The sequence below is a fragment of the Lynx rufus genome, unplaced genomic scaffold, assembly GCF_022079265.1.
Source record: "Lynx rufus isolate CCGP_SWC_20201006 ecotype Redwood Valley unplaced genomic scaffold, mLynRuf1.p SCAF_13, whole genome shotgun sequence".
NCBI lineage: Eukaryota > Metazoa > Chordata > Mammalia > Carnivora > Felidae > Lynx > Lynx rufus.
In genome coordinates this window covers 26,960,203-27,096,237 of record NW_025814827.1, presented here as the reverse complement: position 1 = coordinate 27,096,237, position 136,035 = coordinate 26,960,203, and the positions used below count along the sequence as shown (strand labels likewise).

Sequence of the window (136,035 nt, the reverse complement as noted above, 5' to 3'; positions counted from 1 at the left end):
CTTTGCTTAATTTAGGAGTCTAATTTTTCACATTTAGCATTCTAAAAATACATCCTGAGGAAAGGTCTCTACCCACCAAATGAATCTTAGAATTAAGGCAATTATGTGAATAATCCAGGCAGAAATCCCACTTTCGCCTCAATTATTCAAATAACTCAGATAATACAATGGGTTTTGCTTGAATTCCTTAGATAACTGTTTCATTTTTCAACTTTTACAAAGCCGGGGTCATCACCCAATAACAGATTTAATTTTAATTTTTATTTATTTATTTTTATTTTTTTTAACGTTTATTTTTGAGACAGAGAGAGACAGAGCATGGACGGGGTGGGGGTGGGGGGGGCAGAGAGAGAGGGAGACACAGAATCCGAAGCAGGCTCCAGGCTCTGAGCCATCAGCCCAGAGCCGACGCGGGGCTCGAACTCACGGACTGCGAGATCGTGACCTGAGTTGAAGTCGGACGCTTAACCGACTGAGCCACCCAGGCGCCCCTAATTTTAATTTTTATAAACAATATTTGGAGATTTTTTTCTTCGAAGACTAAAGACTCCTATAATTCCTAGACATTTACTTGTCTCAATTTTTATTCACTAATTTCTTAACTTAAATAACCCTGCCTTTTCCTCAATCTCACCCCAGTAACTCCATTAAAAGGTGGATCAGAAGAGCCAATCTAATGTCTCTACCCTGCTTCCCTTCCTATAGGCATAGTTGCTCCTCCTCTTAAATAACTCCATGAAATGGGCTTCCTTTGTCCAAAGAAATGGGTATTCTGTGGTAATATTTTTAATCATTTTAGACTTAGTCCTAATCTAAAGAGTGTTAATGAAAATGATTATTTTATAGCACATATTGTTTTTCATTTAAATAACTACCTTTTGTAGGACTGCTATTCTCAATTTTCAATTACAATGTTTGGAAGACAAAATAGATTTCTTAGAATGATGAAAAATAAAATTCAATCCACACACTGTCCTGCATATTTGAAGATAATCCTATAAATGAGATAATAACTAACACAATCCATATTCCTCTTCTTGTTTAATAATAGAATCTAAGGTGACTTTGAAGATTGCTGAAAGTTACTATTTCCTAGCCTCACTTGCAGCTCTGGCTGGCCAGGTGACTGTGTTCTGGCCTGTACAATATAAGCAGAAATGTGAGGACAAAATAGGAGTTTCCTTAGAAAGAACTAACTTAACTGGAAGAATGGCTCTTTTGTCCTCCCTTGCATTCTTCTTCTGCTGGCTTGAAATGAAGAAATGATGTCTGTAGCAACAGCAACCATGTTTGACCATGAAGTGACCTTGTGATTGGAAACTAAGTGCTGAGGATGGTGGAACAGAAAAATGGACTAATAGACTGATCAGCTCATTATTAGAAAGCCACAGTAACAACCCTCACATTATTACTGCAAGTTTCTTTCCAAAAGGAGGAAATAAATTTCTATCCTGATTAAATTGCTGCTAGTCAGTCTTTCTATTATATACAACTGATCATTATTTTTACTGAAATGACCGAGTTGCTTTAATAGTTTTTTCTATGCTATGGTAACACAACACTACTTTTAAAGTGTTTTTGGTTTTGTTTTTTGTTGTTGTTGTTGTTGTTGTTGTTGTTCTGAAAACATCATTTACATTGGCTTTTGTTTACTCCTTTGCCTAATGGTTTAGAACACTGCAAGTTTCCTCAATGATATTCATTCTCCCTTTTTGTTCCTTGCTGACAGAACCACAATGTTGTGTAACACGAGTAGCAGTGTGCCCAGCTAACATACTGGGAGCGGCCATAGGACACAGCTCTATCTAAGAAGTTGTAAAGAGAAATACACTAGGGATTCTAGAGTGTCTTCCTTTTTTTTTTATTTTTTAAAAAATATTTATTTTTGAGACAGAGACAGAGCGTGAACAGGGGAGGGGCAGAGAGAGAGGGAGACACAGCATATGAAACAGGTTCCAGGCTGTGAACTGACAGCACAGAGCCCAATGCAGGAATCGAACCCACAAACTGTGAGATCGTGACCTGAGCTGAAGTCGGACGCTTAACTGACTGAGCCACCTAGGCGTTCCTAGAGTGTCTTTCTTAATAAGTTCTTTGCCTTCTTTCTGTCCTGTGAAGCTAGAGGGTGGAGTATCCCTTTGGAAACCATGATGGAACAGGAATAAGGACAAAAGCCACAGCTAAGGATGTCAGATCAGAAAACTAGGAACTGAATCACAGATGACCTTACTGAGCCATTGTAAAACCCCCAGACTGCCTACACCTACATTTCTTATTTGGGGAGAAAAATAACTTCCTTTGACTTAGGTGATGCCATTGGATTTGTGTTACCCCAGTTTCATGACACCAAACAAAATCCACATATCCTACCCTTTGCAACCTTTTAAAACAAGGGACACACCATTCCTGATGGCTGCTTATTGAGTCTAGTTCATTGGAAGCAATGGTTTTTCAGTAGTGTACAAATGTGTTACATTTTTTCATAGTATATTGCAGAATGGTAGGCTGGAGTGACTTCACATCATGGTATTTCCCCTCGCAAACTGTTTAAACATGTTAAAAACATTAGCCAATATTCAGCCAAGCACTGTAGGTATTTCATGTAGGATTACATGCCCAAAGATTTAGAGCTTTACACAATAATTAGGGCTGGGGGAACAAAGGTCTAGGAGCTATTGCTAGGACTCAAAAAATCCTCCTAAATTTTACACCAGTGCCTCTCATTGGTAGAATTTGGTTAGAATACTGCTGGCAACAGATTCTGAGAAATATCACATACAGGAGGAATATAGAAGGGTGAGGATGGTGCTGAGTATCAACAGATAATATTTGGCACAATGTCTAAGCGTTTTGGCAAAAAGTAAACTTACTATATGCATTTGCCCATTTATCCATTCACTCATTGTATCTGTTACATTTAGGAATGTCTATATCTCTAAATAAGGTTAAATATGTAAAAATACTTACTTATATTGATGTTATCCTTTTGACTTCATCAACAAATCTCAGTTGTGAGTTCTTTGAGCTATCCTTCAGATTATTAAAGAAATTGCATGGTAATACAACTGTCAAGGTAAATGTTCTGACAGTGCCGAAGTCATTGAGGAAATATAGATTTATATAGGTGTTCATTTACCTCAACCTAGATTTCTACATCTAGACTCCTAATATTTCTGGAAACCTGTGTCAAAAATGCATTTGAAAAATCAAAAGCTGGGACCTTATTAGTCCCAGCTGTTTATTGGTTTAAGACTCATCTAAGAGCAGTAAAATAAGAACTAATATGTATGCAGAGGTTTTATGTAAAAGTTACTAAAGCGAATCAGTCCTCAAAATATCAGGTTTATATTTTTTCCTTGAAATCTTCCTACTTTCAAGTATTCTTTTATCCAAGAGTCACTAACTTCAATTTTACTGACTTTTAGGTAGTATTGAAATATAAAGCCCCTATGTGAACCTTTCTATCTTCTGTAGTTGCCTAAAGTGACTTTGTATCTTACCAAACACTCATTCAGTTTAGTTTTGCTTGGAATATGAGAAGTGTAAGTTTTATTTGGCTAGCTTAGTTTTAGAAATCTGATATCTAGTGTTCAAGTGTTACTTCTTCAACAATGCACACATTTTTGGCAGGGGGGTGGGAGGGAGAGGAACAAAACAACTCTTGTTCTACAAAATTATCCCCTGAAAATAACTGGTCACTTTAAAAAGTGAAAAGACAGGAGCGCCTGGGTGGCTCGTCGATTGAGCATCCGACTTTGGCTCAGGTCATGATCTCACAGTCTGTGGGGTTCTGTGCTGACAGCTCAGAGCCTGGAGCCTGCTTCCGATTCTGTGTCTCCCTCTCTCTCTGGCCCTCCCCTGCTCATGTTCTGTCTCTCTCTGTCGCAAAAATAAATAAAAACATTAAAAAAAATTTAAAAAAAAAGTGAAAAGACAGAGGCGCCTGGGTGACAGAGTCAGTCGGTTACGTTTCCAGCTTTGGCTCAGGTCATGATCTCACCGTTCATGAGTTTGGCCCCGCACCGGGCTCTGTGCTGACAGCTCAGAGCATGGAGCCTGCTTCAGATTCTGTGTCTGTCTCTCTCTCTGCCCCTACCCTGCTCGTGCTCTGTTTCTTTCTCTCAAAATAAATAAACATTAAAAAAAAAGTGAAAAGACAGACTGGGACAAAATCTATGCAAAACATATATCTTATAAAGGACATCTGTCCAAAATATACAAAAATCAATGATAAGAAAACAAACCACCCCATTAAAAAGTGAAAAAAGTTCTGAATAGACACCTCACCAAAGAAAATACAAAGATGGAAAATAAGCATAAGATGTTCAGTATCTTATGTCATTAGAGAATTCAAATTAAAACATTGAGATACCATGACATAGCTATTAAAATGGCTAAAATCCAAAACATTGACAAGTACCAAATGCTGATGAAGAACGTGAAGCAACAAGAACTCTCATTCACTGCCAGTGGGAATGCAACACGGTTTAGTCACTTTGAAGGACAGTAAGAAAGCTAAAAATCGTCTTATCATTCAACCCAACAATAGCACTCTTAGTTATTAACCAAAATAAGTTGAAAATTTATGTTCACACAAAAATCTGCACATGAACATTTATAGCATCTTTATTCATAGTTTCCAAAAGTTGAAAGAAACAAAGACGTTCTTCAATAAGTTAATGGCTAGGGGCACCTGGGTGGCTCAGTCAGTTAAGCATCTCAGGTCATGATCTCACTGTCCATGAGTTCCAGCCCCACGTTAGGCTCTGTGCTGACAACTCAGAGCCTGGAGGCTGCTTCAGATTCTGTGTCTCCCTCTCTCTGCCCCTCCCCCACTCACGCCCTGTCTCTTTCTCTCTCAAAAATAAGTTAACGTTAAAAGTTACTGGCTAAACTTCGGTCTATCCATGCAATGGAATGTTATTAAGCAATAAAAATAAATGAGCTATCAAGCTATGAAAAGTCATGGGGGAAGCTTAAATGCATATTGCTAAGTGCAAAAAGCTAGTCTGAAAAAGAAACGAGTGTATATGACTCCATACATACAATTCTGGAAAAGACAAAACTATAGAAACAGGAAAAGATCAATGGTTTCCAAGGGTTCATGATGCAGGTGGGTGGAAGGGGGGAAATATCTGGCACCAGATATTTAGAGAAGTAAAACTATTCTGTTACAATACTGTAATGATGGATACATGACAATAACCATTTGTCAAATCCCACAGAACTGAACAACACAGAGATGAACTCTAATGTAAATTATGAACTTTAGTTAATAATAATGTATCAAGAGGGTGAAGGGAAGATGGCGGCGTAGGAGGACGCTGGGCTCACCGCTCGTCCTGCTGATCACTTAGATTCCACCTACACCTGCCTAAATAACCCAGAAAACCGCCAGAGGATTAGCAGAACGGAGTCACCAGACCCAAGCGCAGACGAGAGGCCCACGGAAGAGGGTAGGAAGGGCGGCAAGGCGGTGCGCGCTCCACGGACTGGCGGGAGGGAGCCGGGGCGGAGGGGCGGCTCGCCAGCCAAGCAGAGCCCCCGAGTCCAGCTTGCAAAAGCGGAGGGGCCTGACGGACTGCGTTCCGACAGCAAGCGCGACTTAGCGTCTGGGAGGTCATAAGTTAACAGCTCTGCTCGGAAAGCGGGAAGGCTGGAGGACAAAGGGAGGGAGAGCTGCGGAGCCCCCGGACGACAGAGCTCAGTTTGGTGGGGAACAAAGGCGCTCGCCAGCGCCATCTCCCCCGCCCATCCCCCAGCCAAAATCCCAAAGGGAACCGGTTCCGGCCAGGGAAATTGCTCGCTCCGCGCAAACACCCAACTCTGCTTCTGCGGAGCCAAACCTCCGGCAGCAGATCTGACTCCCTCCGGCTGCCACAGGGCCCCTCCTGAAGTGGATCACCTAAGGAGAAGCGAGCTAAGCCTGCCCCCCCTGCCGCCGTGCACCTTGCCTACCCACCCCAGCAAATACGCCAGATCCCCAGCATCACAAGCCTGGCAGTGTGCAAGTAGCCCAGACGGGCCACGCCACCCCACAGTGAATCCCGCCCCTAGGAGAGGGGAAGAGAAGGCACACACCAGTCTGACTGTGGCCCCAGCGGTGGGCTGGGGGCAGACATCAGGACTGGCTGCGGCCCCGCCCACCAACTCCAGTTATACACCACAGCACAGGGGAAGTGCCCTGCAGGTCCTCACCACACCAGGGACTATCCAAAATGACCAAGCGGAAGAATTCCCCTCAGAAGAATCTCCAGGAAATAACAACAGCTAATGAGCTGATCAAAAAGGATTTAAATAATATAACAGAAAGTGAATTTAGAATAATAGTCATAAAATTAATCGCTGGGCTGGAAAACAGTATACAGGACAGCAGAGAATCTCTTGCTACAGAGATCAAGGGACTAAGGAACAGTCACGAGGAGCTGAAAAACGCTTTAAAGGAAATGCAAAACAAAATGGAAACCACCACGGCTCGGATGGAAGAGGCAGAGGAGAGAATAGGTGAACTAGAAGATAAAGTTATGGAAAAAGAGGAAGCTGAGAAAAAGAGAGATAAAAAAATCCAGGAGTATGAGGGGAAAATTAGAGAACTAAGTGATACACTAAAAAGAAATAATATACGCATAATTGGTATCCCAGAGGAGGAAGAGAGAGGGAAAGGTGCTGAAGGGGTACTTGAAGAAATAATAGCTGAGAACTTCCCTGAACTGGGGAAGGAAAAAGGCATTGAAATCCAAGAGGCACAGAGAACTCCCTTCAGACGTAACTTGAATCGATCTTCTGCACGAAATATATAGTGAAACTGGCAAAATACAAGGATAAAGAGAAAATTCTGAAAGCAGTAAGGGGTAAACGTGCCCTCACATATAAAGGGAGACCTATAACACTCGTGACTGATCTCTCTTTTGAAACTTGGCAGGCCAGAAAGACTTGGCATGAGATTTTCAGTATGCTAGACAGAAAAAATATGCAGCCGAGAATCCTTTATCCAGCAAGTCTGTCATTTAGAATAGAAGGAGAGATAAAGGTCTTCCCAAACAAACAAAAACTGAAGGAATTTGTCACCACTAAACCAGCCCTACAAGAGATCCTAAGGGGGACCCTGTGAGACAAAGTACCAGAGACATCACTACAAGCATAAAACATACAGACATCACAATGACTCTAAACCCGTACCTTTCTATAATAACACTGAATGTAAATGGATTAAATGCGCCAACCAAAAGACATAGGGTATCAGAATGGATAAAAAAACAAGACCCATCTATTTGCTGTCTACAAGAGACTCATTTTAGACCTGAGGACACCTTTAGATTCAGAGTGAGGGGATGGAGAACTATTTATCATGCTACTGGAAGCCAAAAGAAAGCTGGAGTAGCCATACTTATATCTGACAAACTAGACTTTAAATTAAAGGCTGTAACAAGAGATGAAGAACGGCATTATATAATAGTTACAGGGTCTATCCATCAGGAAGAGCTAACAATTATAAATGTCTATGCCCCGAATACCGGAGCCCCCAAGTATATAAAACAATTACTCATAAACAGAAGCAACCTTATTGATAAGAATGTGGTAATAGCAGGGGACTTTAACACCCCACTTACAGAAATGGATAGATCATCTAGACACACGGTCAATAAAGAAACAAGGGCCCTGAATGAGACATTGGATCAGATGGACTTGACAGATCTATTTAGAACTCTGCATCCCAAAGCAACAGAATATACTTTCTTCTCGACTGCACATGGAACATTCTCCAAGATAGATCATATACTGGGTCACAAAACAGCCCTTCATAAGTTTACAAGAATTGAAATTATACCATGCATACTTTCAGACCACAATGCTATGAAGCTTGAAATCAACCACAGGAAAAAGTCTGGAAAACCTCCAAAAGCATGGAGGTTAAAGAACACCCTACTAACAAATGAGTGGGTCAACCAGGCAATTAGAGAAGAAATCAAAAAATATATGGAAACAAACGAAAATGAAAATACAACAATCCAAACGCTTTGGGACGCAGCGAAGGCAGTCCTGAGAGGAAAATACATTGCAATCCAGGCCTATCTCAAGAAACAAGAAAAATCCCAAATACAAAATCTAACAGTACACCTAAAGGAAATAGAAGGAGAACAGCAAAGGCAGCCTAAACCCAGCAGAAGAAGAGAAATCATAAAGATCAGAGCAGAAATAAACAATATAGAATCTAAAAAAACTGTAGAGCAGATCAACGAAACCAAGACTTGGTTTTTTGAAAAAATAAACAAAATTGACAAACCGCTAGCCAGGCTTCTCAAAAAGAAAAGGGAGATAACCCAAATAGATAAAATCATGAATGAAAATGGAATTATTATACCCAATCCCTCAGAGATACAAACAATTATCAGGGAATACTATGAAAAATTATATGCCAACAAATTGGACAACCTGGAAGAAATGGACAAATTCCTGAACACCCACACTCTTCCAAAACTCAATCAGGAGGAAATAGAAAGCTTGAACAGACCCATAACCAGCGAAGAAATTGAATCGGTTATCAAAAATCTCCCAACAAATAAGAGTCCAGGACCAGATGGCTTCCCAGGGGAGTTCTACCAGACGTTTAAAGCAGAGATAATACCTATCCTTCTCAAGCTATTCCAAGAAATAGAAAGGGAAGGAAAACTTCCAGACTCATTCTATGAAGCCTGTATTACTTTGATTCCTAAACCAGACAGAGACCCAGTAAAAAAAGAGAACTACAGGCCAATATCCCTGATGAATATGGATGCAAAAATTCTCAATAAGATACTAGCAAATCGAATTCAACAGCATATAAAAAGAATTATTCACCATGATCAAGTGGGATTCATTCCTGGGATGCAGGGCTGGTTCAACATTCGCAAATCAATCAACGTGATACATTACATTAACAAAAAAAAAGAGAAGAACCATATGATCCTGTCAATCGATGCAGAAAAGGCCTTTGACAAAATCCAGCACCCTTTCTTAATAAAAACCCTTGAGAAAGTCGGGATAGAAGGAACATACTTAAAGATCATAAAAGCCATTTATGAAAAGCCCACAGCTAACATCATCCTCAACGGGGAAAAACTGAGAGCTTTTTCCCTGAGATCAGGAACACGACAGGGATGTCCACTCTCACCGCTGTTGTTTAACATAGTGCTGGAAGTTCTAGCATCAGCAATCAGACAACAAAAGGAAATCAAAGGCATCAAAATTGGCAAAGATGAAGTCAAGCTTTCGCTTATTGCAGATGACATGATATTATACATGGAAAATCCGATAGACTCCACCAAAAGTCTGCTAGAACTGATACATGAATTCAGCAAAGTTGCAGGATACAAAATCAATGTACAGAAATCAGTTGCATTCTTATACACTAACAACGAAGCAACAGAAAGACAAATAAAGAAACTGATCCCATTCACAATTGCACCAAGAAGCATAAAATACCTAGGAATAAATCTAACCAAAGATGTAAAGGATCTGTATGCTGAAAACTATAGAAAACTTATGAAGGTAATTGAAGAAGATTTAAAGAAATGGAAAGACATTCCCTGCTCATGGATTGGAAGAATAAATATTGTCAAAATGTCAATACTACCCAAAGCTATCTACACATTCAATGCAATCCCAATCAAAATTGCACCAGCATTCTTCTCGTAACTAGAACAAGCAATCCTAAAATTCATATGGAACCACAAAAGGCCCCGAATAGCCAAAGTAATTTTGAAGAAGAAGACCAAAGCAGGAGGCATCACAATCCCAGACTTCAGCCTCTACTACAAAGCTGTCATCATCAAGACAGCATGGTATTGGCACAAAAACAGACACACAGACCAATGGAATAGAATAGAAACCCCAGAACTAGACCCACAAACGTATGGCCAACTCATCTTTGACAAAGCAGGAAAGAACATCCAATGGAAAAAAGACAGCCTCTTTAACAAATGGTGCTGGGAGAACTGGACAGCAACATGCAGAAGGTTGAAACTAGACCACTTTCTCACACCATTTACAAAAATAAACTCAAAATGGATAAAGGACCTAAATGTGAGACAGGAAACCATCAAAACCTTAGAGGAGAAAGCAGGAAAAGACCTCTCTGACCTCAGCCGTAGCAATCTCTTACTCGACACATCCCCAAAGGCAAGGGAATTAAAAGCAAAAGTGAATTACTGGGACCTTATGAAGATAAAAAGCTTCTGCACAGCAAAGGAAACAACCAACAAAACTAAAAGGCAACCAACGGAATGGGAAAAGATATTTGCAAATGACATATCGGACAAAGGGCTAGTATCTAAAATCTATAAAGAGCTCACCAAACTCCACACCCAAAAAACAAATAACCCAGTGAAGAAATGGGCAGAAAACATGAATAGACACTTCTCTAAAGAAGACATCCAGATGGCCAACAGGCACATGAAAAGATGTTCAGCGTCGCTCCTTATCAGGGAAATACAAATCAAAACCACACTCAGGTATCACCTCACGCCAGTCAGAGTGGCCAAAATGAACAAATCAGGAGACTCTAGATGCTGGAGAGGATGTGGAGAAACGGGAACCCTCTTGCACTGTTGGTGGGAATGCAAATTGGTGCAGCCGCTCTGGAAAGCAGTGTGGAGGTTCCTCAGAAAATTAAAAATAGACCTACCCTATGACCCAGCAATAGCACTGCTAGGAATTTATCCAAGGGATACAGGAGTACTGATGCATAGGGGCACTTGTACCCCAATGTTCATAGCAGCCCTCTCAACAATAGCCAAATTATGGAAAGAGCCTAAATGTCCATCAACTGATGAATGGATAAAGAAATTGTGGTTTATATACACAATGGAATACTACGTGGCAATGAGAAAAAATGAAATATGGCCTTTTGTAGCAACGTGGATGGAACAGGAGAGTGTGATGCTAAGTGAAATAAGCCATACAGAGAAAGACAGATACCATATGGTTTCACTCTTATGTGGATCCTGAGAAACTTAACAGGAACCCATGGGGGAGGGGAAGGAAAAAAAAAAAAAAAAGAGGTTAGAGTGGGAGAGAGCCAAAGCATAAGAGACTGTTAAAAACTGAGAACAAACTGAGGGTTGATGGGGGGTGGGAGGGAGGGGAGGGTGGGTGATGGGTATTGAGGAGGGCACCTTTTGGGATGAGCACTGGTTGTTGTATGGAAACCAATTTGTCAATAAATTTCATATATATATAAAAAAATAAAAAAATAAAAAAAATAATAATGTATCAATATTGGTTCACCAATTATAACAAATGCACCACACTAATGCAATATGTTAATAATAGATAAACAGTGGGGCAAGGGGAAGGAGGTATATGGTATTTTTCTGGTCAGTTTTTCTGTAATCCTAAAACTGCTTTACAAAATAAATCCCGCTCAAAGAAAAAGATAACTGATAATATTCAGGAGAAAAAAAAAATCATTCAAGCCTGGGGGTGGAAAAATGGGAAACAGTGTAAAACCCATGCAACTTCACAACCAGAGCACCACAAAAACATTTACAAAACTAATGAAAACACTAGCACAGTTAAAAATACAAGTTAAAAATATACATTGTGTACAGGTTTACCTCAAGAAGCCAGAAAATTCTCAAATATACAACCTAACCTTACAATAAAGGAGTTAGAAAATAAACAGCAGGGAAAGCCTAAAGCCAGCAGAAGGGAAATAATAAAGATTAGAACAGAAATAAACAATATAGAAACAAAAAACAGTAGAACATACCAATGAAACTAAGAACTGGTTCTTTGAGAGAACTAATAAAAATGATAAACTGGGACACCTGATTGGCTCATTCAGTTAAGCATCCACTTCTGCTCAGGTCATGATCTCACAGTTCTTGGACTCAGGTCCTGCATCGGGCTCTGTGCTGACAGCTTAGAGCCTGGAGGCTGCTTCAGATCCTGTGTCTCGCTCTCTCTCTGCCCCTTCCCTACTCTGCTCTATCACTCTCCTCCTCTCTCTCTCTCTCAAAAATAAATAAACTTTAAAATAATAAAAAAAAATAAACATGATAACCCCCCAGCCAAACTTATTGAAAAGAAAAGAAAAGAGACCCAAATAAATAAAATCACAAATGAAAGAGGAGAAATCACAGCCAACGCTGCAGAAATACAAATAATTATAAGAGAATATTATGAAAAATTATTTGCCAGTAAACTGGGAAATCTGGAAGAAATTGACAAATTCCTACAAACATATAAATACATGCAAAATTGAAATAGGAGGAAATAGAAAATTTGAACAGGCCCATAACCAGCAAAAAAATTGAGTCAGTAAGCAAAAATTTCCCAACAAACAAAAGTCCAGGGCCAGATGGCTTCCCAGGGGAATTCTACCAGAAAATTAAAGAAGAGTTAATACCTATTCCTCTCAAACTGTTCCAAAACACAGAAATGGAAGGAAAACTTCCAACCTCCTTCAATGAGGCCAGCATAACCTTGGTTCCAAAATAAGAAAAAGACCTCACTAAAAAGGAGAATTACAGGTCAGTCTCCCTGGAGAACATGGATACAAAAATTCTCTACATGATACTAGCAAATTGAATCCAACAGCATATAAAAAGAATCATTCACCACAATCAAGTGGGATTTATTCCTGGGCTGCAGGGGTGGTTCAATATTTGAAAATCAATCAACATTAATTAATTAATTAATTAATTCATGACATTAATAAAGGAAAGGATAAGAGCCATATGATCCTCTCAGTAGTTGCAGAAAAAGTATTTGGCAAAATACAGCATCCATTCTTGATAAAAACCCTCAACCAAGTAGGGATAGATGGAACATACCTCGACATCCTAAAGTCCATATATGAAGACCCACAGCTAATATCATCCTCAATGGGGAAAAACTGAGACCTTTTCCTCTATAGCCAGGAACAAGACAGTGACGTCCACTCTTACCATTACTATTTAACACAGTACAGGAAGACTTAGCCTCAGCTATCAGACAACAAAAGAAATAAAAGGCATCCAAATTGGTAAGGAAGAAGTCAAACTTTCACCATTTGCAGATGACATGATACTCTATGTAGAAAGCTCAAAAGACTCCACCAAAACATTGCTACAACTAATCATGAATTTAGCAAAGAACTAATCATGAATTTAGCAAAGTCACAGGATATAAAGTCAAAGTACAGAAATCTGTTGCATTTCTATACACCAATAATGAAAGAAGCAGAAAAATAAATCAAGGAATCTATACCATTTACAGTTGCACCAAAAAAACATAAGATAACTGGGAATAAACCTAACCAAAGGGGTAAAATGTCTGCACTCTGAAAACATAGAACACTTACGAAAGAAGTTGAAGAGGACACAAAGAAATGGAAAAAAACATTCCATACTCATGGATTGGAAGAACAGACATTGTTAAAATGTCTATACTGACCCAAACAATCTACACATTCAATGCAATCCCTATCAAAAAACCACCAGCATTTTTCACAGAGCTACAACAAATAATCCTAAAATTTGTATGGCACCATAAAAGACCCCAAATAGCCAAAACAATTTTGAAAAAGAAAAGTTGAAGCCATCATGATTCCAGACTTCAAGCTATATTATAAAGCTGTAGTTATCAAGACAGTTTGGTACTGACACAAAAACAGACACATAAATCAATGGAACAAAATAGAAAGCCCAGAAATGGACCCACAACTATATGGTCAACTAATCTTCAGCAAAGCGGGAAAGAAAATCCAACAGAAAAAAGACAGTCTCTTCAACAAATGGTGTAGAAATATATAAGGCAAGTTGAATTATGAAAACAGGGACAAGTGCACAAAGACCAGGAAGAACTGTTAATATGCAATTTCAAGACAGAGCATGTGGCTAAATTGAGCCAAGAGGATGAAGAGGTGAATGGGCATGTGTTTAGGACTGCTTTCCTCCACAGTTTACTGCATTCAGCTGTTAGTGTGGACTTTGAGTTAAATTGCTTTCACTTGGTAGTCAAACCCAAATGTATCAAGGAAAACTGTGTATAAACTGATTGATTTCCATATTCTATTGACATACTTACTTGCCAATTATGTATTAATTGGTTCATATTAGAGAAATATAAAATGCAGCAAAATAAACTGCCTTTGATTCTTTGTTTCTTTAACCCAGTAAAATAACTTAAACCAATTAAATATATTATACCATAGTTATGGCTCCCATATTTGTGGAGATTGTGCCCAAGGTATCCTATCATACTCATTAGCTTCAAGAGTAAATATAGTAGAGGGCTTGAAGTACACTTTAAATGAAACAATTTAAGGCTTATGGGCTGTAAATTAAAGCCAATTAAATGAAACTTCATTTAAATAGATCACTCTGAACTGAAACATTTAGTGCATTTTTTCTTTGCAGAAAATTTTACCAGCAAAACATAACATCTCATTTTCAATGGTACTCATCAAACAGACCAACATCAGATCATTATCTACACTGAAGTGTCATCGTGCTCAATTCTCTCATGAGTCCACTCACTTTAGATAATTTCTTCACTGTTGACAAAAATCCCATAGTCATTTTCTAATCAAATCTAATCGTCCTATTACTTACTGTACTCTCTAATCCTATTTCAGCATATTCAGCATTGGTACTCTCCAGAGATCAGATGGTAAAATGACCTAGAGGAAGAACTCTAAGAAACTAGAAAACTAATAGAATGGTTAAAAAAAACACAGCACTTTAAGCCAGTCAATACCTAGTTGCAAAAGTTAGAACAAGACGATGAACCATTCATTTATAGCTGAAATTTTTAACTTGTCCTTTGGATTACATCAGGATTATAGAAATGGACTTCCAAGGGCCTGTGAATGCTCTGGGTTTTGAGCAGAATTATCTGCTTATATGTATTTTTAGGTAGAGGGCATATATTTCTTATTGTAATTTCAATCAATCTTAACCCTCTAAAAAAATTAAAACCACTCATACAGAACAAAAGCATAGGTAGCTAAAAATGACACTCAGGATAGTTAGGAATGAATTTCTTTTTAAAAACATTTTTAAGGTTTATTTATTTATTTTTGAGAGACAGAGTGCGAGTGGGGGAAGGGTAGAGAGAAAGGTAGACACAGAATCCGAAGCAGGCTCCAGGCTCTGAGCTGTCAGTACAGACCCCGATGCAGGGCTCAAACTCACAGAGTGCGAGATCATGACCTGAGCCAAAGTCAGAGGCTTAAACTACTGGGCCACCCAGGCACCCAAGTAGGAATGTATTTCTTAAAGATAAACAGATGACTTTTTGATAAAACAAATTATCTAATACCATCTTAAGTGAAATAGCATTTGGGTTAATATTTTAATGTCTATAACAAAAATAATTTGTATTTGTCTTTAATACATTTTTTAGAGTTCTGCATTTGAAAGTTGTAGTGTCGAATATTTGAGTAAATAGCAATATTTTGAATAAAAAGACCCAGCTACATTAAGACATTTTAGTTTAGAAAAAATAATCAAACCAGTCAGGTATGACATTGATTTCCATGAAAAGCTGAGGGTGACATGTTGGCCTAATAAGTTTGAGAGATGATCCCACCATAGATAATTTGAGAGCAAGAAGACAACTAGAGCCAGGGTAGCAAGAATTCACAGCAAGCAAAATTTCCTCTGAGAAGAATCCTGAGCTGGCTTGTTAAAGAAATTCTTGCTTTTACCTCCTTTGTGACACCCTCATTCAAAAGTATATTCATCAGAGTGGAGCTGTCATGTTCCTTAAATTTCTATAGTTACCATGTTTCTGAACAAGTTAGATAATCAACACTTCCACTCTCTGACATAAAAAAAAGTCCTAGTCATATAAAGGACACTATGTGCAATATAAAAGAAGAAACAGAGAAACAAAGTATTTTGAAATAAAGCTGATATGTAGTTCCATAAATTGAAAATTTCTTCTGCTAGCTTAACCTTTATTATTGAGTCATAATAAATTATATTCTATCTTCATAGCTAACTACATGATTGTTTTTTCTATAGTTTAGCATCTTATTAGAAACAAGTTTAGGAATGCCTGTGTGGCTCAGTTGGTTAGGTGTCTGACTTCGGCTCCAGTCATGACCTTATGGTTCGTGGGTTTAGGCCAAGCGTTGGGTTCTGTGCCTACAGCTCCGAGCCTGGAGCCTGCTTCAGATTCTGTGTCTCCCTCTCTCTCTCTGCCACTCCCCCACTCACACTCTGTCTCTCTCTCTCTCAAAAAAAGCATTAAAAAATTATTTTAAAAAACAACAAATTTAGGGGCGCCTGGGTGGCGCAGTCGGTTAAGTGTCCGACTTCAGCCAGGTCATGATCTCGCGGTCCGTGAGTTCGAGCCCCGCGTCAGGCTCTGGGCTGACAGCTCAGAGCCTGGAGCATGTTTCCCATTCTGTGTCTCCCTCTCTCTCTGCCCCTCCCCCGTTCATGCTCTGTCTCTCTCTGTCCCAAAAATAAATAAACGTTGAAAAAAAAAATTTTAAAAAACAACAAATTTATAGAATAGCCATATATACCCAAAAGGTAGTTAGCATTTTGAGCCAAAAAGTAGAAAAATAAAGGTATTTATTTGCTTATTTTTAATTTCTTTCTTTCATTTCTGATTTTGTGAGGACATTTATATGTGGACACACATTACAACAGGCAATTAAAAAAAAATAACATACCAATACCTGAGAAAACAAAATTGCAGTAGTCAAGGCAATAGAGAAAGAACACAAATATAAAAGCCTTAATATTTTACACAGGTACTAATTTTTAGTTGTTAATTTGACTTTGACATCCCTTGTAACTAAAAGAAAAGGCAAATGGAATCACTTACACGATGTACATTGTGTATAAGAGGAGAACATAACACTTACCTTGGGATGGTTTAAGTGAAGAGGAGAAGTATGAAAGTTCAAGTCATGAGATTGGCATTAATAGAAATGTTTTTAGGGAGAACTTATATATAGAATAGCAAGTGATATGTTGGGCAAGTCCAAGTCTTTATTAGCAACCCTATAGTACACTTAGAACAGGGCATATAAACTGAAGACTGTTTTATACAGAATATTTGCATATAAGCTGAAAATAATTTCAAAGCATAGTAAAGGCAATTCTGCTTGGGGGAGGTCTAAAAAATGCCACCCACATATTTATCTTTCTAATAATTTGGATTTCTCTGAAAATAAATCCTAGACTATCCAGAAGTATGGATTAACCATGTGCACATTAGAAAAGTATTCATGTGTTTCATATCTTTCAACAATTTTTTAAAATAAAAATTGAGCAGCAGGCCAATGCTGCAAGGACCTGAAATGCAGATGTTCTGGGTTTTATCCATTTTGCTATTCTTCATCACTTCTTTGGCAGTAGAGAATAAAATATATATCATTAATCTCTGTGCTTCTATAAAACTTGGTAGAACTTGCCATGTTGTCTTGCAATGTATCTCATCAAGGTCAGAGACCAAAGATCATCAGTCTTTGTATCCTAGCATCTAGCAAAGAAAGTGGAACATAATGGATTTTTAATTCATTATGCTTTCCTGAATGAGTCATTTGCAGAGTTTCCAGAACATCACCACCATTCATATAGCTTGAAAAAGATCAAGATCATGCGCTAACACATACCTAGAAACCTAATATATAGTAAAAACTTTGCTTTGGCGTCAATTCAAAAGCATTAACTAAAAGCACTGTATCAACTGATGTATAAATGGATTTTTTAAAAAACAAGAAAACCATCCAGAGGAATCTTCAAAATCTAAGTATACATGTGTCATGTCAGGGACACAACAGATCAGCATTTACTCAAATGATCAATGAAACAATGGCTCTATCCCACTTTTTAAACTGGGTAAGAATTAGATATGTAACATTCAGATTTGTAAAATCAGTATCATGAGCATAAAATCATGACAACAAATCCTTGGACTGAGGCCTATACATAAGCAGTAAAATCATATAATTTAGTTTCTTTCCATGAGCTTGGATTACAAAAAGAATGGGTGATTGCAGGTTATACTGTAAAAATATAGAGTGAAATAAACAGTGGTATGTGTCCGGACAATGCCAAATCAAGATCAAATGATTAAATTTATAAAGTTTGTTATAGTTGTTAATATTGTACAAACAAAATGGTTAGCCTCTGAACTTATGTGAATAGAATATTCTTACAGCAGTCTAGAAACATACATAGAACAATAGAAGGAAGAAAACGACCTCCTTTCCCATACTCTATGAGTGACTGCATTGCCATAATACAATCTTTCTAGAACCTTGCTACTTGAAGCGTGGTTCCTGAACTCGCAACCTCTGGCATTACCTGGGATCTTGTTAGAAATGCAGAATCTGAGACCCAAACTCACACTTGCTGAGTGAAAACCTGCATTTTAGCAAGATCCTGAGATGATTCATACTGATACTAAATTTCAAGAAGCACTGCTCTGGCATAGTACCAAAATAAGACGTGGACCTTAGCAAGTTTTTTAAAAAAGCCAGTTAAAACCTTGGTTAGGAACATGTTACTGGAATAACTTTTGCAGTCTATTGGTGGGCAGTTAGTTCACCTATATTATGGGGTGTTTAATGGTTTTAAATAAAAAAGAATAAAAATTTTTGAGTATAGTCTTATATGAACTACAAGTTATACATTGAGAATTTTTTATAAGACCATGAAATTTCCTGAATACATAAATATTCTGAATGACCATTACCTTGTCTTCACTTTATTATTGAATTCTAACACACCTTTACATGATGTGTTTTCAGCATTTTTCTACACAAACAGTGACCCAATTCTGCACCTACATTTTCCCCAATAGCTGACAATTTAATAATTTCTAAGGTCAATAATCAAGTTTTTAGAGAATCTACAGGCGTTTGTAACTTGAAGGTTCTGGATATAGTATCCAAACATGAATAGAATTGGAGCCTTATAACTGAGTAGGACAACACCCCTAAGTTAGGATGAGGGGAAAGGTTTTCTTGTTGTTGTTTTTCTTTTGTTTTTGTTTGGCTTTGCTTTCATTGAGGTTTAAGTTTAGATTCTATGTATTTAACACTTTAGAAAATGTGCCTTGCAACTACATTTGGGCTTTAATGGAGCATTCCTCTCTTGGTGTGTTCTATCTACTAGGTAGGTCTTACAACGCAATTTTTCAGCACTACGGACAGCGCCTAGACTCCTGCCTTAAAATGCGGGGGTGGGGCGGCGAGCTAGGTTGGGAGCTTGGGGAGAAGGATCCGGTTGGGTTTGCGTAGAAAAGAAAAGGTGAAGAGTAGGAGAAAACAACTCCAAATGACGCATGCAGTCCCCACTTAAACCAATACACTTTCATTCTCGTCTTTCTCTAATCGGATGAGAAGAAAGAAGAATTTAGCGTCTATTCCTTCACTGAGACTGCGGTCAACGAGCACAACAAAATGCCCGCGGTACAGATGCTGCTGCAGAAGAGAGGAAAACAAGGATTTTAACAATAAATTAATTAAATTGGCGATGAACTCCGATTGCTAACCTGCAGTGTGATATGAGTGAAAATGAGCACCTATTTTTTTTTTCTTTTTAGCAAAACTGAGAATAGATAGAGCCTGTTGCTGCTGCGGTGGCCGATTCCCTTCCCCCTTCTCATTTCCCAACTCTTCTCGGTCTCACAAACACACACGGTCAGATGCCTTCACATATACGCGCGCGCGCGCCAATGTTTACACTCTGCCACAACGAATAAATCAGGCACATTTTTCCTGCAAATACACGCGCGCGCACACGTACTTCACGAGCGCCCACGTCCTCTATCTCTCACCGACAGATACAGATATTTACACACGTAGGCCAGGAGAGCGCTAACCACGGTACTGTGACTCCACGCAGGTTCCCAGGGCACGCCTTTTACATTGTTACCGAACCGATCAGCGAACACAGACAAACCTGCCAACACTTAAGTCTACTGGCTGGATTTCATCTCCATGGCAACAAGCATGGAAGGTGAGACATCGCTGCCTGCGAAGTAACTTTCTCCCCCTACCCTCCGCATTAACTGACAGGGTTCCAGTGCAGGTTCAGATGAGAAGCATGTCCTCATTCTCTTGTATTTATGAAGCTAAGGAGTGGGAAAGGAGGCTGGGGAGGGCGGGGGTGGGGGGTTGGTGAGGTGGGGGCAGGGGCGGGGGGTAGGGGGGCTCACGAATGGATCCTGCAGGTCTGGTCAGTTCAAATTCTAAAGGAGGATAGAGCCCTGATATTTCTGCTGGTGCTGGTGCTGCTGCCAAAAAGAAAAAATAAATTAAAAAAAATGTGTGTGTGCAGTTAGCTTGCTGATGCTATGCTTCTTTAGTTTAACATGTCCAAAGAGAACTGGAGACAAACAAGGCAGAATGATAATGACAGTCTACATTTCTCTAGTGAGACATTTTGAAAATTTTCAGACCAGGTTTCCAGTGTTTTGAAAAGATCGAATGTCAGAGTCCTTGGGGAGCTATGTGAAGATTCTCCTAAGAGGGAAGTTCTCTTAAGGTTGAAATCTGAAAGGTTGGTGGGGGAGGGAGGGTGCAATTCTGGCAGATCCTGAGGTTTTGGATTTCTGGGAAGGCCTGAAATGTTTGCACTTGATCATGATGAAGACATCTGGGTTTGTAATTTAAGGTTTTCCTTTAATTCCAACACATTCCATTCCTAATGATTAACTAGCTCTGTGCAGAAGCAGACTGAACAATGTTTCTTTTTCCCTGTTTACTTTGAATAGGATTTAATAACCTTGATGTAGAGTGGGGGATGTGTCTATGTGCGTATGGGAGGATTCATTATTTTTTAAGCCTGATATTTCTTATAGTTCTCATTCCATGAAATCATGAATATCCATATTATGAGCATTAAAGATTACTATATCTGATAACTAACATCAAAATACTTTTCACCAAGAACACCATATTCCAATATAATAGTTGTTATTTCAGATAAACTGTTTAGACTATCATTAATAGATAAATAAACCAAAGGAAAAAACCTGTTGATTAAAATGCTAGAGGTTCTTTTTTTAATGGGCATATACTCTTCAATATTGGTTTCTGCAGTTGCACATTGTTGCGTGCATACTATATGTTTCTAAAAAGTGAAATTATATCTTTCTAATCAGTAAGCTTATTCATAGAAGAATAAAGTAACACAACATTTACATGTATGAAGGGCTAATATATATATTAGGTATAAAAATACTATTTGCTTGACTACTCACAATGGTATCATTTGTATGACTGATCAAAGATAGACTTTGTTTACTGGTTACTAACTACAAAGCCATTGAATGAGATTTTGGCCTTTTGGTCTACCGGTATACTGTTGGCCCAATCCTATGACTCATCAGGACTTAGAAATCCCAGCTCCTGATAATTGCCATGAAGAAAATGATGTACCTTCAACTCAATTGCTCATTTCTAAAGGACCTAAATGTTGATCTTTTAACCCATATTTTATGGTGTAGGATGTTTAAAATGACTCTTATCACATAATTCTACATCTACTCTTTTTTTGAAAATTCATTTCTTTTTTCTCAACAGGGCTTATTTATCATGGTTTTGTAACCTCATGGTCTGAATGTCTCTCATTTTTCTATTTCCCAGTAAACAAGATATTAAGATGATGTTTTCCCTCTGAGGTAGGCATTAAAATGTCTGTTTTACAGAGCATACTGATTTGTTTTGCATTTCCATCTCTTCCATGGACTAGAGAAAGTAAAATGTATCTTTTATCCACATTGTTGAGTAATTTTGGATATCGTATTAATTATGAAGAAATCAGTGTTGTAACTGGAGACTTCTATTTATTTTTAACAATATTTTGTTACTAACAATACTTTTTAATCTAATTATGCTCTATATCAATAGAAAGGTACAAAGTTCATTGCACTTAGCAGTATATTCTCAAAAATTTTCTACCTGCTGTTGAAAGTATAAGTTATTCATTTCACAGAGCAAGTAAAATGGAAAGTTTGGGCAAATGTTTGAAAAATTTAGGCCTACAAATACTGGTATTTCAGTTGCTACACATATGGCTTAAATTACTAAGAGCATCTATTTGCTGAACACATTGTTAGGCAATTGCTTAACTTTTTACTAATTTGCTTGTCTGTCCACAGCCTACAGCAATGGCCAGGCTTTTTTTTCAAGCTTTAAATATTATCCTTTTAGTTGTTTTTCTTGACTTGTATTTGGTTTTCATCTTTAGCATAAGGCAGAATTTTCAAATGAATATAAAAGTCCAAGTTCTTCCTTTCAAGATCTTAATAAAACCTCTGTTCTTTGTCACCCAATTTTTGGTTAAAAATGGAAATTTCCTAGTTCTTTGAACCCCAAGTATATTTACTTGGCTCTACTTTTAACAGCTGAATATATAATCCTGTCCTTATTATTGGAAATAAGTAGTCTAATGATCTAAACTTATGCACTTAAATTTTTGTTGAAGTAGAGGAAGTGAAACTTCCTTTTTGTCAAGTTTCTTTTAGCATTGGGCTTCATTTATTCATTACCCATCACTCCAAAACCCTCTTCAATTATTGTCCCCCCTGGACATTCAACTGAAGCTTTAAAAGCGGTGAAAAAAGTCTGAATGCCAAACCCAGGGTCCTGTTTTTCATCACTTGTTTCCATCACCACTGAAGAATTCAACACTGTTTACCAGCACCTTCAGAAACTCTAGCTTCCTTTGTTCCAAGTGAACTTCCTACTGCAGATTCACTTAGAACTCTGATCATTCCTTACACAACTCTACTAGCAGATCCTGTTTTCTTCTTGTAAGAGAGGGATTCTTTGAGGCTCATTGCTAGGCTTCTTTCATTTTCAATCCTTTTTGGTAACTGCAAATAGAACCTTAATGGGATGACATCAAAATTGCTTTCTGGATCCATCCAGAACAAGTAGATCTGGCTTCCTCCAGGATAACTCTTCAAATATTAGAATACACCTGTCATCTTCCTTGGTCTCCCCTTTCCTGAAAAACTCAGCAATTCTTTCCTTCTCTTAAGTTTTAATCTGTAAATGCTTCTATGTATTAAATTGTGTCCTGGAGGCATTCTTCCCCACAAACTCTATTTGGCAATAATATCCTTAAGATGTTTTCCCCACCAGTGATTTTATGCGGGACAAAATGAGCTGGATTAATTTATTTAAAACCGTTTATTGAGGCGTGCCTGGGTGGCTCAGTCAGTTAAGCGTTGGACTTTTGATTTCGGCTCAGGTCATGATCTCATGGGTTCTTGAGATAGAGCACTTGTGTGGATCTGCGCTGACAGTGCAGAGCCTGCTTGGGATTCTCTCTCTCTCTCTCTCTCTCTCTCTCTCTCTCCCTCTCTCTCTGCCCCTCCCCCACGAGTGTGCACATGCTGTCTCTCTCTGTCTCAAAATAAATAAATAAACTTAAAAAAGAAAAAAAAAACCTGCCTGTTGATTGATGTCTATTATGTGCCAGATGTAAACACCACAAATTCACTAAGACCAGAACTAAACCCTTTGTTTACTAAATTTACACTTTGCTTGTATTTTCTTTATTTTGGTTGATGAAAACATTGCCTTTACACTTGTTCAGGCTTAAAAGAGTGGAGTCATCTTTGATACCTCTCTCCATGGCCCACTACCTTCCATTATTTGCCAAAACTATCCCTGATATCTTTATAAACATCTTTTGAACCCATTTCCTCTCCCACTCATCTACCCTGTAGTCCAAGCCCTCATTACTTCTCACCTGGAACATTTATTTCCTATGATGTCCCCCCTGAAATCTGTTTATTTTGTCTCATCACCAAGCCAGTCAGCCCTTAGGCAAATAAATTGCGAACTCTTCCGGAGCGCCTGGGTGGCTCAGTTGGTTGGGTGGCTGACTTTGGCTCAGGTCAGATCTCGTGGTCCGTGAGTTCGAGCCCCGTGTCAGGCTCTGGGCTGATGGCTCAGAGCCTGGAGCCTGCTCTCTGTGTCTCCCTCTCTCTCTGCCCCTCCTCTGTTCATGCTCTCTCTCTGTCTCAAAAATAAATAAAACGTTAAAAAAAAATTGCAAACTCTTAGCCTGACAGGAGATTTCACATTTTGGCTCAACCTACCTTTTCAATGTTTTGTTTCCCATACTCCTCTTTGCTTGTATCAAATTGCTCTGAACAAACTCCTCCTCTGGATAAATTCAGCACTTTTCTGCCTTCATATTCATTGTCATGCTGTTTCCTTCCTTGCATATCTAAATCTTCTGTTTTTTTTTCAAGACTCATCTCAAATACAATCTTTTACAAGAAAAACTTTCCTGATCCTTAAATGGGTGAAATATCTATTTCCTCTAAATTTGTTGATTTTTGAATCTCTTTTTTCATCAATATGTTGAAGATAATACTACTAACCCTGTATGATTATTATGGGGATTAAATAGAATAACATATGTAAAGCAGTGTTTGGTATACAGTGTATGTTAAATACAAGTTTGCTCCTCCTTTCCTTTTATTGTCTTTGTAGAAGCCTATACCGTTTTTTTCCTGTTTGTGCATGTATCCTCTCCCTTACAGGCTAGAATCACTTTGAGTACCAATCATGTGAATCTTTCCAGGAATGTTCTTATTAATCAACCTGATAAAAACAAACAGAAACACTGAACTCTGAATGAGCTGCTGAATTTTGATACTTATCTTTGAGGCCAATTTTTTTTTGAAATCAAATAAAAGTTTTTTTTATTCATTTCATTTTGACATTTAAATGTTAAATGTTTTTAATGTGTTTTCTGGATATTCAACAATTAGATTCTTAGGACCCAGAACTTTATTCTTAAAAAATTATATTTTTCAATAAATTTACTTTGATTCAATTAAAATATTTATTGGATATCTATGATATGCTGGGAACTGTAACCAGTACTTGAGAAGTAGGAGTTTTTCCTTTAAAAAGTAAAGTAGCTCAATTCACAGATTGTTTGAGACTCTCAGAACAAAGCATTATCTCGTATGTTAGATGATTGTGATAAAAAGTATAATTTTATATCTCTAACTAGGAAGATACTGTGTTTTAATTTAATATTGACAAATGAATTGAGTGTTTTATTGCTACAACTAGTAAATGCCTTTTTTTGTTTGTTTGTTTGGTCAGTCGATAGGTTTTATTTATTTATTTATTTATTTATTTATTTTTTAGTCGATAGGTTTTAATAAGAATAACAGAGTCTAGTGGATTAATCATTAAGAGCCAACTGACTTAACTCTTCTAATGATCAGCTATGACCCTGTGTCTCTTTCTACATTATGATTTTTAAAAACATGTAAAGTTAACTAATATCATAATTATACATAGTTTAGGCTGTTTCTTCATAATGGCAAAATGAACTCGGTAAAAAAAGTGCAGATTATGAAAACTGCCCAGATGTTTTCACTTCTGTACCACCGATTGTTACGTTTGGTCCTCAGAAACCAGACTCTGAGAGTTTAGTGTGAGGATTTTTGTTAAGTAGTGCCCTTGGGCTCAACACCTGTGGAAGAGTGAGAAAGTAGGCAGGAATCGGCACAAGTAGAGCTGTGACGTGGAACCAGTGACAGTCTTGGTTTACTCCATGAACAACTCTAGAGCTAGAATGGTTTTTTAGAGTTGCACTCCCTTGTGTCAAGATGATCAGGTCTTTTGCTCTCACATTAATCAGACATTTAAAACGGTCTGCCTTATCAGTTGGGGTTCCTGGGTGGCTCAGTCGGTTAAGCCTCCAAGTTCAGCTCAGGTCATGAGCTCACAGTTCGTGGGTTCGAGCCCTGCATCAGGCTCTATGCTGACAGAGCTTGGAGCCTGCTTCTGATTCTGTACCTCCCTCTCTCTCTCTGCCCCTCCCCCATTCATGTTCTATCTCTTTCTCTCTTTCTTTTTCTCTCTCTCAAAAATAAAAATATTTTTAAAAAATATTTAAAAAATGGTCTGCCTTAGGAATTGAAGTGACCTTGGATGAGGCAGCTCTCCTCAAAAGGGGCTACAGCCAAAGACCATCTGGTGGCAACACTCCCAGCTGCTGGGCATAAATCCTTCATGGAAGGGAGCCTGTCGTACACACCACAGTGTCCATCAGTAAACCAGGTTTATTGCTTCCTCTTATACACATGCTCTCTGAAATTATCAAATGATATAGCCTAGCAAGGTCATGGCTCTAGTGAAGAAAGAATTCAGACTAGTTACTTGGCTGAATCAGTGTGTTACATGACAAATATTTGGTTCAGCATCTCCATGTATAAACATACTGCTTTTCAGTTTCTCCACTTGTTAAACAAATGAACCAGAGGATGTATGGATCTCAGCAAAAGACCTTTAACTGACAAAGCAATAAAAGTAGAAATTTCATCAGAAAAAAGTTCTAGTTAAGTCCCAAGGTCATTAGATATTCAGTCCAGTCTCATGTCTTCTACAAGATAAAGAGTACTTACAAGAGGTCGATCAGAGAAATCACTCTGAGCCACTTAAGTGATACTAAATTAAGAAAAGAACCAAAGTATAGTCTATACCAATATGTATTAGGGCAGAAAAAAATGATTTGATGGAAAGAAGTTTAACAGAGAAGTTGAAAACAGTATTTTCCTTTTATTAAAAAAGTCAAAAAACAGCATACCCCAGAATGTATTAAATATTCCTGACACTTAAGATTTGAAGACAAAGATAAAGCTGTTTTGTAATCCAAACCATAATAAAAAGAATATCATTAAATATTGACTGGTTTATTCATTGGTGAATGACTTTGAAAGCTACAAGTTTTGTTCTTTTTAATTACCTTTCTTTATTCCTTACTTCCCATCCCTGTTCTGTCTCAGTGGTTTTCTGAAAATTGAATACAAAAAAAATCTGAAGGGTCGGTCATTTTAATAAATAATTCTTAAAAATTATTAGAAAAAGCAACAATAAAAGTGCAAACACTAGCAATCTATTATTCTCAGTTTTTAGATGATAAGCTATTTAATGACAGTCCTCTCAAGAAGGGTGGCTGTGTGTTAGTAAACTTTGATCTAATGAACTCATCTTAATTTTAATTAATTAATTAACTTAATTAACACATCAAGTGGGAAAATCTGTTTTGCTTCAATCCAACATACACTTTCTTTTCTAATTTTTTTTTTAACGTTTATTTATTTTTGAGACAGAGAGAGACAGAGCATGAACAGGGAGGGGCAGAGAGAGAGGGAGACACAGAATCTGAAACAGGCTCCAGGCTCTGAGCTGTCAGCACAGAGCCCGACGTGGGGCTTGAACTCACGGACTGTGAGATCATGACCTGAGCCAAACTCGGATGCTTAACCGACCAAGCCACCTAGGCGCCCCTAACATACACTTTCTGAACAATTTTGCTGTAGTTTTAAAATCTCAGTAGAGTACAAGCTTAGGAGTAAGATTCTGGTTGGGAAGAGAACTGGGGAGCTCATTGTGAAGCTGAATGTTTATGGAAAACATGCTGTTTAACTTGGATTTTATGTCCATTTAGGGTGTTCTGAAAGCTAATGGGGATGGCGGGGCAATGGCTAATGATCCACAGCTACTGTTGCCTGCTACTTGCAGGATGCTCTGTTGGGTACGGCTCTTATTAAAATAATTTTAAAAACACAATTTACCTCTTTAAGAAATTAACATCTAGCATACAGAGTGGTAGTGGGGAAGAAAACACAAGTGCATACATCTAAAAGCCAAGAGAATGAAAAGAGAGACTTTATACCTATTTAAAAGGATCAGAATGTGTATCAAACAAAGTGGCACTGGAGACAGACCTTAGAACATGGACCTTAGAGAGCTTGACCAGCTCACACACTATGATTATTTATGGTGTTATCTACACATGCAAAAATGAAGTAAAAATTAGATGACAATTCAGTTCAAAGAAGTAGTGACTTAACCATCTCACAATGAATCCAAACTTCTAGGGTTCATTATTTGAATATTCACTTTCATATCTGATTTTATATTTAGTGCATGTAGGTACAGTTTCATTTGCCCACCGAGGCAATTCAGTAATTACTACAATAGAAATAGCATCTCCAATGCTAATTTGATGCTGATCGATATCTGATGATGTTTTCACACATCTTTTGTGAGTTAAGTCAAGAGGGTTTGAAAACTGCCAGATTTTATAAAACAATTACCTGCTCAATACCGTATATGAATAACACTAAACTGAGTTCTATTTTGTATTTAGGCCAACAGGTGACTCCAGCAGGAATTCTGAAGAGCCATAATGATGTGACAGTGAATAATGAGTAGTACCTACTGTGGCAACTCCTCAGCTAAGATGAGCGTCAATGAAGTATCAGCTTTTTCGTTGACTCTGGAACAAAAAACTGGCTTTGCTTTTGTTGGGATTTTGTGTATCTTCTTAGGACTTCTTATTATTAGATGCTTCAAAATCCTGTTAGACCCGTACAGTAGCATGCCTTCCTCTACATGGGAAGATGAAGTTGAAGAATTTGATAAAGGGACATTTGAATATGCACTTGCGTGAGAGTTCCACCTTTATGGTTTTTTAGAGTTATGCCACTGGGACCCATGGAAGATACAACTGTAATCTCCTCGAGCATGCTGGAAGAGGCTCACTTCATCCACTAAATTCAATAAACATGTATGGTTGGCCAAGTCATCTAATCTCTATGGACTTCAGTGAGGAAGCTAACCAGAGGATTTTTAATGTCCCTTTCAATTCTAGTGCCCTATGAACTCTGTGAACGTATCGGGAAACCCAGAGATCTGAGATGAATGAGGATTTAGGATGTTATGAAAATTTTTTCAGTTTAGGAGTCTCAATTCTGTGGTTTGAATTCTAATGTTGACTTAGCCAAGAAGCTTTATGACCTATAAAGCTGTCTAAGAGGAACCTTTCCATATCTACAAAAACAAGGATAAAGAAACCTATCCTGCATATCTTGCAGGAATGTTGAGAGGACCAAGTGATGTAAGATGAATGTGAAAGCAATATGAAAACCATAAAACATTGTTGAAACATACCTTGCAATCATTTATTATCCTCATTGGTAATACTAATAAGGATTCTCAAACCTAAAGAAGCAATGGCTTAGTGTAAATTATTCCTTAATCAACCTTCATTCTCTTCATTTGATAAATGAAAAGATAGGATATTATTATAAAATTCTTAACAGCTACAAAATTTTGACTCTTTATGGTTATCAAATTGAGAAATATAGTAGGAGATAAATAAATACAAAACTATTTGTGTCACTTGAGAACACAGAACTGCCAAACACACAGAAAAAAGAATGACTAATATTTACTAAGAGTTTGCACCAAGTTGGGTGCTTTCCATTTACTATGTGATTTGATCCCCTTATGAATCCTTTGAGTTCAACACTACTATTTCCATTTTATTGTCTCAGTGTCACAGATGAGGAACTGAAGCTGAGAGAGATTACATAACTTCCCAGGGTCATCAAGCTAGAGAGTGGTTGTGTTAGGAATTGAATATGGGCAGTCTAATGTCAGAGTCATTATTTGTAAACATCATGCTGTGCTCCCAGACACTATCCTCAAGATTTCTATATATCTTAGAACTATGGTTACTGCTTAGATCACTCCAAAACCAGTTGTGTCAGATATGATTCCCTGATACTTTCCGTCTCCTAATAGATTTAGAACACTTCTGTGTTGGCTGTTGATCTTCTGGACCAAGCCCACACCTCAAGGAGGCTCTTTGAGCCCCAGTAGGTATAGGAGTGTCGGTCTGGGACACCTTGTAGTCAGTTATTAGTTTGGTCCAAGAACACCTTATTGAGCCAAGTCAGCTGGACACACTGAAAGTTGTATATACCAGGACACTAAGCACCTCCTTAGTGAACCAGGTTTTTAAAGTACTTGCTAAGATATGTAGCTAAGATGCAACTTTTGTCTCCCAGGGAAGACATCCAACAAGACCCTGCATTTTGGTGACTAGAACATAACAAAGTCAGATTTTTATTTCAAAAAGAAGACCCTAAAACCTAAAACACAAGAAAATTTATGAAGTATGAGCATTATTTCTGAAATTTCAACACTCACAAGCTTTTCATATCTCATCAATTCCACCATAGTATTATTTTCAATCCCACTAAACAGAAATTCTTTTAACCAAAAGTGTCTTTATCCATAGCATTTATTCATGATCTATTGTTCACCTTAGACTTTTGGGGGGGGGTGGGGAAAGAGTGGTCAGTGTCTGCATTTTCAGAGCCAGAAACAATATAAAAAAATATGAAGGATGGCCATACTATGGATACATCATGGAAACTTCATGAAATGCTAAGTCTTCTAGGAGAGTCCAATGTCATAGTCATATCATTCTCTAGCTTCCCCTTTCCTAGAGCCCCATGAGGGAAGACAAGAGAAAAAATAGAGGAGCATACCTCCAGACAGTTTCCTCCTATTACCTTACTCCTATGTCTGAAAGGCCTAAATTGAGTTTACCTTTCAAAGTTGGCTTATGGATGTTGTAATTTCATCCATATCCTCAAACCATCTCCCATCTGCTCCAGAACATCTGAATCCCCTTAATAGAGAACAAAGACTTTCATTTCATGGTTAAGATAAAAGGCTTAGAACAAAAATGTCTGGTTGATGTAAGACCGAGACTAAAACTAATTCACACAACACTGCAGTCAGACAGACAGACAGCAAGGGAAAAGCAAAATTGACCACTATCAGATGCATGCAGTCTTTGGCAGAGGAAAAGGTTAAGGAATAAATAGGTGGGCTCCTGAAAGAGGGATGGAGCTGAGGGAATGGTTGAAGGAAAAGGGGACTAGAGGTGGCAGAGATAACTGCAAGCGAATTCAAAGCTTCCCACCAGGACCAGGGAATAGGACTTATTTTGAGTACCAGCCCCATCTTAGCTGTTCTGAATAATATCAACACCCAGATGAATCTGAAATGAATCTGAATCTGAAAGGCGTAATTCCCATGCCTTCTGTGTGGGGAGTCAGAACCTTTTGTCGAACAGATAAATGCCTTGTACTTAAGAGCAGAATGAGTTAGTGGTACATAGTTGTAATTCTGTCTCTATTTTTGAAACAGCCTCTGGCATTAGCCTGGCTGGTTAGCATGACATTTACCTAAGAGCGTCTACGGAGTTTTACTTAGGTATCTCCAGACCCTTTTCTACAATCCAGCATCTGTTCACCAACTTAACTTTCCTCCTACTTTAATAGGCATAGTACATATCCCAATCTCTAACAATTCACTTTGGAACTTGGATATGACTAAGTAAAAGTCAGCAGTCAATTGTAAATATTTCCAACATAGTAAAAGCAAGTGCTAAGTACAAACCAGTGCTGATCTAAGTCCTATACACAAATTAACTCATTTGATCTTCACAGTAACTTTACAACAAGGTAGATAACATTATTATCCACAACAGCATTTTACAGATGAGAAAGTTAAGGCTCGGAAAGACTGAGTAATTCGCCAAAGCTCACGCAGCTAGGAAGTGGCACAGCTGGGATGCAAATTGAGTATACTGACTTCAGAGTCTTGCTCCTAACCACTGTGTTTTGCCACAACGGTGCTGCTCAGGCAGGTGGAAATCACTTGGGTAGTTTCTTATAAAACACAAGGTGGATTCATTCAATCAATCTGATTGAAAACCAGTGACAGGACCTGTGTGGAGGAATTGTTTGTGCTGTCTTAATAATCACCGCCTCACAGATTTGAGCAAAACCTGTCTCTCAACAACACTAAAAAAACGGGTTTGATATAAATGTTTTGCCAGGTAGAGACAAAAAGGTCATTTAGCAATGCCACTGGGAACCTTACCCACGGTTTCATTCCTGCTTCAGTTTTTCCACTAGGTAGAAATATTTTCAATAAATCACCAATTCTACATTCAATCCGCTCACTTCCCATGCAGAGAAGAATTCAGCTAATATCTACTATAAAAAAGAAAATAATCTCAAATACCATTTTCTAGTTACCAAGTATAGAAATTATCTCTGGAGGCCTAGATTTTGCTGTACATGTTAAATAATAGGAGGCCACCAGGAATCGTGAAGACAATGGGATTGAATTTATTTAGCCCCAAACAGCTGAAGCACTGATTATATTTTGGTGGATTATTACTGTTGAGCAATCCAACTTCCCTTATGAATTAAAGAAACTTAATGTGACTTTCTGTCTAAATGAATTAATGATTTACTACTGGTTACTAGTTGATGAAGTACTTAAGGTTCCTCAGGGCTAATGACTGGGCAGGGCCCACGGTATTATTCCAGGCCAATCACTGCTCAGTCACCTCTTTCAAGGAAGGTTCTAACCAATAAGAAGCCCAAGGTTTTGGAGTGAAAGTTAGGTGCCCCATATATGCCTGGGTGGTGTTGAAACAGATAAAGCTTCCTGAGAAGAAGGCTTCTTCTGATGGTAAGTTAAACATTTCTGGATGGGGTAAAAATCACATTTAATATTATGTCATAAAGTAGATTCTGAGGAATGGAGTAAAGGTGAGGATGTCAAGGACTATGAAGAGACATGGGATGGTCTGTAAAAACTAAAGAGATAACAGCCTCACTTATAGTTTCGCCCCAAAAAATGTTCTTTGCAAGTTGAAGTTAAGATCTTTTTTTTAATTCAAAGAAATGGCCTAGTAACTTCAGGAGACAGGCATGGTTTTGTTTGCATTTGTCTGCTTTTCTAAAAAGCCAAAATTTAAGTTATCAATAAAGAACTATTCATTTCACTAAAGAATGTTCTAAGATGGCTCATATCATGGATGGTAAAAGAAGTGATTATGTAGTCTGCCTCTCAGTCAAATTAAAAGCTTCTCAATGAATTTGAGACTATTTCATTAAAGAGAATTAACAGGGCATGATTATCTTACCTAAATATAGCGTACACCTTTATTAAGGACTGAGATTTATTTCGTTACACTGAATACCCATATATTTTTAAAGATTCCATGATAGTATTTGCAAAACATAAATGTATGAGCAGATGAGAGGCTAGTAAAAGATCCATGAATTTACAAAGCTATCATCTTCACAGGATTTATTTTTAAAAATTAACAAGCATGTATTTTTTAGAAGTTAAAAAATATTTTTAAATTTTATAATCAGCATGGAATATAATCATCATTATTAGATAGTATGAATTCATGTCTATAAAAAATACTTGGCAGTTTCAACATTTAGTACTGTCAATGAACTGTGTTTCAGACTGAGAATATTCTCATCTTCTCTTACTGTACTCACTGGTAGAGTTATATCTTTTCTAAAATCATATTAAATCCAATTGCACTGAGTCCAAACAAATGCTACAAACATAGATAATATTTTAATGACTCCATTGAAAATTCTGTTCGCTGAAGCAGGTCCCTAGTTATTTATTATGGGATTTAATTGCTCAGGTGACTAGAGTTCCCGGACAGGTAATTTTTAATGGAATGAATTTAAGATATTATATGCTTTGTAACAGAAAACTCTGCCCTCATACCCCTATGCCTACTTAAATGTATTGATATTACTTGAAACAAGTTTAATTTTCTTTTTCAATGGCAGCTTTGAAGAACATTCAAAGGATGTATAGGAGAGAAACAATACATCAAGAATCTATTTGTTGAGTCCTTCTAGAACAAAGGCCAGGAGCTCCCTAATGTAAACACATTAAAGTTTATTTTGAGGAGGAAATACATAGATTTTTTTTTAAAAAAAAAACATAAAGTAGACAGCTTAGTCCAAAAAAAAAAAATCCATTTTGGAAGATGTCACTGAACAACTCTTCCAATCTATTTCTGGATTCAACGCCCAGTAATAGCAATCGCTTTCAAGTTAATGTCATAAATGAGAGCCACGAGAGCAGCGCGGCTGTGGATAATAACACCGATCCTCCACATTATGAGGAAACCTCTTTCGGAGATGAAACCCAGAACAGATTCAGAATCAGCTTTAGGCCTGGAAATCAGGAGTGCTATGACAATTTCCTCCAAAATGGAGAAACCGCTAAAACAGATGCCAGTTTTCATGCTTATGATTCTCACACAAACACATACTACCTACAAACCTTTGGCCACAACACCGTGGATGCTGTTCCCAAGATTGAGTACTATCGCAATACTGGTAGCATCAGCGGGCCCAAGGTCAACCGACCCAGCCTGCTTGAGATTCACGAGCAACTTGCAAAGGTAAGCTTCAGGGCACAGGCAAGTATCCTCCCTCCCTTTATTCCTTCAGGTGATCTCCTGCTCTTTAATCATGCTATGAATGTCAGAGTGTCTTGTGGAGAAGTCTATTCCAAACCACCCTCCTTCCTTACACAGCTGTCCCTCGTTCCCAATAACTAGACAATACACGGAGTGTTTCACAAATATTTACTGATTACCGAGAACTCAAGAATTAGCTCTGAAAGTGAGGCAGTGCATTATATTTTCTTTAAACTTATAGTGTACTCAGTGCACACTTGGTTAAACATTCCAAACCAGATACTAAGCTAATTTCACCTTAGTATGAATGCCTCTGCAACAGTTGTAAGAGGGGAAAAAAAACGAAAAATCATCACTGGAGCTTACTGTAGTTAATACTGTGGTGTCAGCCTTTAGAGCACATGGGTATTTTATATTCTTTAAAGAGAAACCCAAGATTTATAAGATTCAGCATTTTATCCCTTCCTCTTCAAAACTTTGCCTGAGGCTCCTGAATGCTCTTAAGCATATAAAAGTAACTGAATTAAATTTAAGTACAGAAATGGCTAAGCTTTTCATTATTTAATGAAAATCAATAATGGGTTCCCAAATCTGCTAGAAGCAGGAGGTAGCATTTTTTCTAATCATGTAGCAAATCATTGATAAACTTCATAGATTTCTTCTTCTATAACTTGCTCTAAAATATATTGATGCACTTTGTCTTCCTGCTCTTCTGGAACACATTTTGGAATGAATATCATTCTTTATGGATGTAATTACTTGCTAAAAAGAATAAATAGCTGTCACATATCCAAATGTAGTTTACTTTTGCCCAGGTTTTGAGGTAAAAGAAAAAATTGATTGGAACAATTCCTTTCATATCCATTCATTCAACATTGATTTTATCAAATGGTTTACCCACACTAGGGAGTCTAGGAATATTGCTCTCACGGAAAATGCTAATAAGGGTGAAGTTTTCCCTTTAGTTTCTGTTCATTCTTCTTTCCACAAGGAAACCCATCTCTAAAATGTATTCTCCTTGGCTGCTCGGGGTCCCTGACTCTGCATCCTACCACCAGAGGCTGAGTGACTTCCTGAGCGGAGCCCATGCTCTGAATGCTGTACCCTTATCCTTTCTCCTCACCAGGCTTTACTTGTCCCATGTACTATATTTGCAACAGTCTGCTGAATGGCTGGTTTCTTTACAGATAGAAGATTTAGACTTTATCTAGGATATTTGGTGCTTTGATCAAAAGAAGTTAGCAATGTGACAATGTCAGAAAAAAATGGCGGCCCCCATTAAAATTTTGAGAAGGGGGTTGATTTGAAGCTCCAGAGATCAGACCCAGGTATCACTTTGCTTTGTGTGGGAAAGTGGAAAGAAAAGAGAAGGGGTAGAAGGAAAAGAGGGAAAAGTTGGTTGCGAGAAGAGGGCACAAGGAGTTTTCAAAAAGCTCAGAAAAAGAAACTTAGGGCATTATAAAGGGATTTCAATTTATTCTGAAGAAGTAAAATGAGCCAAAGTTCTCTTTAAAAAGATCTGAAATTCTCTCCCAACATACTCCACCTCATTCCACATGATAAGTCTTAAAGCTCATCTTTTGTAAAATTAGCATCATCAAAATTTAAATATTCTCATATTTGTCCCCCAGTTTGCAAGAAAACAAAATAAAAGTCTATTTCCATTAATAAGGAAATGGAGTAAACTCACATTGTTCTTTGGACTAATGTTCTAGAGAGAGAAACATAGCTTATTTACAATTCCTAAAGCCACAGCTTATGTAAATCTTTACATAAGGGGAGAAAAACTCTCCGGGAATGGTTGGTTGTTCAAAAGCCAATCTGAACAACTGTAGTCGAAATGCAATAGCTGCATTTGACAGTTTTCATAGCTGTTTGGGATATCATATTCTTTTTGAAAATGACACAAAGACTTAACTTTGACGTAAAGCTCTTTTTTCTCAGATACAAAGAAATAGCAAATTAAATAGTTTAAAAATTAGGTTCAGGCTCAATGCCCTGAATAATCATTCTGAATGAGTATAGTAATAAGTTACTCTTTTTATGAATTTGACCCTCAGTTATCAAGACACTTCATCATTAAATCCCACAGAAGTATCCACATAGCCAAATTGGGAGCAGAATTCTAATGCAACCATGAATCTATATACTAGTGTCTCTAAACTTGTAGGGCCCAGTCCACCTCTCCATATGATCTACCTCTGTGCTATCCTTTGATACCAGACATGAACAATCTGAGACTTCGTCAATTCATCCCTTTCTTCTTTGCTAGTGAATTTGATTCTTTTTCCTCCTGCTTACCCTCCCTTCCATGAAAGATGAAGACCTATAGTGTAATGAGCTATGCTGTTACCTCCTTGTGGCCCTTGACATTTTTATGGTAGTTCCCCAAATCACAACTAGACATGATCAATAGAACAAATATTACATAATAATACTCAGACACATCACCAATTTTGTATGCAAAAAATTATAAATGATAATGTTTACTCAAACAATTTAAAAGTGGAAAGCAATTGACATAGTACAAGTTTGGTGATATATTTTTTTGTACCCGAGTATAATGCTTTAAAAAGCCATAAAAGAATTGTATATTTACATTAAGTGACAACATATTTAGACAGAAACCAGTTGGATTTTTTGTAGAATCCTGGCTATAACTTCCAAGTCAGAAAAAAAATTATATGTCAAGGTTGTACTAACAGTTGAAATAAAAAAATAGGTTTGAAAGACATTATTTTAAGTCTCTACCTTCACTGAAACTCTAGGAATGATACATATTGACAAAATTTGTAATCCCAATGATTTGAGATCATAGTTGAGAAAATCCTTTTATTTTCTCTGTAGTAAAGAACTAAATGCCTATACAGATGGCTATGAATTATAGATTTCCAAAAACCCTAGTTAAAAGCAGGAAAAATGGCTCCATCCTTTACTTTCTCTGCAATATTATATAAGCTACATAACTTCAACTGATACTGTAGGATGTTTGTGAATACTAGTTTACATGCATATAAAGTCTAGCATGTTGCCTTCTACAATGGGTAGAAACTGAACAAATCATTGTTGATAATGATGATGGCAATTTTTGTATTCACTGATTTTTACTCAAAAAGTAAAATATACACTAATAAAATATTTAAGAAGTACTGAAAAGTATATACTGAAATGTCTCTTATCTAATATAGATCTTCAGTTTTTCTCTCCAAGACAATCATTACTGTCAGTTTCTTATAAATCCTCCCAGAAATTTTCTATGCCTATACAAATATACATATATATCTATAAGTATCTCTATCTCATCTATCTAATTTTCCATCTGTATTTTTTTCAAACACATATTGAAACATTTTACACATTGTCGTGCATTCTGTTTTCACTAAACAATGCACATTGGAGTTCTTTCCATATAAAAAATATAATGATTATTAGATATCTGGTAAAGATTAATCCAGTATTTTTACTTTATAAAAATAATTGTACTTTTACTGTCCAGCATAATCCTGTGGCCACCTTTTTTTTTTTTGATTACTAAACTACTTTATTAAGTGATCATGGTTTTATCTTTCATTTCTACTTTTTTTTAATTTAAATTCAAGTTAGTTAACATATAGTGTTGTTAGTTAACATATAGTATTGGCTTCAGGAGTAGAATTTGGTGATTCACCACTTACATGCAATACCCAGTGCTCATCCCCACAAGTGCCTTCCTTAATACCCATCATCCATTTAGCCAATCCCCCCACCCACCTCCACTCCAGCAACCCTCAATTTGTTCTCCATATTTAAAGTCTCTTATGGTTTGCCTCCCTCTCTGTTTTTATCTTATTTTCTTTTTCTTTCCCTTCCCCATGTTCATATATTTCTTAAATTCCACATGAGTGAAATTATATGACATTTGTCTTTCTCTGACTGACTTATTTCACTTAGCATAATACACTCTTGTTCCATCCACATTGTTGCAAATCTGTGGCCACCTTTATATGCACAATTCCTAACTACAGGGCTAACCAAAATGGAACTCCTTTTCAGTCTTACTGACCACCATTGTTGTTAGCATTTCAGAAAAATATAATTATATAAGAATCAGGAAAATATATAGCCTTTCTATCAAAGTCAGTGCTCTGATGTCATTGAAATAAACTGTCTATACAAAGAATAAAATACCACAAAAATTAAGATAGCAATATTATTTTTAAGGAAACCAACCATTTAGAGAATGTTTCAAAACAAAAACAATGGAACGACTTCACACTTGGGTCATTAGGTAGTTAGCGACAAAAAGTAATCTGTGAATAAAAAGCATTAGGAAAAGTAATTTGTGAATAGAAAGGATTACATACACTCATGCAAAAGCAAACTTTTTTTTTTATCTTTACGATAACTTTATTTTTTTTTATTTTTATTTTTTTTTATTTTATATATGAAATTTATTGTCAAATTGGTTTCCATACAACACCCAGTGCTCATCCCAAAAAGTGCCCTCTTCAATACCCATCACCCACCCTCCCCTCCCTCCCACCCCCCATCAACCCTCAGTTTGTTCTCAGTTTTTAACAGTCTCTTATGCTTTGGCTCTCTCCCACTCTAACCTCTTTTTTTTTTGTTCCTTCCCCTCCCCCATGGGTTCCTGTTAAGTTTCTCAGGATCCACATAAGAGTGAAACCATATGGTATCTGTCTTTCTCTGTATGGCTTATTTCACTTAGCATCACACTCTCCAGTTCCATCCACGTTGCTACAAAAGGCCATATTTCATTTTTTCTCATTGCCACGTAGTATTCCATTGTGTATATAAACCACAATTTCTTTATCCATTCATCAGTTGATGGACATTTAGGCTCTTTCCATAATTTGGCTACTGTTGAGAGTGCTGAAAAGCAAACTTTTTATGGAGAATTTTTTTTAATGTTTATTTATTTTTGAGAGAGAGAGAGAGACAGGGTGTGAGCAGGGGAGGGGCAGAGAGAGAGAGAGGGAGATACAGAGAATTCAAAGCAGCTCCAGGTTCCGAGCTGTCAGCACAGACACGGGGGCTCAAACCCACAAACTGTGAGATCATGACCTGAGCCAAAGTCGGACGCCCAACTGACTGAGCCACCCAGGGGCCCCGAGAAATTTTTGTTACCAGACAAGGTGCTCACACTTGGCAAATTCTCATTCAATTTTTATAACACACCTTCAAGGTAGGTACTATTATTATTGCTATTTTATAGATTCTAAAGTTTTTATAAAATCCTATGGATCTTTTATAAGACAAAACAAAAACCTAAGTCAAAAAACTTCCAAGGTCAAGAAACAAAAGTCATGTGTCTAATAAATTGAACCCATGTCTGCATGACTCCAGAGTCCATGCTCTTTTTATTTATTTATTTATTTTTTGATGTTAGTTATTTTTGAGAGAGAGAGAGAGCACAGGCAGGAGAGGGGCAGAGAGGACAGAAGATCTGAAGCAGGCTCCACACTGACAGCAGAGACCTGACATTGGGCTCAAACTCACAAACCTCAAGATCATGACCTGAGCTGAGATTGGGTGCTTAACCCACTGAGTCACCGAGGTGCCCCCAGAGTCCATGCTCTTTATTGCTACTTTCCATCCTCAGCCTACTCTCCCATTTCACTTTGCCTCAGTTCATTTTGACAGCTACAGAAGAAAGTGGAACTCAGGCACAAAGAAGAAATTGCATCTCAGCCCTGATGGGCAGAACAGGAGATTCAATTCCTTTCTTGTTTTGGGGACTGTGCCAAAAGATCATGTTGCTTTCTCCTACAGAATTTTTTTTTCTCTCTCTTTCTCCTACAGAATTAATTGTAGGTCTCAATCATTTTCGTTGTCATCATCAAAAGCATTTATTAGCCTTTTATATACAAGATGCTGTATAAAGTGAGTTAAAGAGATTTGATCTCTACTCTCCAGGATTTATTTTACATGTCAAATGACTTTGTTATGGGTAGAAATAAAGGACATATAATCAGGTTAACAAACATTAAAGTACATAAACCAATGTATAAATGTTTATCTTCTTTAAATAAACAAAGGTTTACAAATGCATTCTCTGGGAAATAGTATTTTCTAAAATGTTTTAAAGTTCAAATTTGGAACTTTAGCATTCAACTTGGGGCTATCCCAAATTAGAAATATCACCAAGCCCAATTAAGTAGACATAAAAATTGAGGCAATAAGTGCCTTGAAGGAGGATTAGTGGTCACCCCTAAAATATTTGCTGGAGTGAAAATCTGTAACTAAAGACTCATTTTAATACTTATCAGAAGTTTTAGTTTTTAGCTCAGTGATAGGTGGTGGATAGACTAACAGTTCCCGTGTATATGTGGAAAATATTAAGAATCTTTTGACTTTCTTGTTTTTTTTTTTAAATTTTTTCTTGAGAGAGAGAACAAGAGTGTGATGGGGGAGAGGGGAAGAGGGAGAGAGAGAATCCTAAGCAGGCTCATGCTCAGCACGGAGCTCAACACCGGGCTTTATACCATGACCCTGGGATCATGAGTTGGACACTCAACTGACTGAGCCACCCCAGGCACCCCTTGATTTTACTTTCTTACACTGCTTATTACACACATAGCTACCTTTAGGCCTAAGTTATCAAAAATATAAGTTAATTTTTGTGTGAGCTGTATGTATTCAGGTACAGTAAAAATACTATAATAAATTGTGACCATTAGTAGTGATTTATAGGCATGGTTTATAGCAACTTTTAAAACAAGAAACCTCTCACTTTCATAATTTAAAATATTCCCATTTATCACAAAGGGCTTGTAATGTACAAACATAATAACATTGATTAGTAAAATATAGGAATGTGATTAGAATTGTGTTTTTTGGGGTGCTTAGGTGGCTCAGTCAGTTAAGCGTCTGACTTCGGCTCAGGTCATGATCTTGCTGTTTGTGAGTTTGAGCCCCAAGTCGGGCTCTGTGCTGACAGCTCAGAGCCTGGAGCCTGCTTCACATTCTGTGTCTCCCTCTCCCTCTCTGGCATCCACATTCATACACTGTCTCTCTCTCAAAAATATACATTAAAAAAAAACTTTTTAAAAAATCATGTTTTTCATGCTGAAATGAACCCTAAAAATTCTCTGATCCTTGCTGGGATTGGTTTTAAAATAATCCAGTGGCAGGAGTGTGAGAGGTTTAAGTGGAATAGTACTGGCCATATGTTCATAACTGTTGAAGTTCAATGGTAGGCACATGAGATCTATTTATTCTCCCTACTATGGCATATATTTAAATATTTCAATAATAAAAGAAAGTTTAAAACAACTGGGAGGGGATCATATAGTCCTAAATATTTATGGAGTTGTTTCTCTAGGATGGGCTAAAATTTCTACCATCCTGAGATTGAAAGCCTAAAAACATGTATAGTGGCAAATATTATCTAGTTATAATTTATTTAACAATTTTTAAAATTTTTACTTATTTTTGAGAGAGAGAATGAGAGAGAAAGCATGCTCACAAGCCAGAAAGGGGCAGAGAGAGAGAGGGAGACAGAGGATCTAAGGACAGCTGTATGCTGACAGCAGCGAGCTGGATGAAGGGCTTGAACTCACAAACCATGAGATCATGACCTGAGACGAAGTTGGACACTTAACTAACTGAGCCACCCAGGTGCCCCTCTAGTTAGAATTGAAAGAATAAATACACTTATTTTTTTCTTCTTTGATGATAACTAGAAATGCATTTGTAATTTTTCTGGGGTCTGAAAAAATCACGCATTTCATATTAAATAAAATAATCTTTTATCATCTAGCAAAACCCATTAGGAATTTACCCCTTAAACTGCATGTGATTGAAGCTTTACTAGTTTATCAATACTGGAGAGGAGAAGTTTCTTTCTTTCTTTCTTTCTTTCTTTCTTTCTTTCTTTCTTTCTTTCTTTCTTTCTTCCTAATGAACTTTATTTTACCTTCCCTGAATACTTAATGCACAGGTAAAACTTTTGGTAAATTAATAATCATTCCCTAAAGCTATGCAGTTTAAAATGCATTTATGAAAGGTGGTGGGTCATCATTTATGGTGATGGAGTATGAACAAACAAATTAATTCAAAGTATGAGGGAAAAAACTGGTTTCAGGGAACAATCATAAAACTTCTATTCTTTGAGACTTTGGTCCCAAGAAAATGCACCAGCCAGGAGTCTGTCAGCCACTGGTTATAGCTCACAGCTATTAAGTGCCCATAACCCTCAACTAAAAGTCTTTTCAGTACTTTGATGATAAGATGACTTTGTAATTGCTGTATAGGCTCACAAAGGAGGCATTTATTAAGAGTGAAACCAAGTTTTGCTTTGCCATGTTAGAAGAGGAAGATGACAAACATAGAAAAATGATTTTGCCTTCGAGTAAATTACTTCAAAGTAAGATTTTCAGAAAATTCATTGGATTTATCCTCCTTGGCACTATCCAGGAAAGGTTAAGTGACTTGCTGGGGGACACACCCTGAATTAATTGCATAGCTGAAACTAGATTCCAAGCCTCCAAGTTTATATGGTGCAGTGAGTTTTAAGCTCCTGTAAGCGAGTAAGCAATGGAAATAGATTCTGTACTTATAAATGTATTATCAGGGCTTTACAGTCAGGGCAAGAAATATACATTTAAAGGTTTTTTTTTTCCTTTCTATGACATAAATACATTGAAAACGTGGAAACTCTAGCAGGTTGAACACATTCACCTAAGAAATAGTTGAACGCCCTACATTGACTCTATTTTTGAATAGCTTTAGAAAATTATTTCCCTACTAACTTTCATATATGATGATTTCCCTGACAAGCCCTCATAGAATATTCCTTTTGCTTCATAGTGTATGTCCTAGTGATAAATTGAAGAACCATTAAACTGTGCCCAGAAGGGCATCCATCAGATAGAAATGTCCATATAAGGGGAAATTTTAAATATCTTATTCATCCTTTCACCAATTTTTTAAGATGTTTTTTACAGTCATTGGTATTCTCATTAATCCAGATGTAAGGGTCACAGTTACCACTGGAGTTCAGCTGGGAGCAAAGCAATTTCCTGGACCAAACCCTCAAATACAGGATTGATCAGAAAACATAGGTTTTATTCCCAAGACTGCCTTTAAAAAGCAAGTGACTAAGGCTCTGTCTCATGGGATCCCCAATTAACCGAGGAAAAGGAAATTGCCTTCTCCCTGAATGAGTAGCTGCTGATGGTCTGGCTGTGAGATCTTCATTAACTAGAATATTGTCAATTTTAAAAGTTTTTCTCAAATCAAATCAAATAAATGAATTTCTTAACCAAATAATCTCTTCAACATTCCTGGGCATTTTATCACATTCCTCAATTCTCTGCTTTCATTGATTTTCTAGTTACGGAAAGTTAAAGTTACATTTGAACCACGCAGCTGCCTTATGAGTGTAGAATCCGTTCAGAGAAAAAATAGGATTTTTAACTGCCTGGAGAAAAACCTCAAATGTTCCATCCATCTGTAATTGACTGCAATGTATAGACATGTGTGCTCCAATATAATAGCCCCAGCCACACGTGGCTATTGAGCACTTGAAACGTGCTAGTACAAATTGAGATGTGGTATCACTGTAAATTGCACACCAGATTTCAAAGACATAGTGTTAAAAAAAAAAAGAATTAAAATGTCTCATCACTGTTTTTATATTGATTATATGTTGAAATGATAATATTTGATATAGATCCATTACGTAAAACATATTAAAGCAGTCCATGATCCAGGTTCCTCCTACAAGGTGGGTTGCCACCATAGCTAATGAATATTACATTGCAAAGATTAGAAATATGATATTGTACAAAAGTTAGGTATATTTTTAAAATTTAAGGGTTCAAATCTGAACCCAAGTTATTTCACTAATTTCCTTTTATTTTTAAAATGAGCTACTGGAAATTTTTGAATTACATCCATGACTTGCATTTCTAGCTGGTATAGATAACCAGTTTCTGCCCTGCTAGTTCAGCCTCAATTTCTGTAGATTTTGTTTATCCATATTTTACTTTAATTTGAATATATGATGTCAGATTTCAATTATCTGTGCAAGTAGAGACAGAGGATGCTTAAGATTAAGATATTCCTTGGGTAATTCAAAACTAAATTTTAACTATTAATTTCAGCTTCCTTTGTGATTCAGTTTTACCCCTCCCCTGCAATGCTGTTGGAAAATAGTAAGATGATCTGACTTGAGATTCATTCTCTTCTTCTCCCTTCTTTAATGTGGGTTACACAGAGAAAACAATGACAAATGAAATCCTCAATAGGGATGGAAGAGAAAGGAAATAGGAGGCAGGAATGGTTAAGAAATGAGGTCATCTTCTCTGAAGTGGTAGAGATCAGGTGGCCTCCAAGCCTGCTTTATGGATTCAGTAATGTTTATTGATGACCTGCTGTATAGTAGGGTCTTTGTTGGCATCTAGAAGTAACCCACATCCTGTAGTTAATATACAATGACTTACCACATTGTATTGCATCAGTTACCCAAATGTCCACTAGTATCATGAAAAAAAATCTTGTGGGAGAACAAACTCGGAAGAAATTCTTATTGACATAGAGAAGTAGAAGAACATGGAAGAACAAGAAGACAAGAAGTCAAAGTCTCTTGGAGTAAACAGCCCAAATTAGAGTCAGATTATAGTGGGTATGCTAATGATACACCAAAGCCCAAAGAAGCAATAACTCTTAAACATGGCAAGGACAAAAACTTTGATTGCCCTCAAATAAAGTCCTTATAGTAAACACTGAGTATTTATTTCATGCCAGTCTCATTTTAGAGGGGGAAAAAAATGTCCTTGTCTGAGACATCTCAGTTAGTAATAGGGGGACACATCATCTCAGCCGTAAACTAATTTAGGCCACTTAAATAGAACAAAGTTGTTTTTTTTTTTTTTAATGTTTATTTATTTTTGAGACAGAGAGAGACACAGCATGAGCAGGGAAGGGGCAGAGAGAGAGGGAGACACAGAGTGGGAAGCAGGCTCCAGGCTGTGAGCTGTCAGCACACAGCCCGACGCGGGGCTTGAACTCACGAACTGTGAGATCATGACCTGAGCCGAAGTCGGACGCTTAACCGACTGAGCCACCCAGGCGTCCCCAAAGTTGTTCTTTAATAATGGTAGTTAAATGCTGAATCTAAGAGACTCCCCCAATGGTTTCCTTACTGGAAAATATTGCTTTTCGGGAACTCAGTGGGGTATATAGTCTAACCATTAGAATCAAGTAGGTGTCAGATAGGCTAAATTAAGTGGGTGAATCTGAAATCATTCAAGGTCATATCTAAAAGAGAAGTTAGAGTTGTTTTTCACTTGAGAGAAACAGAGCTATTTCTTTCCCCAGTAGAATTCAGAGACTATCCTTACTGACGAGGAAGCTATTTTTCAAAATTGGATCACACACAAAAAAACACTAAATAAGCTTTTGACATTTTTTATACTACTTACTTCTTATTTGTACTCAGCTTACCTTTCTAGTAGTCAGTCATAAGATTTCTTACCCTTTGTACAACGCTACCAGCACATCCAGCAATTGTCAGGCAAAGGCATATGGAATCTGAAAGAAACTTCCTCTACAGGAATAGCATCCTTGTAGCCAAACAGTGCCTTTAAATATTTTTAGAACTTTAACCCTTTTCTTCCTGTTTTTAAAGAAAATGCGTATAGGGGCGCCTGAGTGACGCAGTCAGATGAGTGTCTGACTCTTGATTTCATCTCAGGTCATGATCCCAGGGTTGTTGGGATGGATCCCTGTGTTGGGCTCCTGGCTGAGTGTGGAGCCTGCTTCAGATCTCTCTCTCTCTCTCTCTCTCTCTCTCTGTCCTTCTCCCCTGTTCATTAACTCTCTCTCGCTCTCTCTCTATAAGTTAAAACAAAAAAACCAAATACATAAATTTACAAAAGAAAATGCTTTTATGTGTTCTTTCATTCAGTCTTCTGAAAGATAATGTGACATGTTTAGAGAAGTTTTATTATCATTATTTTAGGTGAATAAGATGAAGCCCAGGGAGGTTAATAGAAAGAAGTCCAGTTAGCCTGCATCAATGACATTAACCTCCTACCATACCTCAAAGACCCTCTTTCACTTCTGATAGACTTTCAGGCTGCCTTTGTTTCTTTTTCTTTTGTTTGTTCTTTTTGTATTCTAAACTTACCTAAATCTAACCATTTTCCCCTAAGGTAATATTCTCACCCGTAGGACTGCCCAAGATCCTTTGCAGCTTTGCTGCGCCTGAAATCTCTCACAAAATGAATCCATCAGCTCCCAGGGCAAGAAAATACTTACCTTATGTGCATGCTAGAATTTGATGTGTCCAAAATTTCATGTCAATTATTTTGATTTGACTTTGGAAGTTTTCTGGAGACTTCTGTTGACCAAATATTGTGTGTTTTTTTGCTACCTGTATAAATACAGAACGTAGCAGTGGCACCAGGTTCAGCTGACAGGGTTGCTAACGGAGATGGAATGCCTGGAGATGAAGAAGTTGAAAACAAGGAAGAGGAGGATAAAGCTGGCGTTGTGAAGTTTGGATGGGTGAAAGGTGTGCTGGTGAGAAAGCTCCTATGTTTCCAAATGAAATCTGTTTGTTCCGTGTCCTAGTGGACTAAATGTTAGCAAATCCTGGACAACAGAGTTACAGACATGGCTGGGTTTTGCCCCACTATCACTTCTCATATCCCTTTCAATGCTCCTTTGGCCCACAGGTAAGATGCATGCTGAATATCTGGGGTGTCATGCTCTTCATTCGCCTGTCTTGGATTGTTGGAGAAGCTGGAATCGGTAAGCATGTTTCCCCATGCCCCGTATACCATTTTCAGTGTCAATTATAAGCTCAATAAGCAACTTGTTTTCACCATTAATGCTGAATGTGAGATGGAGGTCACAGAAATAATCTGCACTCGAGCTCTTTTACTTTGCCTCTTTGACCATGTTTGTCAGAGAGGAAAGTGTAGCGTTAACTTCTGGGAGACTGGAATTTTCCAGTTTACCAACCAGATAAATGCTCAATTTAATATTTCTATTTGTTCTTAAAGTTTTAGGTGTACAGATCTGTAGGGACACATATATTTTAAATAGTACTATTCATAGTTTGGGACATACTGACATTTGTGCATCCCCCTTATGCTTATTGGCAAAATTTCACTCAACAAGAACAGCTTGTGGGAAAAGTGGGAACAATGTGACCTGACTAATAGAAATGCTGAATTGTTGAACATTTGCCAAAGAAAATAATTGTGTTACTTTCAGGTACCAGTGGTAAGAAAACAAAGATTAATAAAATATGCCAGACAGAGGCTTAAACGTGATAGATGAAATGATTGAGATAACATGTGTAACCACTACTAATTTTTCTTTTTTTTTTAATTTTTAAAATGTTTTTATATATTTTTGAGAGAGAGAGAGAGGGAGAGGGAGATAGAGGCAGAGAGAGAGGGAGACACAGAATCTGAAGCAGGCTCCAGGCTCTGGGCTGTCAGCACAGAGCCCAACGTGGGGCTCAAACTCATGAACTCAAGATCATGACCTGAGCTGAAGTCGGACGCTTAACCGACTGAGCCACCCAGGTGCCCCTACTACTAATTTTTCTAATGGAAAATGCATGATGTTGAGATTATTTTGAGTGATTCTTTGACATTTTTGAAGATTATATTTTACTTAAAACATGATTTCCTGTGGCAAATCTTTTTTTTAATCAAGAGTATATAGATATAATTTATATGAAAAATTTCCTTGAATTTTATCAAAGTTCCTGATTTAATGTGATAAAAATTAGTGACGTTCTACTTTATGTATGGAAAATGTATTACAAGTCCACTTTTGGAGAAGACCTATAAATCATTAGTGTCAAGAACATAGAGATTGAGATGTGCTTTTAGATACTACTCTAGAACGTATCCCAATTCACATTCAAAGTTACTCAGTCATTATTTATCACCTTTGCTCCTCAAGGCAGACTGGAAGACTAACTCGCAAAAAGAAAGGGCTGAGCTGTAAATTGAAACACTGGAACCAGTTCCCATAGTTTTTCCATGTTTCATGTTTGGCAAGTGCTGGGTTCCTGACAAAGGGCTGCTTGCCAGCTTTATGATGCATATCAGATGAATGCTTATAGCCGCAGGGTCCAAAATAAGTAGATGCTGTTCCATGGAAAATCTGCATCTTAATATTGCCAAGTGTTTGCCCCAGGGTTTCATGCAAAATTAGTTTTTTAAGGGCAGTTTAGTAACTTATTGAGATCATCAAGCAGCATTACTTTGTTTGGAGGTGTGAGTGTAGCCAAGGGCAAGAGTAATTCTTTCTAACGCAACTTATTTAACATCCATGTGTTAAGCGATAACCTGAACCTTAATCAGATCTTACATTACTCTTTACAGTCAATCCAGTTTCATGCTTACTGCAAAAGTGTAAAACATGAAGAACCCTATCTTCTGCTAAACTGTGTATTATACTTTCAGACATCGGTGTTGTTTTAATAAGGACCTTTCCTTTAAGTAGTCATATCCTACTTTAAATGGGTGTCTAGTGGGTTTTCCTTTGAATGAAGGTTTGTTTGTTGTTGTTGTTTTAGTTCTCAGAAAGTAGACTTTAGTGAGTCATAGAAACTTATTACCACCCTTACTCAGTTTTACTGGCCTTTGCTGTGAACTTAAAGCTAAATGAGTTGATTAAGTCACCTTCTGGGTCCCATTTAGATTCCCTTTATTGGGTAAGAAAAGAAGCAAATACAAGTAGTTTCTCCTCGATTTGGGATCGTTTAGGGAAGATCCTTTCAAGAGGAGACCCTAGGAACAAAGTCAGAAAGAAGCTGGAGCCAAGAGTAACAGTAGCTACAGCCCTTGGGTAACCATTCTAGAGCCAAGAGTTTTGGCTGTCTTTTCCCCAAAAGCAAATGGTAGAATAAGCCCAAAATGCCATAAAATTGTTCTCTGTCTAGGGGACTTAGGCTGGGGCAAGATGGTTTCTAATAAATTTAAACATTAGGCATGGAAGAAGGGAGTGAAAGAGGTATGACCTAAAGCAAGTCATTCCATGAGTTTCATTTTCTCATCTGAAAATTAAGGACCTGGATTCACTGTTTCCCAATCAATTCTTTGAAGATAAAGCTAAATAACTGTGCTGTCTAGACAGACACAACTTGAGATAGGCTAGGGTAGTGTGATAGTCTTCAGACTGTGGGGTGCATAGGAATTACCTGGGAAGTTAGGTTCCAAAACCACAGAATCCTGGGATTCACTTTGAAAGATTCCAACGTAGTATGTCTGGGCATTTTTTTTTATATGACATTTATTGCCAAATTGGTTTCCATATAACACCCAGTGCTCATCCCAACAGCTGGGCATTTTTAATAAACACTTCAGGTATTTCCTGAAATAGGTGGTTTAAGGACCACACTTTGAGAAAACTATGAACTGAACGTTCTCTAACCTGCCTTTTACCCTGGGATTTTTTTGTTTGTGAGAGAAAAGCAAATATGTTGCTGTTTAAGTGTATAAAACTTTGTTCTAGGATTTCAAATGGTTTACAGAAATATATACAGTGCAAAAGAATAAATAAGAATTGTTGGGAAAATAGAAGCAAAGGGAAAATAAGGGTATGAAAATAATAGTCAAAGTAGGTTTCATGTCCTGAAATACAAACTATTTAGTTCTGTACAGTTGCTGGGGTGAGCTAAACATTTGATATCAAATGTCTTCAAAACAAAAGCAAAAGCAAAATCGTGTGCAGAAGATAAGAAGAAATTACTTGTAGAGGTGCAAAGAACAGGCCACATGGTGATGTAGAGGTAATATGTACCAAAGGATCCCTGCAATAGATTCAAAGAATTTAGTGCAACTATTTCTTGCAACTCCAAGCTTTAAGAGTCTGTAGGGGCCAAAGCCATATGGTCCAAGTTTGTATCTCATGCCTATAGTTAGCCTCCTCCTACTGTACTTCAAACTGTAAAATAGCCTAGAGACTTCTTTTAGAGCCAGGATACAGCTGGGACCATCAAGAGAGGCAACCTCCAATACCTTGTTTCCATTTATGTCTGTCCTTCATTTCCTTCCACTTCCCCTTTTCCCAGGGCATGGCCAGAGAGATCACAGCCTTTCTCAGATGACTACTGTTCTGATTATCCCTGGAACAAGACAGCTTGCCAACAACAATTATGAAGCATCCATTTTATGTAGGGGAGCATATGTAGGCAAGAGCATTCTCACTAGAACCAGGGTGATTTCAGTGCCTGTGACCCTAAACTTCTTTATTAACAGTGACAAGAGGCAACCTAACAAGAGAATAACAATCAGAAATTTATTAACATGTGCATCATGTGTCCACATGAGAAGACTCAGCAATGAGTAACTCAACAGAGTGGTTAGAACTTGGGCTTGCATAGCATCTTTTTAAAAATACTTTTTAAATGTTTATTTATTTTTGAGAGAGAGACGGAGACAGAGACAGTGTGAGTGGGGGCTGAGGGAGTGGTGGTGCAGAGAGTGAGGGAAACACAGAATCCAAAGCAGGTTCCAGGCTCTGAGCAGTCCACACAGAGCCCAACATGGGGTTCCAACTCACAAACCATGAGATCATGACCTGAGCTGAAGTCGGACGCTTAACCGACCGAACCACCCTGGGGCCCCTGGCTTACATAATATCTTAACAAAGAACAATGTATTCTTAGAGAAGTGACAAGACAAAGGAAAAGGACTGAGTTTCTAGGATGGCAGATTGTGGGAAGGCAGATACATGAGGGAACTAATGGAAATTAAGTCAAGGCTGTTATGTAGGTTCTTCTGGCACTACTCCAGCCAGTAAGGGTCTGGAATTACCTCTGATGATTAACTTCTGTCGTTCCTGGTATAGAGGAAAGTAGAGACACCTTTACAAATTTATGCCTTGTTTTCAGACAAATATGGGAAGGTAGCTGCTTCTTTTCTGTCGCCATTAGCTAAAAATATACTTTATGCAAAAGTGGTACATTTGGAGATAGCATATTCTGCTACCCTTCAGTATCCTCTCGACTGTGTGCTTCCTGAAGCTGAAAGCAGCCTTGCCTTTCTCTGAATTCTGGTTTATCACTTTCTCCCTCTTATAATCATTGACCTTCTGCACCATAAGATCCTTGAGGGCAGCTTTTTTCATTTCATTTTATTTGTTCCTTGCATTTCTCATTCTACTTGACCCATAGTTGGATACATAGTGGGCTTTCAGTAAGCAACAGCTATTATAACTATCGTGGACACAATCAAAAAGCAGTGCCACTGATCGTGTACTGTGTTCTATGTGCTCTGCTAGCCACTTTTACCATGTATTCTTTCTAATCTCATTGCCATTTTTGGCTCAGAAAATAAGTAACTTGCCAGAGGTCACAAAGCCAATAGGTGAACATAGTTCAGTTTGATTCTTTCCACTTTACTTATCTGCCAGATAAACAATTTGTTACATTGGATGTAATTTTCCACTCCTACACAACCAAATGTACATAAAAAGAGAGTTATCTGGAAGGGTGAACATTTCCTGTCTAGTTATAAAGGCAGCTTGGAATCATATTGACCAATTATTGTTTACAGGTGTCTAGAACTGCACAAAAAATGGGGTTCCCACTACATTTTGACCAGCCACTGTTGTTCATTTGTGGGCAATTCTCACTGCACATTTTAGCTCTTCGGTTTCTAGGCTCTGTGCTACTACAGGCAGAAAACTTCAAAGCTGAGCACTTACTCTGGTGATTTCCAGGCCAATTTGTTAATTCAGATGTGGTTCTTTGTTGATTACCCTCCATTTGCTGGCTTTTATGTGAACGATCTGATGGATTGTTGCACTGTTTAATTGCCTTTATTTTTCCTCTCCCAACTGAGGTCTTGGTGTGATTATCATCGGCTTAGCCGTGACAGTGACTGGTATCACTGGTTTATCCACCTCTGCTATTGCCACAAATGGATATGTCAGAGGAGGTAATTAAACTTGTGACCCGCACGATCATTTGTAAGGTAAAGGCAACAAAGACTCAGATAGTTCACCACTGACCTTTCTGGAGTGTTTTCAAAGGTAATCCAAGTTGGCTTCTTTTTTTTTCTCCTTCAGGCAAGAGAGATGCGAGAAAAATGAGGAAGGATTTAACCTTTGTCAAACCCCCAACTTTCTCATTCAGGTTCCTCTCAAGCAAGAGAGAAGGTCAGATGTCATGTTTTCTCTTTTCACAGCCAGGGTAGTTTCTCTCCCAGGACACCAGCAGAAGTCAACTTTTCCTTTCCAGGGCCGCATTTCAGATTGTGTTTACTTTTGGAAACCATCCTCCATCGTAATGAGCAGGCCGCCGACTTGATCTTTATGCCAGGCCAACCAGGTTCTCCTGAGCACAAAGGAACTCCACCGGGGCCCAGGCATGGACAGGAAAACTTAAATTCAAGGCAGTATATAGTTTGCAACAACAGGGAATCCAAGTCAGAAAAGTAAAATGTAATATCTTCTATCTCTCATTGCTAACAGGTCTTGGAGTTCTCATAATTCTTCTTTCCACCATGGTAACTTCTATTACTGGGTTGTCAACTTCTGCAATAGCAACTAACGGGTTTGTTCGTGGAGGTAACATTTCTAAGATATCTAATGCCCTCATCACTTGCTACGGGTAGGCAAAATTTTTATATACTCCTTTTTGACTGGAACAAGCAAGTAGCCCAATGCTCTTGATGCCTGGTGGACTATACAAGTGACCTGGATGCAGAAGGAAACATAAGGTACTATGAGTGCAGTCCTGGTCTACGCTGGTCAGCGGTGGGATCGTCTCTAATGGATCTCTCTGGCGCCTTGCAGCTCATGGTTTCCAGATGCTCAGAATTCTGTAGGTGAATGTTTTATTTTCCAGGCGAGGCTGCATACCTCTTGCCGGTGTCTCTTGGGAAAGGATTCCTGGATGTGGCTTTAATTTAAAGTTTAGTACATTTCAGGTGCTTCCTAGATCTTCATGGAATGGGATCTTTTAGAACATTTCAGGTTTTTCGTGGGGAGACTGATCCTTCTTTGACAATTCAGACTGCTGCCTCTGGACGTGCTGGAGCCAAACACATTTCTTGGGGGATTTTGCAGGTCTTGGAGTCATCATCATTGGCCTGAGTGTGGTAGTGACGACACTCACAGGTATTTCTATGTCTGCCATTTGCACAAATGGAGTAGTAAGAGGAGGTAAGCCAATTCATTTGCTTATGACGACAAGCTTTGGTTACAGAGTAATGTCCAGAGTCGGTTTAATGCTGGAAGTAAAATCTGCATCTAAATAATTAGTCCCCAAAGCCTTAAAACAAAGTGAGCTAACCCAAATTTGAACATCAAGGCAAAATTCTCTCAACTAAAATTAAGAGACCGCTAGATGTTTTCTTTGACCTATTTCCTGTGATTAAACATGTTTACAGAGAGTGACCAGGTGTCTAGAAAGAAGGCATAGATAATTACAGCAAAATACATGGTTGCTTTGTACCTTGGATGAGCCCTGCTGGCTCTCTGCCAGGCCCACTCAGCACCCCGGCTGACACTTCCCGCTTAGTTAGCCCTCAGATTTCACCCCAATGCTATACTTCTAGGGGCTAACAGGCCTGAAAAAATCCTTAAGAAGAAAATAGAAACCAACAAACATAATAAAGAGTTACTTTTAAATCATCCAGGAATATGCAAGCTAAGGCAGAAAATGAAGAGGGTGAGGTTTATCATTGCTGTTCTAATTCCTGCCTTCCCCCTCCCATTCTGTTTGACTCCTGGGGCCTCAGCTTGGGTAGCTTATCCAGGTGCCCCTTCCCAGGGCCTTCTAAGAGCCTCCTCCTCTGACAAATACACCTGCTCTCAGAGCTTCCCCTGCTAGTCTCTCACTTTGACCAAGCCTAAGTGACTGGCTAGCTAATTTATCTAATGTAATCTGGACAAAGGAAATAATGGCAGTTTGCTCCGCCCAGATAATTGGTTACATTTTTGAAGAGAGCTTTGACCCTTTAACCCAAAGGAGTTACTACAGTGGAGGAAATTCCTTTTCCGTAAAAGATAGTTGTGTTTTGTTTTGAGATATGTTTGTTTGGTGTCATTCCCTTACCAATTCTGTCCACTCTAAGACTAGCTCACTGTAGAAAGCCATTAATTTACTATGGTCCGTGATAACACCTAGCTATCTAGGCCTCTCAATACCTCGTCTTTTTTACCTGCTCTCAGTACACTATAGAAGCTAACCAGTCCAGCTCAGGCTTCCCTGTGCACATGGGTACATGGCCATATATAGAACCACCTTATTCAAGGTCCAGAGGAGAAACAGTTGTTCCAAACCCTCTCTATCTTCCCATTGGCCACCCATACACATGTGGGTATTTGGCAATAATCATGCCTTCTTGAGCTAAAAGCGTAGAGAACCAATTCTAATTTATAGAGTAGATAATACATAGCACTCTACAAATACTTTTTTTATGCAGCAAATATATACCAGAAAATTATACCAGAAAGGAAGTTAGAATAGCAATGATATACATCTCCTACATCATTTTCTGCCTAGGGCTGCCTGTTCCTGGACATTCCAAATACAAAGTTTTTTTCATTGGTTACATCATTGATTTGAACTCACCAATGAATTAAAAAAATTTTTTTAATTACATTTATTTATCTTTGAGAGACAGAGAGAGATAGAGCATGAGCAGGGGAGGGGCAGAGAGAGAGAGGGAGACACAGAATCCGAAGCAGGCTCCAGGCTCTGAGCTGTCAGCACAGAGCCCAATGCAGGGCTTGAACTCACAAACCGTGAGATCATGACCTGAGCCGAAGTTGGATGCTTAACCAACTGAGCCACCTAGGCACCCCAAACCAATGAATTTTTTTTAAAGGCAAAGCATTTTGTTATGGTAAAGTTTGCTGTATTGTTTGTAAACTTTGTATACAATTAGGTTTCGATAAATCAGAATTTACTAAGTAAGCATAGTTCTACTAAATTCTATTACAGTTCTCAGAGTACAAGAAAAGGCTAAGTTATTCATTAAAGTGATACAAGATTCCTAAAATTATTAGGAAGTTACGATATTTTCATTAGAATAAAAATTATTCAAAATTATTTGGTCATATAAACTAAATCCCTTAGCAGTTCCTCAAAGTAAAACATGTTCATTTTTTTGTTTTAGGTGGGGCCTACTATCTTATTTCCAGAAGCTTAGGGCCCGAGTTCGGTGGGTCTATAGGCTTGATCTTTGCTTTTGCCAATGCAGTGGCTGTTGCTATGTATGTGGTGGGATTTGCTGAAACAGTGGTAGATCTTCTTAAGGTAATTAAAAGTTTTTCTTTTTTTCAGCCAAGTAAGATAATTCAGTTCAATTTGCCTTTTCAGGGCACTAGGGGTTATCGCCATGGCAAGATGAGAGGAAATACATTTATTCTGTAGAATGTGGAAGTTGGATATAGTGGAAGGAGCTCTGGGCTTGGCATCAGAACTGGCTTGGAATCCCGACTCTCAGATTTATCAGCTGAGAGGATTCTGGGCCAGTCCCTCTATTGTTCTGAACCCTTTTTCTCAAATCTGTCATATGAGCTAATAATACTGTTCTATGTATTTAATAGGAATGCAGTACAGAACAAATGAAATACTGTGTAAAATATGAAACAAAAGATAAATGATGAACATTATTTTCAGTAGCAATATTACTATTATGGTTATAGATTTCCAAAAGGGAAAGAAAGTTCAAACATGCGAATAACTCACTGCAGGAAATTAAGCATTTCCTAGTTTAGGTGCTCCATCTAGACAGTATGTATGTGACCATGTTAATTAGCTGGTATGTGAACTAACTTCTAGTCCTCCTTTTTTGGAAGTAATAGCATTCACTGAATCCAATTCATAGCAGGACCTTTATTTGAAAATTAAATGAATAAATGAGTGAATTATATAGTTCATAAGGTACATGATCTTCAAGACATGCATTATCTGGTTTCTGTAGTTTAATTGAATGACACTTATTTTCCAATATTCACGTTGGAAACCACTCATTTTTATTTCTCTAAGATTCCCCTTGACACACAAAAATAACTAGTCATTCTTCTGAAAGAAAACATTGTATTTATAAGGGCACATACTTACCTTAGTGCTACAATAGCTTTAAAATCTGTGAGTAGAATGACCATCTAGAACTTCCAAACTTGGCTAACAATGGCCTATTATTATAGGACAAAATAATGTTCATCTCAGATTTAGGAGCACTTCATTTTTCTATTATCCTATAGGGCCCCAGACATGAGTGCACAGTGTCTCTTCTATAGTAAGACATACAGGCCAAAAAAGCTCCATCTCTAACCATTTTAATGATTTCTGTTGTTGTTCCAGGAGAGCAATTCAATGATGGTGGATCCAACCAATGACATCCGGATAATAGGCTCCATCACAGTGGTGATTCTTTTAGGAATTTCAGTAGCTGGAATGGAATGGGAAGCAAAGGTGATTTTCTCAAAATGGTGCTATCACCCACTGCTGCTCAGGTCTTGGCCAAATTGCAGGAATAGAACAAACCCTGTATTCTAAAAGAATTGCTATTATTACTTGCTATGGCAAAAGTTGTGGGTTAGCAATGGGAAGAGCACCAAGCCCTCAGAGCACGAGGTCCAGGCAGTCACGACTCCACTCATGTGTCACCTGATTGGGCTGGGCTTTGTTCTTTATGCTGTCACCATGTGACATACACACCAACATTGCTGCCATTTTCACACACAGACCCCTTATGATCATAGCAGTGGTACATGCTGGAAACTGGGTCTCCTAGTCACACCCCTGTATCCCATTTCAAGCTGGCTATGGTGCTGAAGCCCAAAGGAAATGGCAAATGCGATGGGAGAAGGTAATAGAGGCAGGAGCTATCATTCTCCTATGAGACACAGTAGTACAGGAGCAAATTTGGGGGCATCATAAGGCCCTGGAACTAGAGAATATCTGGATTTAACTAATAGTAATACAGTTAGTAAATTTCTGCATGTCAGGAGCATGTATTTTTCCTGATTTATAACTCTACAGTGACTGGTATAATTGCAACTGGTCTTAAGTGCCTGGAGATGCAGTGCTTAGACCTCAAGAGGTCACCAGAGATACAAAGGGGGCCAAAGTCACCCACCTACATAAGGCAATGGGAAACATTCCGATATGGCATTTATTTGTGGATTATACATTCACACATCAAAGAAAAATTAATTAAGTGTTTATTATATTTTGGACTTATTATATGCTGGGCATTTTGCTAGGCTAGGATATTCTGTTGTGACCAAAACAGGCACAATCCTGGCCCTAGTTGAGCATATGGTCTGTGGGAATAGGAGTAATGATCAAGTAGATAAACGAGTAAATATAAAAAGGTAAGTTGTGAAAGTGCTGTAAAGGAACTGAACAGGGCACTGAGATACAAAATAAGAGGAATCTACTTACAATGACTTTATTCCCTCAGGGACGCAATGTGGTTTCATGGCAGTAGAGGGTAGATTTAAAGCGCTAGCTCTGTTGAATTTGGTTTACCTGAATTTGAATTTGGTTTACATCTGTGTGACTTTTAGAAAGTTGCCTAAATTCTCTGTGCCTCAGTTTCTTTATCTTTAAAATAATGATAATAAGGTTGCCTACTTCATACAGTTATTGGTGGTATTATCTATCTGAAAGAATACCGGTAAAATTAAATCTGTCTCTGTTGTTGTAAGCCCTCAGTGAATGATAGCTGTTATTATTTAGATTCAGTGGTCAAGAAAGTCCTCTCTGAGGAGTTAACTAAGACTTCAAGGATGAGAAGAAGGAAATAGTTATGCAAAGAGTTCCCTGCAGAGGGAGGAGCATATGGGAATGCCAAGCCAAAAGACTCTTGAAATGTCAGCAGGAGGAGAGGGGGGGATAAAGAAAGACAATTTGATTGGTCAACCTTGCAAACTGCTTGTGCTGAGCACACACTGGTGGCCCAACATCAGATGCATGAGGCATCACAGGAGCTCTATGAATCATGTTCTCATACTCCTGTTGCATTTAGCACTGGGAAAGGGAAGAAAGAATCCATAGGCAGTCTGTCTAGAAAAGAAATAAGCTCTATCAGTGAAAACTTTGGACTCCATTTATGTTCCTGAGGACACTGCAGCAAGTTACCACCTAGTACTTGGAATATTTTTGAAATGTCACCTTCAAGTGCACAAGCAGATGTGCCCACTGAAAATATTAACAGCTACACTCAGGTCAGACATAGTGTACCCTACAAGGATACACTATTGCCTATTGGATAGTAGTTTTAATCAGAATAACCAGGTAGAATCTTTCTTCAGTGGACATTACTTTTACAATTAGGTGAAGAGTTGTTAAATGAATCTAAGTTGGCCTCCTTTTTCTTTGTCATTCCAGGCTCAAGTGATACTTCTGGTCATTCTTCTCATTGCTATTGCAAACTTCTTTATTGGAACCGTCATTCCATCCAACAATGAGAAGAAGTCCAGAGGTTTCTTTAATTACCAAGGTACGTGTGACAAATTAGTTGCTTTGCAATCAGTGGTTCTCCCCTGTCCACCTCCATCACCATCCCTGTGTCCCCCACTTCAGCCATTAGAATCCCAGTGCAATCCAGGGAAGAGCCTGTGCAATCCCAGTGCAATCCCAGCCAGTGCAATCCAAGGAAGAGCCTGGGGTTGGTTTCAGGAAATCCACAGTGAGTCTCAACTCTGCTGCTTCGCAGCTAGACCAGTCACCTAACATGTTTGGGTCTCAAATTTTCCTGACCAAGAGTGGGTGATAACAATAACTTCCTGAAGAGATTTTTGAGAAGTAAATAAGGTAGTGGATGCAAAATTTCCTTGAAAACCTTCAAGTGTAGGACAAATTGTTGTTGCTATCAAACAGTAGAAGTAGAGTTGTATAAGCAAGGAAAGAGACCATAGGTCAGGCAATTTGCTCAACCATTGAGAGTACTAAAGTCCAACATAGTCCTTTTCCTGCTAGACTTAAAAAATATATATTTTATTGTGTTTAAAATTTTTTTAATGTTTATTTTTGAGAGAGAGAGAGAGAGAGAGCACAAGTGGAGCAGGGGCAGAGAGCAGCGGAGAGAGAATCCAAAGCAGGCTCTGGGCACTGAGATGTCAGCACAGAGCCCAATTCAGGGCTTGTCCTCAGAGACTGTGAGATCATGGCCTGAGCCAATGTCAGACGCCCGACGGACTGAGCCACCCAGGTGCCTCATAAGATTTTATTTTCAAGTAGTCTCTATGCCCAACATGGGGCTTGTACTCACAACCCTGAGATCAAGAGTCGCTTGTTCCATGGACGGAGCCACCTAGGTGCCCCCTTCTAAACTTCTTTGTACCTTGCTTATCTCTAGGATTATCTAGTGTTATCTAGTTAAGCATCACTGTCAGGTTTTCAAGCATAGAAGATTGTAGGAGCTGGTGTATCATCCTGAGGGAATCATACTGAGCATGAAATTCTACTCCACCTATGTACACCTTCCTAGCTGTCCGTTCTAGCTTACTCAAGAATCCACTGCTGAGATTTAAAAAAATATTTCTCTTCATTATTTATTATTAGTATTTGTTTCCTTTAGGTATCCCATCACCCCTTTCTACCTGTTTCTTTTTCTTTGTAAAGTTTGTCTTCTTTGCTTTGTACGTTAATGTCCTTTTTCCTTTCTATCCCTTTCCCTCCTTCTAGCTCCTGCTATATATTTTCTGAGTCCTTCTAGCTCCTGCTGCATTGTTTCTGATGACTCAAATTCTCTTTCCTTGTTTTTGCATCAGGCCAAATTCTTTTGTTTGCATTTTTCTCCCTTCCTTTTTCTGTTTTTCTTCTGCATTGTTTGCTTCTAATTTAAATAATTTGCTGAGACCTCATGGAATAGTACTGTTTTATGACCAAGGCTCTTCACTATATTAAACTTCTGTATATGAGAATTTGCTATAAGAATTTAAGATCTAATATCTGGGAGCAGGGAATGGGGAGGGTAAACATAAGTAGAAAAATCATAAGATAGTTTCACCCACAGGGCTTTCCTACAATTAAAAAAAAAGCATAGAAAATCTGTGTGTTGATTAGAGTATTTATGCATGGAAGAAAGTAGCTGTGTGTGTATAGGGCAGTACACGTGTGTGGTATATTTGCAAATATGCCAGTATAGCCATGAGAAACATTCTCCATTTCCCCCTTTTTCAATCTAGAATGATTCAAAAAGTCAGGAGGCCTGGGTCTCTGTTGGCACAAAAGTTTTTCAGAGCTGTTCTAGAAATCTACAACCTTGACTCTCGGCAACATGAGTATGAGGTTTGTCAGGAGTACACCAATCTCTTCAAGTTCCTTCCATTTAAAATATAGGGAAACATTTACACAAGACATTGATAGAAACTAAAGGAAACCAATCTCATACTCTGTAAAGAAAGTCTAAATGATAATTTTCTCTTTACTTGTGTTACAGCATCAATATTTGCTGAAAACTTTGGGCCAAGCTTCACAAAAGGTGAAGGCTTCTTCTCTGTCTTTGCCATTTTCTTCCCCGCAGCTACTGGGATTCTTGCTGGTGCCAATATCTCAGGAGATTTGGAGGTATGTTGTTTCCTCTGCTTTTGTGGTCCTGGGAAGTGGTGGTGACATAGGTGAACAGCATGAGCTATAGAGGTCAACAGTGACCATAGTTATCTACAAATTTTAAAACTAAAATTTCTGTATGGGTCCCAGTTACTTAAAACTTCTCTCTTTTAATGCCAACATTTAATGCCAGACCATCCTATTCAGATATTCCTTCCAAAACTCTTATTCAGTGACATTAGAAGGATAGAGTATATTGATTGTATATAACATTTCCAAGAAAATGAATATAGCTCAGTGAAAAAAAATCAGAACCCGCCTTTCTCTTTTAAACACATAATGAACAAGAACACATAACATTTGGGGGGAAAAACCCACCCCCACCCCCACCAAATCACTTTATTAATGAATATTTATTTATTGAATTCAGATATATATATATATATATCTGAATATATATACACATATGAATATACATATACATATAGATATGAATATACACATGAATATATATACATATATTCATTCAATCAGTATTTATTTAGCACTCCATTCATAGTATTTTATGTCAAGTACCATAAAGAGCATTATGTTAGATTATTGGTTTGCATGTTTTATAAAATACTGATAGCAGTGACCTGAACAAGAAAGAAGTTTATTTTTCTACTGGATAAAAATCTTAGCTCATAGGTCATGCAGTAGAATAACAAAAATCTTCTCCAAAAGGTAGCTCAGAATCCCAGATGACCTCTCTTGTTTTAACATTCCTTTGGGGTTGGTTTGCCTTCACCAGCAATGTCCAAGATGACTGGTCACTTTCAAGATCATGTTCCAGCCCATAAGAAGAGGATTAAGGAAATAGAGGGCAAGAAATCCTGGCCCTTGCATGTATTACTTCTGCGGACATTCCATTGGCCAGAATTTAGTCTCTATGACCTTACCTAGTTGCAAAGAAGGCTAGGAAATGTAGTCTCTAGCTGGGCAGCCGTGTACTTTGAATTTTAGGGAGTTCTAGTATTAAAAGGAGGAAGATAAGAATGGATGTTAGGGGATAGTAAACAGTCTCTACCATTAACAAAAAAGAAGACACAGGTTTTAACTCATACATTTATAATCAACTTTGGAAGACAAGAAATATTTGCAAGAGCTGTCAAGAGATATGTACAAATGAAAACCACATGTACTGTCTAAATAAATTGTGAAATAAACATAGTAAACAAATAATTGTTAAGTCTGGGATGATTTCCTTAAGGGTGTAACTTTTCAGGGTGAACTTAGAGCAAAAGCTAAATAGTGACTGTTGGTGAGAAAATGTACAGGTATTCCAGGTAGAGAAGAAGAAGGACAGTCGTCCCTCACAGTTTAACTGGAGAAGCCCTGATGAGGCTGGATGACTTTATAGTGCAAAAGGAAATAGCTGTTGGTGGGACCTAAGCAAGAGGTGCTTAACTCTGTCAGAGTGGGGACCTTACCTTTGGTTATATTCATTGCTGCATCCTCAGAGCTAGTAAGGTTTCAATACATATTTGTTGAGTGAATGAATAAGAGCATTTAGATTTGTCACATTAGGGACCACAGTGTCATGGTCAATTCTTGAGCTGAGATATGGCATAAAATAAATTAGGCAGAGGCTCAGAAAATTAAGTAACTTGTTCAAAATGATTCAAATAGTAAGTATGTCTGCTTAATGAAATTTAGCTGTGGGTGTTGAGCTTCCAGTTTCTCAGATTTAGAAAAGTATCAGAGGTCACTAACGTAAAATTCTGCAGACTATAAGCACATATGTTTTTTTAAGTTCATTTATTTTGAGAGAAAGAGAGAACACAAGCAGGGGAAGGACAGAGAGAGAGGGAGAGAGAGAATCCCCCACTTTTGGTGCAGAGCCCAAGTCAGGCATTGAACTTGCGAACTGGGAAATCATAACCTGAGCCAAAATCAAGAGTTGGATGTTTAACCATTGTGCCACCCAGGCACCCCTGTAAGCACACATTTTTTATTTATTTTTTAAAAATTTACATCCAAGGTAGTTAGCATATAGTGCAACAATGATTTCAGGAGTAGATTCCTTAATGCCCCTTACCCATTTAGCCCATGCCCTCTCCCAAAACCCCTCCAGTAACCCTTTGTTTGTTCTCTATATTTCAGAGTCTCTTATGTTTTGTCCCCGCCCTGTTTTTATATTATTTTTGCTTCCTTTACCCTATGTTCATCTGTTTTTGCATCTTAAAGTCCTCATACGAGTGAAGTCATATGATATTTGTCTTTCTCTGACTAATTTCACTTAGCATAATACCCTCTAGTGCCATCCACGTAGTTGCAAATGGCAAGATTTCATTCTTTTTGATTGCTGAGTAATACTCTATTGTATTGTATTGTATTGTGGTATATATATATACCACATCTTCTTTATCCATTCATCCATTGATGGACATTTGGGCTCTTTCCACACTTTGGCTATTGTTGACAGTGCTGCTATAAACATTGGATTGCATATGCCCCTTCGAAACAGCATACCTGTATCCCTTGGATAAATACCTATTTGCTGGGTCATAGGGTAGTTCTATTTTTAATTTTTTTTCAATATATGAAATTTATTGTCAAATTGGTTTCCATACAACACCCAGTGCTCATCCCAAAAGGTGCCCTCCTCAATACCCATCACCCACTCTCCCTGCCCTCCCACCCCCCATCAACCCTCAGTTTGTTCTCAGATTTTAAGAGTCTCTTATGCTTTGGCTCTCTCCCACTCTAACCTATTTTTTTTTCCTTCCCCTCCCCCATGAGTTTCTGTTAAGTTTCTCAGGATCCACATAAGAGTGAAAACATATGGTATCTATCTTTCTCTGTATGGCTTATTTCACTTAGCATCACACTCTCCAGTTCCAACCACGTTGCTACGAAGGGCCATATTTCATTCTTTCTCATTGCCACGTAGTACTCCATTGTGTATATAAACCACAATTTCTTTATCCATTCATAGGTTGATGGACATTTAGGCTCTTTCCATAATTTGGCTATTGTTGAAAGTGCTGCTATAAACTTTGGGGTACAAGTGCCCCTGTGCATCAGTACTCCTATATCCCTTAGGTAAATTCCTAGCAGTGCTACTGCTGGGTCATAGGGTAAGTCTATTTTTTATTTTTTGAGGAACCTCCATACTGTTTGCCAGAGTGGCTGTACCAGTTTGCATTTCCACCAGCAGTGCAAAAGAGGTCCTCTTTCTGCCAACATCTGTTGTTGCCTGAGTTGTTAATGTTAGCCATTCTGACAGTTGTGAGGTGGTATCTCGTTGTGGTTTTGATTTGTATTTCCCTGATGATGAGTGATGTTTAGCATTTTTTCATATGTCGTTTGGCCATCTGATGCCTTTGGAGAAGTGTCTGTTCATGTCTTTTGCCCATTTCTTCACTGGATTATTTGTTTTTTGGGTGTTGAGTTTAATAAATTCTCTACAGATTTTGGATACTAATCTATCTTTATCTGGTTCATCATTTGCAAATATCTCCTCCCATTCCGCCTGTTGCCTTTTAGTTTTGCTGATTGTATCCTTCATTGCACAGAAGCTTTTTATTTTGATGAGGTCAAAATAGTGAACTATCAATAGTTCATTTTTGCTTTTGTTTCCCTTGCTTCTGGAGAAGCGTTGAGTATGAAGTTGCCGCGACCAGGTCAAAGAGGTTTTTGCCTGCTTTCTCCTCGAGGATTTTGATGGTTTCCTGTCTTATAGTTTAGGTCTTTCATCCATTCTGAGTTTATTTTTGTGTGTGGTGTAAGAAAGTGGTCCAGGTTCATTTTTCTGCATGTCGCTGTCCAGTTTTCCCAGCATCACTTGCTGAAGAGACTGTCTTTATTCCATTGGATATTCTTTCCTGCTTTGTCAAAGATTAGTTGGCCATATGTTTGGGTCTATTTCTGGGTTCTCTATTCTGTTCCATTGACCTGAGTGTCTGTTCTTGTGCCAGTACATACTGTCTTGATGATTACAGCTTTGTAGGATAGCTTAAAGTCTGGGATTGTGATGCTTCCAGCTTTGGTTTTCTTTTTCAAGATTGCTGTGGCAATCTTGGGGTCTTTTCTGGTTCCATACAAATTTTAGGATTGTTTGTTCTAACTCTATGAAGAATGCTGGTGTTATTTTGATAGGGATTACATTGAATATGTGGATTGCTTTAGGTAGTATTGACATATTAACAATATTTGTTATTCCTATCCAGGAGCATGGAATCTTTTTCCATTTTTTTGTGTCTTCTTCAATTTCTTTCATAATCTTTCTATAGTTTGCAGTGTATAAGTTTTTCACCCCTTTGGTTAGATTTATTCCTAGGTATTTTATGGTTTTTGGTGCAATTGTAAATGGGATCGACTCCTCGATTTTTCTTTCTGTTGCTTCATTGTTGGTGTATAGGAATTTTAACTGATTTCTGTGCATTGACTCTACATCCTTCAAATTGCTGAATTCATGGATCAGTTCTCACAATTCTATGGTGGCATCTTTAAGGTTTTCCATATAGAGTATTATGTCGTCTGTGAAGAGTGAAAGTTTGTCCTCCTCCTGGCCAATTTGGATGCCTTTTATTTCTTTGCATTGTCTGATTGCTGAGACTAAAACTTCCAATCCTATGTTGAATAGCAGTGGTGAGAGTGGACATCCCTGTCTTGTTGCTGACCTTAGGGGGAAGGCTCTCAGTTTTTCCCCATTGAGAATGATATTAGCGGTGGTTCTTTCATATATGGCTTTAAAGATCTGGAGGTGTGATCCTTCTATCCCTACTTTCTTGAGGGTTTTTATCAATAAAGGATGCTGTATTTTGTCAAATGCTATCTCTGCATCTGTTGAGAGGATCATGTGGTTCTTGTCCTTTCTTTTATTGATGTGATGAATCACATCATTTGTCTTGTGGATATTGAACCAGCCCTGCATCCCAGGTATGAATCCCACTTGGTTGTGGTGAGTAATTTTTCTAATGTGTTGTTGGATCTGGTTAACTGATATCTTGCTGAGGATTTTTGCATCCACGTTCATCAGGGAAATTTGTCTGTAGTTCACCTTTTTAATGGGGTCTTTGTCTGGTTTTGGAATCAAGGTAATACTGGTTTCATAGAAAGAGTTTGGAAGTTTTCCTTCCATCTGGCCCTGGACTCTTGTTTTTTGGCAGATTTTTTATTACTAATTTGATTTCCTTACTGGTTATGGGTCTGTTCAAATTTTCTATTTGTTTCTGTTTCAGTTTTGGTAGTGTATATGTTTCTAGGAATTTGTCCATTTCTTCCAGATTGCCCATTTTATTGGCATATAATAGCTCATAATATTTTCTTATTGTTTTTATTTCTGCTGTGTTGGCTGTGATCTCTTCTCTTTCATTCTTGATTTTATTTATTTAGGTCCTTGCCTTTTTCTTTTTGATCAAACTGGCTAGTGGTTTATCAATTTTGTTAATTCTTTCAAAGAACCAGTTTCTGGTTTTATTGATCTGTTCTGCTGGTTTTTTTTATTTCAATAGCATTAATTTATGCTCTAATCTTTATTATTTCCTGTCTTCTGCTGGTTTTGGGTTTTATTTGCTGTTTTTTTTCCAGCTTTTTAAGGCATAATGTTAGGTTGTGTATCTGAGATCTTTCTTCCTTCTTTGGGAAGGTCTGGATTGCTATATACTTTCCTGTTATAGCTGCATCCCAGAGGTTTTGGGCTGGAGTGTTATAATTTTCATTGGCTTCCATGTACTTTAATTTCCTCTTTAACTTCTTGGTTAGCCCATTAATTCTTTAGTAGGATGTTCTTCAGTCTCCTAGTACTTGTGACCTTTTCAAATTTTTTCTTGTGGTTGATTTTGAGTTTCACAGCGTTGTGGTCTGAAAATATGCACAGTATGATCTTGAACTTTTTGTACTTGTTGAGGGTTGATTTGTGTCCCATTATGTGATCTATTCTGGAGAATGTTCCATGTGCCCTGGAGAAGAATGTGTATTTTGCTGCTTTAAGATGAAATGTTCTGAATGTATCTGTTAAGTCCATCTGGTCCAGTGTGTCATTCGAAGCCATTGTTTCCTTGTTGATTTTCTGTTTAGATGATCTTTCCACTGCTGTAAGTGGGGTGTTGAAGTCCCCTACTATGATGGTATTATTATCAATGAGTTTCTTTATGTTTGTGATTAACTGATTCATATATATGGATGCTTTCAAATTTGGAGCATAAATGTTTACAGTTGTTAGGTCTTCTTGGTGGATAGATCCCTTAATGATGATATAATGCCCTTCTTCATCTCATGATGCAGTCTTTATTTTAAAGTCTAGATTGTCTGATACAAGTTTGGCTACTCTGGCTTTCTTTTGACAACCATTAGCATGATAGATGGTTCTCCATCCCCTTACTTTCAATCTGAAGGTGACTTTAGGTCTAAAGTGGGTCTCTTGTAAAGAGCATATAGGTGGATTTGTTTTCTTATCCATTCTGTTACCCTATGTCTTTTGATTGGAGCATTTAGTCATTGACGTTTCAGTAAGTACTGAAGGATACGAATTTATTGCCATCATGTTGCTTGTAGAATTGGAGTTTCTGGTGGTGTTCTCTGGTACTTTCTAGTTTTTGTTGCTCTTGGTCTTTTTGTTTTGCTTTCTTTTTGTTGTTTTTTTTTTCCATCTTTTCTCCCCTCAGAGTGTCCCCCTTAAAATTTCTTGCAGGGCTGACTTAGTGGTCACGAACTTCTTTAATTTTTGTTTGGGAAACTTTTTGTCTCTCTTTCTATTTTGAATGATAGCCTTGCTAGATAAAGAATTCTTGGCTGTGTATTCTTCTGATTCAGCACATTGACTATATCCTGCCACTCCGTTCTGGCCTGCCAAGTTTCTGTGGATAGGTCTGCTGCACACCTGATCTGTCTTCTGTTGCAGGTTAAGGACTTTTTTTTCCCTTGCTGCTTTCGTGATTCTTTCCTTGCCTGAGTGTTTTGTGAATTTGACTATGATATGCCTTGTTGATGGTTGGTTTTTGTTGAATCTAATGGGAGTCCTCTGTGCTTCCTGGACTTTGATGTCTGTGTCTTTCCCCACGTTAGGAAAGTATTCTTTCATGATTTGCTCACATAACCCTTCTACCCCTTTTTCTCTCTCTTTGTCTTTGGGACCCCTATGATTCCAATGTTCCTTTTTTAATGAGTCACTGATTTCTCTAATTGTTAAATCATGCTCTTTTGCCTTAGGCTCCCTCTTTTTTTCTGCTTCAGTATTGTCCATAAGTTTGTCCTGTATATCGTTGATTTGCTGCTCTGCCTTATCCATCCTTGCCGTTGTATCATCCATTAGAGATTACAGCTCAGGTATAGCATTTTTTATTTCATCCTGACTACATTTTGCTTCTTTTATCTCCACAGAAGGGGATTCTAATCTATTTTCAAACCCAGCTAGTATTCTTATTATCATGATTCTAAATTCTGGAACAGACATATTGCTTGTATCTGTGTGGATTAAGTCCTTGGCTGTCATTTCTTCATGCTGTTTATTTTGGGCTGAATTCCTTCATTTCATCATTTTGAAGGAAGAAAAGGAATTAATAAGGTAAAAAAAATTAAAATAAAAAATTAAAAACAGCACACACTCACAAAATAAAATAAATGATGCTAAATCCTAGGTTTGTTTTGGTCTGGTTGATGAAAGGAGCTTGCTAGATTAGAAAAAAAGGGAACAAAAAAAAAGGAAAACGTTTGAAAATTTGAAAAAAGGTATACAATGAAATAGAATAAAATGAAATGATGGAAGTAAAATAAAATTTGAAAAATTTACAAAAATTAAATAATATAGTAGAAAAAATTAAACAAAAATATTTTTAATAAAAATTGAAAGTAAAAATAATTTTTTTCTCTTTCTATATTCAAGAAAAAGAAAAGAAATAGATGGATCAGCAAACATACTAAAATATGATTGAAATTACATCATTTTCCCCTAGAAGTCAAACTATGAAGGACTTTATAGTTGTAAACTAAGCAGGTGGAGAGACTTATGTTCCTATAGTGACGTTGGCCCAGTTGGGCAGGCTTAGTGTAATGGGTCCATTCTCCACTAGACGGCACTGCTTAGCTTACTGGGGTGGATTGTTTTGGTGCTTGTAGGAGTGTATGTACATGCGTGGGAGGGGTGAAAATGGCGTCACCCAGCTACCCAGTCTCTAGTACTGGAACTCTGTTCTCCCCACCTGTCCTTTGTCTCTGGCTTCCATCCACTCCCTGCTTTTACACTGTCCGTAACCAAACCATTAGGTTGCCAGGAGGCACCTCCCTCCCAGGTTTTATCTCAGATGTGGCTGTGTTTCCCAACCCCTCACTTCTGAGAGACTGTGGCTTTGACCCGCTCAGATCCTCTGGGGGAGGGTCTCACCAAGCAATGACTGGTGCTGGCCACACCCAGGAACATTCCAGGGATAGCACTGCTGCCGATGCCCAGAAACTGCAGCTGGGTGCCAGCCCAACTTAGAAAAAGCTCATGCAATCATCTAGCAGCAACGTTTCAAGGATTATGGTAAGTCACAACACACATCTGGCACCAATCTTCACCTTTAATTTCCTTGTTCCAGTACCAGCCAATGTGGTTCTTCTCTCAGGTCTTTGCCTCTACCAAATGTCCTCCAAGCAGGGGGTGTGTCCCAAGGACCCCTGGAGCTCACTCTGCTCCTGGGTTTTCCCCCTTCCCACCAGAGCACCGCCAGGTATTGAACTATGGAGTTTCAGACTCTGTGCTCACACTGTTTATAGAGTCTTAATGGAATTTAAACCCTGTCCTTTCTCCTTTCTCCCTTCTCCCTTTTTTGATTGGTCCCTTTGGCTGTTTCCACTTTTCCACTTTCTCTCTGGTTGCTTTTGCGGGGGGGGGGGTGATTTCCTGAACTCTCCCCGTCCTGGTCTCTGTCCTCTCTCTGCAAGCAAAAACAGTTCCCTGCCCTCAGTGTGTTTTCTCTCCCCCGCAGTTCACTTCTCTGTGCCGGGTACCTGCTGAGTTCTGTGGTTCAGGTTGTACAGATTGTTGTGTTAATCGTCAAATCAGTTTTCTAGGTGTGCAGGACGGTTTAGTGTTGATCTGGCTGTATTTTGTGGATGGGAGACGCAAAAAAAAAAAACTTACATGCTGTTCTGCCATCTTGGCCCCTCCCCTCATTGTGGTTTTGATTTACATTTCCCTGATGCTGAGTGATGTTGAGCATCTTTTCATATGTCTGAAGGCCATCTGTATGTCTTCTGTTGAGAAATGTCTATTCAGATCAACTACCCATTTTAAATCAGATTGTTTTTTTTATATTGACAGTTATTTCCTGTCCCTGAAACAGTAAGGGAAGGGTTTCAGAGGAGGGGGACATTCAATCCAAATTTCAAGGGACAGATAGGGGCTCATCTACAGAACAAAGAAGAGAGGGACATTTGGAGTAGATGGAATGGAATAGAGAAAGGCACAGAGAAAGATGCTGCTGATGAAAATTAGTTTTTTTTTGGTTTTTTTTGTTTTTTTAATTTTTTTTTTCAACGTTTATTTATTTTTGGGACAGAGAGAGACAGAGCATGAACGGGGGAGGGGCAGAGAGAGAGGGAGACACAATCTGAAACAGGCTCCAGGCTCTGAGCCATCAGCCCAGAGCCTGATGCGGGGCTCGAACTCACGGACCGTGAGATCGTGACCTGGCTGAAGTCGGACGCTTAACCGACTGCGCCACCCAGGCGCCCCGAAAATTAGTTTTTATGTGGGGTACAGTATGCAAGTAAAATAGTTTTAGCAACACTTTAATAAACATATTTATAAAGGATCTGCTGTGTGTCCTGACACCTTGGGAGTAAGCAAAGAACTAGAATATATCTGCAGAGGATGTCCTGTCATGATTTTCAGGGCATTTGTGGTCATAGTATTGTAAAAAGTTGCTTTCTTTCTGCATAAAAATATTTGGTGATTTTGCAATTAAGCTTAACTTTCAACACATACATGACTATATACTATTAAATAGAACTCAGAGATTCTTTAGACTACAGAAAAGGGAGTTTGTGTATTATCCCAAAACTAGCTAGAGACACTAATGAACATAGGTCAGGGAGTAACGTGTTTTAGAGAGAGCCTTCTAGCAGCTTGTAAGGATGGAATAAAGGGTAGGGGGTGATAGGTAGGGAGACTGGAGTCAGGAAGACCAGTTAAAAGATATTACAGCTCTGGACAAGAGATGGCATGAGTCTAAATTAAGACCATGGCAGGGGGAATGGATCAAAGAGGTTAGCTTTTGTTAGGGTTAGGAGAGGAAATGGAAAGAGTGTTTTCTACTATGATCTTCAGGCAGAAAACATTATACATCAAATCAAGTGCACACATATAAATTTTCTCCAAACAGTTCTTTATTAATAATGGTATCTTCTGATATTGTCACATCAGTTCTATTCTATGGTATTCTTTGAATACTGGGTGCAACCTACTGATTGATTCCATGCTGTAATTGATGAGGAAAAAGAAGCTCAGATTTGGCCATTGAGGTTGCAATAGCAAAAGGACATCAGAGTGGACACGTCTAGTGGGTTACTAGATTCATGAGTCTGGAGCTCTGGAAAGGATCTTGGACAGGACTGGGAGCCATGGTGTGGATGAGTTCATCCAGGTCTGTGCAAAGAGAAGAGAGAGAAGAACCAAGACAGTGCCCAGGGACCCTCAAAATATTAATGGTAGAAAAGGAGTCCATGAAGAAAAAGGGAAAGAGCTATCTAAGAGGTAAGAGAACTCAATAGAGAATGGGGTCATGAAGATCTAGAAAGGAGAACACTTTGAGAAATAATAATTAACATGACCAAAAGCCAGAGTGGCCTGTATTTCTCTGAGTGAAATCAGAAATATCACAACATAATAGATTTATTTCAGATTAGTAAGCATGTATTATTTACACACTATAGGGATATGCAAGATGTTACCTCTGTTCACAGCCTCAGAATCCTTCACAGGATGGCACTTCAGGCTGCCAGTGACAGTCAACAAGTGTTGACCTAAGGGAATGCTACAAAGTTCCCACCCTGAACTTTCCATTTGTTAACTCACTAATGCATAATCTGTAAATATGTTCCTAGGAGAAGATTTGGGGGGTACCCAAATCTAATCAAGACAGTTAAGATGTGGTTTCAGAGATGCAAGATTAGGATGTGGTTGACACTCCAAAAGCAGCAGTCTAATGGATTGCTGTGTATTCTATCTTAAGAAAAAATATATATAATATTTAATTTAAAAAAGGTTAAAGAAGGTTCGATTTTTAGGTAACTGCTGGGGAGATGGAAACTAACATTTAAAGTAAAAACTAAGAATTTATCAAAGTCCCGGTCCCTGTCTAGGAGAAAGGGAGCCAGAGCAGACAATGTGAATATATGATTATTAAGATACTGACATCCTTGTTTATACTGGGTCCAGTCTGACTCTCATGTATATTCTAAGTAAGTAATTTCACAGTTTGTAGCAGATCGTTCTACATAAGAACAAAGTTTTCATGTTTTAGGTACACAACTGCCTTTTATTGCCACACCTTTTATCCTTACATATATTTCTTTATTCCCACTTAAATTAATATTGCCTTTATTCACTTAATCTTTGCATTCCACTCAGATCATAAGAAATAGTTAATCTATAAAATAAAACTTGAAATATAGCATGAATTGGGAGATTGAGAGGGACCCATTTCAACCACAATTGTATTTTTCTTTTGATGTGTTGCTCAACTGGATCTATTAGCTGAAATCACTTTTGGAGATAATAGTTCGGAAGGAGAAGGCTGGGTATACATGTAGCAGAACCAACTCTATGGGCAGATACTCCTTTTTTTATTTTTTATTTTTAAATTTTATTTAAATGTAAGTTAGTTAACATATAGTGTAATAATGGTTTTAGGAGTAGAATTTAGTGATTCATCACTTACATATAACAACCTGTGCTCATCCCAGCAAATACCAACAAGTGATGGTAACACCCATCACCCATTTAGTACATCCCCCCCCACCCATCTTCCCTACAGCAACCCTCAGTTTTTTCTGTATATTCAAGTCTCTTATGGTTTGTCTCCCTCTCTGTTTTTATCTTATTTTTCCTTCCCTTTCCCTATGTTTATCTCTTTTGTTTCTTAAATTATACATATGAGTGAAATCATTATATTTATCATTCTCTGACTGACTTATTTTGCTTAGCATAATACATTCTGGTTCCATCCGCATTGTTGCAAATGGCAAGATTTCATTCTTTTTGATTGCTGAGTAATACTCCATTGTATATATATATGTACCACATCTTCTTTATCCATTTGTCAATTGATGGACATTTGGGCTCTTTCCATAATTTGGCTATTGTTGATAGTGCTATTATAAACATTGGGGTGCATGTGCCCCTTTGAATCAGCATTTTTGTATCTTTGGATAAATACCTCATGGTGCAATTTCTGGGTCATAGGGTAGCCCATTTAAAATTTTTTAGGAACCTCTATACTGTTTTCCAGAGTGGCTGCACCAGTTTGCATTCCCAACAATAATGCAAAAGTGTTCCCCTTTCTCTTATCCTCGCCAACATCTGTTGTTTCCTGAATTGTTAATTTTAGTCACTCTGACTGGTGCAAGGTGGTATCTCAATATTGTTTTGATTGGTATTTCCCTGATGATGAGTGATGCTGAGCATCTTTTCATGTGTCTGTTAGCCATCTGGATGTCTTCTTTGGAAAAGTGTCTATTCATGTCTTCTGTTCATTTCTTCACTGGAATATTTGTTTTTTGGTGTTGAGTTTGATAAATTCGTTATAGATTTTTGATACTAGCCATTAATCAGATATGTCAATTCCAAATATCTTCTCCCATTCTGTTGGTTGCCTTTTAGTTTTGTCGATTGTTTCCTTTACTGTGCAAAAGCTTTTTATCTTGATGAAATCCCAACAGTTTATTTTTGCTTTTGTTTCCCTTGCCTCCAGAGTCATTTCTAATAAGAAGTTGCTGTGGCTGAGGTCAAAGAGGTTGCTGTTTGTTTTCTCCTCTAGGATTTTGATGGTTTCCTGTCTCGCATTTGGGTCTTTCATCTATTTTGAGTTTACTTTTGTGTATGGTGTAAGAAAGTGGTCCAGGCTCATTCTTCTACATGTTGTTGTCCAGTTTTCCCAACATCATTGGCTGAAAAGACCTGTTTTTCCATTGGATATTCTTTCTTGCTTTGTCAAAGATTAGTTGGCCATACATTTATGGGTCCAATCTGGGTTCTCTATTCTGTTCCATTGATCTATGTGCACCATACTGCCTTGGTGATTACAGCTTTGGAATACAGATTGAAGTCCAGAATTGTGGTACCTCCAGTTTTGGTTTTCTTTTGCAACATGATTTTAACTATCCGGGGTCTTTCCTGGTTCCATACAAATTTTAGAATTGTTTGTTCTACTTCTGTGAAAAATGATGGTGTTATTTTGGTAGGGATTGCAATGAATGTGTAGATTGCTTTGGACAGTAACAACATTTCAACAATGTTCTTCTGATCCATGAACATGGAATGTTTTTTCATTTCTTTGTGTTTTCTTCAGTTTCTTTTATAAGCTTTCTTTAGTTTTCAGTGTATAGATCTTGTACCTGTTTGGTTAGGTTTATTCCTAGGTATTTTATGGTTTAGGTACAATTGTAAATGGGATAAATTCCTTGATTTCTCTTTCTGCTGCTTCATTATTGGTGTATAGAAATGCAGCTGATTTCTATATGTTGATTTTATATCCTTTGATATAAATTTTCTGAATTCATGTATCAGTTCTAGCAGTTCTTTGGTGGAGTCTTTTGGGTTTTCCAAACAGAATATCATGTCATCTGCAAAGAGCAAATCCTTCCAATTTTGATATCTTCTGTTTCTTTTTGTTGTCTGATTGTTGAGGCTAGGACTTCCAACACTATGTTGTACAACAGTGGTGAGTATAGACATGCTTATTGTGTTCCTGACCTTAGAGGGAAAGCTCTCAGTTTTTCTCCATTAAGGATGATATTAGCTGTAGATCTTTCATATATGATCTTGAGGTATGTTCCTTCTATCCCTACTTTTTGAGGGTTTTTATCAGGAAAGGATGCTGTATTTTGTCAAATGCTTTTTTGCATCTATTGAGAGGATCATGTGGTTCTCATCCTTTCTTTTATTAATGTGATATATTGATTTGTGGATGTTGAACCACCCCTGAAGCTCAAGAATAAACCCCACTTGATCATGGTGATTACTGCTTTTAATGTATTGTTGGATTCCATTTGCTAGTATCTTTTTGAGAATTTTTGCATACATGTTCATCAAGGAGATTGGTCTGTAGTTCTCCTTTTTATTGGAGTCTTTATCTGGTTTTGGAATCGAGGCAATGCTGGTCTCATAGATGACTTTGAAAGTTTTCCCTCCATTTCTATTTTGTGAAATAGCTTCAAGAGAATAGGTGTTAACTCTTCTTTAAGTGTTTGTTAGAATGCGCCTGGAAAGCCATGCAGCCTGGGACCCTTGTTTATTCAGAGATTTTTGATTATTGATTCAATTTCTTTACTGGTTATGGGTCTGTTCAAATTTTTTACTTCTTCCTGTTTCAGTTTTGGTAGGATATGTCTAGGAATTTGTCCATTTCTTCCAGATTGCCCAGTTTGTTGGCATATAATTGCTCATAATGTTCTCTTATTTTTGTTTGTATTTCTACAGTGTTGGTTGTGATCTCTCTTTGTTAAAATTTTATTTATTTATTTATTTATTTATTTATTTATTTATTTATTTAATGTTTATTTATTTTTGAGACAGAGAGAGACAGAGCATGAATGGGGGAGGGTCAGAGAGAGGGAGACACAGAATCCGAAACAGGCTCCAGGCTCTGAGCTGTCAGCACAGAGCCTGACGCGGGGCTCAAACTCACGGACCGTGAGATCATGACCTGAGCCGAAGTTGGCCGCTTAACCGACTGAGCCACCCAGGCGCCCCTATTTATTTATTTTGAGAGAGAGAAAGAGAGAGAGGAGGGGAAAAGAGAAGGAGAGACATCCCAAACAGGCTCTACATCATCAGTGCAGAGCCTGACATAAGGCTCAGACTCACAAACTGTGAGATTATGACCCGAGCAGAGATCAAGAGTTGGATGCTTAAACAACTACACCACCCAGGCACCCCTCTGCTCTTTCATTCATGATTTTATTTACTTGGGTTCTTTCCTTTTTCTTTTTGATAAATCTAGCTAAGGGTTTATCAATTTTGTTAATTGTTTCAAAGAACCAGCTCCTGGTTTTGTTGATCTGTTCTACTATTTTTCTTTTAATTTTGATATCATTGATTTCTGCTCTAATGTTTATTATTTCCCTCTTCTGCTGGTTGTGGGCTGTCTTTGATGTTCTTTTTCTAGCTTTTAAGGTGTAAGGTTATGTTGTGTATTTGAGACCTTTCTTCCTTCTTTAGGAAGCCCTGGATTGCTATATACTTCCTTTTTATGACTGCCTTTGCTGCATCCCAGAGGTTTTAGATGGTCATGTTTTCCTTTTCATTGGCTTCCATGTACTTTTTAATTTCCTCTTAAATTGTTGTTTAACCCATTCATTCTTTAGTAGGATATTCTTTAATCTCCAAGTGTTTGTGGTCTTTACAATTTTTTTCTTGTTATTGATTTCAAGTTTCATAGCATTGTGGTCTGAAAATATGCATAGTATGATATCACTATTTTTGTACTTGTTGAGGGCTGATTTGTGACCCAGTATGTGATCTATTTTGGAGAATGTTCCATGTGAACTCAAGAAGAATGTGTATTCTACTGTTTAGGATTAAATGTTCTGAATATATCTGTTAAGTCCGTCTGCTCCAGTGTGTCATTCAAAGCCATTGTTCCCTTGTTGATTTTCTGCTTAGATGATCTTTCCATTACTATTAGTGGGGTGTTGAAGTCCCCTACTATGATGGTATTGTTACCAATGAGTTTCTTTATGTTTGTTATTAATTGATTTATATATTTGGGTGCTTTAAGTTTTGTGCGTAAATATTTATAATTGTTAGATCTTCTTGGTGGATAGACCCCTTAATGATGATATAATGCCCTTTTTCATCTCTTATTCCAGTCTTTGTTTTAAAATCTAGTTTGTCTGATATAACTATGGCTATTCTGGTTTTCCTTTGAGCTCCATTAGTATGATAGATGGTTCTCCATCCTCTTACTTTCAATCTGTAGATGTCTTTAGGTCTAAAATGAGTCTCTTGTCTATATGTAGGCAGCATATAGATGGGTCTTATTTTTTTTTTTATCCATTCTGATACCCTACGTCTTTTTATTGGATCACTTAGTCCATTTACATTTAGAGTGATTATTGAAAGTTAATGAATTTATTGCCATTGTGTTGCCTGTACATTTGATGTTTCTGGTGATGTTCTCTGGTCCTTTCTATTCTTTGCTGCTTTTGGTCTTTTTTGTTTTGTCTTGTCTTTTCTCCACTCAAAGAGTCCCTCTTAAAATTTCTTGCGGGGCTGATTTGGTGGTTATGAACTCCTTTATTTTTTCTTTGGGAAAAGAGAAAGGAAAAAAAGTTAAAAATTAAAAATAAAACAAACAAATAAACAAACCAGCAAACAAAATGAAACTCAAATGAAGTTACATCCAGTTTCCCCTAGAACTGAAACTTTGCAGCACACTATAGTACGTAAATTAATAAACAGGTGGAAGGGATTTGTGTTGGTCTTCTGGGGGATATGCCTGGAGGGTTCAGGTGGGCAGGGCTTGGTGTAGTAGCTCTGTTATGCACTTAGTGGTGCTGCTTAGCTTACTGAGGTTGATACATGTGTGCACGCTAGAAGTGAAAATGGCTTCACTCAGCTCCTTAGTCTCTGGTGCAGGAACACCATGCCCTCAACCAGCCCACAATCAAGCATCCTCCTTTGTCTCAAGCTTCTGTCTCATCCTGCCTCTACCCTGTTTGCATCCAAGCTGCCTGCCTGCCAAGTAGCACTTCCCTCCAGAGTTTTATCTCAAATGGGGCTGTGTTTCTAAACCCCACACTTCAGAAACTCCCATGGTTTTCTGGAGGACTCTCTGGGGGAGGATCTCACTGAGCAATGGCCGGGTGCTGGCTTGCCCCAGAGAATGTTCCTGCTATCGTGCAGTGGCAGACACCCAGAGTTTATGGCAAATCACAACATACAACTGGCACCAGGTTTTGCTGTCCTCTGGCATCTTTGTTCTAATATCATTAAACGTGGCCACTCCCTGGGGTCTGTTGGGACCTATGCCTGTGGGGAGGCCATATGGCTTCTACCAAATGCTATCCAATCAGGGAAACTGCTTCTTCCCATGTGACCCTTCAGACCATGCTGCCTGCTCCTGGGGATTCACCCTACTTTTTCACCAAAGCAATGCCAGGCACTGAGCTTGAAACTTCAGACTCTGAGCTCCACTGTTTATAGAATCTTGGTGGTATTGAAACCCTCTCCTTTCTCTCCTTTAGTGGTTTTGAGGAACAGATTTCTTGTTCAATCCCCTGCGAGTATTTTCCCTCTCTCTCTCTCTCTCCAGTTACTTTCGGGGGAGTGCTTTTCTTGTGTGATCCCCATGCACTTCACTCTCTGCCTTTCTCTTTCTCTGTCATTTCTCCATGAAAATGGATCCTTACCCTCTGTGGCTCTATAGCTTTTCTCTCCCCCCCCAATTCACTTCTCCACACCGTGTACCTGCCAAATTCACTGGCAACAATTATGCAGGGTTGTTGCATTAATTCTCAGATCAATTTCCTGGGTGTTCAAAATGGTTTGATGCTGATCTAGCTGCATTTCAGGGACGAGACAAGCTCAGGGTCCCTTACTACTCCACCATCTTAACTCCCCTGGGCAGACATTCCTAAAAGAATGGGGAGGAATTAATGATCACATAGTGGCTCCATAGGACTGGCATACTCCCATTAGGGGAAAATTTGTTTGTATATTTTATTTCCATCTGTGAGGTTGGGTTTACATTTACCATGACTTGGCCTCTCTAATGAGTTGTGTTTTTTTTTTAATGTTTATTTATTTTTTGAGAGAGACACAGAGAGAGAGAGAGAGAGAGAGAGAGAGAGAGAGAGGGCATGAGTGGGGGAGGGGCAGAGAGAGGGAGACAAGAATCTGAAGCAGGCTCCAGGCTCCAAGCTGTCAGCATAGAACCCGACCAGGGGCTCGAACCTACAGACTGTGAGATCATGACCTGAGCAGAAGTCAACACTTAACCTACTAAGGCACCCAGGCGCCCCCCCCCTTTTTTTCTTTTCCCTCTCTGATGGATTTGATCAGCAGATTTAAGTTAAAAACAAAAACAAAAAAATCTCAAACTTTGGCTGCATTTACTGCTTATTTGTATTGATAAATCTCAGGTCCTTTGGTGGGGGAACTAATATCTACTGAGATTGTGCCTCCTTCAATTCGATATTTATTGACTCCTACTATATGCCAGGCATTGTCCTGTATAAGCAATGAATACATTAAAATCTCTATTTAATAATCCCTGTTAAGTTGAATTCAATTATTTAGAAGTTATGCTGTGTGGAAATTGATTATGATATGACTTAGCCCCCAAAATGGGATATAAAATGGTATATTATATATGATGTCAGCTCAGCTCAGTGAATTTATATACATTCATAAGCAAGAGAAAAGCCCATTTTCTGGTATAAGCTTAAATTTGCCTCTTTCTTTATGCCTGCTTATGAAAATCAAATATCTCCCATTGCAGTCATTCCTGAACTAGATTCCAAAAGGGAAATTTGAGGGTTTGGAGAATTTAGTACATCGTCCTTTTTGCTTAAAAGTTATTTTTTTTAAGCAAGCCTATGCTTGGTACAAAACTAATACACACACACACACACACACACACACACACGGATATTCTCGATGTGTATCAATGTGTGGGGTGTGTTTGGGGTCTTTCCCCTAATACTTTAAGGTCGGATACATCTGCATGAAATTCCCAGGGGATAAAAGGGAGGGAGATGCATTAGTGAGTGATCTAACTAGTTTACTTTTCTATAAAAACTCTGTCCTGGACAGTTAGCGATCTCTTTCATTCAGCACAAAGATCTAGAGGTTTCTTTATTCACTCTGAACACGTGAACACCTCCAGAAAAAAACTCAAGCTCACCATTTTGCCATTTGCTTGATCTTTTCTTTACAATGTGCCTCAGGAAGGGTAGATGAAAAATTTGAAATATAGTAATAACCCCAAGTCATTTGTTTCTTATTACGTTGTCTCTTCATCCCACCACATTATTTTTTCAAAGGATCCCCAAGATGCCATCCCCAGAGGAACCATGCTGGCCATTTTCATCACCACTGTTGCCTACATAGGAGTTGCTATTTGTGTAGGTAAGTTGTATGTCTTTGGTGTAAGAATTCCAGAATTACAAGGAGTCTAGTCCTTTCATGTCCAGTGGGCTTTCAATGGATCATAAGTAGAAAGTTTTTTTTAAAGACAACATTTTTGGGGCGCCTGGGTGGCGCAGTCGGTTAAGCGTCCGACTTCAGCCAGGTCACGATCTCGCGGTCCATGAGTTCGAGCCCCGCGTCGGGCTCTGGGCTGATGGCTCAGAGCCTGGAGCCTGTTTCCGATTCTGTGTCTCCCTCTCTCTCTGCCCCTCCCCCGTTCATACTCTGTCTCTCTCTGTCCCAAAAATAAATAAACGTTGAAAAAAAAAAAAATAAAGACAACATTTTTATTCCCCTCTGGATGCTCTAGGGGTTTGAATGCCATTAAGCCATAATATAGGTGTCTCGGGGTCAGGGCTAGGATAGAGTTAATAAGATTGTCATTCTGCCTGAACACAAAGACAATCCAATTTAGCTACTCTAGGTGATAATCCCCCCTGCCAAAGATGTTTTGCACCCATCCAGCACCCACCTCCCTTGTCTTGGGAGGGAGGTGAGAAACAGCCAGAGAGAAGAAGCCAAAAGCAAAACAAGACAAAAACAAAAAGGCTTAGGAAAATATGAAAGATCTAGAATTGATGACTGTATCTCCTCCTTGCACTAACTGTCCCTAATATGGAAATGTCACTGTCACTAGTTGGCAGGAAATCAGAACAAGACCCAGCTGCCAGCAGTGTGGGTGGCCAGCCCCCACATTGCTCAGTGAACAGAAAATATGTGAATACACCTGCTGTTCCTAAGCTGACTTTCATTCCACCTGGTGCCTGCAGCCACACCTCCTCCTGGTTGGGGGTCACTTCATGCTTATACCATAGTAGGAGAGGAAGCAATGTGGAACATTCAGAGAAGAAAACTCTTTTCTGTGCACTGCACAGAATATAGTTCCCCACTGCAGAAGCCCGGATGACCATTTTGCTGAAGGGCACATCCCAGTAGTCCTCTACTTAAAGGAAATTGGGGAACTGCATTTATCTTACTTTGGTTTGTGGAGAAAAAAGCAAAACAGTTAACTTAGATTCTTGCTCCTCTCACTGTCTCTTATTTGAGGAAAATGGATAATGTTAGCTATATTGCTGTGGCATTTTCAAGTTTAGTTACATGTAAAGAGATTTTATTCCAATACTTTAGAAAATTGACACATTTTTAAATGACATTGAAATCACCTTAAGTTAAATTTCCCAAATGGTTTTCTATCTCACATGAAGTAAAAATGAAGGAATGAGTAAAGTTATAGACCTGATTTCAGAGAATCTTTCAGTTTTTGCCTGGGGCGGAAAATCTGTTTCTGTGCTTTTCCCTGGAGAGGAGGATAGTCATGAGGTCTATAGCCTGTCATTAGTTATGGTTCATGGCTTGGCTTCACTGAAATTTGGGGAGTTGTATAATGCAGAAGCCAAAATATATGATTCAGAAAAGTCAGCTCAACATAAAAGAACAAAGCATAAAGGTAAAATCTAGAATGGATAGTTTTGCTTGGTAACCAACATCCATGATTTCAACTGTTTAAGCAGTCTCTCCCTGTACAAGGGAGAGAATGGGCCCTTGTACGAATTGCATCACCAGAGAAAGATTACCACCTGACAGGGTACCTGTCACTGAGACCTCTCTTGAAGTTAATAGCAAGGGATGATGACTCCTACTGGCTGGAGTTGGAATTGCAAAATGAACAGTTTCATTGGTTGGGATTTAGTTTGCAAAACATGTATCCTTCAGGTGGTTCAGAAAAGTTTCTACATATATCCCATGTATAGTCATATATTTCAATAATTCTATCAAATACATAGTGGCAGAGATTATAGTTATAAAATTCCCAAGGAAAGTCAGTGATTAAAATATCTATCAAGAATCTTTAAAAAGTTCATAACTCCATTTCTAGGAATCTACCCTAGAGAAATATGTTGAAATATGGAAGGAAATTTTGTGTACAAAGGTGTTCATCATAGAATGTTTATAGTAGAAAATAACAGAAATACCAAAATGTATAAAAATAATGGAATACACTGATATTTGATAGAATATTATTTGACCATTAATAGTACCAAGGAAATCTTAATATTTTATCCCCCATTTCTTTATTATTTAAACCATTAAAATTCTATATAAAGTAGAATTATAGCTATGTTTAAATAATTATGAAAGGACTATCATTAGTTGAAAACAAGGGCTCAGTTCTCTTAATTACCGAATTCAATAATGCTACCCCTTGGTTCTCTTACCGTTGAGAAAATAAATCCTTCTACCTGCAAAACACCTGATCAGTAGTACCAAACCAGATATATGAATCGAACACATATTATGTGCAAAGCATTGCCATGTGCATTTCAGAAAGTAATAGGGTTCCAACCCCCAAGTGTCTTAAAGAGGTAGGTGAAAGCTTGGACTTAAAGCACCCAAGGCAGTGGAAGTGGCAGCTTGTTAGAGACAGGGGGCGCTCTCAAGCCTCTGAGAATGGGAACCTCCAGGTACCTGATCCCAGAATGACAAGAGAGGATGGCAGTGGACCTGCTCAGACTCAAAGTAAACTATGATTTCAGAAGAAAACCTTATAGGGGGCAGAACACTTATAAAGAAATGACAAGCCATGGTTGTTTCCCCAGGAGCCTGTGTGGTCCGAGATGCCACTGGAAGCATGAATGACACAATCATTTCTGGGATGAACTGCAATGGTTCAGCAGCCTGTGGGTTGGGCTACGACTTCTCAAGATGTCGGCATGAACCATGTCAATATGGGCTGATGAACAATTTCCAGGTTTGAATGACCAAAAAAAAAAAAAGTTGATTGCTATTTTCATTTGTAGAATGTCATGTGGAGTATAATGAAACTTCTGACTTTGCAAATGATTGATTGTGGATCCATTTGAATTCAGCAAGGAACAATTCATGAGTGAGGGAAGGGAACCCTATAGGCATTATGTAGTGGCAAATCCTGTGGTTACGTTTACTGTGGTGGGAAGAGAATGGGCCCTTGTATGAATTGCATCACCAGAGAAAGAATACCACCTGACATTATGCATCTTCCAGTCAATTATGAAAGATTCCATGGCGGGGAGAAGGAGAGACTTAGATAGTTAACACTTGGAATGCACGTTGTGCATGGACTTCAGTTTAGGAAAGGGCCCCAATGTGGTCCTGGAGTGCCTGGAAAACAAGGCCAAGAAGGAAATTGTGAGTGGCAAAAGGGGAGGTAAATGAGGGGGGAGGAAGAAGGGAAGTTGGGAAAGCTGCAGAACTTGAAACATCAATTTGTCTGAATGATTGGTGAGCAGAGGGAGAGGCAAATTTGTCTTGAAGGCTTCATTCGTACATTTTAACAACCAACAAAGAGAAATTAACTCAGTTGAAGTCATTATTCCAAAATATGCCTTAAATTGATAGAATCTCATCATGTCTAAGATCTAAAATTATATTTAATGATCACAGAGAAAGCAAATGTTTCAAAAGCTTCTATGTGCAGGAAGAACAAGAAAGTCTAAAGCTTTTCGGAAGACCAGTAAACAACTGAGCCCTCCCCAAAACTTATTTAAATACCAGTTCCTACTGGATAGGATTTCCCATTGTCCAGGAAACATATGCCCAAAAAGACAGGGGTAATGTTGTCAAAGTCCTTGAAATCATTTCCTTATTTATTCTTTCCAGTATCTTCTGGATATATTGTGGTGAGCATTTCTTATTGTTATAAACAATGACAACAAAATGGCCATGTCCATTTTGAAAAAAACAAATATTGAGGAACTCGAGAATGAAGCAGGGGCAGGGGGCAATCTGGTTAGAAGCAATTACTTTGTAAAGGAGATTCCAAATCATAGAAAGTAGAAAGGGAAGCATTTGCATAAAATTTTGACTTTCTTTTTTAATTGTGTGATGGATGAGTCTCCTTACTGGAATGTCTTTTCTCAAGGTCATGAGCATGGTGTCAGGGTTTGGCCCCCTCATCACTGCTGGCATCTTTTCTGCAACGCTGTCCTCAGCCCTGGCCTCTCTCGTCAGCGCACCCAAAGTGTTCCAGGTGATACAAGCACAAGAGCATGTTCCTCTCCCTACGTCTGTTTCCACTAAACTTGGATCAAGCTGAAATACTCATTCTCACGAGCAATCATCTTCCATCATTTTCTGAAACAGTTTAACGTTTGCATCTGGCTCAAATGCTGTCTGCCACATAGTCAAGATCGATTCAAATAATATAAAGAATGATAAACTGCCGTGTTAACTTGTGCCTATATCATGTACCACTTCATCTTTCCCCAAATCTTCTTGTTTGAATCACCTAGGGAAAATGACTGTGCATAGATATAAATGACGAATATCTCCTCTTCTTTTCCATTAGGCACTGTGCAAGGACAACATCTACAAAGCCCTGCAGTTCTTTGCAAAGGGATATGGGAAAAACAATGAACCCCTGAGAGGATACATTCTCACTTTTGTTATAGCCATGGCCTTCATTCTTATTGGTTCGTAGTTTTCTCTTGCTTCCTGAAAGCCAAGGAATTCTTCTGATTACTGTTAGGGTTTTCTTTTTAGCTTGACGAATTGCCTGTTTTATGTTTAATATCCCAATTCAGATAATTGGAGTCTGTCTAATCCAAGGAATCCTTGCGTGTAGAGAGCATTCGAGGACTTGAGGTAGACTTTGAATCTTCTTTGAATCTGAATGTTGGAAATCCATCCAACCAAACGCAAGAGAATCCTTCCTCCAAGCTCCCTGATACTGTGTAATTCCAGAGTCTTCCCCAGGTGCCACTTGTCTCCACCTCTCCTGGTTTGGCAGCTAGCTGGAGAATTGAAGTGTCATTTTCAAAATATGGTCCATTGACCACTTATATCAGAATCCGAATCACCTGGGGTTTGTTAATGTGCCAGTTTTTGAGACCCAACCCCAGAATTAGAATCAGTGTCTCTGGGGATAAGGAATCTGCATGTTTACAAGTTCCTCAGGAGATTTGTAGACGACTAAGGTTTGAGAACCACTTACCCAGACTGTAATCTCGGCTTTTTCTCCAAAGTGATATAGGAACAGCTGCACAATCTTGGAGAGGCACATTCATCAACTTTAGCCTGCACCTTACTCGTTCCTCCCTAAGGTGCTACCATTGCTGGTGAGCCTATCAGAGGAAAAGAAGCCAAAAGCAAGGCCATGATAACTGTGCCTAGAAGGGCAGAGCCTTCCTCAGTACAGTGGCACTAAACAATAAAGGCCCCTCATCATCACATGAACTCAGGAAGTGACTGTAGTTCCTGAATCCTCATAAGATTTCTACAAGGTTGAAGAGGTAGAAAATATGACTGTCTGTGTTTTTTAGATTTTTAAAAGATTAAATAAAAAGTGATTATTTACAGAAAAGCTTCCATTCTATAACTTAAGCATAACACCTCAAATCATTGCCCTATAATGCATTTATGTGATCGAATAGCCCAAGTGTTAGAAAATTGTATAAATTAAATAATATCCTTAAAAATCACTGAGAACAGTGTAGACTAGCTTCATGGCACAAACTTCATGGCAGCCATTTTTGCCTATTCCTTGCTGGCATCTATGGTCTAGAATCACACCCAGATGCTACCTGTATTTGCATCACTGTGGTTGACAGATTAATGATAATGTCTCTGAATTATTTCCTATATCATACAGTAAACAATTCAGCTAGGATTAAATCATACTGGATATTTAGGTACTGGGGTAAAAATTTTCTGGCACACCTTGAGAGGTAGAACTCTCTAGAAATGTTTAAAAGTGGGGGGGGGCAGCAAATGACTAGCAAGAGTTGAGAGTCAAGAAGAGTAAGTTGGGTATAGAGATTTCCAATTGGGTATTGCTGGTGCCCTGGTATTTAATCTGTCACACTACAGAGCTTAGTGACACAGGAGAAAAATAATTTCTCCTTGTATCCACAGCAGACAAAGAATAGAAGATATGGTACCTCTGGACTACCTACAGGGGAGTTTATCATCTGCCCAGTCCCCAAACCCTCTACCCACGCCCACTTGAATTACAGGTCTTGCCTATTGTCTATTTTCTCATTGGTAGGTTTTCTTGTATCTTACTTTGTGGAAACCCCGGCTGAAAAAATATTTTTAAATGAATGCAACCCCAGAGAAAAATCACTAACTTCTTAAACTTTGACAAATGCTAGCTATGTTTTCAATTTCCAAATAAAGTCAAGCTTCCAGGCTGTGACAGCTGTTCAGCCCCTGGTCTCATCACTCATATGTACATGCTCACTTCTGCTTCATTCACAGCGGAACTGAACACCATCGCCCCCATCATCTCCAACTTTTTCCTGGCCTCATATGCACTTATTAATTTCTCCTGCTTCCATGCCTCTTATGCCAAATCTCCGGGTAAGTTGACTTTTCGTAACTAAAATAAGCCTAAGAAGGCAGTTAGTTTGTCTCAATAAGATGAAATAAGTCAGTGAAAAGTGCTCAATCTGTGTTTATGTATTTCCTTATATCCTAGTGGGCAGCGTAATCCACTTTATTTTGGTGAGTTGGGGGGTGACTTCTGAAATAGAAAAAGAATCATTTGAGCAATGGCCTTTTTGACCAACCGTAAAGTCAATTTTCTCCTGCGGCAATAAATTATTCATTGCAAGAGAAACCACATTTATTTCAGCAGTAGAAAAACACCACTATTTATTTCCAGGGTGAAAGTGACCACAGAAGTGGAATAAATGTATATATTTGAAACTTCCTTACTATCAATTTGTTTCCTGCCCATGGTGCAGAAGAGAAGGATGAGTAGTTCCCATAATTACCTGCTGAGTACAGTCGATGCAGATTCGTATTGAAACCAGTGGCATCCCTGCCCTCCTCAGACTGTGGTTGAAAGTGGTGCAAAATTTCACACCAAAGAACCTTCCCTGTCTAGTCACCTCTCACCTCTTCCTTGCTTTCATTCGCTATTAGAATTCCTTCTACCTTTCCACCAGAATAGATACTCGTCACAATTGACCTTCAGAAAGTTCTTCACCATGAGAGCCTTTATCAGGGATGTAAACACATTTCCACTCTATTAGGGCCTGCTGTGATCACAAGCTTCCTTTGCAAAACCTGCTGTCAATAAGACAAAATATGGACAGAAGGGGAGCCTTCGTCCACTCAAGGCCACTGGGCTTCAGAGGACAACTGAGGAACTTTTGTTTCTGTTGTGTTGTCTTCTTTTAAACAGAGAACAGAAAGTTCTAGTCAGTGAATACAACAAGTATAGAAATGTGTGCCTCCATGCCATGTTATGTTCATCTTTGAAAAGCAAGGTGAAATCATAGAGATGGGAAGGGGAAAAAGTGGAAAAGGAAGGAGTGAAAGAGGAAGAAAGAAAAAGAGAGAGGGGAAAAAAAATACAGAGACACATGGATACACAAACCCACAAAATGACACACACTGCCTCTGCCACACACAAACACACACACACGCACGCACGCGCGCGCGCTCACATACAGCCAGACTTGGAAAAATAAAGGCATTTCCAGGGATGTTCTCAATGTGCTATTTCCATCTGGTGGCCATTTCAGAAATTGCTTCTGAAGACTTTGAAGGCTCTGTTGTGTTTTGGCAACTCCAAATTTAATATGTATTTCACCCATAGACCAAATGCCCTTCAAATCAGAACTTCCCTAGCTGACCATACTGTCTTCCAGCTTCTTCACTGCAAGGAACATGGGAAACTCCCATGCATATATGAACCATGAGAAATATTTTCACTGTAAAATGTAAAACATTAATGCATCAGGTTTAAAAAGCTATTACAGAAAAACTTCTCCCTTTTTCTCATAGATTATTATTTCTGAAAGGGCAATCACTATCCTCTTAACATAAAGAAGGTAAAGACAGAGCTATCAGGAAGTTACTGGCTTGACTTTTGATGAAGCTCTACCTTCTCCATAGGAACAATAAGCCCGTTGTCTTAACCTCTTCTTTCTTGGGCCACCAAGGAGTGTCTCTCCCTCCTCCCCACTAGACCCTACTCTTTTCATCTCTCCTGCCTCCTTTTAACTCCTGATGGCATAGATATCAGAGGCTTAAGATTTCATAGTTTGGGAAGACAATTGGGGCATGCTGGAAATACAAAGAGGCCATGAGTAACACATTTTTAATATTTATAGCATTCTTATTTACTATACCTTCATAGGCCAGGAACCCAAGGTCACAGAAAACTAATAACAGAATTAGGAACTTGACCTAAAAGTTCTGATTTTCATGCTAGGAAAAACTGTTGCCTGCAGCTGAAAAATTTTTTAAGTTTATTTTTGAGAGAAAGACAGAGAACTCAAGTGGGGGGAGGGGCAGAGAGAGAGGGAGACAGAATCTGAAACAGGCTCTGTGCTGTCAGGGCAGAGCCTGACGTGGGGCTCGAACCCATGAACCGTGAGATCAACACCTGAGCCAAAGGCGGATGTTCAACCTGCACCCCCAAGCTGCATTCTAATCATATGCAGTGGTATAAAGTAATAGTGTGAAAGTTTTTCTTATGCACTGAGATTTTTTTATTTCAGGATGGAGACCTGCATATGGAATTTACAACATGTGGGTATCTCTTTTTGGAGCTGTTTTGTGCTGTGCAGTCATGTTTGTTATCAACTGGTGGGCAGCTGTCATCACCTATGTCATTGAGTTCTTCCTCTATATATACGTGACTTATAAGAAACCAGGTAAGATAAGGACTGTACAGGAGGGGGTTTCAAAAGCACTCCCTAACTAACCATTCATTCAACAAATGTTTATTGAGTACCTCCTATGTGCTTAGGTGTGCTATGTGAACAGTGGATATTAAAAATATAACATAATAGTTAACCATATATACCATATATACCAAGCGCTCCTTGAATCCTCACAATGATGCTGTATATCAGGTATCATTAGACCCATTTCACAGATGAAGAAACTGAAGTTCAAAGAGTTGACCGTTTGTCAAGGTGACAGGATGAGCTAGAGCTGACATTTTAAGTAGAGTGTATGATACCAAACCCCATTATATCACCTTATAAGAATCCTGCTAAATAAGATATAGTCCCTATCCTCAAGGAGTTCACTGACCCTCATGCAAGCAAGTAACCATAATACTATACAGGAAGTACCATGCGATGACATGAGCGAACTACTGAGAAAAGGAGAGGGAGCGATTAGTTCTGATTAGGGTTGTCCAGGAAGACTCTTCTGGTTCGTGGCCTGCATTCCCAGGACTAACACTCAGTAGGCACTTAATAAATATTTGTTAAATGAACAAATCAGGCAGAGTCAGGGAAGATTATTCTGGGCAGAAGGAAAAGCATGAGTGAAGTTAGGAGGCATGCAGGGACATGGCTCAAGGCCTGTAACACAGATAGAGTTCTTGGGTGCTAAGGAGAAGGGGCAGAGGAGTAGCTTGGGCCAGATAAATACGAAACATAATGTCATGCTAGGGATTCTGTGAGCAACAAGAAGCTGCCATAGATCATTCAATTAGAGCTGAACTTTGGGTGTTAACTTTTGAATCAATGAGAAGGATAGGCTGAAGCTGGGAGAAGCTAGAGAGCAGAGTGTGGTACAGAGAGGCCTAGTCTCGGGAGCCAGATGGCCCCCAGCCACCTTCCTATGTCCCCTACCTGTACTGCACAAGGAAAGTAGAGAGGCAGTAATTAGCTTAGAGGGATTTGTTTGCTGTTTTCTTTACTACTTTACTCATCAGGCATAATTTACATATGGTAAGATACATCCCCTTTAGATGTACAGTCTGTAGGTTTTGACAGATTTACACAGTCTTGTAACCACCACCACAATCAAGACAGAGGACATTTCCATCATCAGCCAAAGTTCCTTCACACTTGTGTATTCCATCTCTTCCCCCCCTGACTCAGCCCCTAGTAACCACTGTTCTGATTTTGGTTGCTATAGCTTTGCCTTTTCAGAGTATTACATAGAATGATGCATTTTGTAGCCTTGTGTATGCTTCCTTTCACTTGACAGGATGTTTTTAGATTCATCCATGTTATTGCATGTGTAAGTGGATTGTTCATGTAGGTTGAGTAGTAGTTCGTTGTATGAATATATCTGAAAAATTTAAGAACTGCATCCACCAGCTGATGGACATTTGGGTTGTTTCAAGCTTGGGATGATTATATGTAAAGCTATTATAAACATGCACACACAGGACTTTATGTGGACCTCTGTTTTCATTTCTCTAGGAGTGCGATATCTAAGAGTGGGTTTTCTGACCACGTAGTGTGTGTATATACATTTTTTTTATTTTTTTTTTAATTTTTTTTTAACGTTTATTTATTTTTGAGACAGAGAGAGACAGAGCATGAACGGGGGAGGGGCAGAGAGAGAGGGAGACACAGAATCGGAAACAGGCTCCAGGCTCTGAGCCATCAGCCCAGAGCCTGACGTGGGGCTCGAACTCACGGACCGCGAGATCGTGACCTGAGCTGAAGTCGGACGCTTAACCGACTGCGCCACCCAGGCGCCCCTATACATTTTTTTTTCAACTTTTTTTTTTTTTTTTTTTGGGACAGAGAGAGACAGAGCATGAACGGGGGGAGGGGCAGAGAGAGAGGGAGACACAGAATCAGAAACAGGCTCCAGGCTCCGAGCCATCAGCCCAGAGCCTGATGCGGGGCTCGAACTCACGGACCGCGAGATCGTGACCTGGCTGAAGTCGGACGCTTAACCGACTGTGCCACCCGGGCGCCCCTATACATTTTTTTTAAATAAGAAACTGCCAAACTGTTTTGCACAGAAACCGTATCATCTTCTATTCCTACCAGCAAGGGATGAAAGTCCTCATGCTCCACATCCTTGTCAGCACTTAGCATTGTCAGTTGATTAAAAAAATAAATAAAACTTTCTAATAGATGTGGAGTCCTATCATTATGACTTGCTTGCATTTTCCTAATGACTAATGATATTGAATATCTTATTTGCCATCCATCTATCTTCTTCAGTCAAATGCCTGTTTAAATCTTCTGCCTATTTATTTTCTTGTGCCTATTTGTTTTCTTATTATTCAGTTCTGAGAGTTCTTTATATACTCTAGATGTAAATCCTTTAGTGGTACGTGTTTTGCAAATATTTTCTGCAAGGCTATGACTTGCCTTTTCATTTTCCTTACAGTTTGTTTTGAAGAACAGACATTCTTAATTTGTTTTTTTAAAAACATTTATTTATTTTAGAGAGAGAACACAAGCTGGGGAGGGGCAGAGGGAGAGAGTGGAAGACAGAACCTGAAGCACGTTCTGTGCTGTCAGCACAAAGCCTGATTCCAGACTAGTCTATTCCCTGCTTTTAACCAAGTCACCTTACTTTTTTGTTGTTGTTTTCATTTTTTTTAATGTTTATTTTTTAGAGAGAGAGAGAGAATGATAAGTAGCAGGAGAGGAGCAGAGAGAGAGGCACACACAGAATCCAAAGCAGACTCCAAGTTCTGAGCTGTCAGCCCAGACCCCCATACAGGGCTTGAACTCATGAACTGTGAGATCATGACAGTTGGATGCTTAATCGACTAAGCCACCCAGGCTCCCCTCTTAATTTCTAGAAAGTCTAATTTATCATTTTTTTTTTATGATTTGGCTTTTTGCTTCTAATCTAAGATATCTTTCCCTAATCTAAGGTCACAAGCTTCTTCTAAAAGTTTTAATGTTTCAGATCTTAAATCTATGCCCATTATCCAGTTGGAGTTAATTTTTACACATGGTATGAGGAATGGTTCAAGGTTCCCTTTTTACTTATAAATATCCATTTGACTAGTAGGAGTTTTATAAGAACAAAATAACCTAAGGTATGCTAAATACCTGGTGCAATCAATACTAACTCAATATTAGTCTTTTTTTTTTCCTCCAGATAATTATTCCCCACCATCTCCCTGCCTCTTCCAAGCAAGACTAGGGAGATGACTCTATCTACTATCTGGAGTAAGTCTGTACATTCCCATCAGGACTGCCTCTTATAAAGTTTAGAGGCCCCATCTAATATTTAATTTATTTAAAAAAAATGGTAGGAGATGGTAGCACTTCCCTCCCTTATTACAAAGATCAGGCCCTAAAACATCAAACTAAAATGCTTGCCAAACTCTCTTTATAGATACCCAAGAGGAAGAATCCCTGAGCTATTCAGTTTTACTATTCAAAATATAAAGATTGCTACACACTATCTGTGTTTACAGAAATGCCTCTTTTCTTTTCAATTCAAGAATTTATGAAGACCTTTTGAATTTACTTAGGGACTAACCTTTTCCAAGTCTATCCACTTGCAACGTGGTTGTCACATAGCCTCTCTCACCAAGCAAAATTTCTGGAGCCGAATCTTTAAAGTCTGACCCTTAGCTGGAAAGAGAGATCTCACTTCTAAGAATTCATAAAGTGTTCATAAAAGGACACAATGCTATCTCTAGGAAATGCCACATTGTGTTTTCTCTAATTTGGGCACTCCTCACTGATGAGATAGCCAAGGAAAATCATAGAAGGCAACAGCTTACACAGAGGGCAGGTCAATGCTTTTAATGCCAAATTCTTCCATTGTCCACAGATGTGAACTGGGGCTCCTCCACACAGGCTCTTTCTTATGTGAGCGCATTAGACAATGCCCTGGAATTAACGACCGTGGAAGACCATGTGAAAAATTTCAGGTAAAGTTAACCTCTCAGACATCTTGGCATTGCTCTACATTAGAAGTGGTTTTCCTTTATGGGAGACAAATGCACTAGAGTAGTGATACACTTTATGGGTATATTCTCAGAATAGGCAGTCCTACAAAACTGCCTCATTTTCATGACAACACCTCTATGAATGAGTGTTTCTTCTCTTCCACCCTGAGCTATGCCCACTCTCAACTATAAACCATCATAATGCCAAGTGTCACCTTCCATGCACAGAAATAGAGAGGTGATCCAAGAGTGTGATTTTAGAGAGATGTTCCCAAATCCCCCAAAACCTTAATCATTGGTGCTGTCTTCGTTCAGCTTAAGGCTTTGTGGCTTACTGAATTCTCTTAGGAAAAGTAACATTTTAAACTCTTCATTAGTTATATCTTATTTTGAATGGAACCTGAAAAAAAATGAGCTTTGCAAGGAAGATGAAGGAAAGCAGCATGAAAAGGCCAGCTGGAGAGTAAGAGGTCACATTGGGGATTTAGGATAGGGTAGTATCTGGAGGGAAGAAAACAGGGGTAAACCCAAGACCACCTTTTTTGTACTTCACATTTTGCCATGACTAATGAACTAAGAATACAAAGATGGCAAGATGAACAGGTAGGATGATTCAAGAATTCTGATGAGAAACCCAAGAACTATTTAGGGAATAAGTTGTCCCATTTGCCAAACCCTCTGTTCCTGCCATTTCCATCAGGGTTGTTCTGGTTCATAGGCTTCTTGAAACGGCCAGTTTCACATCTTCTTTTCTCCATTTCCAGGCCCCAGTGCATTGTCTTAACAGGGGGACCAATGACAAGACCTGCTCTCTTGGACATTACTCATGCCTTTACCAAGAACAGTGGCCTTTGCATCTGCTGCGAAGTCTTTGTGGTAAGAGCCACTTCATCCCAGGAAGGTGCTTTCCCTCCCTGCTCACCTTGTGTTGTTTTAGGCGAGCCAAGTGCGTACAGGCAGTGATAAGAAAATGGCAAGGCAGTTTGGACAGGAGCCCTTTTCCTTGATTCATATAGCAAGGACTAGCAAAGGCCGTGATCCTGAATTTAAATAAGTAGATAAAAAATGTTTCAGATTTCATGGGAGACCAACTAAAAGTGATAAATATTTCCAAATGATGGCCTTTGAGACAAGAAAAAGAGAACTGGCTCAGAAATAGAATGAAGGCATTTGGGGTGGTAACTGTCCACAGAAATATAAAAGCACAGAATGAGCCAGAGAGTACTATTATATAGATTAACTGATGAGGATAAAACCAGACATAATGTCCTGAAATGACAGCACATAGAATTTAGATTAAATATTTGGATAAAATTGATGACACTACAGATATCTAGGGAATTAAACCAAGTTTCTCATGCCTTAGATAAACATTTGGAGCTGAATGGATTCCTTTTTTTAGGAAGTGTGTAGGAGACTAATGATAACTTATTGATGGTTTTCCCAGGAGGTATTAAAAGTAGATGCTAAGAACTTAACCATGATTCTTGACCAATTACCAATCTCTAAAGTGAGGAGAAAGCATGAAAATTCTAATAAAATAGTAAGTCTAAGTCCTCCAAATCAGCCTATCTCTACTTGTGTTCCCATAACAATCTCACACCTTCTACCCCCATCTCTACCTCAAACTCTGTCTCTGTCTCTGTCTCTCTCTCTCATACACATACACACAACTCAAAATTCTTAGCTCCTTCAATGTATTTTTATAGTAACTATCAATTCTTTGAAGCTTTTTCCTAGTTTTTCTTATTTGAGGTATATAACAGCCTAGTGAGGTGGGAAGGAAAAAAGAATGCCTTTTTTCGTTTTATTGGTTGGAAAAGTGAGATGCAAGAAAATTGAATTATTGCATAGGGTCACATGATAAGAAAGCGGCAGAACCAGGATGTCAGTCCAGGCCACCGGATTGTGCTCTGCGTTACCCCATGAGGAGAAAGCCTTAGCAGACTTGTGTCCTTGGGAGTGCTGATAGAATCAGGTACCACTACCCAAACTTCCAGTACTTGTCAGGAATAGGGCTGTCAGTAAGCCGTGTAACTCTGGGGCCAGTCAGCTGTGCCATGATGCAGGGACAAAATTTACCGCACATCATCATGACCAGCACTTAGGCATCTTTTTATACTTGGCAGTACTCTAATACTTGCTGTATGAAGCAAGTTGGTCACATTCTCCTTCCTTTAAGTGCTCATATGCTAGTAACGGAGACAATAGAACTCAATGCAATTATTCGGGGGGGGGGGGGGTGGCACCCTACCAACTACATAAGATTGACAGGTTAAGTAATGACCAACTGTGACTCCAGAGGATTTTTAAAAATCTTATCAAGCACCCTTCTCTCATATTATCAACTTTTGTGCCCTGGATTACTGAATTTCATTTTGGTCAATATAATACAAGAGCTGGTTTTGATGGAATAAGCAGTTTGGGGTGTTTTTCTTCTCCAGCAGTTTAGAGAAAACTTAGTTTAGCAGGCAATAAAAAATCTTTAGGACAGAAGAAATGAACTGAGAGTATGAACAGTCCTATATTGGCAAGGGAGAAAAGGTCTTCTAATAGAGACAAGAGATATTGCTTTTAATTAACCCTTTGCTGCTTTCACTCTAATAAAAGAGCGTGATTGTGGAGTATCACGTGAAGTAAGCATCCTTGTCTGTGCCTCCAATAGCCCTGTTGTCTGACAGGTATATTGGACCACATTATATATCATTGTGCTGGTCTCTCTGAGTAAGGCCCATGAGTCATGCTCCCAGGTCCTGAGGTTCTCTCAGGGACAGGAAATAGTTACTGCATCAGTTAATGACTTTCCAGTTAGTTACTCTCTGTGAGCTCCTGGGGCTGCAGATGCTGTCAGCATTTTTCAACTCTAGACTTAGTCGTCAATCATCTTTGCAAAGAAACAGATGGAAAGTGACATGGGGGGAGGTCAGCATACCACTAGAAAACTTTTTCCAAAAGCACAGTTATTGGTGGTTAGGCCAACCTATGGGAAAGGTCAAATAAGAAAAGATAATGTTGAGAGGTGACAATGTAGTTTTTAACTCTGGGAAGCTGGTGCTCATGGGCTTTTGAAACACATGGTCAAGTTCTGAATCACTCTTTGCCACCTGTTAGCTGTGAGTCCCTTAGGTACATAATTTAGTCTTACAGTGCCTCGATGCTCTTTCTTTTTTTAGAAAATGGGAAGAATAATAACAACATTAGCACCTATGTTACAAAGCTATTGTGAGAATTCTATCAGATGATCTTTCCAGTGCCAGCTCAGCATCTATCAAACAGTAAATGCTCACTTAATTGTAGTTGTTACTGTTGGTATTGTTATTTTCATCATCATTATTTTTGGTATACCATAGTTGCCATTTCATTCCAAAAATCTATCCCTTTCAACAAAACTGGAAGCATCCTTTCTTAAGGAAACCAGATCCAGACACTGGATTTTTGGACTTTTTTAGGTACCCAACATGATCATGATAGAACAGTAAGATACGTATTCCTGCCAACTAATCATAGGATAGCTGGCTTTGTGCTCCAACCCTCTGCTGGCCTCCAGTTATTTAAGAGCTAACTTGAAATGTGGTGACACTACAAGGAAGGAGCAAGACTCAGAGCTCAGTGGTATTTTGATGCTGGTGGGTCGATGGAAAGTGTGTGGCCCAGCTGCCATTTTCTACAACAGAGACATTTCAAATTTTTTAATGTTTATTTATTTTTGAGAGAGAGAGACAGAGTGTGAGTTGGGGGTGGTGCAGAGAGAGAGGGAGACACATAATCCGAAGCAGCTCCAGGCTCTGAGCTGTCAGCACAGAGCCAGACGCCGGGCTTGAACTCATGAACTGTGAGATCATGACCTGAGCCGAAGTTGGACGCTTAACCAAAACTGAGCCACCCACGTGCCCCTACAACAGAGACATTTTTAAAGGACTAGACATCATAGCCCTCAAAGCTGCTGAATTGAATTGAAAGAGTTATTCTTTTGGCTGAACCCCAAGCCCCCACCGTATCCTTCCAAATATTCAACTAACTCTTACACTCATCCACCAGAGCCTCTTTTTCCTTCTTGCTTCTTTGCTACAAGCCTTAAGATTTCAGAGGTACCTTCATCAAGACAAATATGGACATCTCTTTTAAGGAATCCAGCTTGGTAACTTAAAATGCTGGCTATTCTTCTCCTTTGAATTACCACACGATAAATCATTGATATACTTATATCCCAGGAGGCTTTATATTGAACAAAAGTAGGGGCACCTGGATGGCTCAGTTGGTTAAGCGTTTGGACTTCGGTTCGGGTCACGATCTCACGGTTCATGGGTTCGAGCCCCCCGCATTGGGCTCTGTGCTGACAGCTCAGAGCCTGGAGCCTGCTTTGGATTCTGTGTCTCCCTCTCTCTCTGTCCCTCCCCCGCTCATGTTCTGTCTCTGTCTCTTTCTCTCTCAAAAATATAAAACATTGAAAAGAAAATCGGAACAAAAGTAATTTTCTTCTTCTGTGCTTCATTCTTATCACCATAGAAAGATCAGAGGGAGTAGGACTCCACCTTCTAGTATCTTCTCATATTGTCAAGCGTAGTCTAATTCAGGGGTTCAGCCACAAGCAAGTATTAAGTCAGGGGTTGCAATCTCCACCAATTCTACCCTCTTTTCCCAACATAAAAACACATTGCCTTTCTTTGTCAATTAGTCTCCTCACTTACCTCATTCATAGGAGTTAGAGCGATAATAAAATCAATCATTACAATAACTTAGTTTGGGTTTATGTACCCTTAGTTCTCTGGGTATACCTTGCTCATTTGGTGCCATCTCACATTTACCTTCCCCGTGCGAGAAGGCATCGTGCATGCCGCAACAGTCACTCACTCACATACTTCTCAGCTTTAGTTTAAAGGCAGGGTAATTTTTATGAAAACAAATCAAAGACAAATATACTTTAAAGATGGAAACTTGATCCAATTGATCTGGGATTTAGAATGCAAATCAGATAAAGCCTTTATTGCCCCCCAAATGCAATACTTAGCTCTTTTCTAAATTTTGTTTGTCTTAAAATTGCAAAAGACTTTCAAGTGTACGGTGGCATCTTTTATTAAGTACATTGTGCTGTTCTGGTGGCTGAAAAATAAAGTTTTTTTAGATTGTTTCTATTTTTTATTTTGAAACATTAAGAAAAATATTATGTCGAAGCATATGAAATTTACATTTTTGTCGGTCCAAACTGTTGAATACAGGCAATTTCATATGATTAGACTATATAAAATAAAATGACACCCATATCCTACTTCTTTTAATTAATGACTGTTAACATTTTTGTCATAAATGTTCCTACTCACTTTTAAAATGAAATAAACCACAGCTCAAGCTGAAGTCCTTGTTAAAACCACTTAGCACATGGCTCTCCCCCTCTCCAAAGGCAATGTTACCTGAGGTTTGTTGGCATTCTTCTACTCATTTCACATAAGTGTGCCAAGATGTAGATCTATTTTGATTAATGTTTGCCTACTCTTTCACATTCCTTAAACCTTGATTGTCCTGCTCTCCTCTCATGGTAAAGGACATGACAGATAGCTTTTGACCAGTTTCCTTACATAGATCCCCTTTTAACAGAATTTCACCCTTACTGTTTTCCTTTCTCTCTTTTTTTTTCTTAAAATTTAGAAAACATCTTAATAAAACCTAAAGCTCTATTTGAATTCAAAGACACTCTTCAGAAAACTCAGGGAACACAACCAACTCCTAACTCTGGCAAAGCAGAGGGCAGTTCAATCACAGATGAACCAGAGGAAACTGAAGTTTTCATTTTTTCTTCTATCTTCAACCTCTTCGTCTCAATGTTCACAACCACCAAGTTGATGCATTTTTATAGATGCTTCTATTATTCTTTAGTCATCGAGGCTCTGTCATGATGTTCATAAGAGAGTGAAATGGCACAATGCAGGAAAAATGAAATGACCTGAGAATGGGCACTAGGCACATGGTGAGATGAAATACGGACCAAATCGGAAAGGAAAAATTCTCTTTCCCACACTTCCAACCAAAGCGGCAATGAAAGCAAAGACAGAGCAGTAAGACTCTCAGTGTCTTGAAAAATGAAAGTTGGAAAGAACATTGCTTTTGGCCCAAATTTCTCTATTTGACCTAATGATGTTGGAACTCATTCGCAAATTCTTTTCGTAATATTCATTTATTTGAGGTAGCATCCCATCAACTACTTCTCCAGACTAAATAATTAGAATTTCTTTACCCTTTTCTCAATCAATGTCAAAGTTATAATACGTACAAGACTTTTAGGGCTTCTTTGTTCAAATCCTGAATTAATTTATGCATTCATATTTTGGATCCTAACTGAGCTAATCTCTATAATATTTTAATTGAGTGGCAAAATCCATTTTTGTGACTATGACATATTTGAATGTTGAGAGTAATTATGTTCCAGTATGTGTTCCCTCTTTGTTAGCTTATTTTTCCTTACTACATTTGTATTGCAGCCTTGCCTCACATTAGTAAGTGTGCTACAATGATACTATAATCGCTTTTAGCAAAGAGAGATTCTGTCTGAAATATTTTTATGACTTCTCAATATGGCAAATTTAGGCATTAAAGTACATCTTTCTGTCACAATTAATGCTTAATCTGGATTTTTGTAACAATAATAGACATACATTAGACTGCATTTATTTAAATCAATGCCACTTTCCCCAGGGGTGCACAGTCATTGTGGTACAACTCAATATACTGATGGCCCAATACCTTTTCTAGCTGTTGGTTGTTCTTCTGTCACATGGATACTGTTACCATTGAGCCTCCCTGAAAAAATATCTCTTCTTTCTTTGCAGCTGATGGAGTCTAGAGTGCCCAAAGAGAACTAATGGTTCAAAATGCATGGACATTCTAGAACCCTAAGCACAATTTTATCCATAATGGCATATCTTTCTTTAGGTTAGGTCTTCTGGCTTAATAACTGTCCTCCCTGTATCTTTACTTACCCATCATCTTTGAAGGTTCTTGTTTTGTAACTTTAATGTAAGCCACCCAAACTGTTTTTTTTTTTTTTTTAAATTTTTTTTTTTCAACGTTTATTTATTTTTGCGACAGAGAGAGACAGAGCATGAATGGGGGAGGGGCAGAGAGAGAGGGAGACACAGAATCCGAAACAGGCTCCAAGCTCTGAGCCATCAGCCCAGAGCCCAACGCGGGGCTCGAACTCACGGACCGCGAGACCGTGACCTGGCTGAAGTCGGACGCTTAACCGACTGCGCCACCCAGGCGCCCCCACCCAAACTGTTTTAAAAAGTTTTTGACAAGTCTTCTGAAAAGCTGGCAAGTTCTAGAAAAAATACTAAAATTAGTACATAACGAATCTGATCCATTTCAAATAGAATATTAAAATGGAAGTGACCAAAGATTGTCTAGTATTGCATAATAGAAACATAATATGTAACTTAAAATTTTCTAGCAGCCATCAAAAAAGTAAAAGGAGACAAGAAAAGTTAAGTTTAATACATTTTATTTAATGTAATGCATCCTAAATATTATTATTTCAATATGCACAATATAAAAAATAATAATGAGATATTTTGCATTCTTTTTTTCCATCCTAAGGCTCCAAAATCTAGTGTGTATTTTACATTTTCAGCACATCTCAGTGTGGAGCAGACACATTGCAAATGCTCAACAGCGAATGGATAAGGGCTATCATACTGGACAGTGATGAACCAGACAATTGCCTTATTTTTAAAATGTAGAACCCACACCAAGAAAAGGCACATGACACACCAGGGTATCAGCCAGCCAGTGCCTCTGGCTCCCAATTCAAAACTCTGTCATAGAACAAACACAGTGGTAGAAATAGGTCTGGGGCTCCAACAAGATTGTGAAAACTCATTTAAGATTATAAAAATCATCCAACTTTGAATGAGCACCTACTATATTCCAGACATCAGACTGGGCACTTTATCATTACTGCTCAAAACAACCCTGCAGGCTAGAGGTTTTATCCCTGTTTTCAGAAAATTATAGCAACGCTCAGAAATAATTAACTTCTTCCAAACGGCCAATTTTAGATTTGAAACCACTTCTGCAGACCACAAATCCTGGTATCTTTTTCATATATCCCAAGCCCTTTCTCTCTAGTGAAAGACCCTCTAAGACTGTGACTCCAAGCATGGCCTGGGGGTTTGTTAGAAATGCAGAATCTTAAGCCTCATTCCAGACCTACACATGGCATTTCGTCAAGATCCTAGGTAGCTTGTAAGAGATCTAAGACAATTCAACAACATACCTAATCTGTTCATGAGTTGGAAGAATTTCCTAGGAAAATAGATTCATATCCTATCAGGCACATTATAGATCATCAGAAACACTTTTAGGGGTGATTTGAAACTTGCAAAGAAAAGACTTGGCTTGGACCTGTAAGGAAGGAGAAAAAGAATCAAATTTTTAGTTGAAATGAATTTCCAGAGCTCAAGTCTTAAAATTATAAAATGTTTCATCTACCACCACGATACCTACCTTCTTCTCTATTAAGCTCCCGTATTCTTCCTATGCCACAGGTATATGAACTTCTGTTCCCATGAAATTCATTGAGTGAGAGGGAAATCTTAATTTATTTGGATGGGGGTAGGTCAACATTACACAAGGAAAGTGGCAACCCACCATGTTCTGACTGCCAAGATCTCTGCCCATTTCTTCCAATTGGGGTCTAGCTGAGATTTCCTTAGTGTTCTTAAACATACCTCTTGCTACTGAGTCAAAGGTTGATTGTGTATTTATCCTGAATTTCTTCATTCGCATTTTCAGTATTTTTCTCCTGTGCCGTGATGCCCTCAGCTCTTTCTTTCATTGGCATGAGGCAGTTAATTAAACAGGTGTTAATGCATCTGGACATTCTGGGTGGAAAGTGAATGATGGGAGCAGCAGAGGCCTGCTCCAAAAGGTTGAGTCTACGTGAACCCTGTTTAGTGAGGTGTTTTTCCCTCTTTCCCACTTCTTAACTCGATGGGGCATTGCTGGCTATTTTTGTCCTTTAGAAAACAACAGCAGCGCAATGGATAATAGCAGGGCTTCTAACCAATATTTCATCATGTCGTACAGGGACCGCGCAAGCTGTGTGTTAAAGAGATGAACAGCGGCATGGCAAAAAAGCAGGCCTGGCTTATCAAGAACAAAATCAAGGCTTTTTATGCTGCAGTGGCAGCAGACTGTTTCAGAGATGGTGTCCGAAGTCTCCTTCAGGTAAGGCTGACACTGAGGGAATGAGTACGGAGGCAAAAGACAATTAGCACTCGCTATTAATGAGGCTCCCAAAGTGAATGGCTCCCGTTAGGCAGCCCAGCATCAGAGATCAATGCAGATGGTTAAGGAACTCATTTCGAATTCCTGAGGAGAGGCAAAACTAAAACAAAAGCAGAGAGGTTCTATTACAATGAACTATGGATGATATGCTGGAAATGGGAAATGAGGTTGCCTTTGGCCACCAGCATACATTCTGTCCCCACACTTATTGAAATGCAAATTTGTTCTGATGGTTGACGACATTCAGGATCCTATTAAAACTTCAAACTATTTTTGCATCTCATACTGCATATAGCAATACTCAAGTCAGGCATTCTGCTCCTTTTTTCTTCTGTGAATGGCGCGAGGGCAAGCTGCTAGATTCGACTAAATAAATGCATGGTGATCTGGGCGTAAAAATCTCCCTATCCTCCTAAATTATTTCCAGAATGTTGAGTAAAATGTAATAATCTCTGTGGCTCAACACGGAAGCCCTTGGTTCTCTTATCTTTTTCTCCCTTATTCTTTCCTTTTTTTCTCCCCTTCCATAATTAGTACACAGAGTCTTTCCCCAGTTCTGATCATAATAGAATGGTGAACCATTCTTCAAACAATCCAAGAGACTCCAAGAAACTGTAGGGCTTGGCTTTCTAATCATTCTGGCTTTAATATGGTTGGAAAGCCCTGATTCTATATGTACTGAATGATGTATTTGCTTTCAGAGTTACCGTTTACAGGAATGACAAAATTCAGGATGACGTCCAGGTGACACTGATGCTTATGCTGTCAGGAGAGAAAAAATAAACTGTACTACTTTGGAGATTAAGAGTATTTGGTATATTCCCGTCTCTTATATTCCTGAAGAACTCTTGCAAAGTAGCTGCACACAGAAGCCATTTCTGAATGACCTATTACCCCCAATGAGCATCCTTTCACCTGTTACTAATTTGCCAAACCATGGAAATAGGTGTCATTTTAAGAAGCTGATTGTCTTTAGTGAGTTACTTTTCAGGAGCCCTGTGGTGAAATATGTTGGGAAGGTTACACATTTAAGGTAAAATTATCTTGGAAGATTGGTGAAATAATAAAATTTTCAATAAGGAATGGGTGGTCTGACATGAAATAAGCAGGGAGAGAAAAGACACAGGACTGGAAAGCAAGTCTTATATTAATCCAGAAGAAAGCATAAAACATTCGACAATGCAGAAAGCTTTTTCACTTGAATTTCCTTAAAGAAAAGTGGGGTACAAAGGGAAAGACAGGATGGTATTAAAGGGAAGCACTGACCATTATGACCATCCATTTTGGATGAAGACTTCTTTGCTTCTAAGAATTTATGGTACAAATGACCACATCCCCAAACTGTAGTCACAGAAAAGACAAGCTCCATCCTGCCGTGTATCTGCTGAGCACCAAACGATGGCTGTAAGGAGTTATCGTGCCACCTGGACATTTCTAGGAGAAACACAACAGATGTGGAGGCAAAGTTTATTTCAGGAACCCTCCATCAATGCCTGCTTCCTCCTGCTCGCCACTGTCCCCTTTAATGTGTTCTGTTCTGGTCATTGGTTTCACTCCTCCTGTGACCCAGAGTGTTCTTCCTTCACTCCCACTGCTCTCTTTTCCATGCTTGTCAACCTCTAACTGACCTGCAAGATCTGGAATGAATGGCACCTTTCCCCTGAAGCCATCCATGAAGACACAGCTAGAATTCAGGTTTTCTTCCCTTATGCTTCCATATGAGTTCCTACTGAATGTGCACTTGAATTATAATTATTTGTGTGTATCTTGCCTTCTTCACCTTATTCCAAGCTCCTTAAGGCCAAAGAATATGCTTCACTGATCTTCTACAGCACCTGACATAACACTTTGTAATTAATAGGTATTCAATACTATTGCCAAATTAAGTTTAATTAACTGGAAGCCATATCCTGTCATCTAAAGGGGGGGGGAGTGAAACCTGATATGGAAGATGGCTATTAATGATACTATCAGGTAAGAAGCTTAGGTCCTAGAGACATAGCGCCATTACCCTTCGATAAATAATACAAGTACGAGTTTCAGTGATCCTTGTATCTTAGAATTTTCCAAACATGGATTTTATTGCTAATGACATTATGGGTAAAACAGGTGGAAATGAGCTTTGAACCACTAAGTTACAACACGCATGCCAACGGTTAAGCCGACCCTCACTTGATTTTAAATTATTGAACCATTTTAATGAGTGTGTCAGAAGAAATGCAAATGACTGCTAATTTAGAAAAGCTACATTTCTGTCATCTATAATCCATTTATGGCTGAGATGATTTAGAACTAATCTTTCTATTTTATGCTTGGGTACGGGCATGAAGGACATGCTCTAAAATGTAATCTAATCTTCAGAATCTTCAGAACATTACTTCAGTGCTCTTTTGGACATTATTTTTCATTTGCAGTGGTAGTTTCCTGGTCTGGAAAGGATTGCCCATGTGTTTATCTCCTCTGTTTAGGCCTCGGGCTTAGGAAGAATGAAACCCAACACTCTGGTGATCGGATATAAAAAAAACTGGAGGAAAGCTCCCTTGACAGAGATTGAGAACTATGTGGGAATCATACAGTAAGTGATGGCTTTCAGGACGTGTTCTTGTTTACAAACCACTAACCAGGGCAGTACATAACAGGTGCTGTTGTACCAGATTAAATTGCCTGAGAAGAAGACATTCCCCTGGTACTCTGAATTCTTTACCAAAGTGCAAGAAACACTGCCAATAATAGAACTTGAGGGGATCATAGTGTCAGAGGAAGCAGGGTGGAGGAAACTTGGTGTCAAAGAAAAAGGTAATTATTAAGATTTGCAGTCTTAAAACCTATTCATAAGATTAAAAGCAAAGGACAGCTAGGTAAGGAAGGAAGTGTTCTTTCAAAACACCTGGAATCTTGGATTGGCTGGTGTGCCCAATTCAGTCATCGTCTCCTTTGAGCCCTGGATAAGGAGTTTACTACCCCTGAGCCTCAGATGCCTCTTTGCTGATATAAGGCTTTCATATATCAGTGTCTCTGGGTTGGTTTAAGGACAAAAAGTGAGTTTTAAATGGGACATGACATCTAGTATCTATATATTGGAAAAGTCTTGGGACAAGGGTCATAATGATAGTCTTTAAGAGACTAGCAGGCACCAGGCTAATGTCCTTCACACAAATTATCCCATTTAATTCCCACAAGAAGACTTTGAAGTAAGTGCTAATACTGTTCCCATTTTATAAGGAGAAATGCAGACATTAAAAATTAAGTAACATGCAGAAAATGACAGTTGTGACATAGCTGGAATTCCAACGCAGGACTATCCAAATTCAAAGTTTAAGCTCATGACCAAAATGCTATGCTGCCTCCAATAGTACATGTATAGCGAAAGTATTACCTGGCTTGGTTCTTTCTTTTGCATAAGTGAAAATGAAGTCTACACATATGGAAAGGCTCAGAGTACCCTTAGTGACCATTCTAGAAAACTGAGCCTTTCTTCCCATCTTGAAAATATTTAGCCATGTTTGTCTCAAGGGGGGCAATGTTAGCTGTGCTAACAGCTATCTTTTGTCAAAAGCTCTGAAAATGGAATATTTCCCATCTGGAGTCTGGCTTTGCTCTGATTCCATACAACAGGGTAGGGAATGTGCCCTGAGAAGTCTGGCTGAACTTTAAAAGTCTGTAATACACAGGAAAGAAACCCTCACCTCTTCAAAACAAGCACATGTATTCACAGTGCTTCTTATATACCAGGCTATGTCCTGGCCCCTGCTAGAATGAGCATTGTATTTATCATTGTTTGGGAGAGATTTAAGGAACATTATAAAAGCATTCTAGTTTTAGTGTATTGAAAAGAAGTATAAAAAAATAATTTTCATCGTCTGAAATTTGTATGTGTTTACTGACCAAACACATTCACTTAACAATCCTTCTAACATGGGGAACTTGTGTACTAAATGCGTTCTCCTGAATTGTGTTTCCCGAAGGTATAAAGTCTGGATGCCAAATGCTGCCACTTGGCCCCTGGTGATACCCTAAGTTCAGTATGTTAAGGCTAAAGCAGGTGATGAGGGTAGAATTTTACCATGTTCACCAACCAGCATTTTGATATATTCAGAAACAGTCAGTTGCTGACCATTCTTGGAAATAGATTAGAGCTGCTCTCTGTTATCCAGATACTAAAATAAAATTTCATCTTTACCACTGGGAAAAAAAGGGGGACAGAGAGGAAAGAAATTTCATCTTCATCTTTGGGGGAAAAAAGTATTGAAGCAAATAAGACATATGTAAACCATCAGTCATTTAGTATCCATTAATTGATACAAAATTATCTGGGGTCATCTTCCAATGTGCCCACCTTTGAAACATTCTAGAAATCTAAAGGGACCAAAATAATCAAACCCAATAATATTAGGCCAAGGAGACTTCTGGATTTTATACCAAATTGGTCTTATTGGTAGTAAAGTTCAGTGTTACGGTGGCTCAAATTTATACTAGTATAAAACTTAGCTGGCTTAGTAAGGCTAAATGACCTTACTACCACAGCAGTGAGGTCAATATAGAAGGGAAGACCATCATACCTCCATACTGTATTATATTTCCCTTTCTAACTATTTTGATTGGTTTTGTGAGTAAGAGTAAAGCATAGTATTACTGTTAACATGGGGGCATTATTACAATAATATAGAATTTTATAATTTTTCTTTAGATAAAAGATTTTAAATGTTTATAATATTCTTAGGTATGGCTTAATTTTAATTTGAATCTGTATTAGTTTTCATTGGCTGCCATAAAAAATTGCCTCAAGCTTAGTGGCTTAAAACAGCACAAATTTAATAGCCTACAGATGTGTGAGTTAAAAGTCTGACACTAATTCACTGGGCTAAAATCGAGGTGTAGGCTAGGCTATATTCCCTTCTGGAAGCTTTAGGAGAGATTCCCCAGCCTTGCCCTTTCTAGGTTCTAGAGCAGTCCACTGCTCATGGCCTTCTTCCTCCATCTTCAAAGCTCTTGATGGGTCATACCACATTGCCCTCACCTCCTCTTCTGCTTCCCAAATGCACTTTAAGGACCCTGGTGATTACACTGGACCCTCCTAGATAATCTAGGTTAATCTCATCTCAAGGTCTCTAAGCTAATCCCATCCATAAAGTCCCTTTTGCGGCATAAAGTAACATATTCACAGGTTCCAGGGATTAGAATGTGGATGTCTTTGGGAAGTCTAAAATTATTCTTCCTAGCACAGAACCCAAATATTTTTTGGGGAACACATTGTCTCCTTTTTACAATCAAGGACAATTAGAAACAAGACTTATCAGGAATTTATTTTGTGGCGACTTTTGCTAGGTCTATGTTGCTAAGTGAAGATCACTTATAGATTGAATTTTGAATGGATATTCATATTACACTGAATTTATTCATATCATTATTTGAAAATTCAGGTTCACTTTGGCTATCAGAAACCTGTTTGACTATATAAGATAATCACAAACTGCATGATTTCTGGTAGAGGGTGACCTTCTATGGAAAGGGTCCTAGGCTTCCGATCCATTTGAGACTGAACAAAGGAACCCCCAAGGAGAAAATTTTTAATGAACTCAAAGTACTAATTGGTTTGCCCCATATTTAGGAGCAGAGAAAAAAAAATATTCTACAAGAACAGAGATAAAAGAAAGAGAGCCTTTCTTTTCCTTCTAGAAAATCTAATTCTATTGGATTGAGTGTAGAGAAGGCACAACAGCCAACGGCATTGGGTTGTCATGAAAAAGCATTGTTTCAAACAGTCTGCCCAAAGTCAATGGTGAAAGTTCCTTAAAGGAACTGGAGATATTTTTAACTGGGAACTTGATGTCAGAAATGTTGTAGGATTCTTTCTCCATAAGTAGGGATTTGGCTGATAATTTCAAAGGGTCTTTGCAGCCTAGAAACTCTCTGTTCTAAATATTTCAGTGATTGTTTTGCTTACATTAGAAATGAAACAATTATTTTAAAAGCATGTAACAAGCTCTTAATCAAAATTCTAGGTGACAGTATTATTTGAATAAATTGGTTCCAGAGTAAATGAATCAGTTACCTTTATCCAGAATACATTTTTAAAAGGCATAAAGGGAGAAAAACAAACTAACAAAAGGCATCAGCTCTTGGCTGTATTCTCAAGTGAATTTTCATAGTTTAGTTATGTTAAAATCTTAGAATTGAGAATCTTAGACTCTCTTACTATTAGTACAAAACCTCAAGATTAAAGGGGTCATTTAAATAACCACTTTGCTTTCACTTTCAGTGATGCATTTGATTTTGAGATTGGTGTGGTCATAGTCAGAATCAGCCAAGGGTTTGACATCTCTCAGGTTCTTCAAGTGCAAGGTATGTACTTTCTTTATTCGAGCCACAGATATTTATTGAGCACCTACTCCATGCCTGGTATTTTTCTAGGTGCTGGGGATAGAGCAGTGCACAATACAGACAAAACCCCCTAATGATAGAGCTTATGTTCTTGTGCTGACCTGAGGTGTATACACTTCCCCAGTGTTTTCTCCATTGCTAACACAAACCGCCTTTGTCCTGCAAAATAAAATATGGAATAATCCAGGGCAGTCATAAATTATTATTCTTATCACAAAACTACAAAGCCAGCATCACTGAAAATAAACACCTTTGGTAAAATAAACTGCTGAATTAATTTCTGCAAGATGTTTGAGAAAATAGAGATTAATTCTTTCCTCAAAAAACCATGTATTTTGTTTTTAAGAGTCTATGATCTGGTTTTCAGCCAACATGGAAATGAGCCTGAATGTATCATGCTGTGAATCACTAATCTAAGTCCGAGGCCGAAACACTAATTCAGATTAGTAACTCTGCTTTTTTCCCTTTAGAGGATTACTTGTTTGTTTGTTTTTTAAATTTTTTTAAAGTTTATTTATTTTTGAGAGAGACACAGTGTGAGTAAGGGAGTAGTAGAGAGAGAGGGAGACACAGAATCCAAAGTAGGCTCCAGGCCCTGAACTGTCAGCACAGAGCCCGATGTGGGGCTCGAACTCAAGAACCACGAGATCATGACCTGAGGTGAAGTCGGATGCTCAAATGCCTGAACCACTCAGGTGCCCCAGTATACTTGTTTAATCTTAAGAGGTTAAACATACCCTCTTATGTTTAAACTTAGTTTTTTGTTATAACTTATGTTTAAACTTATGAATGAGATAAAGGACACATCTAAATAGTCATTGAAATATTAGGAAAGGGCACTAATTCATGACTTATCTCTTCAGATGAACTTGAAAATAGAGTCCCCTGATGACCAACACTAAAACAAAGAGATACTTTTTGGGTGTCTCTTGTGTACCAGACATGGTGTAAATGATGGTGCTGGGTAGACCAAAACTAATTAGTGTGCTAGTAAGTATATTTGTAGAGTATAATGGAGAAGAGAGAGGGACATCTTACTCCAAGAGGTCTTTCTGGAGGAAGTTACTTTAGATTTGATATCTAGTGGATGAGTAGAGTTAACTAGGCAATGTTGGGCGAAAGAGAAATGAGTTGGGGAAACAGCATTCCTGACAAAGACCAGAGCATCAAGCAAAGGTGTGAATACACAGGATTATGGAAGGATGGGGTATATGGGCTACCCAGAGCAGATTCAGGTTACTGAAGTAGGAAGTATGAAGCAGATAATAGTGAAATTTGAGGCTGCTGATATAAGATCCTGATTTTAAAAGCCTCATTTGCCATATTAAAAAGTGTAGAAATATCTGAAGACAGTGCAGAACCATTGAAGAGATTTAAGTGATGGAATAATGTGGTCAAATTGGGGTTTACATCTCATACTCTTTCAGTTACAGGGGCTAGAATGGAAACAGAGAGACAAATCAAAAAGATTTTTGTAAAAATCAAAGGCAGAGAACGAAACAGCCTGAACTAGAGCTAGGGATGGAGAGGAAAGGACAGGAGTACTTTGAAGACACACAGAGCAGCATTTGGGGGTTGGTTGGATATGAAAAAGGGAGGAGTGAAAAAGGACCCCTTGGCTGACTGCATCAATGGTGATACTGCCTGTGGAAATGGGAAACACAAGAGGAAGAGTAGGTTTAATGAAGCCAATCTCCTGGTTTAGTTTTAAACAATCTCCTGTGGGAAATTCTACCGGAAATGTCCAATTGGCAGTTAGATAGTCCTGGTCTTAAAGGAGAAGTGTGAGCTGGAGATGCACATTTAGGAGATGTTATGGGCCAAGCTATGTTCCCCCAGAGTTCTGTAGCGAATTAATTTCTCAGAATGTGACTGGGTTTGGAGATAGGGTCTTTCAGGAAGTAAGTCAGATAAAATAGGATCACAAGGGTGGGACTTAATGCAATATGGCTGGTGTCCTTATGAAATGAGATTAGCACACAGACAAGCACAGAGGAAAGGAAGAAGACAGCCATCTACAATCCAGGAAGTGAGGCCTCAGAATGAAACCACCCCGCCAACACTTTTTTCTTGGACTTCTAGTCTACAGAACTATGAGAAAGTAAATGTCTATTATTTAAGCACCCAGTCTGTGGTATGTGTTATGGCAACCCAAGTGGATTGGTACAGGAGACTTCATAGTTAAGGTAAAACTTGAAACAATGACACTGGAAAATAAAATCTAAAGAGTGCATGTAGTTGAGAGCCCCAAAGTACAGGGAAAAAGCCCCCAAAGGATGAGCAGGAAAGGAGCCCTCAGAAAGATAAAGGAACCAGGAATCTGTGGTGTCACAGAAGCTACGGGAATAGAGTGCTCAAAATAAGAATCATCAACATTGTCAAATACAGCAGGAAATATCAGTGAGATTGTTCCTGAAATGCAATTGACACAGCACAGATAATCTGAGTGAAAATCTTATCTGTAGAGTGGTGTTGGCAGGATCTGGGTTGGAGTGGGTTGAGGTGAGAATCAGAGACTATGGATGTGGCCCACCACTTTGAGAAGTTTGGATGCAAATGAGAGGAAAGAGATTGAGATTTACCAGAGGAAGACCTGTTGACCTTAGAATGCAAGAGAGGGTCATGTTTTCACACTGAGGAAATGGGCCCAAGATAATGGGAGAGATTGAAGATGGAAATGAAAACAAAGGATGACCCATGGAGTAAGATTCTGGAGGAATAGGATGAATCATGGGATAGGCATGGATGGAAGAGTTGGTCTGAAACAGAAAAAAAAAGCTTCATCTTCTAAAATTAGAGCAAAAGAGTTGAGGAATGATGATTAGGTATGTAGATTTATAAGTGTAGAGTGATAAATTGAGAACGATTGTGCACAATAGTGTCAATTCTCTTTGTAGGTATAGCAAGCTCTCTAGTTGCCTGTTTTTCTCTTGGGGCATTTGGTCTCCAGGTAGAGGAGGATCGGGATTTTGTTGACTGATTCATCAGGAAGGAAAAGCCTGAAAGGGATTTGAGAGTGCCAGTGCCTGATGGTCCAGATTCTATTTGGCCATGTATGATTGTCTCCCTCATAACAGAAGGCAATGTAAGAGGATTAGGTGAACTTCCTGATGCAGCCAATCCAGTGTATTGTAAGGGAGAAGAAGAAATTGAAGATCAAGCGTTTATATAGGATAGAGAACCACTGTGTGATATGTATACTCTATGATTATGTATGAAGAGCTTTAAAAGATAAAGCTGAGAATCTATCCTGTGCAAAAATGTAGCAAAGAGATCTTCGGGCTTCCTGTCTTATGCCCCTATTCTCTTTTATGGATCTTTTACATCTGCAGAAAGATATACTAATTCTCATTCAGTGCTCATAATTAATTTATATTTTTTTCTGGTAGAACTTAATACATTAGCAGCAACAGGAGCCACCATTTTTTTTTTTAAGTAGGCTCCATGCCCAGTGTGGGGCTTGAACTCAAAACCCCGAGGTCAAGAGTCACAAGCTCTACTGAGCCAGCCAGTCACCCCTAACCATTTTTAGCACTTATTCTGTGCCACGTGTTATGCTTCATGTTCACATATATCATAACATTTGTCATCCCAACTACCCTATGAAGAGTATACTATCTTTGCCCCAGCGAACAGGTAATAAGTTGAGGTTTACCCAAGATTCACAAGGCTAGCAATTGGTAGAGGTAAGATTCAAACCTGTGTCTGTTTGAAACTGCCAGTCTACATTTTAAGAAGGAGATCTAGAGAGGAAAATGACTAAGATTACACATTTTCTTTGTATGTTATGTTGATCTCCTCAGGCTGAAAGATGAGATGGTAGCTGGAAAATATCACTCCTACCCTTTCCTTGCTCCATCCACCAAAATGCACCATCAATTTAGTCCTGTAAGGCAATACAGCAAGCAAATTTTGTAGTATTTCTGAAAGAATCCTGGCAGTGAACTGCATCCCCTTTTAATTTCCCAAGGGATGTATCCAATTTATATCAACTTTGATGTTTGAAATATTTCTGTTTCTTACTCAAGAAAGGAAAAATACAGTTGGATGCTAATAAAATAATTATAAGTACCAATTATCTAGGGTAAACAAAAAAGTGTTATACATGAAGAACATGCAGAAAAACAACAGCATAATGATAGAAATTAACTTTATGCCACATTTCCATGCATTGTTTTGAAGTTTATGTAATTTATGACACCACCCTCATATTAGATTTTGAATTGGAAGAAATAAGCTTGTGTTTCATTATATTATACTGTAATATAGGGCTTAATAAGAGCCTGATAAATCTTAAGTATTGCATTATACTATGTTAATGATTATCATCATAGCTTTTCCAACACAGGCACCACAGTGTCATCACAGATTATAATTTAAAGGAAATATTAGCAATTCAGAGTGCCCATATACTGTAGTTAATAAAGCAGTGAATAGAAATCAGCTTTATAGGTAATTTACCAGCTAATGACAATTATTTCTATACTGTGTCACAGGATTATGTGAGGAGAATAACTTTTTCATATAAATAAGATCGATGCTCATAACATTCTAACTTGTACACTGCAGCAACTCATCCAATACTGATGGCTGACAGTTTCTCTTAATAAATTAATTTATTGCCTGACAACACAAAAAAATGCAATATTTCATATTGTTAGCTTCCCAGGGGTATTTAGCAAGTTTGCCATCTACAACAAAGAGTCCAAATTGCACTGGTAGGAATAAAATGATGAAACGTGATCCGCAATATATTGCGGTCAAGTGCTCCATGTAAGTACTACACGATTTATGACCATCTCCGAGCATGGGGATTCTGCTGTGTCTGATGGAGTAGCTTAGCAAAATAAAGACAGATGGCAGGGTAGTAAATAATTACTTGATTGGAAGACGACCACTGCAGGATTGCTTCCTGCCTTCAATTCAACGAGACTTCATCTGGGGTAAGTCACGTTGATTCATGTGAGCATTTACAGCTTTGAATTGATTGACCAAGGAAAGAATCATAATTTAATAATTAATAAAGAGAAAGGATGCTGTGAAATGGGAGGCGATGCGATTCCTCAGTGGGTTTCCCTGTTCCCTTTTCTGCTGTCAGATAATTGACTGTTCTCCATCCTTGAGATTCAAAGTGAATTGTAATGTGTAGACTCTCTCTATATATATATAAAAAAAGACTGGGGATAGAACATTTGAGGCAATCTTGACAACTAAATTGAATTTCAAACTATAGTCACTCCCGTTGGTTATCATACAATCAATTTATAAAGGACTTGAAAACAGGTAACTACTGTTCAAGTGTTTTTGGCATTTGCATGAAGACATGGAACAAGGTCACTCTTTGTTCTCTCCATGAGAACTGTTTGGGACTATATCTGAGGAATTGGTTACAAATCCACTCAAGTGAGAGAACAGAAAGGTCTAAGCTTTTTCTTCCATCATTAGAACCTCAGAAACTCTCTTAATCTTGGAATGAGAGAAAGGCAGGCTCTTATTCTCTCTCTCTCTCTCTCTCTCTCTCTCTCTCTCTCAGTCTCTCTCTCTCTCTCTCTCTCTCTCTCTCTCTCTTGCATTGTGGTTTTGTAAATTGTGATAGACTATAGAATTATCTATTATGGAAGATTCAAATTCCCATCTGATGCCCAGGTGGTGGGTCTTTCCAGGGAAAGGACTCATTCTCTTGACTCTCCTTTTTCTGATCAGTCCTGCCTGTCCTACCCTCTGTGACATTCCAGCCTGGTTTGGGCCAACAGCCCCTATTATGTCCTCTTTCTATAACTCTGTATATGGCATTAACCCCACTCCTTTTCAACATTGTCTTTTGTATCCCCCCTCCACATAATTTTACACATGCTCATCTGTGACCACAGTTCACTTGTTTTCCCTCCATTATAGAGATACTTTCAACTGTATTGAACTGTGTTGAATAGCATTGACTTGTTCTTTTATCCCAACAAACTATTCTTGAGTGTTTACTGTGATGGTAGGCACGAGGAGGGAGGTTTGGGCACAGCTGAGACTGTGAGAGGCAGTATGTGAAGACTTTGAAATCAGTCAGACGTGGGTTTAAATCCCAGCTTGACACTTTCTGGCTGTGTAACCTTAGTCAAATGACTCATCTTCTCTGTGTCCCACTTTTCACATTTTCCGATGGAAATAATTATAGCCCCTAGCTCACAGATGTATTGTTTTGGATTAAAGGATATTATACCTGCAGAGTACTTGGCATTGTACCTGGCATAAAATAAACTCTCAATAAATGGAGGTGATGAAGTATGAAATAAGCTACCCTCCAGGAATTTGCAGTCTAGAGGGCATAAAAAAACATGTTTCTTAAAACTAGTCTAGGTCACGCAGTTATGTCTACTGGAATAAAGTTTGAAGCAGAGTATCATGGACATATAGAGCATTATAAAAATTTCTTTAATTGAGAGATTTAGGGATGGCTTCTTCAAAAAAATGCAGACTGTGGATTTCTTCAACAGGCAGCTATTGGCAGTCAGGGCCTATTGCTGAGGAAGGATGGGAACAAGGGAGCTAGAATTGGAAGCAGGAGGCTTGCATCACCAGTGTGCAACCTTGAACTGTCTGAGTTCAAGTTTCCTTCCCAGTAAAATGGGGAGAATGCCACTAGTTCTGCCTGCTTCCCCGTACTCGTGTTGGGATCAAATAAGAGACTATGAGGAAAGGGCTTTGTGAATCCTGAACATCACAGATGCAGTCGTGAGGGAATGAGCAATTTTTATTTTTGTGCTCATGGAAATCCGTTTATATCTCTCCATTCATACTCCCTTGGCTCACCCCCCCTTTGTGGCCAATGGCACACTTCCACAAGTCAGCTGGCGAGTACTCTTGTTGAAAGAAATGTTTTCACAAAGTCCACTCTTGACTCGCATGTGAACAGAAGCAAGCTGTACACCAGATAGATGATTCAGAACAGATAATCAAACCGTCACTTCTGCTTAGCACTGAAATTAGAAAAGGATGGATTGCACAGGAGGAGCCCTTAGATCACCTACAAAGGGAATAATTAAGAATTAACTCTAATAAGAATTTGCAAAGTCACTGTGCAAGTGAGCAGACCACCGTGTGGATCTGAAAATCCGAGGGCCAAGCAAGCAGATTTTAGCCCTTAGAACAGACTCTCTCCGTCGGCCTCTGTCTGTTGTCTTTGAGGGGACCGCGGAATCTGACGCATTCAAGCAAAGTCTGGTTTTGTCTCTGGGGCCTGGGATTTTGCAGTTTGCTCTGTCCAGGATGGGCTGTGTACATACCTTTGAGCAAATAGTTGGAGTAGCTCCCAGTTCATTCAGCCAGCTGACTCTGTTACAAAGGAGGATTTATCTTTTTTCCTCCTTTGTCCAAACTAGAGGACAAAGAATGTGGCAACTTGTGTCTAATCACAGGGTGTGCTGGAGTCTGCCAAAAAAGTACAGCAAAAGAAACCCTTCCCCAGCATGGCCCTGGCAGTTGCCCCCGAAGACGCACACAAATACGCGCCTTCCGGACGACTGCAAAGGGTAGATGATCCCTCAACTGGCCCCTACAGCACCCCCAAACAGTAGATGAAAGCAAGGGGCATGATACTTTGGGGCTGCTCTGGGACAGCCTATACCTGTGTCTTTAGGATCCTCCCTTTATATGGTACATTTGAGGGACCATAGCATAGGGCAGTTAACCTGACATTACACCACGTGCTTGAGAGTGTCCAGGTTCATCTGACGATGAAGAGTTGGAGGTTAAAGGGACAAGTCTGAAATAATAGTAATGAGCAAACAGCAAGAGGTCGTCATAAAGGGAAATATGCAGGATCTGGAGTCAAGCAGACCTCTTTGGATTTGAACCCTGTTATTTTCGGGGTGACATCAGACAAATCACTTAACCTTTCTGAGCCTCAGTCTCTTCATCTTCAAAATGAGGGTAACAATAGCAACTATCTCAGAAGCATTTGGGAAGGAATAATATGCAGCACAATCCCTGGCACCCAAAGAGTGCGCAATAAATGGTAAGTGCTAAAATAACTCCCAGGCTTCTCAAAATACTCAATTTGCTTTGCATGACTAAGCCCATTTCCAGAAGTTGCATAAATACACTGCCTATAGAACACACTCGTTGCTTTGGTCTTTAAGGAGCAACAAAGTACCATGCAGAAACTGTTGTTTGTTCTTTTCGCAAAGCTGGGAGAGTGGGAAAGGGGAAGGGTTACAATTTTCCATTTCACAGATAGGAAATCAGAGGCATAGGAAAAGTCAATGACTTGCTTAATGTCACATAAAGCCAGCAGCATAGCTGTAATGGGTCATGACCTCCAGTGCAATGCAGCTTGTGTTCACCTTTCAAAAGTCAGGGGTAAGCAACTCCTGTCTGAGCTTTAATACCATCAGTCTAATTTCTCAGATTTTCTATAGCTGCTGATCTTGAGAACCTTTGAGGCTTTGGGGAAATCACATGGGTGATTTGACCTTAAATCTCATGCCACTGGCAAAAGATTAATTGCTAAGACCTGGAAAGAGGCCAGACAATTCTGTGTAGCTGAATAACAGCACCGTCTAGGGATGTGACTGTCCTGACAGATTTAGTTAGTACATAATTGATAAATCTAGAGTTTGTATAGCTTCGCTTCCCAGATAGATAAGGCAACTGGCTCCAAGGGTTGGCATTTACAGAAGCCCTACCAGTGTTTTGTAACACTGAATCTAGGTTTTCCACTCTGTTCCTCGGAACACTGCTCATTTTCTAAGGCTCTGTTCTCAGCAAGCAAGAAGATGAGGGGATCTGACAAGAGGCCACCTTGCCCACTGTAAGCAAGAATGCCCATCATTCTTTAAGCACTGTCCCATGACTGCTTTTAAAGTCTTATTTACCCTGACCCAATGTAGGTTGAGGTCAGAGAGGGATGCAGGGCATTACATAGGAGCTAGGAATTTTTCGTCACAATCAGAATCCAAAAAAGATAAAAGGCAGTCAGATGCAACATCAAAGCTTGGAAAGTGGGTCTAAGCCCTGGACAGGAGGCTGCACAGCTTGACTCTTGTTCCAGACTCGAGTGTTGTGAGACCCTTCTTAGCAATTTGAACTCGGACAGGCACACAGAAACCTCAGCTTTTCTTTCTTTCCCTTTGGTCACTCATTCCAGAAAGTATTTTGCCTATCAGAAAGAATTGTTAGTGGATATTTTTCACTGTAATTTCTATTCGGAGCTTATTTAAGCCTTTATAAAGTTTGGTTACCTTTCCTTACTTCTTGCTGTCTAGTTTTACGTTGCAGTTCAGGAGGCATTGTTGGGTGCCTGATATATACCAGTATACTTTGGTAATTTTGTCACCTCTACTTGTAAAATATCTGACACAGTAGTTTAGGTCAGTAAATCAGTGGCATACAGTGTACAAGATCTTATGTACAATGGATCTGGCATTTTGGTTTTTGCCAGAAGTGAATAAAGATGTCATTAAATAGCCTCCCTTGCCTTCACAAATAAAAAGCCCAGTGATTTCATGTATTATAACAACACATAGAGATATTTTTCCAAGCTAGTTATTACTTTCTGAATATACTTTACTGATATGCATTACCTTTTAATAATCATATGGAAAAATCACATGATGTTAATTTTATTGCATATCCACCACGTTTATATTAAAATAGTCTATGAGATGGCTCCTAGAAACTTTGTCACTGAGTTAAGTAAGTGAGTTTTGTCCTCTTTCACTAGATGAATTAGAGAAATTGGAACAGGAGCGGCTGGCTTTGGAAGCCACTATCAAAGATAACGAATGTGAAGAAGGGAGTGGAGGCATCCGAGGCTTGTTTAAAAAAGCCAGCCAATTGAACATTACTAAGCCAACGCCTAAGAAAGGTAAGTGCTTTCCAAATTTGCAAGAAAGATTATGAAATGAGCCACTGCTTGAGTATCTATAGGGGTCAGAAGTCAGCATCTAAGATGTTGAGGGCATTGAGTGTAGCTCAGGACTGAAAGACATTTCTTTCAAGACGATAGCACAGATAAAATGTAGACATTGTTGTCATTTATCAATAACATTAAGCCCTTTGTACCATCTAAGTGTAAAAACTTAATTTTAAAATAATAATATTTGGTCTGGGAGTCCTGAAGTGCTTAAGCAGATTGGAGTGCCATAAAATAGACATTTCTTAGTTAAAATGGAAAGGGGATAGAAATTTAAGAACGAATACCCAAATGGGTTTATCTGTACACATGCACACACACACACACACACACACACACACACACACACACAGACACAGACACACACACACACCTTGCAGACATTTAAGGAGACTTAAATTAACTAGTACAGGTAAATGAGGGATCCAGCTAGAACCCTAGTTTCAAAAAGCAGCTATCTTTATCACAAACCTGAATTCTGGACTGGGAACTTTCTTAATACCAATTACCTGTAGATTTCAGCGGAGAGGTACACTCAACCTCTGAATGTCCAATATACACCCCAGTAACGAAAGACCACAGAATTAGAGCTTTTTGTAAAATTTATAAATAGGTGATTCAAATATATAACTTTTTTGTAAATAAGAAATTCCTTTCTTTCCAGAAAAACCATGGGTTTAAGTTTAATGAGGTCCACAGCGACCTCTGCTGGTAGAAAATTATAATGTTAACGTACACAAATAATCCTATACTTAACTGAAGTCACTTGGTATGAGGCCCAGAAAAGATTATTTCTCTGGGAGGTTTTTACATCAAATAGCAAGATCCATATTGCACCTTAGCAGGCTGATAGGCTAGTTTGACCTCTTTCAAAGAGGTTCTTCAATGAGGCCTTCTAATACCCTGGAAAAAGTTTGGACCTGTTTGCTTGTTTTCCTACTATAGTCCAAGGATGAAATTTTACCTGTAATACAATATTTTTATATATTTACAACATATTTACAACATATTTATAACATAAAATATAAACATTGCCCCCTTCAAATACTGGAAGTACCCTCGGGTTTCTGGAATATTCCATGGGCTATGGGAAAGCTTATAATATATTATGTACCTTAACATGACATTGTCTAGGAAAATGATGTGTTTGAATCTAAAGCTGGAGGTACATCAGGACTTTCAGAATGTAAATATTAGAATAAGACCATCTAGATTCTAACTATCTTCTTTCCTTTTCAATTATTTGGTTTATTCATGAGACATGTTAACTATTCATTGAATCTGCTCTACCATTCAGTCTTTCAATGTTAGTTACCGTCTCGAAAAGCAATGGAAAAAGTCAGAAGTCATAGCCCAATACTATTCTTTAGCTGATGGCAGAGGAGGGAAGCATCAATGTTCTTATTAATGAGAAGGGACTTATTATTTATTTTGGAAGTCTGCTTCTGCATCACAAATCTTTTGGCAAAGAGGTACTCTTCTGAAAGTCAACATGTCTCATTGCTCAGAAAAGCAAAATGATGTTATGTTTTATTTCCAACACCCAAAATTTCAAACGCAGCTCTAAAGTAGGCCCCTTCACTGCTCTGGGCCTTCGCTGGTTGACAACTCTTTTGAGTTCTAGATCAGGACAAACCCTACCTCCAGACACTAATGCGTGAGTCCCCTGGATGCTGTGATTTGCATGTAAGTGGGAGCAGAGTTTGGTCCATTTTGTAAAGATATTTACTTTCTCCCTCAGAAGTCCTAGGGAGATAGAAGCAATGTAAGATAATTGCTTCAGGACTGACAGGCCCAAAACATGGATGCCGCAAAAGACAGAACAAAGCATCTTCAGAACCTCTCAGATCAGAGAGGAAGCTCGGAAGCAGCTGTCAGCCCTACTCTAAGCACTTGGCTGACATCATCTCTTTGAAATAGAGCAATAAAGTCACAACTTTAAAAGACATGGAAATGAGAAATAATATATACAGTGTAGCAACAAAAACCTCTACTGGCAAATAGGAGTGAGGGTCCTGCTCAAACTGGCCTCATTCCCTAGCAGACTTTCAATGTATCCTTGATAGGGTGGAAAAAGCATCAAAAAAATGTTTAAGTACTTTATGTGCACCCTTATCTATAACTCTAGTAAAGGAATTTTGTCTTTCCGTATTGGCTTTTTCATCTCATTCATAGAGCTCCATCTCATTCATTGGCTTTTCCTTGGCTTCAGGAGTCTCCTTGAAAACAGAGAGCAAGCCAGGCTGACATTAGGTCCAAAGGGTCATAGAGTCAAGATGCATTTGGTCCCTAGCCACTTTCATAATGCAGACATTCATGGAATTTATACCAGTTGTACTCATTGAATGCTCTAATGAAGAAATAGTTCTGATTCTATTGCTTATCTCTAGAAAACCAATCACCACATGTTCTAGTTTCAAGTAAATTTGAAATATGATTGAGTTATATCTGAAATTTTGTAAAATGGGGGTTTTTGGCTATTGTATCAGATAACTTAGCATCGTTACCTGTCTAAATAATAAATTCCACCCTGGAGATTACTAAGAACTTGAAAATAATCTACTGTTTTATAATGAAAACTGTAATCATAAAACCAATATCATATTTTGTTGGACTATTGAAGGTAACCTAAATTACTGTGGGACTTGACCTTTATCTCCCCTTCTCATAGCTCACTGTTTACCTATAGCTATAAAAACACTTAAAATTCATGACCCTTCCTCTATTTTCCTGAATAGATTTATTGGCAAGTTATTTTGTTTCTTTCTTCAAAAGACCAATAGGTATACCACTTTTCTTTCATTACAGACAGCAGCATGAGCACAATCCAGTCAATGCACGTGGGGGAGTTCAACCAGAAACTAGTGGAAGCCAGCACCCAATTTAAAAAGAAACAGGGAAAAGGCACAATTGATGTGTGGTGGTTGTTTGATGACGGAGGTAAAAACAATTCCAGAATATACACTAGGGAGCAAAATTACTGTGTTGATAAATTTAACAAACTGCATGGGAAGGTATATGAAAATGATATCAGTTTAAGAATAATATTTCTGTGTTTCCCAGAGATTTTAAATTATTTAGGAGCAACAAATGGGGGAATGAATAAAGATATAAGGCTATTCATTCTCTTTCAGTGAGATATGCTTATACTTTCTGTCATAATTTACTCTTTCTTCAGGGTTAACACTCCTTATCCCCTATATCTTGACTCTCAGAAAAAAATGGAAAGACTGTAAATTAAGGATCTATGTTGGAGGGAAGATCAACCGCATTGAAGAAGAAAAAATTGCGTGAGTAATGCATCACTCATTTGTTAGAACACTTGGGATGTTTTTTGTTTCAATCCTTTAATTTTAAGAACTTTAAGTGTTTTTGAGGCACAACAGATTTAAAGATAAAGCCACCGTGATAAGCCTCGTGTCTACTTGGTTTTCTGGTCAATAAATTGCATACATTTTGTAATCACTGTCTTCATGTCCCTTGATCCCCTGCCACAAATGCTTTTAAAAGGAATTTGACACAGAAGTCTCATCTCAATTCTTTATTGAGAGCATCATTATCTTGTATAATGTTTGTTTTGGTTTGACTAGTAAATGTATCCAAGAAACGAAAAGCCCGAAGGGATTTGTGTTCAATAGCTTCCTTGGGGTGGGGGTGGGGGGTCGAACCTTTTGATTTGTGGTGGTCACTGTAGCACAGTACACTTAAAATAGAACTAAAGGACTGAACCCAATCCTTGTCCCAGCTCTGCCACCAACGAGCTGCAAGACTTTGTCACAGTCACCGTACATATCTGGGTCCCCAGTTTCTCATCTGTAGTTTGAAAGAGTTTAAATGAACAACTGTTGAAAACTCCTTTAATTAAAAAAAAATAAATAAGTGCCCACCGTGGAAATTCGCAGCTTTGTCATTAATTTAGTCACAGAGGTCTGACATGTGGCTGTGGAGGCAGCAAGGATATTGAGAATGTGGTGCATCCAAAGGTCTCTGGTGGAAATCTGAAGAGCGACCTCGAGTGGCCCTTGCTCCCTTATGGTAGGACTACATCCTGAGGCCTTCCAGAAATCACAAAATAATGACAGGCTTTTATTCAGTAATTTTTCATGTTTTCTCCTCTGTCCTGGAAGGATATTATATAGATACAGAGATAGAGATAGAGATAGAGATAGAGATAGAGATAGAGATAGAGATAGAGATAGATAGAGAAATAGAGATACAGACATAGACATAGAGATAGATATATAGATTTAATTCCTCTTAAAGAGAGTCATATTTAAATGGAAAGTAACATGATAGCTATAATAATTTCTATATAATAATTTCTATTTCTTAAAGCCTCTAGTAACTTATTGGGACAAGTGATGAAATTTAAAATTGGTCGGTAGATCAGACGATAGTATGGCATCAGTGCTAAATGCCCTGCTTTCAAAAATTATATTCGGTTTGTATAAGAGAATGTTCTTATTCTTAGGAAATACCCACCCAAGTGTTTAGAGGGAAAGGGACCTGATGGCTGCAGCTTACTTTAAGTGGCAGATGGGCAGGTGGACAGATGGATAGAAGGCAAGAAAGAAAGAAGGAAAAGAAGGTTGTAGATAGAGGTAGCTATATATAAGGAAGAAAAAGTGTTCAGTGAAATAGAGCAAGATATAAACAGCTGGTGGATCTGGGATTTTTTTTGTGCTGTCCTTGCAATTTTTCTGTAACTTTGAAATTATATAAAAAATTCCAGTTGCCAGGGAAAGAACCTCCAATATATATGACATAATTATTAGTTTTTCAGTACATTGTCAGTAACTCTATAAAAATTATCAGCAAGGTAATAGCCAGTAATGTTAAAACTTGTCCTCTTTTTTTCCCCCAAAATGATAAGGAAGCATGTACCACTCTATATTTTCTTACCTAGACCATGAATGCAGGGTTGGATTTTCTGTTTCCAGGGTTTGTACCTACATGAATTTCTCTGTCTTTGGTGGAATCGCTTGGTCCACATTTAATACACTGCGATGAAAATCAAACCCTGACCACAGCCTTTGTGTGAAAGTGAACCTGAAATAAGACATGACTGCTTGTGGTATCTTAAACACAAACCTCTTTGACTGAAAATAGCGAAACATGCAGTGATGGGGTATTTCTCTTTTATGTTTTCAGAATGGCTTCCCTTCTGAGCAAATTTAGGATAAAATTTGCAGATATCCATATCATTGGAGACATCAACATTAAGCCAAACAAAGAGAGGTATGAAACATTTAACAAGATCCATTGTTTACCCCTGGTACTCTCTCATTTTCTTTTGTGTTGATTATTAAGGGGTAGAAATGTTATCTATTCACTGCAGTGACTGCCTAATAAGATATAATAAAAAAGGACTTCAAATAATCATGCCGAGCTATCAAATAAATTCTAACAGAAGGAAAAGGTTTTATGGTAAAGTTGAGCTTGAGAGGGAGAGCCGTTGAAACACAGGTTAGTTAGCATTTTAGAACTGCCCTTCCTGTTCTTGCTTTCCGTGGTGGCCAAAATAGCAGGAAGTAGGGGCTCAGACTCTTTTGGACTGAGCAGTCGGGGGCAAGCTTTCATCATTTAAAATTCCTAGTGGGGCATCCTGCAGGGGGAGCTCTGATAGAAAAGATAGAAACAGCTTGAGTCTTCTTGGCACAATGACAGAACCCACCCTCCATGGCCATTTTCACTTTTAGGCACTAGGGACCCAACACGTCAAGCTATGAAATTTGGCGAGGCGGGGGGTCCTCTAAAACTGAAGCCTGGCAAAGAAATGTATTGGCTTCAAAATTTTAAAATGACAAAATTGAAGTAATTGTTTAAATGTCTTCAGATCATGACATCTTTTTAACCCTTGTTCATTGTTAAATGTGTCAAGTCCATATATGTGAAAACAATTTGTAGGTTAGATTCTCACAGGAATTCCCAGAGGTATAAGAAAATTGCCTGGAAATTAAAGTTGAGACTGAATAAAATACCTAGTGATAATTTAGCAATTATAAAACATTTTCAATTGTTTACAGTCCAGAATCATATTTACTATTACATCTGGATACAATTTAAATTTTTTTTAAGTTTATTTATTTTGAGAGAGAGAGATTGAAAGCACACGTCCATGCACGTGGGGAAGGGCAGAGAAAGAGAGGGGAGAGAGAATCCCAGGCAGGCTCAGTTCAGTGCAGTGATGTGGGGCTCAAAACCGCAAACTGCAAGAACATGACATGAGCCAAAATCAAGAGTCAGATGCTCAACTGACAGAGCCACCCAGGCGCCCCAACATCTGGATGCAATTTAGCACATTTGATTCGGTGTGGAGTGGTCCTTCAAGGTTGAGACTACAAAGGGAAACAAGGATCTCAGTATAGCTTAGGTTCTCGGTGGCCTGTTGGACCTCTTCTCATTTCTGTTGGCCATCAGTCATTTCTCCCTTCACCTGCAGTTCTTGATGGGTTGCAGTTCCACACTCCAGTCTTATTGCCCTTCCCTTCTTTTGATCCTAGATGAGTTTAATAACTAATGGAGAAACATCTAGATTTAAGATGCATTCTTATTGACTAAACAACAACATTGAACTTTGTGTTATTTGAGGGTATTCATGATTCCTCTAAGGCTATGGATCAACTAAAGTGGCTTTACAAAATATCTTTTTTAAAAAAAAATTATTTATTTTGAGAGAGAGAGAGAGAGAGAGAGAAAGAGAAGTGGGGAGGGGCAGAGAGAGAAGGAGAGAGAATCCCAAGCAGGCTCTAGACTGCCAGCACAGAGCCCAACGTGGGGCTTGAACACACGATACTCTAGATCATGACCTGAAGCTGAAACCAAGAGTCTGACTCTTAACTGACTGAGCCACCCAGGCGCCCCCAAAATGTTTTAATTGTGATAAGAAAGCTATAATCAACAGATTACATTTTGGTTATTACCATGGAATAGGTCTTCATATCATATATACCACCAATGCCTTGTATTCCTCTATTTCTGCAGCTTTAAATACTTAAGAAAAATTAAGAACAAAGTTTATAATTCTCCTTGGTCAATGTAATTAACTTTCTGATATGAATTGGGTTGTCATGTAGTAATCTCTGGTAACCTCCCACACTTCATTTGAAGAATTTTAATTCCTAAGTCATCACCTCTTGGCATTTGCAGAGATGTGATCAAACAGGCTCATCTTGTGTCTCTAATTGGTGGAAATGCATTCTATTTGATAACACAGCAGGTACAATGATTTCCTAGCATGTGCTACTTTGCAACAGGCCAGAGCCTGCCAGAGCTCTGCAAGCATAGAGCCATTTACTGTTGTCTGGAGGGTAGTCACGGTGTACCCTACTGCCTTTGGATTTTCCAGAGGCCCTGGCTCAATGCTGGGCACAAATTAGTCATCTACTTCTTGCAGCCAAATTCCTCTTGCTGTTGTTTGTCTTAGCAGTAGCTAAGGACTGTCTGTGCTTACTGATTAATTTGTTCCTGTATCCTTTGCCTCTATACCCATCAATCTGGTTTTCTCTACTCAAGTCCTTGTTTCTTTCCCTTCCATGCTCCTCTCTGCCCAGCTGCTGTGGTCACCCCCTGCATACCTGTCTTATCTGTCCTATCATGAAGAATGTCAATGTACCTCTTCCACTAATGTCTTTCCATTCTTTGAGTGCCCATCATAGTCTAGACACAATTTATTTTACTAACCCTGAATTTTGTGCCATGTTTTTTTTTCTCTTTTTAGGCAGCAGACGTTATGGAGAGTAGCAAGAAACAAAGGACCAGGCATTTTTGCTTTTGTCCTGGTATCTTAAATTTGATTTTAGACTCCATTTTATTTATTTTTTTTTTCAACGTTTATTTATTTTTGGGACAGAGAGAGACAGAGCATGAACGGGGGAGGGGCAGAGAGAGAGGGAGACACAGAATCGGAAACAGGCTCCAGGCTCTGAGCCATCAGCCCAGAGCCCGACGCGGGGCTCGAACTCACGGACCGCGAGATCGTGACCTGGCTGAAGTCGGACGCTTAACCGACTGCGCCACCCAGGCGCCCCTAGACTCCATTTTAATTCGGTGTTTCTAATATCCTCACCATCCTACAATGAAGAGATCTATTTCCCTTTCTCAGGAAAAAAAATGAATTAGATTTCACAATTTTGGAGATCTTTTTCTCTGATATTTCAATGTCTTGAGGAAGATGCAAAAAACAAAATCCATTTTATATTGGAGTAAAAGAATCTTTGCAGCTAATGTCACCTGGTGTGAAGACAAGACACCACCAAGAAGAGGGGTGCTGGAAGTGCCATTCTCCTCTCTTCAGTCTTCCACCATAACTGATGCCATATTGCTTTGTAAAACAGTCACGTATCTGGTGTTGGCAAATCTATTCAAATATGTAAAGGTAACCCTATTTTAAAACAGAGAATGATCATTCAGTAAATCTCACAGATGGCCACTGGTAGCACATCTGGTACTTTGTGATAATTTTTTATTAAGTTTTTAATTTTAATTCCAGTGTAGTTAATAGTGTAATATTAGTTTCAGGGATACAAAGTAGTAATTCAACAATTCTATACATTACTCAGTGCTCATCATGATAAGTGTACTCTTAGTCTCCTTCACCGATTTCACCCATCTTCCACCCACCTCCTCTCTGATCATCATCAGGTTGTTCTTTATAGTTAAGAGTAAATTTCTTGGTTTGTCTCTCTCTCTCTCTTTTTCCTTTTTTTGCTTGTTTTGTTTCTTAAATTCCACATAGGAGTGGAATCATATAGTATTCATCTTTCTCCGACTGGCTTATTTCACTTAGCATTATGCTCTCTAGCTCTATCCATGTTGCTGCAAATGGCAAGATTTCATTCTTTACTATGGCTGAATAATATTCCATTGTGTCTATATACACCTCTTCTGTATCCATTTATCAGTCGATGGACACTGGGCTGCTTCCATAATTTGGCTATTGTAAATAATGCTGCAATCAACATAGGGATGCATATGTCCTTTCAAATTAGTGTTTTTGAATTCTTTGGGTAAAATACCCAGTGGTATGATTGCTAGATAACAGTGTAGTTCTATTTTTAACTTTTTGAGGAACCTCCAAAAAAAGTCACTGTTTTCCAGAGTGACTGCACCAGTTTTCATTCCCACCAACATTTCACGGGGTTCCTTTTTCTCCACGTTCTCACCACAGTTACTTTTTTTTGTGTTTTCTATTTTAGCCATTCTTATAGGTATGAAGTAATATCTCATTGTAATTTTGGTTTGCATTTCCCTGATGATGAGTGATACTGAGAATCTTTTCATGTGTCTGTTGGACATCTGTATGTCTTCTTTGGAGATGTGTCTGTTCATGTCTTCCACCCATCAGGATTATTTACTTTTTTGGGTGTGGAGTTGTGTAAGTTCTTTATATATTTTGGATACTAACAGTTTATCAGATATATCATTTACAAATATCTTCTCCCACTCATTAGGTTGCCATTTAGTTTTATTGATTGTTTCCTTCACTTTGCAGAAGGTTTTTATTTTGATGTAGTTCCAATAGTTTATTTTTGATTTTATTTCCCTTGCTCAGAGACATACATAGAAAAATATTGCTATGGCCACTGTCATACTGCCTTGCTCTCTTCTAAGGTTTTTATGGTTTCAGGTCTCACACATACATCTCTAATCCATTTTGAGTTTATTTTTGTGTATGATGTAAGAAAATGGTCTAGTTTCATTCTTTTGTATGCTGCTGTCCAGTTTTCCAAATACCATTTGTTGAAGAGAGAGTCTTTTTTCCATTGAATGCCCTTGCCTCCTTTGTTGAAGATTAATTGACCATATAATCATGGGTTTGTTCCTTGTTTTTTATCTTCTTCCATTGATCTATGTGTCTGTCTTTATGCTAGTACCATACTGTTTTGATTACTATAGTTTTATAGTATAACTTGAAGTCTAGAATTGTGATATCTCCAGATATCTTTTTTCTTTTTTTGTTTTTCTTTTTTCTTTTGTTTTCCTTTTTTCAAGATTGTTTTGGCTATGTGGAGTCTTTCATGGTTCCATACAAATTTTAGGATTATTTGTTCCAGTTCTGTGAAAATGCTGTTGGTATTTTGATAGAGATTGCATTAAATCTGGAGGTTGCTCTGAGCAGTATAGACATTTTAAGAATATTTGTTCTTCTAATCTATGAGCATGCATTATCTTCCCATTTGTTTGTGTCATCTTCAATTTCTTTCATTAATGTTTTATAGTTTTCAGAGCACAAGTCTTTCACCTCCTGGTTAAACTTATTCCTAGATATTTTATTATTTTTGGTGTAATTGTAAATGGGATATCTGTCTTAATTTCTTAATTTCTCTTTCTGTTGTTTTATTATTAGTGTATAGAAATGCAATGGATTTCAATACATTGATTTTGTATCCTGTGATCTTACTGAATTCATTTATCAGTTCTAGTAATTTTTTAGTAGAATATTTAGGGTTTTTGATATATAGTAGCATGTCATCTGCGAATAGTGAAAGTTTACTTCTTCCTTACCAATTTGGATACCTTTTATTCCTTTTCCTTGTCTGATTGCTGTGGCTAAGACTTCTAGTACCATGTTCAATAAAAGTGGTGAGAGTGGACCTCCTTGTCTTGTTCCTGATCTTAGAGGGAAAACTTTCAGTTTTTCACAATTGTTGATGATTAGCTGTGGGTTTTTCACTTATGGCCTTTATTATGTTGAGGCATGTTCCCTCTAAACCTACTTTGTTGAGGCGTTTGTGATAATTTTTAAAAGGCATCTCCTCTGAGTGGCTCAATTAGAGGAAGAAGACTCTTCCTCTGGGCTGATGCGGCCCTGGTTCCAGGGCCCAACGCTTAGAGCACCAGCTCAACTTCAGCTTTTCTTGACTAGGCAGCCCCTATCTACTGTTAATAATCATTTCTCCATCACTGGGCTTTTTTTTTGGTCACCAGGTGACACACAATGTCGAAAATAGTTTGTCAATGATCCCAAGTTGGAGGCTAATGTTAAATGCCTTAAGTTACCTCTAATAAATCTTTCAGCTACCCATAAAACATCAGTAAGTCTTGATGGAGATATTTGATCATAGAAACATTATAAATATGACTGGGCAAGGGTGAAAGGGAGTATAAAAGCAAAGTTAATGAGAAAATAATTGAGCCTGGAAAAACTGAAAATCTCTTGTGGTTAAATTAATTTTTTATTGAATATGCTGAATTAAAAGCCATAGGCCAAAAAGACAACAATCTTTATACAGAAATTAAAGAGAAAGTAGAAGCAATTAACTGGATAATTTAGTTTGAAGCTACTAAAGTGGTCACAAAACAACTGGTATATTAATTTGAGAAAAGAAATCTTACATGAACTTAGGGAAAATTTTTTTTGCAATTAAAAAATTTTTAAACTTTGTTATTGTGAAGAACAGGATGGGGAAGGCAGGGCAGGTATAAGTTAATTTTTAAAATTGAATTCATTGCCATTTACATTCAATAGCATGTAAATCTTGGCCTATTCTAGAGTGAATTAAAAAGAAAAGTCAGATTTAATGAGAATCAGAATAGAAATCTTGAGCCACCTTTGCATCACCTAGCTAGGAGGGTGGAAAATGGCCAGTTCAGGGATGAACCTTAGGATGAAGTCAAAGACGAACGTAGACAAGGAACCGTTAAGAGTTCAGACAAAGTAAATGGGCAAATACAGTCCCATTATAACCTATTGTGTCACTTAGCATGTTTCAATACCAGGAAAAGAAAACTTACAATGACTTGAATAATGAAAATTATTTGCAAACATAACTGAAAAATCCAACTATGTTTTGGCTTTCAGGCAAAGTTTGATCTAGAAGGTTAATTTTGTAATCAAGGACTAATGCTCTTCCATAATCTCTACCCCACCTTCCATTATGAAATCATCAATCAAATTGATTTAGCTCATAAAAACAGGATGACAGCCAATAGCAATCTACATACTTGCTCATTTATGTTCAGTGGGAGAGAAGGTTTGTCTCTTCTTCAGTCATCGAACTCAGGTCATGGGCTCCATTCAGGTTGTACCAGCTTGAGCCACTGAGCCACTTACTGTGGTCAATGGGATGTTAGGTGCCTCTTGGTCAACCTTGCCTGGGCTATGTGTCTACCCAGGCCAAATGCTCTGGTAGAAGGAATAGAATTGTCCTGATTAGCTGATGCTGAGGATGGAGTCACTCCCATCCAAAGGGGCATAGTATGAATACCAGGGAGACAGCAAGCAACCTCTACTCTACTTCCATTTCTTAGGAAACTATTTTTGAACTGGTCTTCCTAGTAAGTACCAGGGTTGAGATGCAAAGAAAACGTAGTCTGATCAAAATAATTATGTGGAGAGCTTAAACAGAGAGTCAGTACTAACCTCAGTCCTGTGGCTATTCAGTAAAATGAATGCCTTTGTTTTACAGGGCACTGTATACTTCTCAGAGCACTGTTACCCAGATCACATCTAACCATCACACCAATCCTCATTGCCAGCTTTGAGCAACCATCATGACCTCCTATTATAGGCAAGGTTATCCAGGTCCAGGAGGACAATGGAAGAGCAGGACTAAGAACTCAGGCTCTTCTCTCCTAGGCCAGGGTCTTTCCACTGCACAGATTACTGCCAAAGGTCTCTGAAGGCATGGCACTGTTGGAAGGAATAACAAAGAGAAGTATTGTGTAGCTGAAAGAATAATAAGGCATATCAGTGTTCTCTGGTGTTGTCTATCATTCTAAATGAGTCAAAATGTCAGAACTCTACTACATTAAGTAGCTCTTCTATCCCTAACAAAGGCACACTGGCATGTTCTCCTTTGTAATCTCTGCACTTTGATCTGCAAATCCTAAATCAGGGCAACTGATGAGATCATTGAACTCATCTCCTCATATTTTAATTCCTTAACCTAGTAGCACTTAAAAAATTGTTTTTGATATTTGTTTATTTTTGAGAGAGAAAGAGAGACAGAGCATGAGCAGGGGATGGACAGAGACAGAGGGAGACACAAAATCCAAAGCAGGCTCCAGACTCTGAGCTGTCAGCACAGAGCCCGATGCAGGGCTTGAACCCACGAGCTGTGAGATTATGACCTGAGCTGAAGTCAGATGCCTAACCAACTGAGCCACCCAGGCACCCCTTAACCTAACAGCACTTTGATTTTAGTTCCCCCTCAATTCAAAGGTATGAAATTATAAGTAAGCTACATTCTATGAAATCAAAAGATCTTGTTTATATTTGAGATCATCTTAAAGTAGCACACTAAAGACAACTACTCTCATAAATTATAAGCTTTGTTTTGTACTACTGTTTTAAAAAAATCCTATGAGATTCTTGTGAAAGACAAGAATGAGATTTTCTAGCAAGTTTTAAAATGGTCTACAGCTGTGAGATAGCACTGCTACTTTTCTACTCAATGACATCTTCTTAATTGCTCTAAAATGGCCTTGGATTTTTAGACATTAAAATATTATTGATTTTTGTTTTCTTTTCTCTGACATGCACCTGAAAAACAGTCATTTAAAAATCTCAGGCAGGGGCGCCTGGGTGGCGCAGTCGGTTAAGTGTCCGACTTCAGCCAGGTCACGATCTCGCGGTCCGTGAGTTCGAGCCCCGCGTCAGGCTCTGGGCTGATGGCTCAGAGCCTGGAGCCTGTTTCCGATGCTGTGTCTCCCTCTCTCTCTGCCCCTCCCCCGTTCATGCTCTGTCTCTCTCTGTCCCAAAAATAAATAAACGTTGAAAAAAAAAAATTTTTAAAATCTCAGGCAGTAACAGCAGACATCAGAAGGACAAAAGCTCCATTATTTGCAGCATACATCTAAATTGCTCTATAACCATTAAATTTATTATTCTTCTAGCTGTCCACAGCCCCCTGCCAGCAGGGGGTGGGGCGCTTGGACTAAAGGGGAGGGCAGGACTTGCCAGCTCCCACCCCAAGGAACCTAGCTCATCTCCCACATTAATCCATAAATGTCTCCCATACAGTCTGTACAATAAGCAGATGGAAACTCAGTTCAGCAGATGGAAACTTATTTATGGGCTAACATGTCTACATTACAACTGTGTCTTTGACTATACCGTGTAGAAAGTGTATTTGCAGAATAATTGCTATCTGTGTGTTGGTGCGTTTATATTGAGGATCTAATACCCAGTAGGCTAACAAGGCCTCAAACATGTTGAGGCCTTGCCTTGGGTAGGGAGGCAGTACTATATCCATGACTTTACTCACAGTAAGTCCCCTGCAAAGATAATTCTTAAAAGATTTGCATGACATTCAGCTCTGATTCTGCAGCCAGCAGAGCCAGTCATACCTGGAGTATCTGTGAAATAATGAGTTAGTTTCCCACTGTGAGCCCTCCTTTATAATTCCAATTTCAGCTGGAAAGTCTTTGAAGAGATGATTGAACCATATCGTCTCCATGAAAGCTGCAAAGATTTAACAACTGCTGAGAAATTAAAGAGAGAAACCCCGTGGAAAATTACAGATGCAGAACTGGAAGCAGTCAAGGAAAAGGTAAGGACTTGTCTTCCTTAATTTTTACTTTACTGTCTAACTAGCTGCAAAAGAAAACAACAGTTGATTTAATGATCAAGAAGTAACATTATCTGTTATAGAATTTCATTATTCAAGATCCAGAGTTTCTGCATTTTTCAAGTGCTTTTCAATCATATTATGGGATATGAGGATTTAGAAACTAGTTTCCAGTTTTAATATGAAATGAATTCTTTTTTTTTTTTAATTTTTTTTTCAACGTTTATTTATTTTGGGGACAGAGAGAGACAGAGCATGAACGGGGGAGGGGCAGAGAGAGAGGGAGACACAGAATCGGAAACAGGCTCCAGGCTCTGAACCATCAGCCCAGAGCCTGACGCGGGGCTCAAACTCCCGGACCGCGAGATCGTGACCTGGCTGAAGTCGGACGCTTAACCGACTGCGCCACCCAGGCGCCCCGAAATGAATTCTTTTTAAAAAAGATTTTAAAAAACCAGATTATTGATATATATTATGAAGTCTTCTTTCAAATTTAATTTTATAGAACAGGAGACATACCCATCAGTCTAAAATAATTTAAGTCAATATGTGTGCAAAGTAGATCAAGGTAGTTGACTCACAATATAACACAAGTAACAAAGAAATTTTAACCTGATGAGGCTATGAAAACTAACAAAATACGCAATTGGAACAAGAATTGTGAAAGTTGGATTGGGCACATGTTGTAGGATGGATATAAAGTGGGGAGATTTTCTGGAGAACCCAGAAGACGGAAGTTACCCCATGTGGCCTGAGCTGAATGAAGTTGTGATCATGAGGATAATGAAAAGGGCTGGGACAACAGAATTAAGTAGCAGAACTGACATTTGAATTGGATTAGATATTCAAGGAAAAGGGCCACAGAAACCTCTAAACTACAGAATTTAAATAAACTACATTAGGAGCTGAATTTGAAACAAATTTGAATGAGAGATACTAAAGCCTTTCAAATTTAGTAGAAAAAATACTGAGCTAAAAGTTTTTCCCTGAATGTTTATTTACTTACTTTTGAGAAACAGAGAAAGACAGAGCATGAATGGGGGAGGGTCAGACAGAGAGGGAGACACAGAATCTGAAGCAGGCTTCAGGCTCTGAGCTGTCAGCACAGAGCCCCACGTGGGGCTCAAACTCACAAATTGCAAGATCATGACCTGAGCTGAAGGTGGATGCTTAACCAAGTGAGCCACCCAGGAGCCCCCTGAGCTGAAATTTATAAACTGTGTATAATAAACTGCCCAGATCTGACAAAGATTTTTCATATAATTGAGCAAATCATACATCTAAGCCTTGGTTTCTGAACCAATGAAATATAATAATAAATATTACTTTCATCAAAGCAAAATCATCAATGTAGTTATTTTTCCAAGTGAGTCTTGGTTGACTTTTTAGTTGGAACGAGTCCCCTGTGCTGATAAAATATTCAAAGAGCCTAAACAGTGTAGGTGAGGATATAATTTATGTTCTTAGGTATCAAGATTCAGTTAGTTTTCTTCTACCTCAAACCTGTTCCCAGATCTGGCCATTCTCATCTTCTCTTTACTATTACCCATGTCTTCTGCTTGCTTGCTTTTTCCCTTAGAATTTACTAAGCCACTATTGCACAATGACAACCTTGTCTTACTCTTTTTATTTCCAAAAATTCTCATGAGTTTTTAAAACGCCGTTAGTTTCCAAATATGGATGAAATAATTGTAATTTTTTAAAGTGAGGCTTTTCTACTTCTCCACTATTTGAGGGAAGAAGATAGATTATCATTCATAATTCTGGTAGAACTGCCCTCAACAAAACCTGAATGTTGTCCACAGAGTTACCGCCAAGTTCGCCTGAATGAACTCTTACAGGAACACTCAAGAGCTGCTAATCTCATTGTCCTGTAAGTATCACTGCAGATATTTAAAAATGTTACAGGGAAATCTTAGGTAAATGGGTTAATCAACTTAAAAAGTCTAAACTATTCAGGTGGAAAGTTTAAAAAAATTTGGAACATGTGGGATTTTAGACCATGAAGGAAAATAAATGCCACCCTGAGACCCTGCCAACTGGAGCCCCTGGGCTTTAGAAGGCCCCACTTGGACTTTCCATCTGGTGTGCCCTACCCATGGGGCCAGGGCATGTGCCCACGTAGAACCCTGGCTTCCTCTTCAGACCATGCTCCAGGAACCCGACCCTGGAACTCCCTGCCTAGCAGGCCTTAAGTCAGCCTCTGAGGCTCATGGGCTCCTTCTCTGGGAGTGGTCCTGAGATATTGAGTCTATAGCATGTTCAGGAGGCTCCTTGCTCTGTTAGAAGAGGTCAGGGTGGGAGAAAAAGGCAGGGGACTTTCCCATTTCCACTCTTACCCTCCATCCCACAAATGTTAGAAGTGTACCTGTTGTAAATATGAATGTGGACTCAAGCAGTGATAGCTAAACATGAAAACCAACTGTGTTACGTTTATACCTCATGGTCTGATTCCTGTGTGTGAAGATTAATATGTCTTCAAGGTCTACACTGGAGAACTATCCACCTAAGACCTAGAACAGTCTCCCAATTTGGGTGAGACGGTTCAAATAGCTGTTTTCTGAGATTTCTGCCAAATATAAGAGACTTAAACTACTGGGAATATCATTTCCATCCAAAAAGGAGAGGTATTGCCTGATCAAATTTTCTATTTAAAGAGGAGTGAAAATTTATAGTTATGCTTTGTTGCTACTCTACAGTGCCTAAGCCTATTTTTCTGGTTTATAGATATTTGTATTATCCAAGAAATATATCAGTTTAATATCTATAGTCAGAATAACATCTATGCTTTCATTTTGTGGGGGAGGGTTATAAAAGTTTCAGGCCACTGGTTATTAAATAGCTCAGATGACTAGTGATGTTACTGCCTGTAGTAATTGTCACTTTTAAAATTTTTCTTCCATTGCTGTCAGGAGCCTTCCAGTGGCGAGAAAAGGATCTATATCAGATTGGTTGTACATGGCTTGGTTGGAAATCCTCACGAAGAACCTCCCTCCTGTTTTACTAGTTAGAGGAAACCACAAAAATGTGCTGACATTTTACTCTTAATACATGAAGGATAAGAACACCTCTTAACTTAATGTGTAGATAATTAAGAAACATGTGTGGTACTTTATGTTATAAATCTGATAGATGGATATGCAAACCTCTGGAGACAATCGTACAGGACTCCACATAAATTATGTCATTTTTTTTTATTAGTTACTGGGGGCTATTTTTTTTCCTCTCTCAGCTTAAGAGGGTGTCCAACTCAATGCTACCCCTAGAAAAACAATTTCTTGTTGCTGTTGATAAATAAAATCAAGGAAACCATGCTGGCTTATGCTCATGAAAACCACCAACTTGATTGTAAGCTTCT

At 38.5% G+C, this 136,035-nt stretch overlaps 2 protein-coding genes across 4 annotated transcripts; both read left to right on the top strand.

Moving 5' to 3' along the window:
• The first annotated feature begins 28,193 nt into the window (after positions 1-28,193).
• Positions 28,194-28,439, top strand: CTXN2 (cortexin 2). The gene has a single exon (XM_047074717.1). The coding sequence runs from the start codon at positions 28,194-28,196 to the stop codon at positions 28,437-28,439; it is 246 nt and encodes an 81-aa protein (XP_046930673.1).
• Positions 28,440-33,668: 5,229 nt separating this feature from the next.
• Positions 33,669-135,725, top strand: SLC12A1 (solute carrier family 12 member 1). Of its 3 annotated transcripts, none has more exons than XM_047074463.1 (26): positions 33,669-34,088; positions 46,503-46,637; positions 46,793-46,868; positions 53,157-53,252; positions 55,214-55,353; positions 56,407-56,517; positions 58,441-58,552; positions 60,497-60,624; positions 79,843-79,927; positions 82,585-82,736; positions 83,886-83,993; positions 84,312-84,435; positions 86,222-86,323; positions 88,477-88,632; positions 92,483-92,582; positions 93,365-93,476; positions 101,679-101,819; positions 104,348-104,454; positions 108,139-108,221; positions 117,973-118,116; positions 120,973-121,104; positions 121,343-121,454; positions 123,316-123,402; positions 132,524-132,659; positions 134,483-134,550; positions 135,590-135,725. In XM_047074463.1, the coding sequence occupies exons 1-26, from the start codon at positions 33,669-33,671 to the stop codon at positions 135,723-135,725; spliced, it is 3,303 nt and encodes a 1,100-aa protein (XP_046930419.1). The 3 variants fall into 3 exon arrangements, with proteins under 3 accessions (XP_046930419.1, XP_046930418.1, XP_046930420.1); XM_047074462.1 differs by lacking the exon at positions 53,157-53,252 and adding an exon at positions 52,560-52,655; XM_047074464.1 differs by lacking the exon at positions 53,157-53,252 and adding an exon at positions 51,929-52,024.
• Positions 135,726-136,035: the final 310 nt, after the last annotated feature.

What these genes read in the sequence shown, in the direction of transcription:
- CTXN2 (XM_047074717.1), top strand. Translation starts at nt 28,194, where the DNA reads ATGAGTAGTACCTACTGTGGCAACTCCTCAGCTAAGATGAGCGTCAAT.
- SLC12A1 (XM_047074463.1), top strand. Translation starts at nt 33,669, where the DNA reads ATGTCACTGAACAACTCTTCCAATCTATTTCTGGATTCAACGCCCAGT. An exon ending in GAATGGAATGGGAAGCAAAG is followed by an intron (nt 56,518 to 58,440) that starts GTGATTTTCTCA and finishes TTGTCATTCCAG; the next exon opens with GCTCAAGTGATACTTCTGGT. An exon ending in CGTGACTTATAAGAAACCAG is followed by an intron (nt 88,633 to 92,482) that starts GTAAGATAAGGA and finishes CATTGTCCACAG; the next exon opens with ATGTGAACTGGGGCTCCTCC.